The sequence below is a fragment of the Onychostoma macrolepis genome, chromosome 09 (assembly GCF_012432095.1).
Source record: "Onychostoma macrolepis isolate SWU-2019 chromosome 09, ASM1243209v1, whole genome shotgun sequence".
NCBI classification, from domain to species: Eukaryota; Metazoa; Chordata; class Actinopteri; order Cypriniformes; family Cyprinidae; genus Onychostoma; species Onychostoma macrolepis.
This window is the reverse complement of record NC_081163.1, coordinates 13,633,840-13,755,735: the sequence shown is the minus strand read 5'-3', so window position 1 is coordinate 13,755,735 and position 121,896 is coordinate 13,633,840. Positions and strand designations below refer to the sequence as shown.

The window sequence follows — 121,896 nt, the reverse complement described above, 5'->3', positions numbered from 1 at the left end:
AGATCTTTGAGTTCAGGTCATGAAAAATGGGGGCAAAAACAAAAGTGTTGCGTTTATAATTTTGTTCAGTGTAAATAACCGACCTGAAAATTCCCTTATCTGAGCACAGTTCAAGTAGGGTTGCAAAGCTGTGAAAATTGTTTGGTAAATTTCCATAATTTCTGTTATGTTTCTGAAATCCCCTAACCTTTTTTTTTTTTAAATTGCCAAGTGCAAATATTCCATGTCGTCTCTTAATTTATAAAAGGTTATAATAATTACATTATGGTATGTATACAAGAATTATATAATTCTGTTGATACATGTAGTATGCCAGGCTTTTCAGTCAACTACCCATCTATTCTAACACAGAGAAAAATATGTTGTTTGTCACAACTGTAATTATAAACAGGTGAGGACTAATAATTAACAGCTATATACTGTATATCATATATAGATATATCATGAGCCTTATGAGTAGTATCCAGTTTGGTTGTCTTGGCAATGCAACTTTAAATACTTTGTATAAGGTAGTAAGTTGTGATGTGATCTATGAATAAATATCTTTTATGTTAATTTGTCATCAACAGCAAAATCACAGTCATTTTTGGAAATAAAAGACTGAAAATGAAATGAAAGTAAGCATTTCTATATATTTATAAGTCTAGAAAGCCAGCAAATATATTCAGGAAAATTATTTTATTTTATTTTTTACCTTTTATTTTGACCCCTGTGTCACTCACACATGCTAACATAGTTAAAACGCACATATATTACTTAACTACTTATTATTCATCTGACTCATTTATCCAAAGTAACCCACAGTACTGTAATTACAGGGAGAGTCCCCCTGGAGCAATCTTGGGATAGGCGCTTCCCTCGAGGATGCAATGGTTAGAGGATTCATGGATGATCCGTAACAATTTGATCCTGTGACCTCTGGGCAGACAGCCTGTATCTTTAACCGCTACATTACCCCACCCCCCCACCATATGTTATTGATTTAGACATTTTGTGAAAAAACACTGTCAGCACTGCATTTGTTGTAATGAGGTTGCTGTTCACTGAAGGCACTTCTGTTTTGTTTTATGGCTTCTAATAAATTGCAGACATGTGAGGTATATTTAGAGCAACAGTCTGGATCCTGTCCATGATTTTTCGCTCTCTTAAGAGAATGTGTGCGCACAAAGAAAGCAAGCAAGAAACAGAAACACTATATGACATCATGCATCTGTATTTAAACTTTGACCCCAAACCCTAACTCCTCCCTTACTCATGCTGTCTCTCTCTCTTGCTCTCTCTCTTTCTTGCAGTCAGCTATTTCACTTCATGCCCTGACATGTTAAGGAGCAGGAGGGGAGGAGATAAAGGACCAGAAAAACCGGTAAGCAGCTGGGAGCCGAGGAGAATATGCGAAAGGAGGAGTACATTTCAGTCTGTCCAGCAAAACCGTAAGACCTGTGAGGAGGAAGAAAGGAGCAACAGAAAGACGTGAAGAGAGAGTAATACATTTGAGGCGAAACTGAACACTGCCATGGAGAAAACATTAGGGAAAAACATGAAACAGTGCAGTTCAAAGGTAAGATTTTGTGTTGTCTTACACTTTCACTGATCTCTCTTTAAGTTTATTTCTTTATTGCATAGGACAGTTTGAGTTGAGGGTTGGGTCAGCACCTTGACTCACTTGCATATCCGAGCTCTCGCTTTCATGGGAGTTTTACAGATACGTTCTACCCCTCTTTCTTTTTCTGTTTCCCTCTCAACCTTTCCTTCTCACATGTCATGGCTGAGTTAAATGCCAAGCTTTCTTTTAAAGGTGAAGTGTGTAATTTCTGTGCCGCTAGCATCACCAAACAGATTTGAGAAAATAATGACTGTTTTCAATCGGTAAAAGCTTCCATGCTTTTGGAGCATAATGGCTAAACTCAGCACCACCAGATTGCTTGAGATTTACAATACAGTAGCCTATGCCAAGATATCATTCATAAAGTAAGCCACTCACAAATTAATCTCTGTGAATGGTGTAACATTGTTGTTCTACAAAACATATTTTCAGTTTTTTTGAAGCATCCTGACCAGTCAGACACAGCAACATCGGCGCAACCAATAGTTTAGTGTGGCGCAATCTGTTTAATTGTATACTTTTATATTTCCTGTTGTAAATGTTTCACTTCTGTTTTATTTTAATTATTCTGTTTTTTTTATTTGTTGACCTGAAGCACTTTGAGCTGTGTTTTATATATGAAAGGAATTATTATTATTATTATTATGACTTGTGACTTGCATATTAAACTGGGTTAGGAGAAAGTATTTAAACATCAACCGAATTACACCCTTCTCATCAAGCTTTATGTTTGTTTTGTCTTACAGGGCTTCTGACTAGCAGCATGACTTGGACCTACAGGATTGCAAAATACAAACACACCTGCAGCCAACAGTCATCTGAGGACACTCTCTCTGATTCTCTATGCCGGAAACCGTTCGGTAGCAAACATTTGCATACGGCCCAACCGAACCCCACTGCTTCTTCTGTGTTAACGTCAGTGCAAGCTGTTTGAAGAGATTCTAAGAGCCACCTGCTTCGCTTGTTCTATTAGGGACTATGGAAGAAGGTAAATCCTCATGGTCCATCCCTGTTCATCTCCTGAGGGCCAGATGAGGAGCATGTTACCCAGCTTGTTACGGGGCCGGCGGTTCTACTGCCGTGAATGGGCCCTCGAGAAGCTACAAAGATGCCTAGAGGCGCGAGACTCCACCAAGAGCGTGGAGGGAATGGCCCGTGTCTCTCCAGGGGTCCTAGTGACTGGGGGCCCAGGCACGGGTAAGACAGCACTCCTCACAGAACTGGTTTGGCCCCAGTCGGAAGCATGCAGGGCGGCGGGGTTGGCGTCACGGTGTTTGGCCTGGCACTATTGCCAGCGAGAACATGTGGGAAGTATTGAAGTGTGGAGATTTGTCCTGGGGCTGGTTGAACAGCTGAAGGAAAGTCCACTTCTGGGACCGAACTATGTGAAAGCGATAAGCAGTGCTGCTATTGCTGCTGTCCTGGAGCCCCTCCACTGCCAAAGAGAACCTGATGACACTTTTAAAAGGTTGGTTTATTCATCGCAATGTCACTTATCATAATTGGATAGAAAGTTTCAGAGTTTGTTTTTTTTAGACGGCATATTCCTTCTGAACTGTAGAAATTTATGGGAATGAACACATCAGTTAATTATTTTTAAACATGATGAGTAAATACAATTATATTGTTATTAAACTATATATTTATAGAAAAAATATATAATTAAAACATGAAATATGTAACTCTGCCATAATACTACTTTTTATTTTTCAAGTACTTACTCAGATTCTTCTTGAAAATCATGTTTTGTGTAATGTACAAATTATAACATTTTAAATTCACTAAAAAACACTTTTCCCTTTCTCTGAATTTCTCACATTTTTCTCTTGCTTTTGCTCTGCAGCAAATCACTCACTGTTCAAGATCCCTTTGAACTCATTTCTGTCAGCCTTTAGTTCTCCAAGCATTTCGTGTTTGCTCTCCAAGCATTACTCCTGTGAGAAATCCCAGATGTTTCACAGCTAGGCCTTTGGTGTACCTTACACTCTCCCTCTGTATTTCACATTGTTTGTGCAAGGAAAATGACACTTCAGTGGGGCCTTTAAATGACTTAAGACATTTTGCTGTGTTTCTTGTCTAACAGAGTGTCAGGCTCCAGAACATTGTAGCATTTAACATGGAATTTTAAGATCAAATTATACCTTCAATTTGTGACGTTTTGTTTAACAAATAAAGTGTCATTGCAGAAGACGCTCGTTTTATATATAATCCACACAGCTTTCTCTTAGCCTTTTTTAAAAGACAAAAAATTAGTGCATTTTTGTCTTTGCTATTTGGTTGTCAAATCCAGAGGGGGAAAAAACTAATTTTTTTTACAAGCTGATGTTTTTAGTGTTTGTTGTGAATGTAAATGCGCTCAATGGCATCTTGCTTGAACAAGGTTTCTTTTATTGTTTCCTACTAAACCCTCTCACCCCTTATATTCTCCTCCTCCATCGTATTTTCGTCTGATACCCTTCAGAAAGACTTTGTCAAAAGCAGGAAAGGGGACTATTGTTCTGCTTTTCTGTCACATATATTTATTTATTTATTCCTCTCGTCGCAATAATGACGCCTATTCACAGTTATCACAATAGCCCAGCTTTCAGTGCAGATGGATGACGCTATTTACAACCTTCAGGGGAAAAAAGGGGGTAAAGACCGAGAGTCGTGCCACTAGTTTGTGGAGTTTGTGTCTCTCGGGGAGGTCGCCACACTGACAACTTTCTCTGTTCTATTTATCTTCTTTCAGTGTTTGCTCTTACACTGGTTCTTTCAGTTTTCCCTCACAGATCTGACGTACGGGCCCACATTTCACATTTGCCTTACACATGCTGACAAACTGTTGTGATGTTTTTCTCTGGTCCTGGCGAGAGAATGTAAGAAGGTTTAGTTTAGGGGTGAAATGCGAGCATTAGTCCCTGCTGTATTCAGCATGCTCTCTGATGTACATAAGCTATCATTAACACTGTTTATTTAAAAGGATGAGGACAGTTTATTTTATCAGGACATGAACTTCTGTCATCAGAAAATAATTATGATGTTCATCAGTTTGAAGCTCTATAGATAGAGATATAGTTGTAGTAAACAGAAAATTCCTTTAGCATTATTGTATTGTAAGTAGATTAAATCACTAAATGTTTTGCCAAGTGCAATGGAATTGTACTTATAGCAACTGTAACCTATTCTCAGTTCAAGTTTGGACTTCATCTGATTTTGGCAATGAGGACTTGCAGATGTTTCCAGCTGAAGCAGTAGTTGGTTGTAAATCATGTAGTTTAACCTTCAGCTGCCTTGCCATGATCAAAAGCCTTAAACCTCCCATTTTGTTCACTACTAAAGTATAAAAAGTTTCACGTAACTCTTCTCTTAGGTTTGATCTCTTAACCCTTCTCTGTTTGACAACTTTAACTAGCATGACCATTCCTGGGGTTAAGACAAGCCCATAGCTTGTCTTTGTAAACAGAATGAGTCAGGAAGAACATTTATTAGGTTGTTCGGCTCAAGCTGTGATCTGTGAGCATGTTAAAAGGGCATTAGCTCAACAAATTATGTGAGCCCACGTGTTGGAGATAAGGATCCGATAAACACGGCATGCTTATGACTATGTATTTTATGGTGCAGTATGAGACAGGAAGTTCAATACTGAACTGTTTAACTAAAACAGACAAAATAAGGTGTGCTGTTTAAAATGCTATACTATTAAAGAAAACAAGTGCTGATATTAATTATTACTCTCAGAAGTAATAACACGACTCTCGGAACTATGAGCTATGCTGACTCTAAACAGAATGCAGCATTTCCATTAGGCAAAGTATTATTTCAATTAATTTTCTCTATGCGATTAAATAAAACCAATAAAGAATTCAAAAAAGTCCATGGGCCAAATTAAGCAGATGTGAAAATTAGAAAAAAGAAAAAAAGGGGTACAAAGACATTTGATGATGCATTACGGACTATAAATATATAGTCCCAACTATCTTGAGACCTGTAGCAGGCATCAAATTTGAAATTAGCTCATTTTGTGCATAAATTAGTAAAATTTCTCAATTTAAACATTTGATATGTTATCTACGTTCTATTGTGAATACAATATTGGTTCATGTGATTTGAAAATCTTTTAGCTTTCATTTTATTCAAATTTTAAAAAACTTCCCAACATTTCCGAATTTGGGTGTTTTGTTTTTGTGTATATAATATCTATCTATCTATCTATCTATCTATCTATCTATCTATCTATCTATATATATATATATATATATATATATATATATATATATATATATATATATATATATAAAATTAGTTATTTAAAACAAGACTTCTACTCATTGATTATAAAAAGAGATATTTTACATTTATTGGAAAATATTTAGATGAAAGGTGTTGGAAGTTTAAATAGATTAATTTATTTGGCTGTTTCATGATGCTCATACTAACAGAGCACCTCAGTGTTTTTGGAAATCAACCTACGAGTTGTTTAGTTCCCTGCATATTAAGCTGGGATAGATGAAAGCATATTATCATAAATCATATCACATTTAAGTGTTTGATTAAAAGGGCAATCATACAAGAGTCAAGTGGGTCAGTGATAAGAGCAACACAGATATGTGAATGTGAGTTTGATAAGGAAGCAGCACCTTCACACTGTCTACTGGTATGCCCTGGAAGCAACAGGAAATCACTGAGCTTCCATAACACTGAGTCATGATGCCTCTGCAACCACACCTCAAGTCAGACGAAGTGGCCAAAAGAAAAAATGATGAAGAATAAGACAGCTTTGAAAATCTGGGAGTTCGTTGGATGGTTTTTAAAGGATGTTGTATATTATTCCAAATAAATCCCTCTTATAATTGCATTCTGTACACAACAATGCCACATTTGTGCACTTGTTTCCTTCTCAGATAAGCTCTGTTTTAGTTCTGAATTTACTTTTCATTCATATGTGATGACATGTCTTTCCTATTTCCGATCCTTAAAATGATTGAATTCCTCATTTGCTCACTGTTGTTGAGAGAAATATGTCCCTCCCCCTGCCCCCTATTTATGTATGTTTAATTATTTTAAACTCTTTCTCCTTTTCATTTTTCTTTAGGGCAGTATTAGAGCCCCTCTTGTCCTTGACACCACCCGCTCACAGTGTGTTTATTGTGGTTGATTCACTGGACTCGGGGTATTGTGGAGGTAATGGAGTTGGAGAAGGCTCAATATCAGGATCTGCGGCTACTCACAGTTCCTCTATTGCAGAGCTCTTGCTAAAATACATACAGCTCCTGCCCCCCTGGATCTTTCTAGTCTGCTCTGCACGCCGCCAGAACAAAGCCATTTGCAAGATGTTTTCAGGTACACTCTCAGATGATGCACAAATCACTTCATAAGCACAGCGAAATGTGAGATGGTTAGCTTTACTGATTTATTGAAGTGTTGAGCATTGTTCAACTTAGTTAAGACTGTGTACAGGGACTTTATGTTCTGTGTTTAGAAACCCATTTAGTCAAAAATTAATAATGTTCTCCACATTTGTATTCATACTTGTATTCTGACAAACATTCTGTATTCCCAAACATACAGCTTGTGACTCCTTTTTTCTTTGCTTTTTGCTCTTATAACAATGTATTATGGCTTTGTGGTACTTTGTTTTTTTACTAGATGAAATGACCTGGTCTTATGAGATGAGGGTCCCACACACTCATTAGCTCTTGTGGATGAGATCTGAAGTATAGCGTTAAGAGACTACAATCTATTGTGCACTAGTTGTGTGTATATTTCTGCTTTTATAAACACATTTGAATGCAAGGTCCTTAACTTTGGCTTGGAAAGCCTCTAAGGCCATCATGTTTTACCTCAGCCCACAAGATGAAAAGACTGGAAAAAAATAACTGCAGTTTGCTAAAAACATACGGAAATTATTCTGACAAATAGTTTTGCTTTTAATTTGTATAGTAACTTGAAGTACCCAAAAAATTTTTGGAATTACACAAATGTCAAAATAATTCTGTGAACTAAAATACTAATACTGCGTTTACACAAGCTCACACATAATGTATTTTGAACCACTCAGAGACACTATAATGATGATAAACACTATAATAAACACTAATGAGATTCGCACACAGTTCTGTACAGACAGAACATGCTGACTGTATATAAAATTAAATCACAGCTTTTTGTTGCATAAGGCAATTTCAGTGTTAATTGTGCAGCCATAAAAACTCATCGTGATGCTTTAACAATTGTTGTGTCTTATTTTATCTCTCATTTTGTTGTGTACACTGCTCTGATTTTATCTCCTGCCTCTCTACCCTTTAGGTTTTAGGAGGTTGTGTCTGGATGACTTAAGAAAGCCTGCAACTGTACGAGATGTACAGCAATATATCCTGCGGAGGCTTGACCAGGACGGGGCTTTGAGAAGACAACTTACACCAGAGACAGCTGAAATGCTTAATCTTTTGCACATAAAAAGCGGTGGCTGTTTCTTGTTTCTTGAGCGAGTACTAGATGGTGTTGCACATGGTCTAGTAGGTCTTCGAGAAATTAGGGACATTCCTGGCACACTGAATGGCCTCTACCTTTGGCTCTGTCAGCGCCTCTTTCCTCGAAGACTGTTTGTCCATATTAGGCCTTTGCTGAATATCCTTTTGACATCCCCACAACCACTAACAGCTGAGCAGCTCTACACTATTGCCAAAAGCCGTGACTTCTACCTTGGGATTGGTGACTTCCAAGCGCAGATGGGGGCTCTGGCATCTCTGTTTGTAGATGGCCCCGAGGGCAGTAAACTCCTCTTTCATAGCAGTTTTTCAGAATGGTTAACTGATGTTAAATACTGCACACAGAAGTTTCTGTGTTGTGTGAAGGATGGTCACCTTTCTTTGGCCATGTCCCTCTCTCTTCGAGCCAGTAGTTTGGGTACAGAGGAGACTTGCCAGCTGGCCCACCACCTCCTCAACAGTGGAGTCCATGAAGGGGAACCAGCCCTCCTGGCACTGTGGTTGCTATGGACTGGAGTTCCAGCACTTAATGCCAGAAAAGACTGTTCTTATAGTCATACACCTGTATTAGTTCAGCAAGATGTACTAAAACTCTTAATGAAAAGTGGAATTTACCCTGCAAGCTGTTCACCAGACAATAGCTCCAGTGTCGGGGTTCACTGTGTTGGAGGAGGACGCAGGATAGTTCGGCGAGCATTACAGAGGGAAGACTCTGTGAGAGCACTTCTTGACAGTGGAATCAGTGTGAACCGTACAGACCTATCAGATGGACGGACTTTACTAGCAGCTGCAGCACATGCTGGACTTGTAGATGTAGCAGCATTGCTGTTATGCCGTGGAGCAGACCCTTTACTGAATGACAACCAGGGGCAGACTGCACTGACGCTTGCTGCCAGACAAGGCCATGTTGGTGTGCTGCAGGTGTTGCTAGAGTGGGTGCTGGAGCAAGGGAGCAAGAGTCCTGCAGCACAAGCCCTGCTGGAGCATGTGGACAGTGAGGGATGGACTGCTCTTCGCTCCGCTGCATGGGGTGGCCACAAGGAAGCCGTGCGTCTACTTCTGGAAGCAGGGGCAGAGATTGATGGCTGTGATTCAGATGGCCGGACAGCCTTGCGAGCAGCAGCATGGGGTGGACATGAGGAAATTCTGTTGACCCTCCTTGATCATGGTGCTGAAGTAGACCACTCAGATCGTGAGGGACGTACTCCACTAATAGCTGCAGCCTACATGGGTCACAAAGAGGCAGTGGAGATCCTTTTGAATGCTGGGGCTGATTTGAATCTAGCGGATGGAGAAGGGCGTACCGCTCTGTCTGTTGCTGCATTGTGTGTGCCATCAGCAGCTGGAGGAAGAGGGCATGGAGAGGTTGTAAGCCTTCTGTTGGAGCGAGGTGCTGATCCAGAACATAAGGACAGAGATGGAATGACGCCTTTACTACTTGCCTCTTATGAAGGGCACGAGGAAGTGGTTGAACTCCTCCTGGAAGCTGGAGCTGATGTAGATGAAAGTTCTGGATCTCATCCCTCTGCTATCACTCCTCTTCTTGCAGCTGCAGCTCTGGGGCATGCTGGCACAGTCAACCGTTTGCTGTTTTGGGGGGCAGCAGTGGATGGCATCGACGGAGAAGGCCGCACTGCTCTCTGCTTGGCTGCAGCCAAGGGTAGTGTTGAAGTTGTAAGAGCACTGCTGGACAGGGGTTTGGATGAGAATCACAAAGATGACCTGGGCTGGACTCCATTGCATGCTGCAGCTTGTGAAGGTCACAAAAGTGTGTGTGCAATATTGACAGAGCAAGGTAGCATGGCGCGTGTAGGTGAGCTTGATGTAGAGGGTCGGAGCCCTCTAATTCTAGCAGCACAAGAAGGGCACTGCAGTACAGTCAGGCTACTTCTAGACCGAAAGTCACCCATTGATCATCGTGCATATGATGGACACTCTGCACTCAGTGCGGCCACTCTCCAGGGACATCGGGAGATTGTCGAGTTGTTGATGCGTAGAGGGGCAGACACTGATGTCCGTGATGCTGAAGGAAGACCTCTTCTTTATTTGCTGGTCCTGGAGGGCCGTTTAGACATGGCCATCCTACTCATTGAAAAAGGCGGTGTCCCTCTGGAATCAAAAGATGCAGAGGGGCGAACTGCACTCCATGTAGCAGCTTGGAGAGGAGACCTGGAAGGTATTGAACTGTTGCTGAAATATGGAGCTGACCCAAATTCTAGAGATCTTGATGGTCGGCCCCCTTTGCACTCTGTGGCCTGGAGAGGCCATGCAGCTGCTGGCAGGCTGCTGCTTAGGGCTAAAGGTCTTAACGTAGACCTGGCTTGCAAACAGCAGAGTGCCACAGCTCTTAGCATTGCTGCTCAGGAGGGGCATGCTGAAATTGTGGCCATGCTTTTAGAGAAAGGTGCAGAACCAGACCACGTGGACCGTTATGGTCGCAGCCCAGTCAAGGTAGCTGGAAAACAAGGTCATTTCACAATTGTGCGACTTCTGGAGAGCTATGGCGCAAAGCCCTTCTCAGGTCTCATACCGTTTACACCTAGTGGTGCTCCCAACAATTCTTATCTTTCAGCCATAATCAAGACCCAAGCATCCATTAGTTCAGGAGAAGTGGGTGTTGATGGAGTCCCAGCAACTTCTTCTCTATCTTCAACCTCAGTTTCTGCCTCCTGTTCCCCAGCTTCCACTGCAGAGCGTTTCCACTCCATGCCTGCCTCACAGACCTCCTCCTCCACTTGCCACTCCCTGGCCACAGTACAGACTGTGCCTGCTGACAGCCTAAATTTCATCCAGCAGATTCAACAACATTCGCTTCCTCGTTGCCGCAGTCGGCCATCCACCTTGCCTCTACCTGGTTCAAATCCAGCCAGTCTTCAGCGCAGAGCATCTAGGCATAATCAAAAGGCTGTTCCCAAGAGCAGTCCCACAAATGAACAGTGCACACTCACTGAACTCCTGGACTCAGACAAACCCTTAAAAGGGCTTGGATACTCGGGGGATGGCAACTACCTTTTAAAACCTAAAACTCCTTACATCATAGAGGATGTGATAGAGAAGAGCCTCAAACAAGCTGGAGGAGTAGATCTAAAGTGGAACTCTGTTATGGCTTCCTTAGGGTGATGCCAAACCAAGAGGGCCCAATTCGACAAACAAAAATTGGGGAAAGCCTCCCTTTGGGGTACCCGCATTTTCACTTCCAATCACATGCACAAAAAGATGATTGGGGGGGAATTCAAAAGACATCCATGTCTCCAACCATTGACCTTGCAGCGATTTCCCCACATAGTGCCTTACCTGATGAGTCTGTGTTTAACATGACAACTACTGACCCCCAGCTGAATCTCAAACAGGCAATTAAGCTGCAGTTTGAAGGGCCAACCAGTGCAGCACTTTACAAGCGGGAAACCCCTCTCTGAGGTGAGGCATTACATTTCTCAACATATAAAACATTACATTTGTCTTGTAATTTGTTGATTGTCTTGTAAATGTAAAAATTGATCAAAGACAGGTTTATTTATTTGAATGTCCATAATGTGTCTTATCGGGCAGTTGTCAGATATCCCAGATGGAAGTGAACCACATTCTTTTTTTAAGCTGCAGTCTTTGATTGCAACTTGGAATGTCTGGAATTCTAATGACAACTTTGTCTTTTGTAGGCAAACCTGGACATTTAGGAGTTCAAGGAGGTGAGGGTTGTGTGGGTAATCTCTGCACTGTTTGTGGGAGGTGTTGAGAGTAGAGGAAGATGGCAGATGAGAGAGTCATAACACACTGACCTCCACTTCTCTTTAACCCATTGACCCCAAAGCACAAAAGAAGAGGGAAAGACATAGGGAGCCTAGAGGAACCTGAGTTCAAAAGGCTCAAGCTGTGTACATTCCAGAGCTTTTCCTCCTCATGCCATCACAATGGAGAGCAGCTGGCACTCTCTCATACTCTGTCATACAATCACAGGAACATATTTTTACATTAAGAGGAACACTTATGGATCTACGTACCCTAGGGATTTTTGTGCACATAACTCGACATAAATGACACAACTTTTCATAGACAAAAGAGCTATTCATTCTTTCATCTTCATACACCTTGTGGCTCAGCAGTACCACCTTTATGTTGGTGAAATATAAGAGCTAATAAGAATGCTGTTGAAATTGGAGCACATCTACATTCAGAACAGTCTTTTTGGGTGACCTGCTGTACATTGCTCAGATTCTGTGATTTGCACCCAGACTTGGACTTCCTGGGACAAAAAGGGCTTTTTCAAAGCGCCACTGTCGCTTAGTGGCTTTATATTCCAGATGTTTTCATGACTAGTGGAAGTCATCAGCAATGTTTATGTCTTTTAAAGATGTGCTAAATTTAACATACTGTTTGTTTCAGGACATAGACGTGTCCATAATTGCTATTCCTTATTTACCTAGAGTTTTAAATTACGCATTCTGTCGTATTGTCAACAGTGAACTAGTTGACCTATCACCAAGGCAAATTAATATTTTAAAGCTTCATTCCAGTTGAATTACAGAAAGAGATGGGAAAAAGTTACGTAGTTAGGGAGGAAGATATGACCTCCCATACGTACTCACTAAATCACTGATTACTAAATTTAAGCGTAAGGTCTTGAAAACCTTAGAGGTGCGACGGGAGACAGTGATGTGAATTTTACATTTTGCCATAGGTAATTTATAATGTTTATACGGTTTTGTATGTTAAAATTTATTGAGATGCACTAATTAAAACTGTATATGATTTTGTGTCTGTGTGCACATTTGTGTGGGAACTAGAAAGAAGCAAACCTGGCATGCCTTTGTTTTACATGCAACAGATCATTTAGCACCTCACATTTATTTTCCAGCATTTGTTAAGCTATCATATGTTATATTACAAAGTCACAGAAATCAAGCTTAATAGTAGGTATAGTTCATCCCAAAATATTATTCAGTCATTGTCATGTATTTGGGAAGAAGTATGGTGTAAGACACTATGTAGTTGCAGACGTGTAAGAAAAAATTGAGTCACAATTCATTCTTTGTATTTCTCTCTACAGAAATGACTCTGTGCAAATATGGTTGTCGTGTGTCTCTTGAATGCACCAAGTTAGAACGCATGAAGAATGAATGAGCTTTGAAAGGAAACATTTTCAGTTTATAATGACTTAATCGCAGTCACTTTGACAGATACTTTGCAAGGAAAAGAAAAGCCTGAACATTCATGTTCAACAGGAAAAAAAAAATTGTTTTGAAAAACACGAGGGTGATGATGGACATTTTTGGGCCAAGCCATATTAGTTAAATCTATGGTCTCAAGAATTCAACAAGCTTTTCCTTATTTGTACATTCTCCGTAATGGCTAACATTTGTCGTACACCCCCCACCCTCCCTCCCTCTCCCTCTCTCCCTCTGAGGGGTAGTTTTTATGGCCCTCTAAAGTTTACTTGCTACTTCCATAAATCCCCTCAAAGCAAACAACTGTGGCTGTGTGTGCAACAAGCAGCAAAATGCCACTCATTTGGCATTTTGCCTGTTGCACATACAGGCACAGATACAGACACGGTTAATACTGTAATATACACACTGTAGCCATAGGATACAGCACCCACAAACACCCACACTAGCCACCCATATTCAAGAAACTGTTACACACAAACACACACTGCAAGGAAATGTTTATTTATTCTTAGATGGGAAAAAAAGGTACATTTCCTTAAATGTCCTTAAGACATGCACAAAACAAACAATAGAGACATACTGCTCCATATTAATAATTATTTCGTATCCATAAGCACATTATTATAGGTTGCACGTGGATCTCAAATATGCAGCTACATACTGAGACTTGTGGCAAAACTGTTACTGTTACAACAAGCTAGACCTCATAAACGCAAATATCAAAAAGTTTACTATGTCATTATCATCTATTTAAAATTCTGAGACATTTTAATTTCTCAGACTGCTGAGACATTTTAAAGCATATCATTTTCATTTTGAAAGTTGGTTATCTGTGTTCTTTCATTTTATTTTATTTTTTTCAAGACATAACTAGTGTTTACCCTATCTGGGATAATGTGGTTTGGGGTTTGTAGACAAACTGCAAACTCAGGCATTCCTCTATAATGAAGGACAACTTGCACCCAGCTCTTTTATAGGTGGGATTTTTCTCTCTCTCTTGTAGACACTGCCGGATATATTTTTTATTTGAGAATTTTAAGAGCCATCTAACATTCCTTTCTGAATATCATTATTTACTAGAAGGCTTATTCATTGCAACCATTATATGGGACCTCACAGACAAAAATCCAGACCGACTCAGGTTGCATTCAAAATATACATTTGATTAGTTCATTCCCTGCGAGTCAAATCCATGACCTTGGCATTGCTAAAGACATGATCTACTGTTTTTAGCTACAGGAATGTAAGAATTGTTACCTATTAAAATGCTCATGGTTAAATATTCAATGTAAAAGGCTGATACATTTAACTTCCTAAAGCAATTTTTAAGAATGGAACTGGTAGAACGGGTTTCTCTTTCTGGGAAGTTCATCTGCCTGTGTTTTCTCACAATTCCACATCCCACACAATTGTGACCTGACAAATAAACATTATCTGCTATAAAAGTGTTTCAAACTACTGTTAAAGGTCATTCATTGCACATGAGGTGAAAAAGGGATATGTGGACTTGTGATGAAAACCTTAGTTGAATTAATTCCGGTTTCAGTCACACAAAGTCAAAGACAAGGCTCCACTTCCTGACCGACCAAGAGACACCACATCCTCTGACGGTGTAAACAAGGGAGAGGAAAACCTTTCTATTGAATAACAAACCATTTTTAGGGCAGAGGAAGGATATCACAAAGCCTAAAACATATTTCTATCAAGTTTTTTTTTTCTGTTATTTAAATGTTTGCATGTTTGTGTAGACCCTTCAAGAAGTGAGATGATGTCGTTTTGATTAGATTATATCCATCCTGTTTTTTTGGGACCAAGCCAAGAGAATGTGTTTAGCCTATAAATTCGAACTGAAAAGGAGTAGCAGACTGGGTGTGTTTGTTAGTCAACATTCCCTGTTGAGCTTTGAAAGACTCTCACTCATGCAGCAAGTCATTACAGAACTCTGAGGATTCTAGAGCTAGCAGGAAAGAATTCCAGAATTATTCAAAAGATTCCAGCGGTTCTGGTTCACTTTTTAAGACTTCACCATCATACCAAGAATGTTTCACATTCAGTAGTTACATTCCTGTTGTTATTCAAGGGCCAAGAATACTAATGATGAACAGAAGTGCTCAAATAGAGAACAAAGTTAAGAACAAAGACATTTACACACACACATTTTGATACTTTAGAAAGCATCCTTTCTAATCAACCTTGAAGACTTTTTTTTTCTTCTTTTTTCAATGAACAGGAGCCATGTCCATTATATGTTGGTGTTAGGAATGTTTTTTTTTTTGTTTTGTTTTTTTCATTCTTGAGTTCACTTGTAAACAGTTCCTTTCCAAATGCATTAACATGTTGATGTATCATTACTGCCTCCTGCTGGCAAGGTTCTTCAGTATCAAAAGCATACAGTAGCAGGCAACCTCAAATCTGAGTTTAGCTCTAACCCTAATCAAACACACCTGAGCATGCTAATCAGAGTCTTCAAGATCATTAGAAAATCACAGGTAGGTGAGTTTGATCAGGGTTGGAGCTAAATTCTGCAGCAGATTGGCCCTCCAGGGAAAGATTTGAGGAACCCTGCAGTATAGTCTCATTACAAAGTCAAAGTCAAACAAGTGTGGTAGAAAGAAAAATCACCAGGGATTCGAAACAAATTTCAAAACACAACACACAAAATCCTAGGTTAGTCAGCCTATGCATTCAGTCTGACTTGTCTATAAAAGGAAAAGCCCCTTTTCCCCCCAAGCCCTTTTATGACTATGTGAAGTGTTTTGTTAAACTATACATATACAAACACACACTTATATATATCACCTCCAACCCAATAAAATATCCCACAAAATATTATTTGGATTACATCCCAGCTAGTCTGTACCTCACTATCAGTGGATTGAAAAAAGTGGATTGCAGTGGAAGTATATTTGATGGGAAACTGTTAGACTGTGTGACTGAGGATTATATTAAGCGGTTATTTGGCATGTATATTTGAGGGATTTCAATGTTTTATAAATAAACAGCTAAATACAGATATTACTCATCTCTACTACTATTCTAGCTTATTGGATATTGTCAACCATATACACCATGCAATATGATATTGTACTGGCAGCAAATAGTGAACTAAATATATATTGCTAAATACTCATCTCATTAAGTGACATGTACCTTTTAGGTCACACTTTATTTTAAGGTCCAATTCTGCTGCTTATTAATAGTAATGTAGTTGTTAAATTTAGGTACTGGGCAGGATTAGGTTTGTAGAATATGGTCATACAGAACATGCTTTACAAGTACTAATAAACAGCCAATATGTTGTCAATAGGCATGCTTATAAGCAACTAGTTAATAGTGAGAATTGGTCCCTATACTAAAGTGTTATCTGCTTTTGAATTTTAAGCTTTGTGGTAACTCTTCATTTATATTGATAAATTTTAACGCAGTGGTGCATGCTGTCTGACACAACTAGGAGATCATTAGGTAAAAGTGCCAGTCCACGAGGGCTGCTCAGTCCATCAGACACAATCACTCGTCCTGCCCCTTCAGAGGGATATAGAAACACCCGATGTTTTTCTCCCCAGTCTGCCACCAAAACAGACCCATCCTTATCAATGCAGAGGCCCCAGGGACAGGAGAGTACGGGTCCTAAGCTAGAACAAACACCCAGGATTCGTAGGGTGTCCCATCCTGGTCCTAAAATCTTCACACAAGGCTCCTGCCCCGTTTCACTGCCTCGCTCAGACATTGCAACCAGACCAGAGTGCAAGCATGCTGCAACCAGGTAAGGCCTGTGGAAACCGGTCACCACAGTGCGTTCCAATCTAGAACCGGTTTTAGGTTCAAGTTTTAGTGCTGTAAGAGTACCCTTTCGTATATCTGCAACTAAGAATTCATCTCTTTGGGTGACTGTCACTCCCCTTGGTGCTTCCAACTCATCTCGAGGTACTCCTGCAATGTAGGGTCCCCCTCCAAATGTTTGGAGGAGACGCCCATGCCGACTAAGGATCAGGAGAGCCCTTTCAGCTGCACAGCTCAGAGCAATCAAACCCTTGGCATTAACAGCCACATCGAAGTAATTGCGGCAACGTCGCGAGGAGCCTCCCAAGTCATTACTTGGTGAAGTCACTTGTTGTAGGACATTGCCATGGGCATCAGTTACCTGTACACGAGCATTCCCACAATCCACAAGGAATAGTTGACCTTGCGGTGTTGCATGGATACCACTGGGCAGCGTGAGATCAGCACGTCCTGAGCCTTGTTTACCAAACTGACGGACAAGACGCACCTCTTCTGGTCCCAATGAATTGGCATCCTCCTCTAACTCTAGAAGAGCTGGCTCACTCCTTTCTCCACGCAGTCTGTTCTCATTTAGAGTATTCTGCCGTCCTGATGTGAAGTGGTTCAGTCTTTTCTGAGATGAGTTATCGATAACAGACATAGAGAGTGAACGAGACACTCTACTGGAACAAGAAGCATGTTGTCGGGTGTTCTTTTGAGAGAAGTTACCATGACTGGGACAGGATTTAGTCCGTGATACCTCATTTCGTTTTTGGAAGGCGGGGCTTGAGAGTGAGGACATGTGACTCTTAGTTACACTCCATGTGCTTGACTGGTGTGTTCTGGTTTCACTGAGGGGTCTGTTGCAGTAGGAAAGGTCAGCAGCTGATCTGGAGAGGCGAGCAGTAGGACGCAGGGAGTTGGTAAAATCTCTGGGGGAGCTGACAATGAAAGTGTAACCAGAATCTACACTGTCTGCAGGGGATGTTGCACGGTTTTGTGGGTGGTCATCTGAGCATGCACTTAATTGAGAACAAGACCTGCCACGAAGGAAGTGGTTGTTGGTGCCTTGACTAGACGTGATCTCTCTGGGGCTCTGCGGTGATGAAGATCCGGTCCGTCTGACGTGACTTTTATGGTCAAACTGATGCAGGAACCAGCCACCTTGTTCCTGGTGACCTTGGTCTGGAGATCGAGAGTGTTCTCGTTGCCTTCTTGCTCTCTGTGAAGCAAACTGTGCGATTGGTCCATTTTGTATACGGGCAAAATCCTCACCCTCTGACTCGCCATGACTAAGTGATGGTACAGCCAAAAAGAGCTCATCTCCTTTGCATTCAGATGAAGGAGATTCACACTCATCCTCCTGTGATGAATCCCGTTCACATGGGACTTGTTTAGGGCATCTGTGACGCAGTTGTTGGGACTGACACTTCACCTCTTCCCCTGATTCTTCATCACTTCGGGCTGACAAACAGAGCTTCCGGACAACCCTCAAGTTCCCACTACTATTTGATGAGTGCCTTGGATTAGGCCCAGGAGATAGGACATGGTTTTGCCCAGGATTTGTTCCATCAGGTGTGCTCTGGCCCTCTCCACTGACATGAGCCCCACCACGTGCTTCATCGGCATGGAGGGAACACATTTGCCCCTGTGGCCCACAGCCTCCAACAGGAAAATGGACATTTTGGTCTTGTACTTTGATCTCACCAAAAGTTACAGCGTTTGGTTGGGCACTTGGTTTAAAAGACACACGTTTGAGTGTAAGCGAGACTTCCCAAGGTTGGACTAGTTCTGCAACGCCCTTAAGAAGCTGGTCCCGCTTCAGATCCCCATCTCGATCTTTATTACCATCACCACCACCACATATCTTTATTAGCTCTCTAAGTTTAATGACTTTATATAACCGCTGGTCAACCAATCTTTGTCCAACCCTTATGGCTGCTCCATTGTCCCTCTGCACCTGTTCCAGTCTGAGCTGTAGGTCCCTGTGATCCTGTTCTACCCTTTCCAGTAGACGACGCTCCTCCCTTTGTGCTCCAAGCAGTGCACGCTCCACACCTCGACCTACCATCTGTGCTTCAGTCACTTGTTGCTCCCTCAGTCGCCTGAGGTCTGTTTCACATCTTGCTAAATCACATAGGGCCTGGGTAGCCCAACAAGATAAGGAAAACGAAGAGGCTGCAGGAGTATGCTTTGGGTCCTCATGACCTTCTACGTCTGACTGTGCTGATGGACTTAGAGGGGGCTGTGGAGATGTGCTAGGGGAAGTCTTGTTGCTCACTGGAGATCCAGTAGACATCTTTGCAGAGAATTTGTAGAGGCTATTTGAGAAGGCTTGTATCAAGGCCTTTTTTGGACCTGTTAGGAGAGGTACAGAGAAAAAGGGATTAATACTGAGGCCATTAGAAAAATGAGCTTCATTGCACTAATTTGTATTTAATATTAAGGATTTACCATAAAAAAAGACTATGGTAATGACATTAATTTAATCAATATAATTGAAAATATCATATGACGACATTAAAGCACAAAACAAACAGGTTATGAAAACTCATCAGAAGATCCTCTCTCAAGTAAAAGTTTTAATCTTCATTTTGCGTTGCTCTCATTTTGTTAATGTTACTGTCAAGCAGGTTTTACATCAACTTTGCAAACACTCAAATTAGCCAATAATTCTAAAAAAATCAAGTAGAAAAAGTACATAAGAAATCCAGCTTTCAATCGATGCACTGGAACACATAATCAACATTTCATGAAGCATGTCTACGGCTCTCTTTTGAAACTGACCTTTACAGTACATGGCACCACTATTAGTAATTTATACGCTATTAAGTATTCTTGTCATATTGGAGTCTCAAAGTGAAAAATAAAATGCAAAGACCTACTTATGTCACTCATGTGAATAAAACACCTTAATGTGCTTTTCAGGTCAAGTCATGCATCATCAATACTCTCTTTACAGTTTAGGAAAAAAGGAGATGTAGTTGCTTTGCTGCAAAAACAGTCATGGCAACAGCAGCCATGACAATATAATGATACCACAGTAAAAAAAATAAATAAATAAATACACCAATTTAATAAGTGTAATACAGAGTAAATTCACATATTATAAATAGCTCAACATATAATTATATATAATATAACAATAATGTGCATTATATTTTAAAATAAGTATTGAGGGGACAGTTGTGCAGGAGTAATGTAAGTTTACTCTGATACAATTATTATCCAAATTATTGTAACAATGTTATGCAATTAAACTTATGATTGTTGACACCAGTTATTACATCAGAATATGTGCTGGATTGTAACTTCAGAAATATTAAAACATTTAAAAAAGTAATTCAAAGAAGCGAATAAATTTTTTTTTTTTTTTTCATCTTACCCTTTTTTATTGTCATAGCTAAGATGTTTCTTGGCGATAACAACACAACACTCCAGCCATTGTTTCAGGCTGTTGTACTGACTGAAAGTAGTAAACCTTAAGCAGCTTACTTCTGGAATTTGATACGGTTTGCTGTCTTGCGGAACAGTTGCTGAGCACATTTGAGAGGGCAAACAGTGAAACAAGACTAGAGAACAAACGATGCACATTTTGTTTGTCTTTTCTGACTGCCTTTATATTACTGGTATATCAGCTACATATGAAACATATTATTGTGCTACTGATTATTTATTTGCTTTTTAGTGTAAACATTATTATTAGTTCTCTTTTATTACTTTCCCTATTTAAGAGTTGCAAAGAAAGTATCCCCTTCCCACTGTACTGATGTGCATGTGATAAACAAAACTTTGACCTTGACTGACAGATAGAAAGCTGAGAAACTGACAGAACTGATGAATCGAGGGAACCAAGGAATGGCTAGAGGAAGACTACTGGAAAACACACAGAGAAAGTGTGGCAGACAGACAAATATGAGCAAAGGAGAGGGAGAGACAGATAGAAGAAAGCGAGTCAGAATATTTCTAGCACTGAGGAGATTATTAGCATTTCAAATTCAGGCAGACAGGCAGTGAACGAAGGAGGACAGCATATATGTGGGAGGCAAAAGACAGGCTAAAAAAATAAAAAATGTCATCGCAAAACTGAGAAGTGCACTTGCCCTCCCTTGCTCACTTGTATTCTCAATCTGCAGCCTTCTATCTCAGCTCTTCAGGCCCCTTCAGGCCCAGTGTGACATCAGGCTACACATCAGCACAACGCTCTAATACTTAATTCATGATGAAGTTTAAAGCAGTCGAGTCCAAAGTGTGCGTGTGTAGTGGGAGGAAGAGATATTGCAAGTAAAGAAAATTTGGTTATTATCAGAGGACATGAATATTCATGCTGTGCATATACCGTTTGATAGCAGTGCATACTTGAGATGCATGATAAACAAAATGCAGTTTTGAAAAACTGCACACTATACATGGGATAAATGGCAATATACAACGATCTAAGGAAAAGCTTATCAGCAAAATTGTGAGATTGTAGACAGCGCCTACTTTACAGCACTGATTGGTTCAGTTTTAGAGACAACGGTTTAAAAGAGAGGAGGGACAAGGTAGACATATAGATGTCAGCAAGACATGCCAAGCAGGAGAATATCTGAAATAATGACATAAGGGACTGTTCCCAGTCTCGATTTTGCCAAATCAGCAAAGTTCTCTCTGTGTGTAGTTTAAAAAAAATGTGTGCAATTGCAATAGCACGAAGAAGATTCAGTCTAAGATTTATAAATCTGAAAAAAGAATGCCAGTGTTGTCTAAGTTTTCCACAGTCTTGGTGAACTTACTTTTTTTTATATGCTAATTTAGAAAACTGGAGATTAAACCATTGCATTGCAGTAGAAATGTGAACAGACATTTGCATAATTGTAACACTGCATGCAAAGTCATCTGATATGGTGCATGTGTTTGTGTGTTCTCCTGTGTCTTTTCAGTAGGTATCCTCTCACGTTACTTCTTACATTATCTATGAGGCTGCTGCAGATGAACTCTGCATATTGACTTTGCACAAGAAGGACAGTGAACAAAAGCGATTAACTATTTTTAGAGTGCAATGAACAGTTACTAAACTAAATATGTATCTTCATGCAGAAGCAATTAACTATAAATATCACTCCACTAAACAAACAAACTGCAAACTGACAGTGCCAGATAACATTATGAATAGTTTCCAACTTATTTATAACCAAATAAATGTAACAAGTAATTCACAATGATGTTCATTAACTGCTCTTTAAAACTAATGTAAACCATATTGTAAAACATTTTTTTGAAACAAAAACAACTATGGCCATTAGAAGAAAACAAAAAACACCAGCGTATTTCAAACGCAGTGTTCAACACAAAACTAACCAGGGAAAAAAAAAAAAAAGTTATTTGACCGTATAAAACTAATGAAAAAATATTTAGTCTTTAATTCTAAAAAGTCTTACCTGTGGCTGTCACCTGCTCCGCTGTCACTACCCTTCTCTCCCACAAGCATGAGGTTTTTTTTCTCTTGCTAGTTGCCCCACTGTTGCTAGGAAACGGTACAGAACTAATTCAATTAACGACCAGTAACCTTGATTATGAGCTGACATGAAACAAATTTCCCTTAAGAATTAGTTAAGAGGAAAATTAAATCCAAATGTAAAGGTATTTGTCACAATGTAAAATTAAAAGAATTTCAGGACCTGCAAGTTCTACTCTTCCTGCACCAGGCTATGTTTATTTCAATAGAGCAAACAATATTGCACTTACAGTGTCAACCAAGCACTGTATTGAAATACTTTCTATTTTTCTACATTGTAATTTTCTGCAATCAATTCAGATATACAGACTCCATACACAATTTCTTAGGTATGCCTTTTATTCAATGATTTTTTACCATTCTTTAATTATGAATTTATTTGCATTTAAAATTTAACAAGCAAGTACTCGCAAACCTCGAACATGCAAATCTTGGTAATGCTTTCAGCTAGCTGACTATTACAGAACAGACTGATCTGACGTTATAAGAAAACAAAGTTCAGCTATTGGATAAGCAGCTCCATGAGTCACATGTCTAATCAACAAGATGGCAATCATGTGGGAGTTTGAGGGCCTTCATAACACAGACACTGGCTGTAGCTATAGCTATATCAAAGTGTGCTCTTCACACTGTACATCTTTGAAATGCATTTAACTAATCACGACAACTGATAAAGCCCAGAGGCTGTAAAGGTCTATAGTACAAATGGAAGAAACTTGTTGCTTCTACAGGGGATGTTGAAATGAAATATTCAACTCATGGAGGCCGAAGATTAAAGAAATCTCTTATTTAAAGTCAAGGTTAATGAGTTAAACTTTTCAATAACATAAGTAATCATGTATGTGATTGATACTTCAACACAAAATAATGGTGAACAAAGCCGCGGCCTAATAAAGTTAATGAAAGCTCAAATGTGAATAATGGCCACCGAAGGTATGAACATACTAGTGTGTAATTAACATTTCTGAATAAATTGGCTCAATTACTAACTATGTGAAGTGGCAAACCATTGACTTTGATCACATTTAATACAATGAATTTAATTAAAGAGGGTGATTGCTTCTCACTGGATTGTCTGTTAATGGTGAAATAATCTACCTCCATCCAATCATTTCAGTCAGTATGAAACAGCAAATGTGTGAGACAACAAAAGTTGTGAAGACATGATGGATCAAATGTTTTATTCAGATAAAGGCCAGTTCGCCACATCTTGGTTAGAAAACCCATTTGATTCACGAGCCTTCAGGGATCAATCTCATTTGCTGATTTGGTGCTCGATAAACATTATTTTCAATGTTGAAAAAACCTTTTGCTGCTTATAATTTTTTAAATCGATACATATTTCTTTGATTATTTGAATATAAAGTTCAAAAGAGCAGCTTTTTTTTTTTTGTCTTATTTATACTGACAAATTTTACTGATTGCATGAAAATACAAAAACTTACAATACCTGAAATATCGAAGGAGATCAAATCTTGGGACTAGAATTTTTGATTATCTTAACATTCAGGGATTTTGTGGCATGACCTGAAGCTTATGAAAGATGTGAAGTCTTTGTTCCTTACAGCAGCATAGCCTGTCTCAGATCCTTTCTCCAGTGAAGACTTCTATCAGAAGATGAGGAAGAGATGATAGAAATAGGGAGGAAAAGAATCTCAATGATGAGCATGACGGCTCAGCGTAAACCGGGTCATTTTTCTGACAAGCCAATATTTAAGGTGTCATCTAATCTGCAGTTTAAAACCAGTCTACACACCAATAAAAACATAGTCAGTGTCACTTATTTTTAAAATCCTGACTCATCTAAGTCCAAGCAACAGATCAGAGAAAGTCTAAATTGCGTATTCAGGAGATGTAATCATTTTGTTTACATTTCATTTGCATTTTTTAATCATCATTTCTAATGTATTTGCAATCAACCACATCAATTAAACAAATGACAGAAGATCTCACCTTTCTCAGAAATAAAGACAAAGAAGCCAAAGGTATTGCCAGGTAAAACATTTATAAATTAATAAAAACATTCCCTTTTAGTGTTTGTCTTTGAAGGTTTTATCGTTGATTTAAATCTCCATTCAGTTCCACTTTCCTCCTCCGCTTTATATATAGAAAAATATTTTGATAACATTCATCATTTTGCATGAGGTTCCACACAGTCCAGTAGTTTATTGTATCGATAAGGGATAAGTCAATTATTGAAGAGTGGGGTTCCGGATTGTAAATTTAGTTTGTGTTTGTCCCCAAAGGTTTAACCATCTTCACTTACTCTGAAAAACGGAAACCAGTTTGCATAGATAACAAGCCGCAGAAGTCCTTGTCAACATCAACATTTCATTCAAACAAATGGACAGTGAAAGAAAAATAAAGAGAAAACCAAATACAGAAAAATCAACTTAAAAATTGTGCAACGTATACTGATCAAACAAACACTTTTCAATAACAAGCATACACAATGATTTTTCAAAATTTCCCAAATCATACCAAACACTTAAGTATGTATAAAAAGAAAAAAAACATGCTATCTGCACCACATCAGGCATATAATTGCATCATAAAAACGATGGGCATTTCTTGTGCATTGGTATCTTACGACACATCAACTGTATAGGCCTATTTGATTTCTAACTTAGAAACTGAAACAAAGTATAATAACCACTGTCTCCATAGAGATAACTGAACCCTAACATATATGTACCGTTTTTTCATTCAACCTCTTGCTCTTTATCTTTTCTATTTCATCTCTCACCCACACAGACATCAGAACATGTTTCAAGGAAAGCACAAACTATTTTTTGACACTAACATGGTCTACCATTATCCTTAAATATGGAATTTACATGCTAAACATTTCATATTTCAACTAACAAAAGCAGAGACGCATCAAACTAATGTTCCACACATACTCTCTGTGGATGGGTGGATAGATAAGGAGGGGAAAATGGATGGATTGACAATTTAGCAACCAGAAAATAATATATAACTGCCTTTCAAATTGTCTGCTCTTACATCTAGAAACTGATCAAAAAGCATATTTGATCGAACAGAATTACTGAACTAACATAAGTGAAGCCACAAGAACACTGCATGGAAAGAAAATTAAGTAAATTGAGGTAATGTGCATCTGGCTTGTGCATCATATAAGCTCTTGGATGGATGATTTCAGATCAGCATAAATGTTTAAGACACAAGGGGCAAAAAAGATACTAAAAAAAAAACAAAAAAACATGCAGACTCACTGTTAAAAACACTCACAAATCTTATGCACATGCATGTCCTAACTTCCATTCTGAAAATTAAAGTGTCTAAAGTATTTTGGCAATGAACAAATTAAAAAGTGGCGTGGCGTGGCGTTCTCCATAACACTAGCAAACTCAAGTAATGAACAGAAAAAAAAACACTTTGATTCAACACTAAGATGGCTTATGATTCACATAACTTGGCTCACTCCTTAAAGGGACAGGTAATTATTAAACAAGCTTCTGTTTGCTCATACCAATCAAATATTTAAGACATTAGCACCTAGTCAGACGCCAAAAGGGACGCTAACATCCAGTTCAGGAAATCTTTGTGGGCAGAAAAATCAGTGCCTTTCCCAAAAAAACAGGATATGTAATGTCATCCTAGGTGAATGTACCATTTGCATTTCCCTAAAACGGACAGAAACTCACCCTAAAACTCATCCTAGAAAATGTGCTGCTGCAACAACACGAGAATGAAAACAAAAACTTTCCATCTATGCTCAATTTGTCAGGCTTTTATTGGGACGGAGGTTAGGAAAATGAACCCTCTCCCCTCTTTACGGACTCTTAACATCACTCTAGCTGTTGGACAAGACAATTTGTGCTAGAGTTTGGCAGAACTTGAGCATTTTGTCACTTGTTGATTTTTCAGAGATGTGTCAATAAAGGGGCAAATCCTGTTGCGATACCGAGGATCATTATTGCCCAGCTTGTGATTGGTAAACAGTATCTGACATCTCATCCTTTAAAAAAGGCCAGATGATTATTTCTGATTTATCCTGATGTGATCTCACAGACCTATATTTCTATAAAAGAGAAAATAACCATTCGACTAAAAATGTAAATGGCACTTCCGCACCCATAAAAGTTTAAAAGAACCGTGTGTAGTGAGTCTACTTTAGCTAGTCTCTGAAGTGACTTAGAAACGTAGGGAGTGCAAGTTTACAGCCAAATTCCTCCAGCTTAAAGGATCCAAGTCTCTCTGAGTGTACAAAAATCATTATACACATAGATATTTTATATAGGCTATATACAAGATTTATATGCACAATTTCCTAAAGCTTAATGGATAAATGGTCCTGTACAATTTTAAAAAAAAAATTACATTATGAACATGAGATTATTAACAAGAGATGTCCCCTCTCTTTTCCTTTATGATCAACTGATTTTTCCTGTCTCTTTGAGTGTATTATGTCCCTTGAAAAAAAAGACTGTTTGTTTGAAAAATCTCAGGGATATAATAGTCTACAGCTCAGTGCCAGGAACAGTGGATAAAGCAAGAATAGAGGAAAATTTTGGCCTGGTGTTATTCCTCAGTGCCTTGACTAGGTGGGAAGGGCAGGGCTACAGCATGCTCCTGTGCGAGAGCTGCTAGCTCTTTCAGAAACTCTGAGAAAATTACAGCACAGTAGACTGCGTTTTTCACCCTTAGTGCCTCTGCCTGCTTCTCCAGGCCAGAGGCCCCACTGGCTGCACCACCCCGAAACAAAGCACTGTGCAGAGACTGCCCTCCGTCTCTCACATGGGCCAAGGCCAACTGAGCTGCATGTCGAGCTCTCGTAGGACTGTTGGTGTGCCTCAGGATAAGATCGCCCAGAGATGGTTTTCGGCTTTTAACTGTGGGAGAGAAAAAGAGACAGAGAGAAGAAAAGAAAAGAAAATAAGTTAAGTTAAGGTACCTTGTGTATTACCATTTCTTCTTAGGGCATTTCACAAATGAGTTGAAAGGTAAGTGAAATGTCTCCTTTAAATTGACTGAATATAAATGACAAATTCTCAGGGCATATGAAGAGTTTTTAAAAATAAAATTGTCAGACTTTAAGACCTCTTCTGAGACCTGCACAAATAAAATTAATATTGTGTGTTTATACAGAACAAATACTGAAGACATATTTTACTCAATATACAGTATACAGATGTACTGACATTTATGTTCTAATATATTAATACTAGTGCTGTCAAAATTAGCATGTTAACACAGGCGATTAAATATAAGGTGATTATATTAAAATATTTAATGCAATTAACACAGGGGCGGAGCTAGTTGGCCACCCCACTCACAACTGCTGCTTTTGTCACTTTTTTCTTGACAAGAATTGCATTTATTTAGATGCGGAACGTACGTCAGATCTGCATCATGTTTAGCAGTGGTAGCTCTTAAAGTAATAGCCTTAAAAAAATAACCTAATAACCCAGCTGCTGTGATATCTGTTAATCAAAGAACAAAAGTAAAAAAGGGAACATCAATAACTGTTGTAGCTTTAAGGATTCATCTATATTTCATGTTTCATAACTTTATTCAATTTCTGTATATTGATAGCTCTCAATTAAACTGTAATGTTTAACGGCTATAGTCAATGGTTAAATATTACTGGGAAAAAATATTTCCTAGAGACATCGGTAGTATTGGTATCAGTGATACTAGCCTAAAAAAAGATGCCATTAAGCAAATATTAAATACTATCTTTATGTTGTGATCGAATGTGAAATTATTGCAACATAATTATTGCAATATAATTATTGCAGGACTTTTAATTATAAACAAGCCTGAAATACAAAGGACTTTTAATTGAAATAGTCTATGCTTTACTACTTCCAGCTTCTCACGCTGCATAAGGGGGATATGCACTCTTACAACCATCTACAACATTACAATATAAATCCCATAAAGTAAAGACTGTTTTTAATTCACCAAAAGTAGATCATAAGCAACTTCTTGGCATAAATGCGAAGTATTCATTGACTGTGAACTGCTCTGAAAACACGAGACTGTAGAATGCTCAATAATGCCATATTTTGACTTTGAACGTGTAGCAATCAGAATAAATTCAATCATGAATTTTAATCATTTCCGTGTTCCGTTCCCAAATTTGAATTATCCTTTACAAAGGCAAATGTCATAAAAACATGTCACATCAAAACATCAATAAACCATGATCTCTTGTTTTTGTTCCTGAGAAAGTTCATTCCCTTTCATCCACCTACTTAATGAGTCTGATCGACGGAGGTTGGGCACTCCCATGGGTGAGTCAGACCAGTCTAACTTTCCTCTTGCAACCAGAAAGCGGCGAGCCTTTCTTAACATGGTAGGGAAATCCTCGTGTGCTGCTGCAAATGCTTCAATGCGATTTTTTACTGATCCTAGCACCTGAAGAGTAGAAAGAGAAAGTAAGAGTCAAAGTAAAAATCTACATTTTTGAAAAAAAAAAAACAAGAAAACCTTTTGATGCAATGCATGTTCATAAACTTAAGTTCCAGTCAAAATCAAAATTTAAATTAATTGCTTACTCAAACTTTATACCTAGAACATTAAACAGCTTAAATTTCTTTAACCATAAAAGCTCAAAAAAAGCGCCAGACACAAAAAGCTGTTTTTGAGTAGTCAAAAATCAATTTTTGATTTCATAATTTTGATCAGAAAATGTACAAACCAATAAAAAGAGCAACTGAGAGCGATTCAGTCTTTGCATATTTTATATTCAGCAGTCATGCAGATGGATTTGTCATATTTCTTCGTTATGCACTGCTGCATTACCTGAATGAGTGATTTAACACTGGGCTGAAACACCATGTTGGCGTTGAGGAGGAAAGAGCGGAGGAGAGGCTGAGGGTAACAGGCCAGCTGGAACACAACACCCGTCAGCAAAATGTTCACATATAGGGAGTTCTGCATCATACTCTCCAGTTTACTGAACAGGACTGTTATAAATGGACCTACACAGAGGGAGAAGCGGAACCAGTGACTTATGGTTAGCACTTGCTGAACTTGCACAAGTAACATAAGCACTCAAATCTTTAATTTGGTCATCTCTACATCGAGAACCTGTGTACGGTTGAGCAAGAGGTTGTCCGAGGGGTCGTGCGGGGCTAAACACCCCAGGGGCAGAGCTGTCAGGCTTCGTTTCACTGGAGCGCTGCTCAGTCTCCACTGGAAGACAATCCTCATCTGTCAGGCTGGGAACAGGAGCAGTGCGAGATTCCCGAGAGGACTCTTCCGAGCTGCGTGAAAGAACCCTCCTCTCCCTTACACGTTCCTCCAGCTCCCTCAGCTCCTGATGAAAAGCCTCAATGCTGATTCCCTGGCATTTTGAGTCTCCAGACAATGGCTCCGACGGTGCCCGCTCCAGCAACTCCTCAATCAGACGCTCAACAGACTCCGGACCCATGCTTTCATGGGGAACTGTGGAAGTCTCGGTCAAGGCAGGAACAGGAGACAATCTCTTGCTCTCGCTTTGTAGACACTCTTGGGTAGAAGAGGGCACGGAGGTTTGACGTTGCAGATGTGGCTTCACCTGCACCTGAGATGATTTCATTGCCGATCCTACATGGAAATCATTGTAGTCAACCGGGCCTATACCCATCGACCCATTCATCCCTGACTCCACCATGCTGTTATTTACATCAGAGTCCCTTTTCACTTTCTTAACTTCCATTCTATCATCCACACTGTCTGTGAGCTCCACCTGCCCCATCCCGTTATAGAGCACTGGATGAGGTGCCGAATGAGAGTGTTGGGATACGGTTTCCACAGCACCTGTTATTTCTGTAGAGATTGATGCAGAAGAAGACTGGAGAGGTATAGAACTGGGAAGAAGGCTGCGTTTCTTACTGCGGGGTGTGAGACTGATACAGTTCTTGCTGATGGTAACATCCCACTCTCCACTATCTCGATCTGAACTGCTCCACTCGGCACGTGCTGCAGCCACCACTGCTGCCCTCTGCTGAGCGGGGTCCATTATGGAGAAATGCTCTTGTACCATACTGAGGGAGGGGTTGGACGTAGGAGGGGGAGGTGGAGGAGGAGCAGAGTTTGGAGAGGGATTTTCTCCATCGTAAGGGGCTGACCAGTCTCGGCAGGCCCAGGAGCAGAGCTCAATGCCCTTCCGAGCATCGTGCAGGTACTCCAGGTAGCCAGTCTCTCCTTCTGAAGCGTCTTGGAGTTGGTGCATGGGGCTGTCAGGAGACAGAGGGGAGGAAACACTACCACGAGGAGAAGAGGGAGCGTTTTCCGAGCCAGACGAGGGGGGGTTGGCTTGGCCTCCTGAGCTTTGCTGTCGAATAAAGAGAGCGAGGCGGGAAGGAGTGCTGGGTTTGGGGTGAACTGGTGACTCTGAAGTGGGACTACCTAACACTGTAGAAAAAACAAAAAGAATATATATTTTGTAGGCATGAACAGCAGCAAAGTTTTTTCAGCGCAGTCTAAAAGCACATCTGTAAATGTGCCTGACACAGTCTTACCCTTTCCCCAAAAGGCAGGTTCATCATCCCGCTCACTAGAGGCTGCTGCAGTGATTCGGCAACATTCCGGTATGAGGGAAAGGAACTTGTCAGCTGATTTGCCGTAGAGGTCTGTTTCTCTGACTGCCCTTCGCTGACTCAGCATTACATGTGTGCATGGCAACAGATACCTAGAGACAAACATTAAATTAACCGTTTTATTTTAAAGTATGAGCAATATCAAATGCCTAATAAAACCCACAAATAAGAATCCTGTTATATCTGACACACAAATATATGATCTACACTACCGTTATAACAAAAAGTTTTTTGTAAGGAGTATCTTAAGCACACCAAGGCTGCATTTATTTGATCAAAAATACAGTAAAAACGGTAATATTGTCCAAAAATGATTACAATTTAATATGTTATTTATTCCTGTGATGACAAGGTTGAATTTTCAGAAGCCATTAATCCAGTCATCAGTGTCACATGGCCCATAAATTACAGTAATATGTTGTTTTGGCACTTAAGTAACATTTCTTCTTATCATCATCAATGTTGAAATGATAATATCTTTTTTATGGCAACTATGACAACAATTTATTTAAAATAGTAATCACTTGTAACATTGTCTTTACTGTCACTTTTTATCAATTGAATACTTCATTGTGAAATAAAAGTATTTAATTTCTTTTAAAAAATCTTACTGATCCCAAACCTTTAATGGTGGTCTATGTAATACATTGCAATTTGCAAAACGCATCATCCGAATCCATCTATAAACAGCCAAAGCTTATTTTGTAGGCTTTCTTGATTGCAAATTGAGTCACACACCCAAGCACACAAAATACCTGAGAACAAGCTGGAGCATGAGGTCTTCACAGTTGAGACTGAGCAATGTCTTGAACAGACTCAGAGAGACCATGCACAGCTTCAAAGAGAGAGAAAGAAAAAACAATGCAACTTTAGTCACTCCACATTCCCAGGAATATACTGCCTCTTCAATGCTAAGCCTACAGCACTGACAAAACAGTGTCTTTTCTAGCGATACATGCACCCTAGCTGTAGCGTGTGCCAAACTAACCCGTGAATTGCTGCTGATGCGTGTGAGTAGTGTATCAAGGATGGTGTCGTTGTCATGGCGATGCAACAGAATGAAGCGCAGGAAGGTCTTAAGGAGGGAAGTTTCTGTGATACTGCGTAAAAACAAGTCCAGATATGCCGTGCTTGCTATCATCTCATCCACTGACGACTGACAGAGGAACCATGAAAGAGAAAGAGAGAGTGCAAAGAAATCAAAATGAGAGAAAACGAATACTATTCAAAACATTGTTTTATAATGAATGAACATGGAAACTGCCATCTATGCCAAACATGGCTCACATCTTCAGCCCAGTTCAGTGTGGTTCACCTTGTGCAGAGCAGGGCCCATGACTGGAACCAGGAAGCCGTTGTGGAGGTAGTCAAGGAGTTGGCAGCGCACAAGAGGGTGTGCCACCTGTACTACAGCGTTACAGAATTCAAGACTGTTCATGAACAGCACTAGAGAGGAGACGCCCATCCAGTCCTCCCTCCGCAGGGCGTGCCAGTCGTCGCCCCGTACCTCAATCTTCCGTGGCAAGGATGAATACAGTCCACTCAGCCCTGTTGCAAGCACCTGGGAAACAGAACAATAGGTGCCAATATTATTTCATAAAGTTCACCAAGCAATCTCTGCATTTTAAACATAAACTGAATGAAAAAACATTTGCAATATGTGCATCTGAAAACACAAAGCAAATGAAGCCTATACATTTGACAAGTTGCAACAAATCTATTTGACTAATGAACTGTATAAGTTGTAAATAAATGTATTAAGTTCACCGCTGCTTCACCCTGTGTAATAACACATTATGGTAAAATCAGTGTAACACACAGGATCTTCCTTTTCTTTTGCTAAACTTCAACAAAAAGTACAGCTCTTATTTCAAGCACAGTTATTGTTATTCCAACATCTTAGCAAGGAATAATGATACAGTCACTTTAAAGAAAATTCTGCAAAATTTAGTCATCAAAATGGAGACTAACTTGCAATTTCCTGACCATAAGGATTTCTATTGAAATTACTGGATTGTCAAATTTGAACATTCACTGAATAATTGTAAACACCTTAATGATCAAGTATGGTGAAGAACATCATTCACATCAGAGCTAGTTTTATATCTGGAACTTCACCATGTCTTCTAGAGCCACAAAACAGGCCACCAAAGAAACTACCAGCTAGACCTATGCATCTCTAGCATAAAAATAGATATATGTGACAAAGAAAAAAATAAAAAATAAAATAAAGTGAGAGAGGAAAATGCTGTGAGGTACTGCAGCAGCATGGAGTCCTAGATGAGACCTCCAGTCGCATGTGTTAAGTGGGTTAGATGAACGCTTATATATTATTCTCAAGAGAAAAGAGGACAGAGGAGAGGAAAGCAGCACATCCACTGAACCCAACTGAGTCCAAAACTGTAGCACAAAAGCAGATGACAAATTACCTTTTCATTCCACAGTAGCCAATGCAACCCAGAGAAAATACTACAGGACTTTATATCTCCACTGAAACAGCTCCAAGAGGCACTCAAATGAACATTCGACGTTTAAATTACATGGCACAAACAAAAAAGGCACATCATAACATGAACAGAAAGGATATATTAATAAAGACATGCTAACAGAAAGAACAGGAGGATGTGAATTAAGGATGGGCATTCCAAGCAAAAATAATATTCGAAAATCTCTGGGTATTTATTCGATTATTCTTCGAAAATCGACACCCCTCCCCCACATGCACGCACAAACACCCATAAACAGAGAGAGAGGGAGAGAGACGGGATTCACACTTTCAATCTGTATGATAAACTGTTTAATTAGAAGATAGGCTACCTTAACTCAAGCCATATAATGACTGTAACGTGCTGAAACATATTAAAGGGATACTCCACCCCAAAATTAAAATTGTGCCAATCACTTACCCCCATGTAGTTCCAAACCCGCAAAAGCTTCATTCATCTTTGGAATGCAATTTAAGATATTTTGGATGAAAAGCTACGGTGACGCAGAGAGACACAGAGGAGACGAATTGTTGAATAAATGTCATTATTTTTTATTTTCTTTGCGCACAAAAAGTATTCTCGTTGCTTCATAAAATTCAGATTGAACCACTGATGGCAGATGGACTATTTTGGCGATGTTTTTTTTATACTTTTCTGTGCCTTGACAGTGTAATTTACTTGGCAGTCAATGGGACCTTCACAAACCTCCCGGTTTTCATCCGAAATATCTTAAATTGTGTTCCAAGGACGAACAAAGCTTTTACGGGTTTGGAACGACATGGGGGTAAGTGATTAATGACAAAATTTAAATTTTGGGGTGGAGTATCCCTTTAATATAATAAACATAACCGAATGACGTATTAACATAACAGTCCGTCGATTAGCATAAGTAAACTGCTCATAAGGCTAGGACATTTCCATTTCAAAAAATGGAACCCCTAAAGGGAATAGATACGAGATGGGATCTATCTTCGGTTAATTATACTGTATATAAACTGCAGGCATCAGGGAGCCGTTATTAATATGCGGGGCATTGAAATCGCTTTTGAACGCGTGCTTGTTTTTTACTTTCGAGATTCGTGATCACGCGTACGGAGCAGCACTCGTCAGTACTTGCCACACATTTTACAAGATTAGATGTTTGTCAGTGGTGCTCAGCATCTGCAAATCATTCGCCATAATCGTATCAGTCATCTCTTCTTACTAAGGGGTAAGTGAAATGTTATGTACTGTAATGTAACAGGCTACCGCTAGCAAGCGGCTAACCATGTCCCTTTAGAGGCCCCGTAGAATGCGTTATTTGTTTTCCACGCCTTTCTGAATACGGATTCAGTCACACCTCTAACCCAGTCGGGGGGTATGGTCCGCACAGAACTCTTATTTGACATCATCCCAAGTTACTGTAACCGTTATATGCTACGCAAGTCTTTTTTTATGCCACGCAAGTCTACAGTGTGCGCGTGAGACAATGTATTCGTCTGTTGTCTTTGACAGCTTTTAGGTGCGTTATTGGCAGCGCCACCCTCTGCTTACTTGAACGCGTGACCACCGCATCAGCACGGAAAACATGGGAAATTTTTTAAGACATTAATCGCACAACCTATTCGATATTCTATAATTAAATCAATAATCGAATATTCAAAAACCGTGACGCATCCCTAATACGAATATAAACACACTCATGCTTACTGGGCAGAAGTAGGAGTTCTCTGCGATGTGACGTGCAACAGCATGGTTGCTGGCAGAGGTTGCCATGACGAGCAGCAGCGCGTCACGTGCCTGCTGCCCCAGAGAGCCATCTCGATGAATAAATGGCACCAACAGGGAGAAGATCAGCAGGTTAGTGGGACCCTGCTGCACCGGTCCACACCTAAATATCAACTCCAAAACTGCAGTTTCCTTCGCCATGCATACACATACCTGACACAAACAAACATTATTTACTTACAAATTAAGAAAGCACATTAATATTCAATTATGCGCAAAATCATTGTACATTACAGCTGTATACACCCTTCATGCTTGGGCTCATATGAAATTTCTGGCCTGCTTTTTCAAATAACTAATAAGAGCATTTCCATTTGGGGAAAAAAAAAAAAAAACAGAGACCAATTGCAACTAATTTAAATAATTAGTTTTACTCCTCATTTGAGTGGAGAATTGAAAAATAGCAAGGATGGTTTATGTCAAGATCTGTCAAATATTTGGAGTCCTGAGAAGACCATCACGGAGTTTTGTTTCTGTACTGATTGTAATCACATATTCTAATTTTGCAGAATGTTTTGTTGGTCCTGGAAAGATATTCCTGTCAGAAAAATAGGTTCAAACCCAATCCAGACCCCTAACCCAAAACTTAATAACCAAACCATTAAATTACAGGGAAAAGGTGAACAAGCCCCTAACCAAGTTCTAAGCTCAATTTGATTGGATGTCATGAATGTTGTTCCAAAAATTTTGACTCTGGAACTAATGGAACTCAAGGACAAAGACCAGTTCAATAATTGTAATCTGCAAAATTCTGTGGAATCAATTTAAATAAGGGAAAATGCACAAATGACGAGTCCGCAGTGCAGGCTTGGTCATAACTAAAAATAAATGGTTCAAACAGGTGTCAGCATCTGCCTGTCAAACACCTGATTTAGCAGCAGTACGAGGCTGGACTCTAGGGCAGCAGGGCAGCCCAGTTGGGAATCCACACATGCTCCCAGCAGGCTTAGGAGCGGCTGTAGCACTGCACTGTGCAGGAGCAGGGGCTGATGTGACTGTCCAATCAGCATCTCAAACAATTTCAACAGCTCCAGCTGGCTGTCTGGATCCAGACCACGACGCAAATGCCATTGTACCAACTCATCCAGGATATTCTCCGCCATCACCATCTCCAGAATAGGACCCATTGCTGCAAACATTTTACAATCCATTGTCACATAAAACAGCCTCTCATGTATTAAGCTAAACTGTGAAACAGTATAAATGTATGCTCCATCGAGCTCACAGGAGAGTGTTTTAACCTGGTGATTCAATGTCTCCCCCTGCTGGTCTCTCTTCAGCTAGCAGGCACAGCATCTGATCTGTGTGATTGCGAACTGCAGTGAGATCATCAGCATAACCGCCCACTGAAGACTCTCTCTGTTTCAACACCCCTGACACCTGACAAAAAGACAAGGAACAGTTCAATTCTATTTGTGGCAAGGTCAAAAAGGAATAGGTGTCTATATTGATGTAGTGGAAAACAATTCAAATAAGAGAGCACTGACGTACACTAAGGAGGAAAACCTGTTGATGTGTGGGTGTACCTACTGTAGGTATTATATTTACATTTACATTTAGCAGACGCTTTTATCCAAAGCGATTTACAAATGAGGACAATGGAAGCAATCAAAATCAACAAAAGAGCAATGATATGCAAGTGCTATAACAAGTCTCAGTTCGCTTAACGCAGTACACGTAGCAAGTTTTTTTTTTTGTTTAATTACATAAAAGGAAAACAGATAGAATAGAAAAATAATAAAGCAAACTAGTGTTAGAGGCTTTTGTTAATTGTATAATAAATAAAAAGAAAACAGATAGAATACAAAAATATTAGAAAAGCTAGTGTTAGTTTTTTTTTTTTTTTTTTTTTTTATGAATGGAATTGGAATAGAGAGAGCTAGAGTTAGAGGGTCAAATAAAGATGGAAGAGATGTGTTTTTAGCCCATTCTTGAAGATGGCTAAGGACTCAGCTGCTCGGATTGAGTTGGGCAGGTCATTATATATATATATATATATATATATATATATATATATATATATATATATATATATATATATATATATATATATATATATATATATATATATATATATATATATATTTCAGCATAAAATGTTACTGACATGCCCTAAAAACATAAAACTATAAAAGGCATTTGTTTTTCATAAAACACACATTTCCAAATTACAAACCAAGCAAATAAACCAAGTGTTTTTACTTATTAATATGGAAAGACAACTATGAGCCTTTTAGTCAGAGCAGCATGCAAAGCATTCATTAAACCACATTATCATGTTTGAATTGATACATGAATTCATAAGCTCTGTTTTATCAACATAATCAAAACTTTGCTGAAAAACCTGTTGTACACAATCTACTACATGCCTTCTGCCCTCTGACTGATAGTTCATACTACTTTAACAAGTAAAAACACAAAATTCAATTTACATGATTGCAGTTGTAGTAAGGAGTTTATTTACACAATTATGACAAAGGAAAATAAGACTATGCTGTGTCTCACCTGTCTCCAGTGGTTTTCAAACACCATAAGACAAGTCTCAGGGTCGGCAGTGCATGGGCTGGATGGGGCTGCATGTCGACCGGTCCGAGTGCCTGGACCTCTTGGATTTAAACGACTCAGCCAACTCATCTTAGCGCACAGGCTGATCCAAATTTGATCAATAGGTCAACAGGGAAAGAATAAAGGGGAGAGAGGGAAGAGAAGTGTGGAGAGGGAGAGAAAAGGAAAAAGGGGAAGGGGGGGGGGGGTAAGGCGGCTCACAAAAGGCGTCCAAATATCAAGAAATGAAGAGTACAGCTTGAAGAAATAAGAGGTAAAATCATAAAAAGGATGAAATCCTGCTGAAGTCTGCAGCAACAGTCACTGTACACCAGTGATCAGTGTGTGAGCATGCGAGGCTTGTCTGCACTCCCTGTCATCCAGTTTGCTGTCGGCACTATACTCCATACCGATACACAGACTCCTCCACACACACCTGCAGGGACAGAAAGAGAGCGAGAGGTCATTGATGACACATTCACACCTGCAGGTAAAAACAAAAACAGTACAGCCAGTCAGTATAAAGGTTAGATTCTGTGGGAGATCGAAAGGGCAAGGCACACAACATAAATTCCATTAGGGCAGCAACTATTTTGACAATTGATTAACATTCATATTAATAGGATTAATATACTAATGTCAGTAATGGATGCTGAAATGTCAGCTTTGTCATCACAGGAATAAAAAAAACATTTACAAAAAAATTCCATGAGGGCTGCAACTATTTTGAGAATCGATTAACATACATGCTAATATGACTAATATATACTCTACTGTTCAAAGTTTTTTTTTTTTTCTGGCAAGGACACATTTAAAATATAATTTCACAATATTACTGTTTTTATTGTATTCGTGATCAAATAAATGTATCCTTGGGGAGAATAAAGACTTCAAAAACATTTTTAAAAAATTTACTTACCCCAAACTTTTGTACTGTAGTGTAAATTCTTACTTTAAAAGACAATTTATTTCTGGAATTTTATTAAAAATTAATTTTATTACACATCTTGCCCAATCCTCACGTTTGCAAAAGAGAAAACAAACATCAAGGCTTCTGGGATCGGTTCATTTCATTTTGCCGTTTCTGACAAAAACACATCATGCATGTATGTCTGAAGCAAAGTTATGGTACAGGGTGTGAATATTAATCGAGTCATGCAGATGTTGCTTGGTAAACTTCTTGGAGCAGCCAGTCAAGTAATTCAATGAATATTCATCGTTCAATCATTCCCCATAATAGGATTCTTCTTCTGATTAATGCACATTTAACATCTGCATTCATTTAATAAGTTTGGGCTACTGGGCAAATGTACTTATTCATGAGCATCCTGATTAGGACATCCATAAAAAAAGTATCACCAATAAAGAACTAGTGAGCTTCAAAGTGCTCATAACCAGCTCAGAATTTGTTAGCAGAGCACCCTGAGATAAAGAATTAATGCTTGAAAGCAGAAAGGAATGAAAGGTTTAATCATAAATAAAGCACACTAGTAGAATGCAGCACACCAGTAGATCTCCATATCAGGTTCACCATCTAATCAATATGGTGTAAACAACTGCACCCATAATACAACAGGCAAAAGCACTCGCAACTCTAAATACTGCAAGTGGCAGCCTACTGTATATTAATCTATGCATTCAACTGGCATTTCTGAAAACCTATCTGCAAAAACCATCTGTAGCAGTAGGGCTGGGCGGTATATCGAGTTTGTACTATATATCGATATATTCTTTATAGGGCTGCAACAACGAATCGATAAAAATCGATTACTAAAAGCGTTGGCAACGAATTTCATAATCGATTCGTTGTGTCGCGCGACGCAGAGACGTTTGATTATTAAAAAAAAAAAAAAAAAAAACTTTAGTTGAGCGCGGAGCGGAGTGAACACACTCGGTCTCTCTCGCGCACGGATGCTAGCAGAGTTTGGCGCCTCATAAATAAAAAACAAAAAGTAAAAAAAAAAAACGAGCGGAGGTAGAGGAAAGATACATGGCGGAGGCAGAGAAATCCGTGCGACCCAAGTCATCCAAGGTGTGGGAGCAGGGGCGGCGTTATGCGTATGGCAGAGTATGGCAGTTGCCATACCTAGCCCAGTCAGGTGCTGTGAAAAATTATCCAAACTTGAGTCGCTTATAATTCGTTTTATTATTTTAAATCAGAGAGTTTTAAAAATAGTAAACCAATGATAAGCATTAAAATAACTTGTCAGTAAAACTTCGTAACGCCATTGGATCATCGAGCTCTCAGCGAGACCTCGTAACTTCACCCGCCTCCGTTCAGATTGACGCGCGCACAGCCTGGAGAAGATGAGATCTCTGCTTTTTCGCAATGCAAGGGTGAATAAATAATTGGTGTTTGAATAGTACAGCGTTTTCTTTACTCAAACACTATGTCAGTAAAGGATAATGTTTTTGTGTGTTTGAAGAGTGGAGAAGAATTAGTTATTTGCTGTCTATATCGTTTTAAATATCCTGTGCATTATGTGCATAAGCGCTTAATTTGAGATTTTGGCCAAGTGTATTAAACAACAAGAAAAACTAAGCGCCCATATAGCTACAATCAAAGTTATATAACCTGTAAAAGTTGATGAAAGCATAATGCACTTATGCACTGCATAACAGCCGTTCTAACGACAGACAAAACACTCCATCTCCGTCATTCTCTGGTCAAAAACATTATTAACTCCATTTGAGCTTGATTTTCATATAATGTTAAGTGCAGGTGTCTGATACAATACCAACGCTAACGACGCAGTGTTGTTAAATTATTTAATTTTTGCACTCCCAAAAAGTCTATATATTTGGCAGATGTAAAGCATACATGTGTATGTTTTTGTGTTAGTCCATTTTATTTTATTTTATTATTATTATTATAACAGCTCAGGGATGTTCAAGGAGCAACATGTTTGTGCACTTTCTAAAGATTTTAGTTCTGTTTTTGAATAAAGGGTTGGAAATGAATGCTTTTTTTTTTTTTTTTTAAATCCGATTCATCGATTAATCGAAAAAATAATCGACAGATTAATCGATTATTAAAATAATCGTTAGTTGCAGCCCTAATTCTTTATAAGCAATACAGTATGAAGCAATACCATTAATATCGATATATAGTAGTTTGATATGAGCGCATCTGAAAAAAATATCTAGGGAGGACACAGACTGAACTGCTGCGGAGAAAGTGCATAATACAATTTGTTCTACATGCATCAAGCTTTATATGAAGGGATTTAAAAAAACTCGTAAGATATAGTAGCCTATAGTTTATAGTTTCAGTTTCAGTTATAGTTCGGCTCTGACAGAAAGGCTGTCTGTGCCACTGACAGAGACACGTTGTTTAATGTGTTTGAGATGCAATGTGTTTTCCTAAATGCATAACTTACATTTCACAGGGACAAACAGATGGAGCGCAATGAAATAGGAGCGCAATAACTCTGACTAAAATATACATTTTGCTGAAATATTTGTAGTTGGACAATAAATGTGACATATGTAGAATTTTAAACCTACAAGTAAGTGTATTTGTATGATAGCACTAACTGTAAAGTGTAATGGGGTAATCAAAATAGCCTTTTTACTCAATTAGTCTGTGCTTTTTTATTATTTTCATTTTTAGTTTAGTAAATTTAACTTCTGCTTTAAAAGCATTAATTTTGTTTTTAGATTGCAATGTTACAATGTTAGAATGTAATGTGATTTTAACCCTTTTTGCACATAATATATGCCTACATGCTTACATTCACTTTATTTGTTTAATCCAAATACAAAATACCGAGATATATAGTAGCTGTTCTGTGATGTTACACACACGTCTTCCTGTGGTCTTAACTAATGCAACAACACTTCCTGTGTTATCAAAACCACTGACACTTCATATTGTTTTAGTATTTTTTTTTTTTGAGTATTTTTTGAGAAGGGAGGACAAAAAAGCAGACTTGAGAAATGGGTAAAAAAATTCAAACAAATTCAAAAGCCATTTTCAAGGAAGCACCAAACACATACAGGCACTCCACCCTGCCATTCACTAAAAACTTCCTTGACTGTGACAAGTAGTAAGGCTTCCTTCCCTCCGAGAACTCCCTCATCCCAAGAAAGACAGTTCACAATTCCCAATGACATAATGCTATAGAGGCTGTCTCTTGAGGAAGGGCCCCTGTACAAGGGAGGAGCCGTGTGTCACAAACTCAAGGGGATACAAAGGCTTCTTGGTACTGTAAATTGGATAGTATGAGTCACAGGCAAATTCAACTACAGTAGGGTCTAATGTTCCAGACCAAGTCAATCAACATCTAAGTGCACAGTTTCTAGCCAGCAAAGAGGCGGTACGATAGCTTGGCTAGTTTCTCCTTTAATTAGTTTAGTGTCTTTCAGAGTGCGCACAGCCCAGCTTACCACTACTCCTCTGATACTCTGTCTCATAGTTATTGCTTAAGTCAGTCACTCACTAGTTACGTCACTGCCAAATCATACTGTGTGGTAGAGCCCTGCGCGGGACTGCTTTCTGAAACTCGCACCCGCCCGCTCCCGCAGCCTGCGTGTTCCACTCCCGCCCGCGCCCGCAATGTTTGTCCACTCCTGCCCGCTCCCGCGGACTTTCTCTCAGAGCTTGTAAAAAAATGTTGGCTACACAAATACTCAAATATTCGTTCAACTTATCATCCAGAATAGCAGGATTTAAACATGATTGCATTTAAATAAGATAAAGTAATGCTAAACCAAAGCACCACACCTGACAAAAACATTGGGTATTTTTTTTATTAGCCTTATTAAACATTAACCGTTAAAACAAAAGCACAAATAGCAGTACCTCAATTTTTAAATGTAGCCTACTGCTTGATACACGATTTACTAAACAAACAGTTTAAAGGTCATTTCACACCCAGTCCGAAATTTTTGCACGTTAAAAAATAAATACAACCTCATGTTGTCACACACTGCCTCCGAAACTTTCTTCCTTCATTAAAAAAAAAAAAAAAAAAAAAAATCTGATCAGGTTCGAGTTTCTGCGTTTTCGCAGCCGTAGCATTTTGATAGGAAAGGATGAGGAATACGAAAAATCGGAAAGACGCACGCAAAAATTTCGGATTCAGTGTGCAATGACCTTAACTGTTAACAAACAGTTTAAGTATGCTAAATAAGCCAAAGCAAAATATGAAATAACTTTAACTTAAGTAAATAACACATAGAACTTAGAAAATAGGTATGTCGCCTCAGGGCAGAGGTGCCTTATGTCCTTGTGCACATTTATCGCAATTTACGAAGTTTAACTCCTTCCCATTTTTTTCAGTGACAATTGAGAATTGTTTCCAGATGTCTGACTTGCTTGCTTTGCTTTTGTCATGTAAACAGCCGCTTTAATTTTCTTCTCACCTTAATGTGTTGACTCCATTTCAATTACACACCAAATCCCACCGTTCCCTGCGGGTCTCCCACGAAAATTTCTGACCACCCACTCCCGCCTGCAGCAAAGGTAAAACCACCCGCTCCCGCGAGATTTGCGTTGGGTCCCGCGGGAGCCCAAACCCAATGCAGCCCTCTACTGTGTGGCAGCTCAGGGCTTGCAAAATCGCTAGCCCGACGTCCCGGGGCTATTGTGCTTTCCAGTCGGGCTACCAAAATGTATCACCGCCCTGCCCGAAGTGCTACCTTAAATACAGGGCTCCCACGGGTCCTTAAAAACTCTCAATTTAGTTGTATCAAACTTAAGGCCATAAAAAGTTTTAAATACGTTAAATGGTATAAGAAATGTCTTAACTATAATTTCAAAAGGTCTTACAGTTGGGGACGGAAAGACAAGAATATATATATCTTTGTCTTTGATGTTTTTACGTGAATGTATCTGAAGGGAACCGACTGTCCTCAGAAATGTGTCATTGGCATTTTTATTTCATCTTACCTATAATGCCTTGATAAAGCAGTGTTTATAAGCACGGACGGTGCTGCTTTGTGTACAGCCGCTAACAGGGAATTTCCCTGAGGGAAACCGCTATATTAAGCCACTCCTAAAGCGCCACCTCCTGGCAGAGAATGAATTTGCATTTCCAATAAGCCTTTCTTGCTGTTTATGGTGAGATCAATGCAAATATCAACCCATGTTTTTACGCAGCAAACACAGAGTTGTACATGAGAAAGAAGTTAATGTGCCTTCTAAAAATCTAAACAATTAAGACAGTAATATTTATTCGTTTTAAATATAATAATTTATATGCTTGATTTGTCCCTTTTCATAAAAATGGTCTAAAGGCTGAAATGCTGTACTATAAGATTTTTGTTTTTGTGAAAACCTGTATCTGAACTGTAAATCATGTCATTTTATGGCTTAATACTATATGTTACCATAGACATTGTCCAACCCCGCTCATACTGTGTTCATTTTACTCCTGCAGCTCTTAAAATGGCTCATAAATTGCCTTAAATTAATTTTAAAAATTCTGCAGATACCCTGTAAATAGTGAAATAAAATTCCTTCCTTCGTATTTGTTGATATTTGTGTATTGAAAATATTTTTGATTGACATTTAGACTCCTATCTGATTTTCTATATTTAAAAAAAAGCTGCAATGACTATGTTATTATCAACACACACACATTATATTCAGCACAATTCACCTGAATTGCTGCAGGCAAATACTGAATCTGTACGCATATGCAAAAATCACAGTCATATAATGGCATTTAGAGGCATTTAGAGTCTATAATAAACAATGTTACAAGTAGTAGTAAGTTGTAGTGGTAGTAGTAGTAGCAGTAATATAAAAAAAAAATGCTCAGCCTTTACACTCAGGAATATTATGAAGCAGTTTCACAATCAGAAATTTGAGGTTTCAGATACAGGGTTTCTGGAAGTGTTATGAAGGTAAAAGTAAGAAAATTTAAGGCCCTGCACTGGTACATTTTCGTTTACCGAAAATGCATGTCACATGACCATTCATGCAGGTAAAACCATAGTTATATAGGTAGATGCCTTATTATTTAGATGGTGGACGCATCTATGAGCTTGGAGCGGTCGAATGGGGCATCTACCCATACAAATCTATGGGTACAACAATGAGCATGATGTTATTGTTTGCATGGTTGTCAAGGATTCGCAGAACGAATGTGGGCAGTCACGCCATCGTTTTTAAAAGTCTCCGTTTTGGTCCGTTTACACTGAAATGCAACCCCGGAGTTTTCAAACTAAAACGGGGTCTGCAGCATCTTCAAAAGTCTCCATTTTTGAGGGTCGAAAACACCGGAGTAGTGTAAACAACAGACGTAAACGTACTAGTGTAAATGTGTCATAAGGAATAATTAAATTAAAGCAATACATTAACGTGGTCTTTAAATGTAAATAACTTGTATTAGCAATGATTCAAAGTTTCAGAATCCAACTTCCAACATGTCCATTACTTTTCAATTCATTTTACAAAAAAAGAAAAAAAAAGTGCTAATGGCTTGAATAGTCTGCTCTCAACCATGATGATATAGAAATAACTTGCACTGTACTTTCTGATCACACTGCAAAAGTGATGTTCTTCAACAGGTTTTTGTCATATTTTCCAGTACAAATATTTTTTAATTCTTTAATCATGATACATTTACTTAAGTAAAATAATTAGTGGTGTCAAATTAGCGCTTTAACGCAGGCGATTAATTTTTTCAGTTTAACGCATTAAAAATATTTAACACTATTAACACAGGGGTGGAGCTAGGGTTGGCCATCCCACTCATAACTGCTAGGGATGCTCCGATCGATCAGACGGAGATCGGTATTGGCCGATTATCACATTTTATGACTCGATCGGTACTCATACATTTGATATCATGTACCGATCGCAATTTGATGACGTCAATGCGTGAGGACGTAGGCTACATCAGTGTGTCGGGTGTGCCATGGAAAATTATCTAAAATTCCATATCTCTATTATATTTGTTATTATTATTTTAAATCAGTGCTATTGGTCATCGTTATGTCTGTATGTCTGTTTATGTCGGTTTACAAATATTTAACCAATGAAAAGCATTCAAAAGAGCTTGTGACTAAACCTCGTAACGCCATTGGATCCTCAAATTATCAGTCAAACCTCATAACTCCACCCCGCCTCCATTCAGAATGAAGCGCCGCGACGCGCAGTTTGAAGACAGACGTCTACTTCTTCAGAATGCAGGGTTAGCTAAATAAAGAACTGATGTTTGAATAAGAGCAGCGTTTCCTTTACTCAAGAAACGCTGTCTATAAAGGCTAATGTTTTTGTATGTTTAAAGAGCAGTCTGTCTTAGCATTTGGTGTCTAGTTGTAGCCAATACACTTTTGTACATTTTAAATATCCTGTGCATAGCGGTTCGTCTTTTATATCCTGAGATTTTGGTCAAATGTATTAAACAACAAGAGAAACTGAGTGCCCATATAGCTACAATAAACTTTAAACCTGCAAACTAATGAAAATGTGATACTATTTATTTACTACCTCAGATGCGGCCGTTCTAATGATGGACAAAACACAGATCCCTGTCATTCGGTAGTCAAAGACCTTGTTAACTCCATTTGAGTATGATTTTAAGAAATTAAGTGCAAGTGTCTGATCCTATATAAAGCCAAAATACCAACTCTCAAGACTCAGTGTTTAATTATTTGGGAAGACTTGTCAGATTGTGTCAAAGCACTTAACAGTATCAAATTGGAGGATAGAGTGTCAGTAACGTATAATTAAATGTGAATGTGCATTAATTCATCCCACTCGCAAAAAAAAAAAATAATAATAATAATAATTTAGTATTCATCAAAATGAATTAAAACAGTGAAATGCAAACTCAGAATATGACGTAAACCTGCAGTAATTAAATGTTAAATAACACAAATGTATCTAATCTCATTTTATTAACCAATGTCTTTGCTGCTGACCTTTGATGATCCAGTTCAATCATACTAATAAGCAAAAATGACTTTAGATAAACAAACAATTTGCTATAAATAGAACTTCTTAATATTAAAAACAATCAAGCCCTGTTCATATTTTAAAAGTAACGCAAAAGTAACGCAAGGCATTGCTTTCCATCAAAAGTAACTAAGTAACGTAATTAGTTACTTTTTTAGGGAGTAACGCAATATTGTAATGCATTACTTTTAAAAGTAACTTTCCCCAACACTGGTGGTGTGCCATGTGATTTTTTACATATCAAAACTGTGCCGCGGCAGAAAAAAGGTTGGGAAACACTGGGCTACATGATGCGTGGGGACATAAATGATTTGGCACCACAGTCATGTCATTGCCGGTGTGAAAATGTTTTGAGAAACAATTAAAAATTCGTTTAAACAGTAGTTTAAATGTTTCTAGTTCTTAAGTTTAAATTTCAACCTAGCTATCTAACAACAATTATATATTTATACATTTAAATGACCTTAGCCTACAGATTAATAACGCTAAATGTAGATCAGAAACGTCGTCACATCTGGTTTGAATACTCAGAGTCATAGGTTATAGATATATAGATAGAAAGAACGTCTTTATCAAACAGGAGACATTTCAGACGCGCTCCACTTCACTTCAGCGGCAGGCGCCAGTCGGACGAGCACGGAAACGGTACTGTGGCGTGTGCTGTAGCCTGTATCATTTCATATCAAAGCACAAAATAAACAACATGCATGCAATGTCATGGTCAGTTTAGTCATGATGTTACCAAAAAGGCGATTAAAGCTGCCTTAAAACTGTGCATGCATGTAATATATTTTATATGAGTAACATTTAAGAACGTCTATGAAATGTTTTTCAAAACTGTCCTGGAGCAGCCCAGCACTGTCTCACTCACCTAACACACCCAATTCAACTCCTCAGCTCATTAATAGAGACTTTATGACCTGAAGTGTGTCAGAAATGGTAAAAAGAGTTGAGAGAAAATATGATGCGTGTCAGAGCCACGTCACGTTAAGCAGTGTCAGCTCATGAAAAAAATAACAGCCAAAATAACCTAATAACCAGCTGCTGTGATGTCTATTAATCAAATGACAAAGAAAAAAAAAAGTTTTATAGCTTTAAGGATTCATCTATATTTAATTTAGTATTTAGTGTTTGATAATTTCAATTTCTGTACATTTCTGCTGAAGGGCACAGGTAAATATGACATTTATTATAATGGGTTTATGTGAAGATTGTTTTAAGTTCACTTAAATTAGAAGTTATTTTTTAAAAGTCTAATAAATGTTAAAATTGATAGCTCTCAATTATACTGTAATGTTGAATGGCTATAGTCAATAGGTAAATTGGAGGGGAAGAGCAATTTTAGAGAGAAATCAGTATTGGCATCAGTGCTGGCCTTCAGTCATTAAAAAAAAAGATGCCATTAAACAAATATAAAAAAAATATATACTGTCTTTATGTTGTTTGTACATTAACTTGAAGGTTGAATGTGAAATTATTGCAATATAAAAGTATATTTAAAAACTTTAATGTTAGGTGGAATTTCAGAAAAATGTGCGATTAATTAGTTGTTTTTTTTAATCGATTGACAGCACTAAAAATAACAAAATAAGTCTTGTTTTATAAGAAATTGATCATAATTAAGTGAATTTGATTAAAGCAAGAAGTGAGCTCAGAAAAATATTTCATACTCTCTCATCATATTTTTTTTCTTGTTTTAAGCATAAACTCACTTACATGATGCTCAATTTCTTTATAATACATTCAATTTTCATCTCAAGTAAATGTGTCTTGATTAAAAGAGGTTTAGATATTTGTACTGGAAAACAAAACAAAAAAAATATTGGAGGAAGATATTCATTTATTTTTGAGTTTAAGACTTTCTGCTAAGATTAAGGCCTTAATTTGTAGAAATGCGAATAAAGCATGCTTACCGTCTATAAATAATATTAGCTGCCACACCAATGCAAAGAATAATTTATGTGCATCGTCCTGGTCTAACCTTATTGACACTGTCACTCACCTGTTTCTCAAATCCCAAGATAAATTTTTGGTAACTCACGGAGACAAAGAGTTTTTACAAACGCTTTGCTGGCTACAACATTCCAGCATAACACAACTAGTGGTGCTGTAATGGGACTAAACGGCGGAGATTATCTGAGCAGTCCAGAGTCAGTCAGCTCTGCCTGCTTACTGACTGCTTAATGCCCCAGGGAGAACAGTCAGCTCCTTGTGTTTCACTGTGATTTCTTTATCGACCCTGCAACCACAAACACCACAGATGCACACTACTGGCATATCAAGATTCACATCTATATGTCTTTTAAATCATTAAGAAACAAACAGTTGTGACTCACCACAGGCACATGCAAAGTTTTCATTAATTGTAACTGTTAGTAACTGAAAGTAACTAAGAATCACTATATCATCGGTGAGGACAATCATGCTGAAGCGAAAGATCATCTCCCAGGAAGTAAGAACACATAGAGGAGACACCTGCATCATGTGCATAAACATGCACTCATAAGTCATTAATGCAAATGCATACTGCTTACTACGGCTCATAAACACCAAGGCTCAACAGTACGAAGAGAGGTTCAGGCCTTCTCTTGGTTGATTAAGTCATCAATTCATACATGTTTTTGCATTCAAAAACAGCTAGATGCACAGAACAGCATGAAATAGAATATAACATGAAGCTTGTCTGTAAAGTTGCCTTAAAATGCAATGTTTAGCAGCTGAGGCTCTTAAAAAATAGCTTGAACATTTTAAATCAACTTAAATATTCTAACTTATATAAATCAATAAAATCCTTCAGCATGAGATATCAGTAAATTAAGCATTTACCAAAATTTGAGTTTTGCATACTTAATTTTTGTGAAACAGTATTATAGTGATTACTGAATTTTCCGGACAATAAGTTGCACCTGACTATAAGTTGCACTGGGTCAAAACTGCATTTTTGCCAGAAAAAAACAAACTAACAATAAGTTGCATTGGTGTATATAAAGCCATATTCGGACTGGATTAGTTTCACAAGGGTAGATGGAGTAATGTTAATTTACCACACAACGTCTGTAATATTAATGGCCAATTTGCACAGGATAAGAAATCTCAGTAAAACTACCAGAAGTGGGAGGAGTAACTCGATTTACGCACCGCCGTCACCTCCCTGTCGTCATGTGTGTGCTACATCCATCGATTTATTAAATTATGATTGGATTCTGTTTGCAAAAGGGCATTGACCTAAAGCTAACAGAAGTTTCGTGCCTCTAACAAGTGCTTTCGACCTTCTTTTTGATCTGAATGGTATGCGTTGCCATGCAGAAAACATTCGAGGTTTGCCACAGACTTGTCCCACCGCCTACAACGCAACTGAATGCTTCTTCAAGCGTGGAAAAAACACGGAAAACTACTTTTACATAGGAAATTACGGAATATTTACGTACATATTTACTGCTGGTCTATTCGCACAGGATTAGTATTACCTGAGGTAATTCTTCCGGACCTTTTTACAGAAGGTAAAAGTCGCCGTAATCTTTACTGACATTGTCCGTAACGATTACTGAGATGGCACATTCGGACGGGACTAAAATCACTGAGAAGCTCTGGTAAAAATTACTTTACCCCACCTCTCCATGTAAAACTAATCCCGTCCGAATAGGGCTTAAGTCACATTCAGAAATCATCAAAAGCCCTATTTGGACGGTAATTGTTTGTCAGGGGGACGCAAGTGATTTTCACCATTTATAGGGGGTAGTCGGTGATTTAATGGCCGTCCGAATCCAAAATGTCATTTTTTTTCTCTCACCACCCTTGTAAAAATCCCTGGCCGAATTACCTACTGTTTTTTGACAAACACCAAGGTCGTGTGGTAATTTAATTGCCTTCCAAATCCACATCTCTGAGTTTACGAGAAGAAATCGATTCAAAATTCAGTGTTTAAACCCTTTTTGAGCACTCCCGAACACCGTAAGGTAACTGTTGCAGGCTACTATGGTGTAATTTGCATACATATTTACTTCTGAAATGCTGGAAAGTATTTAAAAGAACAATACTTCATAACTGCTCACAGCGACTTCTTCAGAAGAGAAGAAAAGCACGTAAACATTCAAAATGGGTCTTTATTATGGCAGCAGCAGGTATGCAATACAATTTTAAAGTGTGTACTATAAACTGATATATAGATTACATAATATCGCGTATATACAACTATAGCGCGTCTATTTTCCTATTTGTAAACAGGAGGTTTAAATAATGAAATAATAAATATGAATATTATAAAATATGCTTGGGATAATAAGAATAAGTATTTTTAAATACATTTTACACAATAATAAGAATAATTAATAAATAAAATTCATTTTAATTACAGCAGACAATCATGTGGCTGGTCACGTGAGTGTTCCCGGGTTCGTAGGATCACAGAACTCGCTCCTCCACTGTGAATAAATCACCATCAGAGGTGATATGTATTTTTACAGACGTCCTTATGAGAAACAATTACCGTCCGAATCGGGCTTAAAATACCAATAAATAAAAAGTATTTACAAACATTATAGAAACTATAAATGTATATTACTCTCCCTCACTCCACAACAAATCCTTTAAATTTAATGGTATTAGGACAGAAAATAAATAAAAAAATATAAGTATAAAACAAAAAGAAATTAAATTGGTATTATTAACAATACTTATCATTAATGCCAAGCTTAAACAAATTTATTTAAAGTGAAACTAAACCCATCGTATGTGCAAGATGTGCCATAAAAAAAAAAAAAATAAATAAAAAAAATTGGGGCCTGCATAACACTCATTCACCACAAATCCAAATGTGCTTTGCGCATGTTTTCTATGCTATACATTAATTATTATAAACATCATATAAGTTCCAGCATGTTTTAGGTTTAAAAAAAAAGTGTTTGCATTGGTTCATATAACAAAGTATATATATCTAGAGAAATACAAATTTTATAGTATTTAAAAAAATAAAAAATAAAACACACTGCAAATCAATTACAAAACAATTGTTATAGCAATGGCTTTACATGTCGACCTATATTATAGTGCAAGCAAGGCTGTTTGAGAATGTGACAGAAGGGGAAAAGGGGTGGAGAGAAAAAGAGAGATAGAGAAGCAAATGGAGACGGCTCTCTCTCTCTTATAGCCCTGAGGACAATGAATCATTAGCCAGGTGTCTGTCTTGGCAGCTCACAGGTAAAGTCTTAATGGTAGGTTAGCAGATCAGGAGTGTAATTACTAGATTCACATCAGTGCATTCTTTAAACTGATGAGGTGGACCTAACCTAATGGTTACGGATTTGTGCTGCTACCACTAAGTAAAAAGAAAAGAGGTTAATAAGATAACAGTTCTGCTCTTCAATAATCACTGTACCCTCAATCAAGACATTGCACAAAACACACTACCCCTAAATATACAGTAGTCTGCTTAAACAAGGCTGTTTTCTACAAGATTCACATTACTCTGCAAATCTGAGCCAAGGTTATTTAAAAGAAAGGACATCTGAAACGTGTCTTTGCCACCAAATGCTTATACTTCCTTATGATTGAAGTTTTAGGCCACGCATTTACTTCTCTTTTGGCATGCTTCATATTTATTCCAATTGAGGCAAAAATGGAAAAGGTGAATCATACAAAACTATAAATGACTAAATTCATTGGAATCCAACTAGAGAGTGTTGACCACTGACGGTTGGAAATAATAAAGGGAACAACAGAAGAAAGCGAGAGAGAGAGAAAGAACGAGTGCAAGTTTGTTTGCACTACAGGTCACATTCATTCCTTGGGTTATAATCATCAAGGGTTCAAAGTTCAGTCATTCTGACACTGAAATGAGTTTAGGACTGCTGCAGCATTTTCTGAAGGGAAATAAACCTGAACACAATGGGTCAAAATGACTCCAGCAATTGTGTATGTGTGTATGTGTCTGTGCAGAGGGGGTGAAGACAGTAAGACAGACGAAGAGAGTCTAAAGTAGATCTTCACTAGAGCACAAAAGCTTATATGGTTTTATGGCACAGAAATGTCGCTCTAGTAGCTGATATTATATAGATTTTATGGAGCAAACTTATGACTGAATCAGAGTTACTGCAGACAACTAAAACAATAAAAAAAGGAATGTGAAATAAAATATTTAAAAAACTTAAAACATATTATACTCAGCAAGCTGCCAAGGCAGCAATTTTCATTTAGTTTGAGATAAACTGAGATAAAAATGTTTTAAAAAACAAAATTACTAAATATTTAACTAAAAATTACATGAAACAGAAAACATGAAAATCTAAATATTAATGAAAAACGATATTATCTCAATTATACTAAAATAACACTGGTCTTAATCATTATAATCAGCTTTTCCAAGTAAAAATGTTTGCAAAAATTACTTTACACATAATTTGTTACAATAAGACAAAGGATGAGAATCATCAATAATGTCTTAAGAAATACTAAGCTAAAACCTGTTAAACATTGAATAATTCACTATCAGCACTGCAGACCCCTCAAAAACTCAATTTCCACTCATAACCCTGCCGTTATATCCTATTATAATCAATCCAGGAACCAGGAATACTGTCTACTCTCACATTTAATGATAAACACAGTGACTTCATGTATAGTCTTCATAAAAAGCTCAACAGGCTTTTATATGAATGACACACTCCAACTCAAAGGAGCAGCTTCCATTGCTGCCACCCAGTGTTGTAGCCATAATCATATTCATGAGAGATTGTTTTCAACCACACATCACATCTGTGTGAATAAACTATCATAATCAGACTTGTGGTTTGACTCATTTAAAAACAGGTTAGTTACAAAAGATAGACCACATGATTATATATGATTTGGACTGAAATAATGCACCATAATTCTCACCTGCCCCACAGCCAAGTGTTGAGTACTCAGGTTACACAATAACACAACAGTCGTTTTGATGCCTGGGGTTCATCAACATTTTACAGGTTAAAACCGGAACCACCATACCATTTACCATTATCATGCAGCTCAAAAGCCACTTATAACAGCACAATAAAAAACACGACAACAAAATCGCTTTAATGGTTCATACCAAGAAGCTGACCTACAAATACCTAACCAGCTGTCAATCACATATTCAAGTTTATGCCAATGCAGCTCCGTCTTCCTCACTTTCAGTACGAGTATGTGTCACGCTACACATTCCCACGCAGTGATGTGTCGTTTTAAAACAAGAACCAGAAACCGAGCGGTTAAGAACCGTTATTCAATATGGTTATGTCAAGTGGATAACACAAATAAAACCTACTTCTTGACGCTTTCAACATTAGCATGGTTTACAGGGTATAACTTACGCATATTGTCTCCCACTGCCAGAGATATTTCTCGTCTCATCTGTGTGGAGTTTCAGCCGCACACAGTGAGCTCGCAACGGGTCAGATTTGATTTGACGCTGTCCGTTGAGCTCGCGAGCCGAGGGAAACGAACGGTGACCAGACCACACAGCGCGATTCGACCGTTAAAACCTGAGCAAAAAACACTTACGCAAGCGAGTGCTGTTTTCCGCTTCGTCCTCCGCCGTAACCTGTCTATCCTGAAACAGCGAATCTCAGATTGTTAAACCTCTCCCTTCGTCCCGCAGCCATCTTTCTCCTCAGATTCCACGGACACACCCACGCGCACGGGACGCTGTGACGTCACACCGGAGGGTGGCGGCCATGCCGAAAGTCTGTTGTTTTGCTCGGAGCGCCACCGCCGGGGAAATTGGAGAATTGATAAAGCGGCTTATGAATATTTATTAGATCGAGATGACGTTCCGTTGGTTTGTAGCCTTTAAAGGGCGACCAGACACGGTGCGTAATTAATATTCATGAGTTGGCCACAAGGTAGGTAAAATGCGTCCACCGCTGTACCGAACAAAAACCTTTGGTATAAATGCTGCCACCAAGTGGTAATATGATGTATTTTTTTCCTGCCTGACACAGTTAAAATCATAAAACAAAGATGTCATTTTCAAAATACTGATAATAAAGTACATACTATGCTTACTATTATAGCTACTACATATATTATATAGTATTCAAACATAATAGAGCTGTTTTTTGAGTTTGTAAGCTGAAAGATTCAGGTTTTAGATACGTGATGGATCATTTATAGGCTATTTTCCATTTCAGTTTCCTTTGCTCAGGTACCCCACAGAGTTCACAGAAATCTAAATGGTTCACACAGATTGCTGAGCCAGGAGGAAACTGCTTACCTCTGGAGAAACGGTGGCATGGCAATAAGCATCACATAGTACCTGTGTTATATGGGTGGGGCTGCTTGTTGTTATGACAACACAGCTATGTGGTCAAACAATGGTTGTGTTTTCTTCATCTTTCTTGTAATGTTGTTATAAACTTACTTAGCTTCATATTTTCTTTGTAAATACTAAATATGAACACAAGTCGCTGGGCAAGGCTTTTCACATGGCAACACATGAACAAGAATGGCGAAGAGGAAGAGAATAAGGAACAAGAACCAAAAGAGAAGAAGAAAGAAGAGACAACAAAATTAAAGTGAGTTTTAGTTGTATCATTATAATAATGTAAAAATTCTATGAAGTTTAAGCTTGACAACAACCCATTGCTCCAAATACACACACAAATACAGTTCTTTACCATTTTAAAGGGTTTGGATAAAAAAAAAAGTACACTATACAAAAACACTAACACAAAATGTTGTAATCTTTCAGCTGGAAGGAATGGATAATTGATTCATCTGAAGAGTATTATTATACTTGGTTGCAAATTATGATACTCCCTATCTGCTACAACTGGGTCATCATAATATTCAGGTAGGAAAACATTGAGGTTTTAAACTGATTGGTGTTAAACTACATCCGTATATTTTTAATAAATCACTTTTGTTTATTTATTTATTTTTTACATAATTTTAGAAAAATGTTGTAACTGAAATGACAACATTAACAAAGACACTAACATTTTAGTTCTAAAAATTATATAATATTTACAGATATAGGCCTATTTTGGATTTCAAGTCCTAGTTCATTTGTTAAGTCAATACAGTGAGACCTTGTTCAAATATATGTGTATTGTTCAAAGGACATGCTTCTATGCAATTGAGGAGAAGTTTGTGGCAACATGGCTCACCTTGGATTATATCTGTGACTTGTTCTATGTGCTTGACACAGTTATTGGGTTTCGCACAGGTAAGTGTGCAGCTTGTTGCTTTATTTGTTTGTTTAGCCTTCCTATTAGTCTGAATGTACTTTTTAAATGTTCAACTTTGCTTCAAATGACTTCACTTTTTTGTCATTGTACAAATGAAAAGGAACTTGAGGCACCATTTGTGGTTCCTCAGATCACAACTGGGAAACCTCAAGACATAATTTCATAAAAGGCTTTCCTCTTTTACAGGTTTTCTGGAGCAGGGTATCCTGGTGCGAGACCTGTCCCTTTTAAAAAAGCGTTACATGCGCTCCTCTCGCTTCAAGTGGGACATTGCCTCCCTGTTGCCCACTGATCTACTCTACCTGAAACTGGGGATCCACACACCTCTAGTTCGGGTCAACCGCTTCCTGCGAACGGGCCGTATGAACGAGGCCCTGGACCGCATGGAAACGCGCACATCCTATCCAAACACCTTCCGCGTCGCCAAACTCATGCTATATATTTTCGTGCTCATCCACTGGAACGCCTGCGTCTACTTCTCTCTGTCTAATTATATAGGCTTCGGTGCGGATCCCTGGGTCTATCCCAACATCTCCGACCCGGAATTTGCTGCCACGAGACGCCAGTACTTCTACTGCTTCTGGTTTTCCACTCTCATCCTCACCACAGTGGGTGACACTCCGCCGCCCGAACGCGAAGAAGAGTATCTGTTTTTGGTCGCAGACATGTTGATCGCCGTGCTGGTGTTTGCTTCTGTCGTAGGGAGCATGGGAGACGTGATATCAAGCTTGCGTGATCGTGACAACGTGTTTTTTCCCAATCACGAACTGGTGAAGGGTTACCTGCGCAGCCGGCGCATCAGCAAAGAACTGCAGAAACGCGTCAACGACTGGTACCAGCATCTCCACATCAACAAGTGGGTCTTTCCGTTATAATCTAATAATATATTAATAATATTAAGAAATGTGCATTGTACATAAATAGTGCTCCAAATAAAGATTAATTGTCATTTTTATATCAGTAAGCCTCAAGCGATGCCAGTAAATAGGCCTATGTTAATAGATTTGAACTATTCTTAGTACGAAATAATAAGATATATAGTATATTTTTAAGAAATTAATACTTTTATTCAGCAAGATGCATTAAATTGACCAAAAGTCACAGTAAATACTTTTGTTACAAAAAATCAAATAAATGCTCTTTAAAAATTCAATTATGAAAGAGACTTAAATTTAAAATATTATTTTAATTAATAATAATTCACAATGTTAAGTTTTTACTGTATTTTTGATCAAATAAATGCAGCCTTGGTGATGTCTTATCACCCCAAAACTTTTGAAAAGTAGTGTAAATGTAAAAGATTGCTAAATTGCAAAAGAAAACAAAATATTACATCAAATGGCAACTGAAAAATAAAAAAACAATGCTAGCTTTTCTCAGAAGTTTTAGCCGTTTTCTGTCGTAACGTGAGATTAAATCCTTTAAAGCTGTTCCTCTCTCATTATTATCATCTAAATGTTTGTTGCATCCAAATCTTCTCATGTGTCTGGAACAGAAAGATCACACGGGAGAATGAGATTCTTCAGCATCTTCCAATCACACTTCAGACAGCAATTGCCGTGAGCGTGCATCTGCCCACTCTGTCCAAAGTCACCATCTTTCAGAACTGTGAGAACAGTCTGTTGGAGCAGCTGGTTCTTAAACTCACCCCACAGGTTAGAAAACAGGTGGCACACCTGGACAGGATTAAGTCTAACACTAGAGCCAGCTGAACTGAGACTTGCATATACTTTACCTCAGCAATACTATGTTTATACTGTTGTCATTATTGGACGGTATCATTTGTTAGTAAATCATCCAAAACATACTCTAATGATCACTATCCTCTTTAGGTGTATAGCCCAGGAGAGTATGTATGCAAGAAGGGGGATGTAGGTCATGAGATGTACATCATTAAAGAGGGGAAGCTGGCAGTGGTTGCAGATGATGGAGTCACTCAGTTTGCTGTTCTGGGGGAAGGAAACTTCTTTGGAGAAATCAGTATCTTGAATATCAAAGGTAGGAAATGATAAAGATGAGTAAATTATTCAATACATTTAGTATCACATTCCTTATATTCGATAACAACATACAGTATATTAATCATCATGGTGATGGCTAAAGTTTTTATAATTTCCTTCCACAACAACAACTAAAATGCTTTTTATTGTTTTGTAAATATGAAAATTGTTCTCAAGACTTTCCTATAAGGGCTTAGAAATAATAAATTCCCTTCTTCCCTGTGCATGCGAAGAGATTACACTTTTTCCACAATGTTTAAATCAAATAATTACCTTTTTAAAAATTTTATTTTATTTTTTTTTTGCAGTTGCTACCTTATTACTTTATCATTTTCTTTCTTCCATGAAAATATCATGGAAGGAATGTGGACAGTAATTTATACAGAAAAAATAATCCATAAAATAAAACTGCTATTTGTTTTTCACTAAAAATCTTCCATCATTTGTGGTTGTGTTATGCAATATTATTTTGCTACGGAGAGCTTTGAGTGGATGGGCTACATTAATGGTGTTTTTTTTTTTTTTTAAAGTTCAGCAATAAAAACACCATCTGCTTTTGTTGTATAAAAACATATTTAGCTTTATTTAGCTGTAAACACATAATTAATCACCATATATACAACCCGAATTCCAAAAATGCTGAGACTTTTTAAATCTGAATAAAACGAAAACTAAAAGAATTTCAAATCACATGAGCCAATATTTTATTCAAAATAGAACATAGAGAACATAACAAATGTTTAAACTTGGAAATCTTTACAATTTTATGCATAAAATGAGCTCATTTCAAATATGATGCCTGCTACAGGTCTCAAAATAATTGGGATGGGGGCATGTTTACCATGGCGCAGCATCTCCTCTTCTGTTCAAAACAGTTTGAAGATGTCTGGGCATCGAGGTTATGAGTTTATGGAGTTTTGGTGCTGGAATTTGGTCCCATTCTTGCCTGATATTTCCAGCTGCTGAAGATTTCGTGGTCGTCTTTGACGTATTATTCATTTAATGATGCGCCAAATGTAAGATCTGGACTGCAGGCAGGCCAGTTCAGCACCCGGACTCTTCTACTATGAAGCCATGCTGTTGTAATACACACGTGGTCAGAATTGTTGGTACCCTTGGTAAATATGATCAAAGAAGGCTGTGGAAATAAATCTGCATTGTTAATCCTTTTGATCTATTATTTAAAAAAAATTCACAAAAATCTAACCTTTCATTGGAGAATAAGAATTTAAAATAGGGGGAAGTATCATTATGAAATAAATGTTTTTCTCTAATACATTGGACACAATTAACGTTACCCTTTTATTCAATACTTTTTGAAACCTCCATTTGCCAAAATAGTATAGGAGTTTTCTCCTATAATGCCTGATGAGGTTAGAGAACACCTGACAAGAGATCAGAGACCATTCCTTCATCCAGAATCACTCCAGACCCTTTAGATTCCCAGCTCCATGTTGGTGCTTCTTCTCTTCAGTTCACCACTCATTTTCTACAGGGTTCAGGTCAGAGGACTGGAATGGCCAGCAGAAGCTTGGTTTTATGCTCAGTGACCCATTTTTGTGTTGTTTTTAAGGTTTGTTTTTGGATTATTGTCCGGTTGGAAGATCCAAACATGGCCCATTATAAGATTTCTAACAGAGCCAGACACTTTTAGATTTTTTATCTGTTGGTATTTGATAGAATCCATGATGTCATGTGTCTAAACAAGATGTCCAGGACCTCCAGCAGAAATATAGGCCCACAACATCAAAAATACAGCAGTATATTTCATTGTACACATGGGGTACTTTTTATCCCTGTGTTCACCAAACCCATCTTGAGTGTTTTCTGCTAAAAAGCAGAATTTTTAGTTACATCTGACCATAGAAGCCAGTCCCATTTGAAGTTCCAGACGTGTGTGACAACTGAATATGCTGAAGATTGTTTTTTGGTGAAAGCATTTTCTTTTCTTGATTTTTTTCTTGAAGCCCTTCCAAACAACATGTGGTGATGTAGGTGCTGTTTGATAATTTTTAAATGTTTTTTGACCCCGAAACTCAACCTTTTTCTGCAATTCTCCAGCTGTGGTCCTTAGAGAGTCTTTAGCCACTCAGACTCTCCTTCTCACCATGCATTAGGACGATATAGACACACGTCCTCTTCCAGGCAGATTCATAACATTTTATGTTGATTGAAATTCTTAATTATTGCCCTGATGGTGGAAATGGGAATTTTCACTTTTAAAGCCACTTTCTAATTTGTGAAGCTCAATTATCTTTTGCTGCACATCAGAAAAATATTCTTTGGTTTTCCTCATTGTGATGGGTGATTAATTTGGAATTTGGCCTTTGTTTTCCCTCCTATTTATATTTCTGTGAAACAGGAAGCCACGGCTGGATAATTTCATATTTACTAAGGGTACCAACAATTCTGACCACGTGTGTAGCTGCAGTATGTGGTTTTGCATTGTCCTGCTGAAATACACGTCATGAAGGGGAGCATATGTTGCTCTAAAACCTTTATATACCTTTCAGCATTCATAGTGCCTTCCAAAACATGCAAGCTGCCCATACCGTATGCACTTATGCACCCCATACCATCAGAGATGCTGACTTTTGAACTGAACGCTGATAACATGCTGGAAGGTCTCCCTCCTCTTTAGCCCGGAGGACACGGCGTCCGTGATTTCCAACAAGAATGTCAAATTTGGACTCGTCTGACCATTGAACTCTTTTCCACTTGGAAACAGCCCATTTTAAATGAGCCTGGGCCTACAGGGCACGACAGTGCTTCTGGACCATGTTCACATCTGGCTTCCTTTTTGCATGATAGAGCTTTAGTTGGCATCTGCAGATGGCACGGCGGATTGTGTTTACCAACAGTGGTTTCTGGAAGTATTCCTGGGCCCATTTAGTAATGTCAATGACAGAATCATGCCGATGAGTGATGCAGTGTCAAAGGTTTTCAGCCTTGTCCCTTACGCACAGAGATTTCTTCAGTTTCTCTGAATCTTTTGATGATGTTATGCACTGTAGATGATGAGATTTGCAAAGCCTTTGCAATTTGACGTTGAGGAACGTTGTTTTTAAATTTAAAGTATTCCACAATCTTTTTACGCACTCTTTCACAGATTGGAGAGCCTACTTCTGAGAGACTCTGCCTCTCTAAGACATCCCTTTTATAGCTAATCATGTTACAGACTTGATGTCAATTAACTTAATTAGTTGCTAGATGTTCTCCCAGCTGAATCTTGTCAAAATTTCTTGCTTTTTCAGCCCTTTGTTGCCCCCGTGCCAACTTTTTTGAGACCTGTATAGCAGGCATTCAATTTTAAATGAGCTCATTTAGTGGATAAAAGTGTAAAATTTCTCCATTTAAACATTTGTTATGTTCTCTATGTTCTATTGTGAATAAAATATTGGCTCATGTGATTTGAAAGTCTTTTAGTTTTCATTTTATTCAAATTTAAAAAAACGTCCCCACATTTCCTGAATTCGGTTTGTGACACAAATTCATCACAAATTTCATTAATGCACAGGCAACAAATCAGGAAATAGACGAACAGCCAACATTCGCAGCATTGGTTACTCAGATCTCTTCAGCCTATCGAAAGAGGACCTGACTGAAACACTTCTTGAGTACCCTGCAGCCAAACGCCTGTTGGAGGAGAAGGGTCGTCAGATCCTGACAAAGATGGGGATGCTGGAAGAGACAGACGAAGGGGAGGGAGAGGTGGAGAAAACGGAGGACAAGGTGAAGCGCTTAGAGGCCAGCCTAGAGGCCCTGCAGACCAAACTGGCTCGGCTGATAGCTGAACTGGAGTCTACTGCCCGAAAAATGATGCAAAGAGTGGAACAACTGGAACTGCAGACCGAAGGATGGGAAGGCATTGTGGCCGAGGGTGCACAGGGAGAAATAGAAGAGCGGGAAAAAGTAAAAGAGAGGGAGATTGGGGATGGGGAAGGAGAAGGGGAAAGGAAGAAGGAAGATGAAGAGGAGCCAGAAGTGGAAGGAGAGAGAGGAGAGGGTGATGGAGGAGAGGAAAGCCTTGGAGAAAAGGAGAAAAATGTAGGAGGGAATGAGAAAAGTGAAAAAGAGAAAGAAGAGACAGGGGAAGAGCTAATAAAGACAGAAACACAGGATCAGAAAAGAGATGAAATATAAGTAGAGGATATATGTAAATTATACCGTTTAAATGTTTGGGGTACATTTATAAATCATGGATGCATTAAAATAATCAAAAGTGACAGTAAAGCATTTAGAATGTTGCAAAAGATTTCTATTTCAAGTAAATAATTTGCCATCACAGGAATAAATTACATTTTAAAATATATTAAAACAGTTATATTGTAATAATATTGCATAATATTACGTTATATTTGATCAAACAAATGCAGCTTTGATGAGCAGAAGAGACTTCTTTCAGAAACATTTAAAATAATGTTTAAATGTTTGAACAGTATAGTGTATATCAGTGTACCATACTATGAATATAATAAAATTGTGGCATATATACAAAATACATGTTATGTCTGTTATGTTATGAGGGCAGTTTTATGAGATACATTAAAGGAAAGTTAATTACACTTTGAGAGCATTCTTTTTTATTTAACAAAAATAAAATATTAATAGTTTTATATATTATTATGTAATGTAATGTAATCAGTCTCTCAGTTATATATAACGCCACTGTTAGCGTTGCTTAGTTGCAGATGTGAAACTCTATCGAGGCGCTAGGTGGCAGCACATACTCCATTTTCTCAGTTACCAGAGGACGTCAGTTTGGAGGTAAATGTCTCATTCAGCTGTGCTATTACGATAGGTTGTCTTCATTAAAAAACAACTCCAACAGAGGAACAATAGAGAGAACTTCAACAACTGTATAGTCCACCCAAAAGAGTCCTGTGGCCCAACTTAATGTTAGAGCTGTTGCCAGGCCTGGTTTTCATGTTGTGAAATTTCCTACCATGCAGTTTGTTAGTCTCCTTACCACATTCTTGTGTTTTGTTAAAGAAAATTATAAGAATGTAGGAAGTCTGGATTCTGTGGATTCAGTGCTTTTTATCTTTGCTCAGTGTGCATCTGTGACTGCAAACTCCATTGGAACAGGAAGCTGCTATCAGCAATCAATATACTGCAGTGCAGTTTATAATCATCTCGCCGTTCTTAATTGAGTAAGTCTAGTAATGTTCTTCTTCAATTAAGCAACAGATTAAGAATACTAATTCACGTTGGCTCAAGCAAATTATTATACATGCCTAAATATATTGTCCTTTTAAACTGTTAGTATTGACATGACTTTCAACTTGGTTCATTGGTGCCGTGAATTGCCAAAGCGAAAGCCCACTCTCCCACTCCTGCTTTGGGCTGACATTCTGATGAAATCCTCAGAGAGTAAGTGTGTTTGTTTTGAACACATTACAGAGCATGTGCATGTCTTATCTTGCTTAATAACAATTCAAGTGATATCAAATACAGAAACAGCTTCTTCTTCTCTCTGTTTGTCTCTCTGTGTCGTGGTGGGGTATCAGGGCCTGTCTCAACTACACTCCTGCGCCGGGTCCTGCTGTGGTAGCAAATTACTGGGCCTACCACTGGGTGTATAGTGTTACCCACTAGTGGTGATCACCGTTGTCCTCAGGTTTGTCTCGACTGCAAAAAAGCAAAATAAGAAGCTTTATTCTCATATAACTAAAAACAGCAAAATAAATAGCCTAATGGAAATAAAGTGATTAGAAGAAAACGTATAACAACTATCTGCTTTATTTTTAAAGTAACAAAGGACACAACCATTCGTAACTTGTAATGTAAAAGGCTTCCGGTTTCATTTGCTTACAGTTATTTTACCTGTTAAGATTCTTTATATTGCAAACTGATATGTTATCATGTGAATTGTATTCATTATCACAACCATAAACACATTGGTTTTCAAATAGCTTTATAGTTTACTGCACTTTATTCTTCTAGTTCCGCCTATAGTGGCTAATAAATCAAAAGTTTTGCACATTCAAAAAAAAAAAAAAAGCTTACTTCCACATTCCAAAATAAGGTGGAATATGTTAGAATGCATTCTTAGTATTCCTTATATAATTAATGACTTTTGAACAACAACAACATTTATACGGTAATATAACACTAAAAATCAATTTGTACTTCTTCCCGCACCAAAGAGGAAAAACATTACATATTCAAATGAGATGAATTCAATATACTCATACATCTCAGTGAGATTTCGCAGGTGTTTGAGATACAAGCGTAAATGTTGCCGTTATTGCTGTAGATGCCCAGATGTTCACTGCCAAAGGAGGCTTGATATCCAATAAAACTACAATTACAACAGGAGACGCAAAACCATGGAAAAGAATGTCAAGCAAGAAAAATTTCCCATCCTGTCCATAGAATAGAAATAATAGATAGCGTCATATCATGTCATGTCTTCAGTTTTGGCTGATGGTATGCGCTCCAGGTGTTCGTTTTACTCTCTGAAAGTAGGCTAACTGACCACTTGCTTTAGCCATATGATTAATTTTGCGGCCGTCAATCACAATCTGTCATGGATTATGTCAATTTAAAGCGCGTAATTCTACATCAACAACCCGAAAAACAAAGCGGCCCTGCGCAACACAGACTAGAGCAGATGGCACGTAATTGCCTTGAGGTGGAAACTGGCCGTCCATTTTACAGGTCTCGCGGGACTCAGTCGCAGTTCTCCTGTGAAAATACAGGTGCGTTTGTTTTTGTTTATCTTTCTCTCTAATCAAAGTATTGCCATAATCATTGGAAACCTGTCAGTTTAGGGTGTCATAATTCACACCGAGGGACATCAATTCAAGCGCCACTTATAATGGGGACTTGTGAGCAAACCTGGGACGGTTAACCCTCTTCATAAACACCTCTCTGTGATAGATGCATCATCTGCTCCTCAGATTGGAGCAGGAGATCTCTATAAATAGCCAATTGCAAGTTGTGATCATAACAGCAGCCAGAGCCACAATGGAGCAGGTGTGCAAATGCTTCAAAATGAATTTTACCCAGCATACACACAGCTTTGGAGGTGTAATATGTTCTGTAATTTCATTTATATATGTGCAGTTCTGAACTGATTGGCAAGTTTGAGGATGTGCATCTGCTGCAAAACAGATAGGAGGAAATAACTTTTCTGGACTTGGTCTTACTAATGGTTACTTTTACCATGGTGCATGAACATTCTCATGTCAGATGTTTGTCTGCATGCTTGTTTACCCTTTGTGGTGGATTGTGCGTTTTGATATGTATAACCGGTTCCACGGCATTTCCCAGTAATTAATTATCTAAGCAGGGACACGCAACTGACACTCAGGGGAGGATGACAGAAGCTTTTAAACAAATCCCTGCGCTTCTCTACTTGGCTGTCTGTCACCTTCAACACTCACGGACTGCATCTGTGCACCTTTCCAAATGCCAGAGTATGTGTCTTTCTGGCATTTCACAACCATACTGCTTCCAGATCCCTGGCAGTCTTTCAAGGAGCATCCACACATACAGCCATTTGCAGTGACCAAACGACCAGAAGTCATTCATTTTCAATGAAAGTTGGCGATTTATGGTGACATGATCGACAGCGACTGTTGGTGATATAATTTGAAATTCAAAGTCCCCATCTATTAAGGCGAGTCAGTTCACTCGGCAGCCATTTTGGCAACACCCTCTGGCAGTTTTTTTTCTTTCTGGGCAAGTGCGGCTCCTCTCTATGGAAGCATATTTCTACCACATACGAAAACAAAAATGCTTTGGTAAATCATTGACACTAAGTAAGTCATAAGATTAAAAGTAATAACTATGACATAAAAAGTCAATTATGATATCATAAGACATTGAAATAATGAGATAAAAAGTCATAATCAGTGTTGGGTGTAACGCGCGTTACGTAATCAGATTACTTTTTTCAAGTAACTAGTGAAGTTACTTTTTAATTTGCAAGAAAATATCTGAGTTACTTTTTCAAAAAAGTAATGCCAGTTACTTTGTTTTGCCATTTATTGACTGACAAGTCTCCTGTCCCCATGTTGGGAGAAATCGGAAGTGTTTGCTGTGTGAACATGATCTTACTGTAGTTCCAGACTAAATGTGAATGTGCATTAATTCATCTCACTTGCAAAAAAACAGATTTAGTATTCATCAAAATGAATTAAAACAGTGAAATGCAAACTCAGAATATGACGCAAAGCTGCAATAATTAAATATGTTAAATAACATAAATGTGCTGCTGACCTTTGATGATCCAGTTCAACCATACTAATAAGCAAAAATGACTTTAGATAAACTATCAATTGTGCTTCGTTTTTTAAATTGCTGAAGAGTGTTGAACCTTCTTCTCCTGCGTTCTACTGTACAGAGGTGAATTTACTTTTCCTTCAGCCTGAGGTTTATTCATTACACTTTTTGGTGTAAAAGGGATTTTACATTTGCTATAAATATAACTTCTTATATTAAAAATAAACAATCAAGCCCTGCTCAAATTTAAAAAGTAACGCAAAAGTAACTCAAAAGTAATGTAACGCATTACTTTCCATAAAAAGTAACGTAATTAGTTACTTTTTTAGGGAGTAACGCAATATTGTAATGCATTACTTTTAAAAGTAACTCTCCTCAACACTGGTCATAATTATGACAAAATTAAGGTAAAAAATAGACCTACATAATGTCAGATAAAAGGCATAATTAAGACAAACTGAAACAAATAAAAAGCTATAATTATGACAAAATTGAGATTTTGTCAAACTATTAATCACAATTAATTGCATCCAAAATAAAAGTTTTTGTTTACATAATGTATGTATGTACTGTGTATATGTATTATGTATGTATAAATATACACATACGCAGTATATATTTTGAAAATATTTAAATTCATATAATTTATAATATATATAATAAAATATATAATATATTTATTTTAAATATATACATGCATGTGTGTGTATTTATGTTTACATAATAAATATACACAGTACACACATATATTACATAAACAAAAACCTTTATTTTAGATACGATTAATCATGATTAATTGTTTGACAGCACTAATAAAAACTAATCAGGGAAATTACGTGATTAAAAGTGAATTATTATTTAAAAAAAAGTCATAACTGAAATCATAACTATCACATAAGTAAAAACTGAGATGAAGTCAAATACTGCAAGTTGAAATGATGAGATAAAAAGTTATAAATATGACCAAAAAAGTCACAATATGTCATAATGACATGAAAATTACATTAAAGTCAGTTATGACAAAGTTGAAATTATGTGATTAAAAAGCTAATTATTCTATAAAAAGACAAAATTATATGGCAATCATATTTATGGCATAAATAATTTTTGCTTTTTCATGTCATAATTTCAACCTTTTATGTCATAATCATGATTTACCAAAGCATGATTTTTCTTCTTCTTCTTTTTTTTTATTGTATTGTAGTGTATTTTACTTTATTTTATTTTATTTATTTATATTTTTGTGGTAGAAATGATGTCGATCTCAGACATAATATAATTGATTAAATAAATAAATAAAATAATTGCTTCAAAAATCCCTTTAAAAATCCTTATTCCATTAAGCTACAGCACATGTTGAATCTACAGGGCTGGCTGTCCAAGCCTAGTGTGCTTTCCTCCAACTGAATATGCAGAAACCTGGCTCAGGTGGTCAATTTAAAGATGAATGGCTCAGAGATGCCGCAAGGAATGCACCGGAAATGGGATAGGGCATGAATTCCAAACAAGCTCTGTGGAGATTGGCGGTGCTGTATAATACCTTTCTCTTTTTTTATCAAACTAATAAATTACAGCCCATCTCTCTGATAACTAGGAAGAGAAAGTGCTCGATTTAGACCCCAGATGTGACCCAGGGTTACCTGGCAACTGGACAAACTCAGGAAGAGGAAGAAGAAAAAAATAAAACATTGAGATATCATTGGCTGGTTAAAGAAAAAAAGAAACAGAGTGGGAGAGAGAAAAGTAAGTACACAGAAATGACCTTTCCATTTCACGACAACCTTCTCTTGCTGACATTTCTGTACATCAAATGGGACAGATTTAAATATGTGTGTTGTTACATGTGCCGTTTTTTACATAACAATATGGTTGTTATGTTGTCTAACACTTTATTTCCAATGTCCACTGCAAATCATCCTATTCCTATCTTATTTAAACCTTTTCAGTACTTTAACATGTGCAAGTGAAAATGTATAATTTTTATATTCCTTTCCTCTTCCCCTGTTTCTCCCCTTTCAAAAAGGCATTACAGTATTTAGTGCTGTTCATATCCACTGGTGCATGTTTAGTTATGCCAGAAATTGCAGCTTCTTTGTTAGGTACACATGTTGCCTGCAGCTTCCGAGAATAAAAAAGCTCTCCAAACATACAAGCTGAAGTCCACTGCTATTTTTTAACATTATTATTTAATAATTTAATATTATTTTAATAATATAAAAATATTATTTATAACTATTATTTAATTTTATGTTTTAATAATAATAATACCATGGAAAGCCTAATATTCACTAAAAAATAATTTAGTTTAATTATATATATATATATATATATAAATATACGCTATATATATATATACGGTATATATAAATGTCTTACAAAGGAATAATAAAGAAAAAAAATAATAACCTGATAGTGCTGGGCGGTATGACCAAAAATGTATATCACGGTATTTTTCAAAATTATACCGGTTTCACGGTGTATGACGGTATTTATTTTTTTCATGCATGATCGGGTGTTAACCACATTTTCTACTGATTGAGAGAGGAAAAACTGCAGTAGATTGACTTAGAATGCCCTATTTTACTGTCATGATGAGCGAATATTGTAGAAAAATTCCACACTAAATAGTGACTAAACACGACCCATTAATACATGTTAACCAGGAGTCATTCTCATTTATAATCGCGACATCGTCTGATAAAATCAACATGCATCTAACGTTATACTAAAGAGCGGCTATATGCGGTGGTTTTGGCTATATTACTTTTTTGTCTCATGCAGCGCACTGCCTGCGTCTGAGTAAACTAAAAAAAAAAAGTGCATAATATTAACAGACGAACTATGCTCATATTTATAATTCCAAACAGTCGCGGTACGGCCAAATGAATGCGGTGCTTCTCTGCCGCTCGCTGCACAGAACAGACGCAGAGAGACGCGACGCTGCGCTGGGAGTCAGATCTCGCGCTCGCGGGGCAGCACTGGCGACATCTTCCAACTGAACCATAGCTAAGATTTTAACATTCGCTAGGTTTGTCAGTTTGTATATTCTATGGAATAAAAGCCGCTAAAAGGGTCTGAAAGTTGCTAAATATAGTGCTAAAATCACGCTCGTGTGTGTGAGACGCGGGAGCTGGTGGCGGCGCGCGGTGGATATTGTGGATGAGTTCTTCTGTGTCATCACGTTCTACTAGTTCTACAGCTTCAGAACACGCTTAGTAACACATACAGCTGTGTTCTTGCCACAATGCAATAGTGAAAAGAGACTCCTCTCAAACAGTATGTCGCGTTCCGAACGTTATTTAAATAACACCGGTATTGCGGTATTTTAAAAATTCATATCATAAGAAAAATAAACACCGGTATTCGGTATGAACCGGTATACCGCCCAGCACTATAACCTGACATATAAAATTGCATCTAATTGAATGGAATTGGCTAATTTATTTGATATCTGTCTGGTCATATTTTATTTTTATTTATTTATGTATTTAATTGTTTATGTTAATTTAAGCATTTATATACGGTTAACACTTGTTGTTTTTTTTTTTTTGAGGGAATAAATAGGTATAAATGCAAGTGAGGGTGTTTTTCCAATTAACCAGCACTCATAATCTCAAGAGAGAGCCAATTAAGATTATGGATTTTGAGCAGTCATGTCCAGACATGTTGTATAGTCTGACTGTATCATAGGCACACATAAACACTCACACAAAAAAACACAGGCCCTGTTTTCTCTTTCATCTGGGAAATTCAGCATCTTAGACCCTGAGCGCCTGCAGGACATGACCCCTCTCTTTTTTCACTCTGTCTGTCTCTCTTACTCAGACTCCCGTGGTACACTGTAGATTTCACTTTACATTCTGTGATGATCACCCAATTTACATCTTACCCCTGTCCCTTAGGCATCATTACCACGGCAACCTGTCCCCTCAGAGACAAAAAGAAAACAAGACTCATATATTTCCATCATAAATACACACAACACACACTCACACAGTGTTTCAGTTATGGCACATCCCTCGAGGGTGTCTAAACTACAGGGAAATAGCCATGTAAAAGTAGAAAAGATACTCCAGGCCAGTGCAAAAACCAATCACGTGACAGCTGATCTATATTATATCGCAAAATAGAAGCAGCAGCACCCAATCAAAACACCCAGTCACCTGTATAAAAAAAGTGGACAGACAGTAAAAATTGGGGTTGGGGGAGAGAAAGAGGAGAGAAAGGGGGGAAGGGCCTTCATCATAGGGATTGCCACTCTTCATTAGAGGCATGATTATGGTCGTAGAGGAAAGGCCCAAGGGAAATAGTGTGATTTTTTTTTGAGGTGAAAGAGGCAAATGAATTGAATGAGAAAGAAAGAAAGAAAGAAAGAAAGAAAGAAAGAAAGAAAGAAAGAAGGATCGATCAACGGACAGATGGACATATAGCCAGATACTGTAGATAGATAGGTAGATAGGTAGGTAGGTAGATAGATAGATAGGTAGGTAGATAGATAGATAGATAGATAGATAGATAGATAGATAGATAGATAGATAGATAGATAGATAGATAGATAGATAGACTGTAAAAAATCATTGTAATTTTAACTGTAAAATTTTGTAAAAACGCTAGGGCAAAAAACTGTTAATAGGTTAACAGTAAGTTTCCGTACTATATACAGGGAAAAACTGTAAAAGATCTAACCAGACATTTCATGTAATTTAAATTTTTTAGAAGTAAAAAAACCAAAACAAATTAATGTATGATTTACAGTCAAAAACTGTAAACTGAAATTTCCAGAATTCCCTGCATGGCACTCCACATTTGAAAGTATTTTATTTAAATAATCATGTTTTTTAATAGTTTTTGTTATCAGTTATGTACATTTGGGCTTTATGTTACATCTTCTGTTATTTAATGAAAGTTTATTGCATTATTTCATAAGTATCATGTGTGTTACCATGATGGTGTTTTGCACTTTGTGCACTCTGTGCACCTTCTATATATTAGTATATACTTCTGCTTGTGGTGAAGCTACTTGTGATGAGCTTTGATTCTGCATGTGGCTTTCTCTTTTACCACCTGCATTATTATGGTGGTTGTTAGTATTTTAAAGGTACAAAACTTACTGGTTTACATTCAAATTTCCTTGTTCGCAAATTACAGTTTTATACTGTACATTTTACAGTTTGTTCTGTAAATGAGTTTATAGTTTTTCTGTATTTTTTATAAAATTATTCTGGCAACTACAGCTGCCAAACTTATAGAAAACTCGATAGATAGATGGATGGATGGATGGATGGATGGATGGATGGATAGATAGATAGATAGACAGAGAGGAAGAAAGAAAAAAAGACAGAAAGAAAGAAAGAAAGAAAGAAAGTAAGTAAGTCACACTGGCAGCTGCTATTACAGCTCTCCTCAGGCAAGGCACCAGTTCCTCATATCCATGTGTCCACTCCACTCCCATCATCCACAAACACACACGGCCGCACAGACATGACAGAGACGAGACATGATGTGAATGCAGAGAGAAAACTAACAGAGTCTCATGGACAAAGAAGATGAGGTCGAGTCCACATCAAACACTCAACAATAACACAGGTATTGAGGCACAGACACATCAGTACAAGTTTATGTATGTGCCTGTTAGAATCTGTCATTTTGCTTTGAAATAACACAGATCTGTCCTTGCATCGCCTTTCACTCTGTCTGCTAATTTCTCACTATGACCACTGCAGTTGTTTTTCCTTCAGTTCACTTTTTACAAGCCTGTATTTTCTCTCTCTTTTAGACTAGTCACCACATGCGATAATATAGGATGCGGTCATATTTCAAACTCAAAGAAGAATATTACAGTTGACAGAGACCAGCCCGCCTGGCCAGAGTTTGGGCTTTTCTGTAGATTGAATATGAATATAGCATGAAATCTACATGCAGTATGTACATAATGTACAAATATATACATTACTGGTCAAACGTTTGGTGGTCTGTAAGATTTTTTGTAATATAGTAGGTGGAATGAGAGAGTTCTCCTGCTGGTGGTAGGTGGAGTGTTGAGCTTTCAATGGAGAGATCAATCTTGATCATACAGCAACAGCTAAGACAAAACACTGCCTTTATGTAGGGGTGAAAAAGTGATCCTCAGTAATTCATCTCATAGATTAGGTCCTGATAGGACATTAAAAATATCCCCTCCAGAACTGTCTCTCTCTAAACGTGCTTATGGCAAAGCTACAAATAAAATGCTAGTTTAACATCTTTCATTCTCATTCTACACTGTATTGAATATAATATCAAACAACTGTGTATAGCAGAAGCATACTCTGACTTTAGAATATTATAGTATGACACATTTTATCAGACACATTTTTTAAATGCTTTTGTCAATTTCCCATCATACCCTCTAGCAGCTTTGAAGCTAATAAATTATTCAATTGAATAATTAGCATTTAATAGAAAATAATTTGCATTTGCAAAACCACCATAAGGGTTAGAAATTGACTGAGTTGCAGAAGTGCTTCATGGCTTTACTCTTTTATTTTAAATACCTAAAGTATCGAACCTACCTAAAGTTCAGTGAAATCTGATACTTCCTGTTGTGCTCTTATGAAGTTCAGCATATGCATTCACAGACCTCTGTAAAAATAAATAAATAAATGAAACTAATCCTTTCATTATGGCAATGCCTGCGCATATGGTTCTCCAGCACTGTCCATGGTGCTGATTCTTTCACATTTCTCATAATCTTAGAGGCCTGTAATAGCAATGAAACACTTTAATTTAATCACACACACTTTAAACAAATAAAACACACAAAACAGGGCTAAAATAACAAAGAGAAAAAGAGAAAGCTTGTTAGAGAAAAACAGATGGTCTTTAAATTCAACAAAGGACCCAAGGGAACAAACTCTGGGTGCAGACATGACCCACACACCTTTAATGTACATGTGCTGATGTGGGTATGTATACAGGACCATATATTTACAGAAGCAAAGCTGTATTTTTTTTAAACCATAGATAATAGCTTTCTTCTCATGTGCACACAAACAAACAAACACACACACTCACTCACAAAGCAGAATTAAATGAAAGTATTTGGGGGTTCCATTCTGTCACATTATAGCAGATGGTGTCCAGTTCAAGCCAGGCTGGTACAGTCCCTGGAGACAAAGTGGGAGGGAAAAAGAGAGAGACAGAGAAAAGCAAAAAGGGAGAAAGATGTTGGGTACTCTCTTAACTCCCTCTTTGTCTCAGTTATTTACACCTCAAAGATTGTTCTTGGGAGGGAAAGGACTGACCAATTCATTCTTTCCGCCCAGGAGTGCAGCCACACATTCAGCACACTTCTTGGATGTATCATGAAAGCCAAAGTTAGGTTGTTGTTTTTTTTATTTCTGGGCTTGTCAAACTCTTCAATCGTCTCTGTGCAGGTGCAACGATGGACCTTTCCAATCATATCCATGCATCTACACCCAGATTTGCCTCCAGGATCTCTCACAGGTGCAACATTGGCCCCCGGCCGGCCTGGCACCCTACCTTCCTCTGCTCATCAGCACCACTACCAAAACACACACACACATAAACCCTCTGCCCCCCTTCTCGAAGGTCCAGCTGATCCCCACCTGATCCCAATTCATGGGGGAGGAGGAGGTGTTCTGATCTGAGCTCACCCTGGAGAGGTGAGAAAGAAGAAAATATATGCCATCGCTCATCTTTCTCGTCTCTCTGTCTCGTACAAGGATAGTAACTCTTTGTGCTCCTGTCAGATTAACGCCAACAATAACCCCTAAAACCACGTTAGATGGTGTCCTTGAGAAGCCTATGCATGCATGTGCGTTTACGAAACACTGTGTGTCTGTGTGCACCAGTGTTATTGTGTGTAAAGGGCAGTATGTCCAAGCAGGGCTGAGCTCAGGTGTCCTGTGCTGATGAGCTGCAGCTGGCTCTCATTGGGGCTGTAATGGGTGCTATCCAGTGCCTGGGTCAGTCACGCAGCTGAGTTTAGACTACCCTCGGTATAGCAATCCATGTTCAAACTCATTCAGCCTCCTAAAAGTAAAGAAGTTATGTACTTATCTTAATGAGATAGGTCATTAAACGATTTTCTGAATTAAACCATCCATTTAAATTAATTTGTCCTCCATGACAAGTTTTTGAGATCACCACAATTCTATGAACAGGCATGCAAACATTTGCTTAATTAGGTGTATTCCCACTGAATGCCAAAAAATAAGAAAAAAATCCCACATTATACAACAGTTAGTTCCAGTTCTCAAATGTGATTGTGATTTTCGAAGCAATGCCATAGAAGAACCATTTTTGGTTCCCCAAAGAACCTTTCAGTGAACAGTTCTCAAAAGAACCGCTTCTTTCTTAGTATAAAAAACATTTTAGAATTCTGAATAACATTCTTCCACTATAAAGAACCTTTTTGCAGAATGGAAAGGTTCCATGGAAGTGGAAGGTTCTTCATGGAACCACGGATGCCAATTAAGAACTCTTGTTTTTAAGAGTGTCGTGAACAGTGTATTAAGAGAAAAATTATTTTTTAAGTTTGCTAATATGCTATTTTGTATTCAGTTATACAGTACAATATAAATTAGGACTTTTTATCCTGGCTGTCAATCTGTGCATTAGTGGTGTATTGACTCTTTCTTGAAGATTACATTGATACACCAATGGTGGTGACAAGTCTCTGTCTTAATGAGTGAATCAAAGCAATCATTGACTCAACAGATTCTCTCAAAAACATTGATTCATAAAGGAACGAAGCACCTGACCTGTGTGTGTTGTTCAGAGTCACATTATGGTTAATTGTGCACTGTATGTTTAGTACTGTTTTGGCGGAACAAAAAATAACTGCCGATTTTGAGTCTAAAATGTACGTTAGTTAATCTATCTAGCTGAATAACAGTTTATATCAGCTATACTTGGTACTATTGATTTTTTTTGTTAAGTATTTTGTATGCATAAGGGAGGAATGTGGAGACGATGCAGATAGGGAATATTTTGCACTTCACATCACAATAAAGCATTGGAAATTTGTTTTATGTGATTTAAATGAACATGCCTCACAGCTTGGCCCGGCAGAAGGTATCCTTATTGACTGTGTACTTGGACTGAATTAAGCCGTGAAATGAGCTGCAATCCATTGTTCTTTCACCATGAACAACAGAGATCAATACTTATGATCTCCACCAGCCCTCCTGAAACTAAGCACACAGGACAACATATGTTCCCTTCAGTGACGGCATAATCTGACTAAACAAAATTATACAAAACCAAAGCCTTTACACACAGATTCATGCCATAATATTGCCCAAAACACATATGATCTTCACTTGACTCTTTCCAGTCAAAATATTCTATCCCATTGTTTTTCCCTCTTTATGCCCAGTACTGTTCTGCCTCCATGTCCTCCCCTCTATTGTTTTTTTTTTCTTCTCTTTCTCTGGGTCTTACTATTTTCATACCCCTCCACTGGCCCTGGGTCAGACATCCTGCCTCCATCCATCTCTCCATCCACCCATCCATCTTTCCATCCTTCCAGCAACATCAGCCAGCTGCCTCAACACACACACATAGAGTAGACCTTAATTCAGTCAGTGAGGTCTTTGCCCCCTTCCCAAAGCAATGCCCAGATCTGAACACATGCACCAGGCAAAAAAGGGCAGCAGAGGGGGGATGGGTGACTCTGGAAGCCATATGCCTCTTTCTCACATTTGACTCTGTGTATTTATATGTGTATGTGTGAGGAGGGGAGGGGTGTGTTGCAGGAAATAGCGGCCCAGCTGACTTTGTTCACAAACAGAGGACAGAAATAAGAGGTTTTAATGGAATCTAATGCATCTCATCAGCCAGGATCAATAATAGTCTAAAACATAATCGGTCTGAGGATGATTTGTGGATCCTAAAGAATTCCAATGATTTCATTTTATATTAAAGATTTTTTTTCTCATTAAACTTGGTATTGAACTATACATTAATTTTACTGATTATATTACAAATGTCGAATCACATGCACAGACTATGTGGATCTATTTGATGTGCCTATTAGAGTGAAATACTCTTTACAAGTCTTTTACGAGAAGTTTGGCAATACATTAAACACCCCTGTCCCCTATCGTTTATGAGAAATATCTTTCTATGAGAAATGAGAACTATCTTTATGAGAAATATCTTTGCCAAATCAGCCTCTTCAAGGCTGTATCATGTAATCACACAATCTTGCATTTCACAACAAATCATTACTAACTGGATTTTTTATTTATTTATTTATTTTTATCTTTTTTTTACTGGAAAATAGAAGGATTGATCTTTGAAAGATCATAGGTTGATACTCAAAGAATACTTTCTTATGTACTACATCCTTTAAAAAAAACTTCCAAAAGGTTTTTTGTTTGTTTGTTTGTTTTTTGCAGCAATGCCATAGAAGAATCATTATTGGTTCCCCAAAAAGAATCTTTCAGGAAACAGTTAAAAGAGCCTTTTTTTTTTGCTTTTTGTCTGAAGAATCTTTTTGAAATCTGAAGAAACTTCTTCACTAGAACCTTTTGGGTCCATGAATGTTAAAGGTTCCTTGTGAAACCTAGATGCCAATAATAATAATAATAATAATAAAAACATTTATGTGTGTGGCCCATCAATGCTTAAATCATTATTGTGACTTCTGGAGAGCTTAGACTTTGTTAAAATGATAGACTTACTATCATGTAAGGCAAACAAAGTTAACAGCTGGCGGCAAAGTAAAAAAAAAAAAATGTTTATTTGTAAACAGGTAGTTGCCAAAACAACATGGATATGTTTTTATTTATTTTTTATTTTTTTCAACCGTCGTTTTTAGATTAAAACTTATTTTCATGTATAAAGGAGACTGCATTTTTACTATCACGTGACAAATTCCTTTAAAATTACACCGTTTTAATTATCTTTACAGCGTTTCTTTGTTGGCAGTTCATTTTAATATCCCTGTTGTATTAAGGATCATTTTGGTTAGTATTTTCACAAATATGTCTCTCAATTTAGGTCATAAAAAATGTATAAGAATTAAATAAAGCTAATTAAAAAAAAAAAAAAAGATGCTCCTGTCATCCAAAAACGTCACCCTATTAAAAAGAGATTTTCTTAAAATATCATTACTAAACCCTTATTTCAGCTAAAATGTCCAGATTAGTAGCTGAAACTTTTACAAACAATTGCACCACTTTAACACAGGCGTACAACCCATGCGTTGCTGCCAAACGCTTGCGTCCAGCTCTAGCCTCAGGCGCGCCTTTCAATCTGCTCGAGAAAGAACTCGCTGAGTGGAAGGAGAGAGAACGGAGGGGGTGGGACGGAGGTGTGACTGTCGTGGATAAGTGCATAAAGTGAATGATTTGCAAGAGGGAGCGAGAGAGCGAGAGAGGGAGACTTTAAAGGGAGCCAGCGGAATGTTATCTCTCAAATCATCAGAGGCACGAGGACCAGCACGCGTGGCTGTAAGGATGGCTGGAGCAATGTTGTCCTGATCCACGGGAAACAGAAAGGACAGCCTGAGACGACACTTTCGTATCTAATCGATTTTATCTGAGGACGCGTGTCCATTGTTATCCACACACGGGTCAGAGGGCAACACATCTCAGAGCGTGCGTTACCGGTCCTGATATTTATATCCATTCTGTAATTCTGCTTACGGAAATTTCATGATATAACAACACACATCTTCGTTGCCGGCTGCGTGGAATTAGTGGCGAGGAAAGTATTACTGAGAAATGCTGTTGCTGCTGATGCTGAAATAAATATTCAGAAAACACAATGGACAGATGAACATGAATCACTGACTGAAAACAGACTTGATACAAGGGATTTGAGGGAATAAATTAATTCTTATCCAATTCATCATCAACAGAGGTGAGTTTCAAATCAATTTCATAAAATGTTGATTATACTTTTCACTCATCTTCATGTTGTAAATGCTATAGCAACAGTCTAAAAAGCAGCTCTTGCAAAACAATTATGCAGGATGATACTAAAATCTGTCACCTTTTTATGATAAGATATTAGTTTTCATCCGTCACAATAATCTGTCACAATATTTTCCACTTTGTTTTTAGGATTTCAATTCGGTCTTTTATAATTCAAGTGGTTAAACAAGTGCAAAGAACTAATCGCTGCAGGTTGTCACCTTGGCACCGCTTTGATTTTTTTCTTTAAAATTGAAAACAGCAATTAAACGTACATTTCCAGTTGTAATGGGTAGAAATTTTACAATGTTCAGTTGCATCACTCAAATAAAAGTAACCTGAACAGTATAATATACACAAATAAAAACAAAATACACATTAAACACATCAACCATCTTTTCTTTTTTCTTTTTTCTTTTAAATGTTCCTTGTGATTGAATGCACTTCAGACTCACGCACCCTTGTGTCATCTGGAGCTATAGACTTTGCATTTGCATTTGCGACAGATGGTCAGCTATGACTTTGGTTTTGTGACAATAATTGATTTCCATTAACTTTTGCATGGAACCGGTGAATATTTATAATCATCTACTGATGGTAATGTGTGCTGAGTGAGCTAAATTGCAAAATGCACACTGACATTTAGTAGCTACTGAACCGTTTTTAAAGTAACAGAAACCAATAGCCTAGAATGTTACATTCAAAACGGAGGTAAAATATAATTTAGTCTAGACGTTCTATCATTTCATGAGATACAATAGTTGGATTTGTTAGTTAATTATTGTTTGTTGTTTATTTCAGATACTGCACTGAATGTAGCCTATTATAATATGTACAGATTAATATTTATATTTATAAAAACAAATCCTTTGTGTCTAATTCACCAGGACAGTTAACAATCAGTGCACCACTGAAGCCTTGATCAAACGGATCTGAAAATGATGCTGAGTCCCGATCAGACGGATCCTGACCTCACCTGGACACAGGCGGACACGGAATGTCTGAACGTCATGAAAGTGGAGTGTGTGGCTCACGAGCCCTTAGAGGCCGAGGATGGCAAGACTCGCGCACTCGTGCCAGCCGCGCTCACCAGAGAGGAGAAGAGACGGAGGAGGCGCGCGACTGCCAAATACCGTTCTGCGCATGCCACGCGCGAGCGCATCAGAGTGGAAGCGTTCAACGTAGCGTTCGCTGAGCTGAGAAAGCTGCTACCAACACTTCCACCCGACAAGAAGCTGTCCAAGATAGAAATACTTCGCCTAGCTATCTGTTACATTTCTTATCTTAACCACGTTTTGGACGTTTAAACGAACATTTACCAGTACCTTAAAACAAAACCCTTCAAGTGTGCATAAAGAATACTTTTATAGACATTGAGAAGTGGCATATTCCAGCTTTCACACAAATAGCCTATTAAAAAAAGAGGGGGAAAAAAGGGTAACATTTCAGAAATAGGCTATGTTTTGTTGTCTGTCCCCACTAATTACAAAACAAGGAAATCGGAACAAAGGGATGGGAGGAAGTCTTTTAGTTACTATAAAACCTTAGCTACCGAAAATGTTACGTATCGCAATAAGTGAAGCTTGCTGTTTTTGATTGCTACTGTAGTTTAGGATAGCTTTTCAAAGATTAGCTATCCTGTTCAACATCCCACATCATGAGCACATCTGTGGCAATACATTTGTTGTGGAGAGATTTGACTTGGGTTGGATGTTAAGAGGCTACATCACATAAACGAAACAAATGTTTATCTTTCGCAACATTGTTATAAATCAAGCTGATTTTATAGGCTACCAACCGTGTGGAGAAATGTATAGGCTACTTCTATGTGCTGGAACAAATCGTAACCTTGTTAGCTGTTAATTTATATTTTCTTGTATATTTATTTATGAAGTAAATTAAGTTATGTGAGTGTCCTTAAAATAGCATATCTAAAGTGTTTACGTATATATGTAAATATTTAATGTTTTATTATTATTCCTATTTTAGACTGATGTCGCAGAGTTTGGGTTTACTGTTGCTTTTCACTTGCACTTTTCATTGGCAGTTTTCTTAGGAGTAGGAGGGCCTTCGCTGTGTGTGCACTACAGTTATTAATATAATGGTGTTGCTGTTGATGTCCTGTCCTATGATAACGAGAAGCACTTCCCATCGGATAGGATCTATTGCTGTATTGTTTATTTTGTTTACAAAGTGCTCATAGATAGCGCTTTGGGTACCTGATGACTTGGGGTGGTTTAAAAGTACAATTACACTAATTTACATGCATCATAATCAATGTCAGATAAATCATTTGGCCATAGACATAACAAGCGTGTTGCCTGCCTTCCAAGTCTACAAGCTACCCTTAGACGCTCTCTCTGCTGCGACCAAAAATGATCTCAAAGTAGTTTATTTTTCATTTAGAAACTATTTATAGAGATTATTTGTTTACGTGATTCTTGTGAACCTTTTGGAAATTTTACAGTGAACAAATAGTCTAACATCTGCCTCATATCCAAAGATCACCCTGTTAATTCAGGGTTTTGTCCGTCATTTTGTAGTGGAATAGCCAGTACACTGGTTTGTATCGCAGTTTTTCATAACTATTTTAGAATAAATAGTAAAAATATTAATTCAGCGCTGATTCGTCTGTTGTAGTTTTTGTATAAAACAAAATGAAATTAAAGATATTGTGCCAATACGGTGTTCTCTGTTCATATACTTTCACGTACGTCATTTCAGACAACTGCAATGAACTATAGGCTCACATTATGAAATCCACTGTCGTAAAACATTATTTACCTATTAAAAAGCCATGAAAAAAAAGACCTTTTCATGCTGTCACACAACACATGCACAGTTCGCTCTGCTCACGGCCCAAAGGCGACTTTCTCCCCAGAGAGGAGACAGGTGCTTGTCCAGACGGGCCAAGGCAACCAAATTACGACCCGTCTGCTGCGTCCCGTGGGAAAGAGCAAGGGAGCATGTGCGCATGTGTGTAGGCTATAGGCTGCGTGTCTAAGTCTTGGTCATATTTTTCAACTTTGTTTCACTCAATCACAAAAGAAACAGTCAGTTTGTGAAAATTTGTTTAGAAGGTAACAATTAGGCTATTTTAAGTTTCAAGATGATACATTTAACGTGTAGGTCTAACATAACACATCCCAGAAGTTACATATGTTCTGCACCCAGGCAAACAGGCTGATCAGTTTGTGTGTCCATGCTGGACGTGAACAGGCCTCGTTAGTGGATTATGTAATGAATCACCCTCAGCCCCGCTGTAATGCCATATGTCTGGGTGTATGTCACGGAGAAGGGTCGAATACATTAGCCTTAAACTCAGGTAGCCAGATTAGACGTTGACCCTTCATGCAAAGAGCCAAACTGTCGTCTCTACAAGTGTCTTAGATATTCACTGAACAAAAAGAGCGAAGATGGCCTATTTTATCAAACACGTTAGCCTATACAATATTTCTCTATCTGTACTCAGAGTCGTGAACATCTATCTATCTATCTATCTATCTATCTATCTATCTATCTATCTATCTATCTATCTATCTATCTATCTATCTATCTATCTATCTATCTATCATCTATCTATCTATCTATGTCCCGGGTCAATCTGTCAGTTTGGTTAAATTATTTGTGGCCAGATGGAGACGGACGGATGAGACACAGACGACATTAAGGGTGTTTATAAAGAAAAGACTAGAAAAAAACTGCTTAGAGGGGAAAACGAGAGTCAGTCTGTTCTCATTAACTCGCGCATAGAAAGTGTCACACTCAGAACAATGCGACCCGGCTGCGCGCGCACTCCCGGACCATCTGTGCACGCGTCAGACATACAATGATCAGATTTTCATCACACAATGACACACTGACATAGTCAGCGCATGCATTTGTTGATGCATGCATTGAAGATTACAGATTTGTAACCTTCCTTCGGATATTTGACAGGACCAAACACACAGACTACGCTGCCCAGGTTTTGTAAGAGCTTTAGAAGAAAAAATAAATAGATTTTCAAACACAATAAAGTTGCAGTTGCGCTGTAGGCCAATTGTGATTATAAAAGGTATTTGGTAAATGTATGAACGATACTGCATTTGAGAACACAATATCAAGTCTTAAAAATATATATATATATATATATATATATATATATATATATATATATTAGTATTCACGGAGTGGATTCACACAGTTGTATTTTTTCACGACTGACAATATATTTTTTATAAAATTCATTAAATAACATTATCATTGACATCCATCAAAAATAATTTGGGAGTCACTTAGAACATAATTATTTATTGAAGTTGAACAAGGACAACAATAAAAGATTTTAAAAATCACACTTTTAGTGTTGGGTGCACATTAAACAAATCACTCACAAATGTCAAATATCTCCTGACTCTCTTTTTCTATTCATACATACGTGTCCAAATAACTTTAGGCCAGGACAAGCACTCATAGACAAATATCATTCCATACGTGGTCCTGGGCACTTAAAGCACTGCATTTTGTTTGTCTAACACACCTGATTCAGATCATCAGCTCATTAGCAGAGAGCTCCAGTTCCAGGAACTGAACTGAATGGGTCAGACTCTACTAGGCTACTAGAGATATACAAAATGTGCAGTAATGTAGTCAGTGGTTCAAACGACAGGATTAAAAAATAAAATAAAATAAAAAACACTGACAAATGCCACCCATTCGAAGCATCAACTTTGTGTGAGGTGCTCACTAGTGCCACTTAGTGGACAAACCCAGTGTCACTTCATTTATCTGATAGGTCTGTAAAATAATAACGATAGCAAATGAAGATACATCACATATTATTATTAGTAGTAGTATTATTAATCTCGTTATCAGATTATGATTTATAAAAAATCATTAAATATAATAGTAATTAAACATATATCAGTGTAGACGTGGTTGAAACTCACAGAGAAATATGAACTTTTATGTCATTAAACAACTACAGTGCTTTTGTTTCAAATTGCTTTATAGAAGTACAAGTCTAGCTTCCAACAGTGAAATAATGTATAAAAAAACTTTGCTGCCCCCTATTGGTCAATAATGAGAAGTAATAGGCTAGGTTTTTATCTTCTTGTAAAGAGTTCACTTTCTCTTCAATGTAGGGTAAAAGTTAAGAAAAGCAAAAATTATAAAGAAGTAATTAAGATAGGCTATACACTACTTCTGGGTCATTAATAAGCAAAAGTGCTCCTTTTGAAAAGGTACAGTGACAACTTTTGGACCTTTTTTTCTGAGAGTGTAAAAAAGAATGTCAATGCATTTTCTAAGACGTTTTACATGAACAACACAAAATATTGCAAGGACTGATTTAAAAGGCTGTATCTTTCTGACCAGGAAATAGAAAGTGACTAAGGTGTATCAATCAAAAAGCAAATACAATTGTGAAAACTGCTAAAAAGAGAGAAATTAATTGTTTATATATTACTCTAAAACAGGGATCCTCAAATCTGGCCCACGATATCCACTTTTCTGCAGAGTTTAGCTCTAACCCTAATCAAACACACGTGAGCATGCTAATCAGTCTCTTCAGGATCATTAGAAAGTCACAGGTAGGTGAGTTTGATCAGGGTTGGAGCTAAACAGTGCAAGATTTGAGGTGTGCAAGATCCAGAGCAAGATTTGAGGAACCGTGTTCTAAAAGGTTCTCAGTATTAAAAGTCAACCTGTCAGTCCTCATATTAGTAGTCATTTAGCAAACACAGTTATCAAATCTAACACTATTACACAGACAGGCCTATAGGCAATGCACAATACTAAAGTAGGTTAATATGTGTATTTGTTTAATGCAGTTATATTCTTATATTAATGTATAGCTTATATTTTATAATTTTGTGATTATTCTTTTAGATTCATCATGGACCATCAGTCCAAACATTATTTTGGTGACCACTGTGAGTGAACACTGAAGAAAAGCTTTAAGTGGCATGAGCAGTCGAGAGAATATGTGGGGGATGGAGCTATATTTAATGGCAGCAAGCTCTCTCTGCATCTCTCTCGCTTCATCAGTTTTATGGAGTATGATAGCTGGATGCAATCATGAAGTCGGTAAAAACTGTAGACAGGGAGATGTAAAGAAAACAGAGAGAAATAGAGAAAGACAAAAGATGTGGACATAAGATTTGACCTGATTAATATACATAACCTATGGTGTACTATTACTGTGTGTTGATTTGAATATAGGCCGCAAACCAACAATTGTGACTTTGCCATTGCTTTTAGTTTTAACAAACAAACAAATAATATAGATACTCTAACTTAAATCTTTGACACAACTGCCCGTTACTTTGTTCATTTTGTCATGCAGACAAAAGTAGATCCAAACGAAGACAAGCAGAATAATCAAATTCGACCGCATGTCTCAGAGAAACACACAAGTATAGTTCCTAAATGAATCACTGTTTTTGAACGAATCGGTTCAGTTCATGAGCCACTGACTCACTCAAAATGAAGGTCACTTGATGTGTTTCTAAATCAGGACGTGTGTTTGAACGAATGACTTGAATGAATGATTCAGTTCCTCACTCTTAAAGGGATAGTTCACCCAAAAATGAAAATTTGATGTTTATCTGCTTACCCCCAGGGCATCCAAGATGTGACTTTGTTTCTTCAGTAGAACACAAACGAAAGTTTTTAACTCAAATTGTTGTAGTCTGTTAGTCTTGCCAGTCAATGGGCACAGAATCTTTGAGAGAAAAAAAAAAACATGCACAGACAAATTCAAATGAAACCTTGCAGCTCGTGACGATACATTGATGTCCTAAGACACTAAACGATCGGTGTGTCCGAGAAACTGAACAGCATTTATATAATTTTTTACCTCTGATACAGCCAATGTCCAACTCTCCTGAGCTCATCCGCAACATCCGGCAAGTGACGAGTCAACGGCTCTGGAACATAGATATACTGTATATATGTACATAGATATATACGTAGATCCTTACTTATCGCAGCCCATAGAAACAGTCGCTAATGAGGCATCTATGTATATATATCTATGTGCCAGAGCAGGTTGACGCGTCAAGTGCCGGATGTTGTGACAGTCGGATATTGAGGTTTATCAGAGGTAAAAAAATATATAAATACTGTTCAGTTTCTCGCACAAACAGATCGTTTCGTGTCTTAGGACATCAGTGTATCGTCATGAGCTGCAAGGTTTAATTTGAATTTGTCTGTGCATGTATTTTTTTCTCTCAAAGATTCTGTGCCCATTGACTGGCATTATATGACTGACAGACTACAACGGTTTGAGTTAAAAACCTTCGTTTGTGTTCTACTGAAGAAACAAAATCACCTACATCTTGGATGTCCTGGGGGTAAGCAGATAAACATCAAATTTTCATTTTTGGGTAAACTATCCCTTTAATTAGTCACCCTCATGTGGTTCCAAACCTGTAAGACCTTCGTTCATCTTCAGAACACAAATTAAGATATTTTTGATGAATTCCGAGAGCTTTCTGACCCTCAAATAGATCACAAGGATCCTAACATGATCAAGGCACAGAAATGTAGTAAGGAGATTGTTAAAATAATCCATATGTGACATCAGTGGTTCAACCATAATTTTCTGAAGCTACGGGAAGCTACGTCTTTGAACCTTTCTCACTGTACAACACAGGACCACCGATTAGGAGTCACGATCACAGAAATCGCCACCATTGTTTCACGATGCCAATCTTTCGTCTGGGGCAGCGGAAAATCGTGCAGTGTGTTTAGGGTTTATGGGTTTGGAACGACATGAGGATGAGTAATTAAAGCTGCAGTCCATTACTTTTTTGTGTTCAAAATTTTCAGAATTTACATAATAAATCTGAATTTATTATGAAATAAATTCATAATAAATACTGAAAAGTACACCATGAATCCATTTTCCAAACCATGTTTTTTGGCTTGTCCTGAATCACTACCTATAATAAGTGTTTATATTCTGACTATTTAGACTGGTTCGGATAGGTACCGCTGCGGAGTAGCCCGGTACCTGCATGATTCCTCATAGACGTAAACAGAGAGAAGTAGCTCCGGCTACAATGTTCTTCTGCAAGACACATGCAGTTCCATTTATTAACGGCTAGAGCGCCAAAAGTTACGAACTGCAGCTTTAATGACAGAATTTTCATTTTTGGGTGAACTATCCCTTTAAAGACAGTAACTTGTCTCCACCTACTGGCGGAACTAGCTTAGTAGGCCTATTGGTTTGAAAATACTGAAATCAGGAAAAATCCCCTCTAATGCATGAATTAGTTAGCAACTAGTGATTCAGATTCAAATAGCTTTATTTGCATGGTGAAATTACATTGTCAAAGTATTAATAGCACTATATGTACAAATTTACAACATTTACACACACACACACACACGTCTAATTAGAGGCGATAACTCCCCCTAGCGCAGCACATTGTAATGAGTCTCAGTCGGTCCATCCACCTCCTCTGCCAAAGTGCATCTCCTGTGTGCTCCGCCTGTAAAGGATACTACCATTACTGCCGTCAGATTGGTCGCAATGCCTGATAGTGGGTAAATTTGGTTACAGTATTGATCATCAGATCCTTTTATCGGGGATGTTGGCGTAGCCGCTTGGTAAGTTTCCTCTGTACCTATTGTCTATTCTTTTGTGCTCACTGCATTGATCTAAATACAAGTGAACACCTTTTGGCATTGGAAAACACTGCATGGGATGTTAAAGTTCTCACGCCCAGCTGCTGTCTGTAATATGACAGATTAAAGTCATTGCAGCTCATAGAGTATTGATTATAGTCCTTATGACAGGGTTAAAACGAAAATCATTATTGATGCTTCCTGACGAGACGTCAAAGATTAAGCCGTTATATAGGCTATAATACAATAATATTGTAATAAAAATAACACAACGTTTAGATACATTTTCTGTAATATTTCCTTTAATACTAATAAAAAAACAAAAGATTTTCTTAATGTGCAATGGGATGACGCCTTATGATCATTAATCTCGCGTCTTGTGACATCGAGTCGCCTTCAGAAATGCTGCTGGGTGGATCACGCGCGCACCACGTAGAGTGCGTGTTTATTTATTTGCTGATGTGTTTATCGGATGTATTAGAGGCAGCGATGCCCCTCTTTAAAGCACATGGTTGGCATTCCATTGACTTGGGTGGTGTATCCATGCCTAGATGTCCGATTCGCAATAGAATCATTCTTTTGAGCCGGTTCGTTTTAATGATTCAGTTCTCGAAGCAGTAGAGCAAAGGAATTCACTGACAGATCATTTCATAAAGAAGGAACTAAATACAGCTTTTCAACTGGGTAAAGTAATAATATATTTTATTAATGAAGTGACCATTGGAAAACATATATTAGTCCATATTCATATAATTTTAGTGCATTTTAGCATGTTTTAATTGTTTTACATTTTTAAAGAAAAAAGGGCTATAATAGAATATATTATTATAAAATAGGCTATAATATCAACAGATAAATTACACCTTTCTCCTCTATTTTATTTTATTTTATTCTTATTTTATTTTTTATACGATTAGGCTACACTTTTTTTACAGTTTCTTATTATTTTATTATTTTAATGTTTATAATATTTTATTTTCTAATATGTTATTTATTTAGAATATTTATTTTCACAGTTTGGCTACAATAAAATTGCTGGCTAACAAAAACAGCCTTATGTATATAATTTGTTGGGAAACAGTAATATAAACAACATTTAACAAATAACTTCCGAAGCACTATGAGCTATGAAACGAATTGGTGAATCGCCTTTCAAAATGACCATTAAGATGAAGGATCCGAACGAACCGATTCTTTAGAATGAACCGGTCTTCCCAACGATATCATTTACGCCCATGAGCTACACGCGATTTATGACCTCTTGCGGTTCCCGTTTCTTTCCTCACAGACTGCTCTTTGGCTGAGGGGGTTGCTCTCGCATTATTGCAAAAAGAAACGGATATGTTCAATGTCAAAGCGAATCTTTTTTGTTTTGAATACGTGGTCCGCATGGAAACAACGAAAGGCTTGCAGGAATGACAGATCGTTGTGCGTTTTCACATTGCGTTGGATTTGATGCAGTAAGAGGGTAAATGGATGCTTATGTTTAATTTGAATTCTTATTGGCTAATTGTCTTTATTTGTTTATATGTAATCATGACAAAAAAAAACAAAAAAAAAGGGGTGGGGTGACCATAATCTTGATTATCTTTAAAAAGGCTATTTGGGGGTCAGCAGTCAGTATTAATCTTTCTCCACTTTTCCATACACATATGTATGCGCTTATTCTAATGATGATTTCTGGCTGACTTCACCTTCTTGACTTCAACACTTTCTTCTCTGACTCTTCTGTAATAGTAAATGCAAGTGTGCTTTAAGGTCAGTGTGTAGTCCTATAGAGCATCTCTTCAAAATTAAGGTGAGGTGAATTAATTTTATTGGACATACAGTACACTTACAGTTTCTTAACATAGCCTACCTGTGCCTTAACTTGCTGTGAATTGTTAAGGACCACATTTTACAATAATATGTTCCTTCTGTTTGTATAACATGAGTGATATTGTGTCCATCACACTTTCTTGTGCTTCTTGATCTATTTAGGAAACTACTGCCAGCTAATGTAGGCCAAATAATGCTGTTGGACTCTGTAAGATGCCATGCTTTTCAGGGGACACTGAATTGTGACAACTAAAAAATACTTCAAATTGAGTTAGAATTGTGTTAGTAACACATTAGCAAACAGGTATTTTACCAGAGCATGTGCACCTCCGCTATGTGTTGTATGCTGTGTGGTTTTGACTGATAAACAGTGGAAGCGCGTGTTTCTCCTCACTAGAAATAAGTAATGAGACACTCTTTCTTGTAAAGCAGATATTTTATGTCTTTTGCACATCAGAAAACAACCGACTTGCAAACGCTGGCATTTAATCTGTCAGTACAACTCTTGCATTTTATATCTGACAGCACATGAATTATGCATTGGCCTATCTAAAAGTTTTACGCTCTCATGCACAAAAATAACACTAAACTTTATCTCAAGAACACTGCGAAGGAACAAGGCTCCCACATTGTTATTTGGGCACCTGTAATGTATTTATAAACGGTCTTTCTATTGCTACACACACATTCAACACACTCTATGCATGTCTTGAAAATGGGATCATTTCTTATGTTTAATGTTTAATACTTCATTTTTCAGTTGTATTTATGCTTAAATCTTTACAACCCCATTTCACTGTTTAAAAAACATTCCAAGGAAGGACACGAAAAGTCACAGAGCATGAAAACACTGGAAGTGGTGAGACTTTCAGAAACTAGAACACTTTTTGTTTTAACTTCATAGTATCTCATACTGTCTATCACAACATATGTTGACCTTTCAACACTTAGTATCTTAGTATGGTAACACTAGTATCCCTTGCCTTCTAGCAAAGTCTTCCTCAAGCAGCACCCAGGGAAGGGAGTGTTAACAACCCTTATTACAGTTAAACTGCTGGGAGGCCTTGCTGTAAAATGTGTCAGTAGAGCTCATGTGTTGGCCCTAGCTGCAATCACTATGCTAACCACATAAGCTTGTGGTGTTTTTATTGTGAGATGAAGAGATGTAGAGCTATGGGAAAAATGATGGGCGTCAGTGGCCTTTCAGGCAGTTATATGAACAATTTTATGGTATATGCTGTTTATCACTGTGAATGGCCGTTACAAGCTTCAGACTGGTTTGTTGGCAGCAATCTAGGCAATGCACAAAATATGTGTATTTGCATGTGCTTTTCAAGATCTAGAAGTTATAAGCGCAGTGTTTCTAAATACGAATTAATACTGGATTGCAGGTCAAGACTAACAGTATAATCATCCAAATACTTGAAATACTTCAGGAGTGCCGTGTAGCTGAGTTGCAAGCATGAGATCTGCATGTTTGACAAGCACGTGAATGAAACGCTTTACAAATGAAAGCCCGTCTAGTAAATAAGGACTACACTGTGATTTTTAAATTTTTTAACAACAGAGTTTGTGATGTTTTTGACTACTATTCCTGTTTGTGGGTGTGTGTATGGTGGTTTTCCACATCTGCTCCTTAGAGATGGACTGCACTCCACTGTACAGCTGGAGAAAGAGAGAGAGTTCAGGATAGTGTTCTGTTTGGGGATTGATTGTCCTGGCTAAATATAGAGCCACCAATGTTTCTGACACAATTATTTAATTTCCATCAGGCCTCAACACCCAGATTAAAGAGAGCGAGGCTCTGTAATGCAATTTTTCTGTTGCGCTACTGTAACTTGCTATCATTCTCTCTTTCTCTGTCCATTTTGCAATAATACACACACACACACACATGTTGGTATTTGTGGTTTACGGGGACTCTCCATAGGCGTAATGGTTTTTATACTGTACAAACTGCATGTGCTATTACCCTACACCAACCCTACACCTAACCCTACCCCTTACAGGAAACTTTGTGCATTTTTAGATTTTCATTTACCATTTAGTATGTTTTTTAAGCCTTTTGAATTACGGGAACATAGGCAGTGTCCTCATAAACCACCTTCAAATTGTAATACCTCTGTCATACCCATGTCATTAAACAAATTTGTGTCCCCGTAAACCACAAATGCCAACCCCCCCCCCACACACACACACAAACATGCTGTTTACATATTCATGATTCGAAAAAGTTCTTTGGAAATGCTGTAGTAGTCTTGGAGAAGAGCCAGGGTGTATTGAAGACACGGCAAGTGGGGAAGTTGATAATTGTGTAATATTTATTGATTTATCTTGGAGTTTTTGCATTTTTACTTGACATTAGTAAAAAGAATATGAGGAAATTATTAAGAAAAGCAAGAAATAGCATTAGGATATATTGCAGGCTAGAATCGAACCTGTGTCACCCATATGAGCACTACATCCTCAGTTATTTTTTGAACAGTACAATACTAAATTTAAAATTGTCTTAGCAATAATATTCGTACATATTCATATCAAATAATAAATGTATATATAAAAAGCAGAACAGAATATCTGTAACATTTTACATGACATAAAAATGACATGAAAACATAATTAACATAACATTTTTACATTAATACCTATTTTACAATTTTATTATAGAGAGAGATTATAAAATAATGAAAATGTAAAAAAGTGTGTATAGGCCTCTGTTTTTTTAACCACTTTACTATTACATGTAATGTATATTAGTTAAATATAATGTATAAAAATCTGTGTTTACACACACACACACACACACACACACATCTTACTGTTTTTAAGATATGACCGTTATAGTTGCTCATTCTGAAAACTCCAGTTTTTTTCTTTCCCTTCATTACTTCTGTTCCTTTCACTCTCACTGTCCCTCCCCCCTCTGCTCTCGTTCTTTCTGCTCTCTGATTCTGTCTTTCTGGCTGTCTTGTATTCTTGTTTAGTAGGTGAAGAAATGTTATTGTTCTGCCTTTGATCATCCATGACTGCCTCAAGGGCAAGGCAAATGTGAAAGTCTTGCATGTGCATGTGTGTTTCTACATGAGTGTATATGATATGCATTACTCAGCGCTTTGAACATATGTTAAAGGCTTCGTTGGCTGAGTGGGCCTCTCTGTCAAATGATGTGTGTGTTCATGTGTCTTAGCTTTGTGGGTGTAATGGCTGTGAAAATCTGAGTTTTGATGGCTAAATGTAAAAGCCTCCAGGGACTTTCCTGCTCCAGTTAGCACTACATTCTGACTATATGCTCTAATAGCAACTGTCCATCAGCTCACTTTAAAATAAGCCACTGTTTCCTGTTACTGACTTCCTTTCTTCAGTGGAACGCAAAAGGGTCTTTTAAAAAAAAAAAAAAAAAAAAAGGCACTGGTTGCTCATTTCCAAGAAAATTATAGTTAATGCGGAGCTTTCAAAAGACACAAAAGTCTTGACTCATACTCAGATGTGACTCATACTCTTTCAAGTCTTCTGAAGCCAATGTGTGATAAAAAGGCCGAAATGTAAGGTCAGCGATTATTAAAGGAAACTTCTACATTTATTGCAGCATTCATGTCAAACACTAAACTGATTTGAAAAGTGACTAAGTAGCTGTTCAGGCCATGAAATTCTTTTGTATGAAATGGCGAAGATACTGTGTCCATCTGTAATTATCCCCATAGTTTAGAAATAGAATGCAGTCTGTCTGAGACTGTAAGCCGAGACCCAGATCTACAACAAATGTATAATTTGAGATTGGGTCCAGATAGAAGATATTTTGAAGAATGTTTCATCTGTTTTTGTACAGTGAAAGTCATTGGAGTCCGAAACAATATCAAACCCTGTTGGCTTTCATTGTATGAAGAGAAAAAAAACACTTTTCAAAATATGTATGTGTTCCAACCGTAAGAGAGGTTTGGAACAATAGGACTGTGAGTAAATGATGCCAGAATTTTGGTGAGCTATCCCTTCATTAACAGTCAATGTACAGTTTTTCTGTGTGCATATTTCTAATAAATAGGGTAAACGTACCTATTAAACTCACCAAAATCTATGTTGAGACATTTTTAGTGCACAAGATATTGGTTTCAGTGCAAAAAGTTATGTTAAAATAAAATATTAATCTCTCGCACAAAAATATTTTATTTTATTTTAAATGATAAAAGCATTTCAATTAAGATATACATAGTTAAATTCAAAAAGTCTGGTTGTGCTTAATGGGTACATTTTTGTACCCTTTAAGCACACCCCTGTTCCCATTAAGCTCACATCATGTTTTATTAGAAATTCTTGTTTGTTTTAAACAATCTTTTTAAAGAATAATTTAAAAATATATTTTTTGAAGGAACAAAGTCAATCACAAAAAAACAGAACACTAAAATCAAGCAACAAGGCATTCAATTTGATCAGTTATATATTCATAGCAAAGTGTCATTTAAGCACAATGCAACATCTAGACTAGTCCACATTCAGCTTAGTAACACATTCAAAAATCAAAGAAAACAAACCAATAAAACATTTAATTCATGGGGATGAACACAGAAACTAGCCTCATTATGAAACCTCTTATTAAATGGATATCAACTTATGAATATTATCTTAAGGCTGGAATACACTGCACGATTTTTGCCCCGATTTTCCACCGATTTACGGTCTGGAGAAGTTGATGCTAGTTGCCAAAGGTCAGAGCCAGTCTGCAGATTTGAGTCGACAGAATTCATAGAAAATCACATAGTGTATGATGGTCACAGATTCCAATTTTTTAGCTTCAGACTTTGATTCACCCAGTCGGAGGAGATCAAACATGTTTGATATTTTCAGGAGATTTTAGAATACATATTGTTTTCATTTCATTTCACATGTCTCCTAGCAACAGTGCCCACATTTCTGGATGAGTTTGTTGTGATCGGAACAACTTGAAGGCCTGGTAGTGTATGAACCTCATTCGTTTGGTGCATGATGCCCAGTTTTGAAACTGGCCATCATACACTAAACGACTGAGGATCACATCATACACTGGTGTTTTAAAAATCTGTTCAAATTTTAAAAGTCGTGTAGTGTATTCCAGCCTTTAGTTGCTTTTTTCCTGGACAGATACGACAGGTTTCTGATGGCACCTTCATTGAATGGATGACATGCCTCTTTCATCTTTGGACATAAACTATGATTACGTCTAGATTTTGTCATCTTAAAGCTGTGAAAATAAGTTAACCATTTTATAAAGGTTAACTTAAAGTGACAACCATCAGTTAATATTTAAAGTCTGTTTATGAAGTATTTACATAGACGTTCAATGTGGAAGAACTTAAAGAGAGCACACTGAGCTTAATTGGAGCAGCAACAATTTTTAATAAATTTCATGTAATATTTATTAAAATGACAAGATTTTGCAAATTAAATAATTTAGATTATGTATTAAGTTCATACATATTTTATTATGAACAACTATTATTAACAATATGCCTGAAATTCTACTTTTTCTTATTGATGTCACACTGAAGCTGTGTGATTTTCATAGTAGTGCACCCTTTAAGCTCACCTTAAAATAATATGAAATCTTAAAAAATTACAGCACTGTAAAACGATAGACCAGCAATAAACTGTCAATTTATAATATTATGGATGTAAAAGTACAAGCCAGTGATGCCTGTGAAGTAATATGTTAGCGTAGCACACAATCTTATACAGCTAGTCAGCTAACTGTGTTCTGTAGCATCTGCGCTGTGTTGCTAAAACTCAAATATGGAAGTGTGCTTAATAGGTACCTGAGTTTAGGTACGTTTACCCTACTATTCTAAGATGTATGGTGAACACGGATATATAATACACACACTATCTAAAATAAAAGTGGTAAATATTTATATAATTTTGAATATTCATAAAAAAATAGATTTTTTTACGATTTTTACATGTTTTTTAGAACTCAGCAGAGCAAGCCTGGTAAGATTAGAAAACTATTCACTCTGAATTGGGAATCTGTGTATCGCAATAACAGAATGAATTTCGTAAACAGATTTCAGTTTTCAACCGCCTCTAGACAATTCATCTAGACAGATCACATATCAAAGTCTTTAAAAACTCGCATTCCTGCTTCAACAAAAGATATTTATTTGGCCTGTGCTGCCCTGAGAAATATGCAACAACCACTAAATTGTCTCCAGAAAAGTAATGGATCGACACACAGTGCCAAAACTGAGATAAGAAGAGTGAAATCTGTCTGATGTTATTAAACATTTGGCTGTAATTGCTATCATCTCTTTTATGATAGGGAATAATAACATAAAAATACTAAGCCTCCGGCCTCCCTAACATGATACACTTTCTGTGAGCGCATATGAGTGTACATGGAGTAACTTTAGAGGAATTCTTTGTGTGTGTGTGTGTGTGTGTGTGTGTGTGTGTGTTTTCAGGGCACTATGAGGTAACCCCAGAGGAATGCTATGTGTGCTTGTCCAGGTCAGATTTCTCCCATTGATAAGAGAAATGAAGACTTGAAAGTGGTCAGTGCTATCTTGGCAAACTCACATACCACACACTGATCAAGAACATACAGGTATTTACCAGTATTCTTAGATAAACCAGCAATTAAGACAATTCTCCCGTTCTAAATAACCACAAGTTCAAAACGTGTTTTTTTTTTGTTTGTTTTTGTTTTTTCCATTACAGAATGTTTAATATCATTCTTGTGATTTCTAAAGAATGGTTTGAATACCTACACAAGATATACTGGTGTTGATGAGTCATTATTTTTGATAAGTTTCTATGAGAAGTCTTAAAGAATACAGATATTTGCAGCTAGAGTGAATATTTGCTGTCAGAGGGAATAAATGCAATGACTTTTAGTTTGAGCAAATTCTGTTTTACGTATATGTGTTATATGTAATTTACGTGTGAATCACAAAAATAAAGACTTTTCAAATGAGTTTTAAAAACTCTGTCTGCCATTGTTTGAACAAACAGAAATTAAATTAAATTTATTTTTTAATATAATTTAATCTGCAGAATAGTTTGCCGCTAATTAATTAATTAATTAACTGAGGCACCCAAACCTTCTATGAATGTGGCAGGGAATGAGAAACAGAAAGTATATTGCAGAATATAATTCCATCATGGTTTAATACGAGTGACTTGTGATGGAATAAATTTGCCCATGCTGTGATCTAATTTTTAGACCTGTAAATCCTCTTATAGGTGTGTATTTGTGAGTGTGCTTTGTGAGTGTTGATGTGTTGGTTGCTTGCTTTGACATGGCAGGTGGCACTAGAGCGTGAGTGCACTCCAAATTAGTAATTTATGAGCGGATAAATCAATGCACAAGGTCTGTGCTGGAAGTCTCAGTATAAAGCCTTGATACTCACTGCTTGCTAGCCTCATATGACTCTTTGTGACAGTTCAAAGACTTTTTTTGTCCAAACTCTTTACCTTATTGTCCAGGACTTATGAGTCACATCACTTTGATATGCCCTATTCTGGGTGCTAAATAACCAACCAATCGGAATACCCCTTTGGTCCTGCAATCTGTCATTGAAGTTTTAGCAGCTAAGAAAACAATAACTATCTAGCAAGCTTAGTCTAAATGTGTCTGAATGCTGTGTGAAAGTGCATATGTGATTTCAAAGATCAAATCTAAAGTGACACCATGAAACTGAGCAGTCAGATTTCTCTGAAGGTGGAGACCTGGTGGCCAAAAAAGCTAAGAAAAATGGGTTCCACAACAGCTCAAGTGAGAGGGCTCTGTGGGCATAGTAATGAAAAGGAATAGCTGAGTACTAATGAAATACAGTTGATATCCTAAGGATCATGTCTTCCGTTCTTTAATAAATTATCACCAGCAGATATATTCCAACTAGGAAGGAGGAAGCGGAAGGCAAGTGAAATACAGTTATTACTTTGGCTTCTGGACTGCTAGAGTTGAGTAGTCCTGAAACAGATGCGCATTGATCTTGCCAGCAGTGGTGCTTTACAGTGCTTTAGGCATTGCTGCAGTGAACTCTTGATGCTGTTCCTGCATTTGTTGTCACCGTCAGCGTATTGGAGAAAAGCTGTGTACATTTACATTTATGCATTTGGTAGATGCTTTATCCAAAGCGACTTACATTGCATTCAAGGTACACATTTTATCAGTTCTTGCTTTCCCTGGGAATTGAACACATGACCTCTTTTCTGGACTGCTGCACTGTATTCATTGACATGAGATAGCCTTAACCTTTTTAAAAGGTTTTTGTCTTTGTGCTCTGAATTAAATTATTGTATTTGAAGTATTTATGGTATAAGGAGTTTGTCAAAAAATCTTTCTTTCTCTCTCTTTAGGTTAATGTTTGATAACAGAAAGCCCCTAGAAACGATCCTGTCATCTTGCGCAGCTTCATGTATGTCCTGAACATCGTCAGCACTTTAACTATCTCCGCATTCCTCCCTCCGCTGTGTTAAACCAGTCACAGCACGGACAGTATTACAATGGACACAGATTCCATCCACTCTGGTTATTCTCACCACTCCAACAGGTCACGGGGGTCAAACAAACAGAGGTAAAGGGCTGAACTGCCTGTGCATGTGAATGTGCAAGTGCATGCATGTACAGTACACCATACTCTCCTTCTCCCTCTAATGTATCTCTCTCCTGAGGATTTTCCCAGATTTCCTCATACTTGTTCATGCAGAAAATTAATATTGTCATCGTGAAAAGATTTTGCATTTATTTAGACTTTCAAGTGTATTAACAAAATTGAATGAATTTTTCTGTGAAATGATTCTGTTGCTCATTAGTGACGGAATGTGTTTAATTACTTGCAGATTTAATTTAATTATTGAGAATTTGCCTCTGATGATTCTAAATTATTACTTTAAAACGGTAATCAGTGTCATAACTCATTAAAGAAATGTTCTTGTTTAAAGGTTCACTCAGTATTTTTTTCTTCATTAAAAATAATGTACTCGGATGAGATGAAGACTCTATTTGTGCAATTCTAGACTAAACAAAATCAGGCCTGTTGAACTTTTAATGTCATTTTTAGGTATTTTTTTTATTTTTCTGTATTGTTTTGAAGTTTGCTTTTTTATGACTACATGACCAATATTGCATTTGTTGTCAACATGCTTTTTCATCCCTATTTCATCTTTTATTCCTTTCCATTGTTGCTGTTTAAGTAGTTTGTTATTGTATCATTTTTCTTTTCTTTTTTTATAATGTTTCTTATTGCTTGTGCTTGTATGACACTTTTCACTCATGATTTGGGCTGGATTTTCAGCTGATCTGAGCCAGAGATTTTCAACACATTCTCCCAGCTCTCCTTGTCAGTACTTACTGATATACGCTTTAATGCTATTAGACTGTGTTGACCCCACCCACTGTAATTAGGAAGTTATTTATTGAGCTCCACTATTGTTTGGTTTCCTATAAAATCTCCAGTGAAAGGCCCAAACAGGCCTGAGGAATTCCAGCATGAAAGCAGAGAATGTTTGTGTCTTCACTGAGAAAGCCACAAATGAATGTCCTCTTTCTGTTCGTCTGTTAAACTTCCTGCCACTTTTTACTTCTTTAAAAAGTTTCTTTCCATTTATATTCTTTTCCAGTAACTATTTTTTGGATGAATCGTTGCATGCATCCTATCATCTCCATATCTTACCATAATTGTGTCTGTTCAGTACTTATGATGTGCTAATGAAAGTTAAAACAATGATAATTAAAATATTTACTTACTAACATTTAACTTTCTGTCTGTATCTACAATTGTAGCATACACTCATCTAGCCAGTTTAACTTGGATCAGTGGGCAGGCTCAGCTATTTCTTTCTTCCAATTTTCAAACGAAGCTGAAGTCCGCAGTTTACATCAACACACATTTATAATGTCTGGGTGGGGACAGACACCTCAGTGTTTCACCAGGGGCTATCATACTGCCTCTCCCATTCAGCATCAACACCCAGTTTATATAACTTCTAATTATAATCCCATGCTTCCTGCAGGGTATTTAGAATACTGAAATGCACACAGAGTTGAGTAGATCTGCACTGCTGGGAAAAGTGGCTTTGTTGTTTTATTCATTGATTGCATTTTAAAAAAATCTCTTCGGGAATTCAGAGCCAAGACCTTTAGCACTGTTAAAAGCAAAGAAAATATGTATTCTGAAGGCCATTTGGATATTTTTAGAAAGTGATCAAAGAAAGAAGAATTAGAGAATGTGGTTTGGTGCAGCAGTTGAAGATGTGGTTGAGGTTTGAACCCACTTCAGCAGGACAAAAAAAGCTATAATAAGTGAGTAAAAAAATTGTTTTCATTATTTATTTATTTTTTTTAGTTAAAAATATGTTGTTAAAATTAAATACATTTCAATTAATATTATTATATTGATTCTTGCTATATTAATTGTCTATCTACAAATTTTAACCTTGCACTTTGTTGTTGGAGCAGCTGTTAGGTTTAGTCCCTGTGGCTCAGCTGTAGGCATTTTCTATAATATAACACAATCCCAGAGTAGCCAGCGTTCCCACTCTGCCCAGGCTGTCCAGGATTAGAGTAAAGCAACAGAGGCTTAACATGTGATAACTTGCTGTAGAAGAAGAAAAGGGAGTATTTTAAAAACACAAGGGTAGTATTCAAATTGGGATTTATCAAAACATGTACCCTCATAAACTGTCAACTTTAAATGTAACAGTTAGAGGTCAGTGTGAGACAAAAGCAATCTTCATAATGCATTCTCTCTCATCATGCTCACTGATCTACATGATCACAGAGCTACTTTAGAAAGTATAGTTGAGTGGTTTTCAGTTGGTGGGTCATGAACTCAAACGGGGTCACACATCTGTTCTGACAGGGTCATGGACTGCATAGAAAAAACAATGCTTGTTAGGACTTACTAAATGCACATGATATATATATATATATATATATATATATATATCACAATGACATATGCAACATTTCTCATATTCATTAAATTAACTAAAACTTAAAATTAAAAATTACAGCACAACAAAATTACAAATTAAAATGAAAGCAGAAAACATTTAAAAAAATATGTCTAAATCAAAATATTAACAAAAACTATAATAGTACCATATATCAATAAATGTAAAACAACACTGATTGTGATTTATTTTTTTATGATAATTTAAAATAAATGCAGTTTGTTTTTTGCAGTGAATAATCAGCTAAACCAAGTGAAAACCACTGGTATAGTTAAAAGGATCACTCAAAACTGGAAATTCTGTCATCAATAACTCAGCCTTGGTTTTGAAACAGAGCTAGTGTGTCATCAATCACTGTAACAATGTCATTTTCATGCTTCCTTGTGAAAGCTGTATATTATTAAACACACACAGACAGTGTGAGAACAAAGGCTGTCTTTGCCGATATTTGCAGAGGTATTTGCTGATGTCAATAATTACTCAGTGCGAGATGTCTGATGCTGTTTGATAGTAGGTGTGTTTGAGCGTGTGTGTGCAGTAGTGCTGTGTTTGTTTGTTTATCTGTTTTGTTTTGTTCTGAGGCTTGCCAGGCATTAACTATGATGACTTAAAAAACTGAGTGAGTGAGCGAGAGAGAGAGAACACTGTGTTTGGATTAGGGTCGTCACAGCTCACTGAATTTAACCCAGTTTGCAGCAGATGCTCCAGCTAGGGCATGTGCGAGACAGTGCTAGAGGAAGCCAGTGCGTGTCAGCGAGAGGATGAGGAGGGAGAATGATGATGGTGGTTATCCTGTCATTAGTCTGAGTGTGTTTCCCGGCTCCCATCACCATGGCGACAGCGTTTCCCTCACCTCCATCGCTGTGTGTGTCTCTCTCGTGCAGTGAACGCAGCAGCAGGGATCGGCACAAATCACACAGCCGAGACAGCAGCAGCCGCTCGGACAAAAATGTCACCATCAGTGCATCGTCAGCTCAGCCACAGCAGCCGGATCAGAGCTCCGCCCCCACAGACGCCCAGGTGAGTCAGATACTGAACAGATTTGAGGGCCATTGATGTAGTCACTAAGTCACCAGGGGAACTGAATCTGTGAGTTGCTTGAATAAAACACCTTCTCGGAAAACACTCTTCACAGACTGATGAGGATTAGAGTGAAGCAAGAGAGGGCTGGGAGCTGGGGACTGTGACGATTGGCTGTTAAAGGAAAAATGAAATGGTCATATTGGAATGAATGTTTTAATATTAAAAATATTTTAGCAAATCAAAGCATGCTGTTTTTATTTATTTATTTTTTACATGTAAACCAGTCTCCAGATGTAAAGTTATTAATATAATCAATATTATATATCCATATTGATATTCTATATAATATTCATATTTTATCAAATATCTATTATACTTTTATATAATAAACATTACATTAATATTACACTACCGTTCAAAAATTTGGTGTCAGTAAGTTTATTTAGATTATTACTTTTTTCAACAAGGATATGTTGAGTTGATTGTTTAGTTGATCAGATTCTATTTAAAATAAATGACGTTCTTTTAAACTTTCTATGCTTTCTATGCATCATAGCAAAAAAAAAAAAGTATCTTGGTTTGCATAAAAAATATTAGGCTGTACAGATGTTTTAATAAATAAATGACAATAAAAAAATATTTATTTTAGCATATTATACTGATTTCTGAAAGATCATTGAGATTCAGCTTTGCCATCACAGAATAACATGTTTTTTTTTAATATATTAAAATAGAAAATAATGATTTAAATTGTAATAATATTTCACAATATTACTGTTTTACTGTGTTTTGATCAAATAAACGCAACCTTGGTGAATGTAAGTGACTTCTATTATAAACATTAAAAAGTCTTGCTGACCCCAAACTTTTGAACTGTAAGTTGATTTTTTTTATTATATATGTATGTGTATACATTAAGTATTTTTTTAATCTTTATTTCACTCATTGCACACATTGCAAACCAAGAAAAATAGTCTCACATGCACATAATTGTATACAGTACATATAGTGTAGATGCACAAATACAAACATGCTTGTTGTTTTTAATGCTGCACTGCGTATGCTATTGTGCAGAATGTATGTGATGGTGTGAGGGCGTCATCCTGACCGCAGCTCAGCAAACACACAGGCATAGTTAACAGAGTAAAGAGGATAACAGGGATTTCAGACAGCGACATGCTCCAGAAAATAGAAAAATGCATTATATTTACTGAATGTTATGTGCTGCCAGAGTAATTCAATTGTGAAGCGCTCAGTGTTTTGACAGATTAAAGCAAAGAACCTCAAAGAAAAGAAGCCCCATCTCAAAAGGACAATTTAGAGTCATTTACAGCTCAACTAACGAATATTATTCATGTATAAAGCCCTTTATCAAAATTATAAGCTTCACATTTGTGTTTTTTAGCCTCCAGTCTGATTGCCTGCTAGCACTCCATTGTAAAAAGCAAGTCCCAGATGTGGTTCATGCTGTTTCACACCACATGCATAAACAGCACACAAGCGGTGCTGCAGCTAAACTGCCATAGCAGGCTCGCGTTGTGCTTTCACACTGAATGTGTTTCTGCATAAAAGACCTGCAGCTTTATACAGAGACTAAAGGGATTTTTGGTTAACCACAATGAGTATTAGGTGTGTGTAGTTGATAATTATTATAACAAATGTGATTGTGAACAAGGTGGATCACATTTACAATCAAATAGTAATTCATTTACAATGGAACCCAAACTCTATAAACTTTTTAAATGGTCTGGATTGACTCTGATTTACTGTTAATAAAATGGTTTATAGTGTTTTCAATGTATTTTCTGCTGCATTCAGCACACTTGGAATTGGCAAAATATGCTCAGTGGTGAAACTTTACAAGCAAAATAAATATTTGCTGCTATGAGCATGTATTGTGAAACGGGCATAAAGTTTATATATCAGTTTTCCTGTGATGTTTGTTAGCGTTGGTTATATGTTGGCATATAGCTACATTTGAGTTATATAAAAACACGTACAGGAAACGGTCAGGTCACAGGGAAGGTGAGGTGACTGTGCTGGAATATTATCAGAGAAGACAATGAAAAAGGGAATGACAGAATACGAGGGTAAAGTGTGTGTGTGTGTGTGTGTGTGTGTGTTAAAGGAGGGGGGGTTTTGTGGTATAGACAGATATGGAAAATAGGAGTGACATACATCTCAGTATTCTTTGTATTTCCTACTGGGTCTCAGTTATTCTGACCTACTTGGCTCTCCCTCAGGGGCAAAAGGCACACAAAGTTGTTATAGGTCCTCATGTCTGTCTACATTAATTTGTGCAAGTGTGTGTGTGTGTGTGATTAAATAATGTACATTTCTGCTTGAAAAGACTTAAAACATGGCGGAATTCTGATTGATTATGTATTTTAGTGCATTCGATTTTATAAATCAATACTAAATTAAATTATATTCATACACTACAGTTAAAAAGTTTTACTGTTTTTTATTCAGCAACTTCATATCTATCAAATAATCTTGAAAATAAATGTGTCATTGTTTCCACAAAAAGCAGCATAAACGTTTTTTAAGCATTAACAATAATAAGAACCATTATTAACTGAGTATCAATAATAATTAATAATAACTGAGCAGCAAATTGGCATATTACAATGCTTTCTGAAGGATCAGAGGAAAACTTGAGTAAAGACTGCTGAAATATCATCTTTACCATTACAGGAATCAATTACATTTTAAGATATATTAAAATAGAACACAATTATTTTAAATTGTATTTTTGATCAAATAAATGCAGCATTGATGAGCATAAGAGACTTCTTTCAAAATATGAAATTAAAAATTACCGGCCCCAAACTTTTGAACGGTATGTATATGGAAGCAAACATATGCCAATACCAACATTTCATGTTCGTTAAACAGGTTTCATCTTCGCATATAATTTGAATTACAACAGCAGATCTCTCGTATATAAAGCAGCAAATACACACTGGTATATTTGGTAAAAAATATCATAGTAAATCTTTATTTTTATTTTTTTTTATTTTTTTTATTTTTATTTTGGATGTTGTGTATAAAAAATAAATAAAAATGTTGATAACAAAAAAAAAAAAAAATATCATAGTAAATCGAGGAAAGCCCCTGGCACTGCTAAAAGGTTAATGCCATGCCCTTGAACGGCTGTCAGGTCTATTCTTCCTTGAGTAATTTCATCATGTTGGCTCTGATCTTCTTTCGTCTTCCTGTCATTCAGCCTGGGCCTCTGGAATGTTTTCTCCAGTGAGGAAACTTTAGACGTTAGTGAACAGAATGAATTGGAATAGCAAGCATGTAAGTCATAGCTTACTTGCGATAGGGTCTATGTTTATGTTTGCTTGTTGTGCCCTTGTTTGAGTGTGTCTTACTTGCTAGAGTCATTTTGATTTATAAAACAGATTGGCTGAATTTCAAAGGCTACATAGATATATCCATTGTTTCAAACATTAGCTTACTCTTTAAGCCTTTTCAGTATTTTTCAGGCACATGATGATGTTGTCTGATAATCTAATATTTCCACAGAGTACTGCAGTGATGACGTATCTTTGTAGGTCAGTCCTGAAGTTAGCAAAAAAAAAAGAAAAGAAAAGTGGATTATTCCATTGGATTTTGGATTATTGCAAAAATAAGTTCTGTGAGAATGTTTATGATTCTTACACATTTTGTTCATCATGATAATGTTCACATATGAACACAACATTTATTAATTTTTAAACAATCACCAGAAAAAATGTAAAAAAAAGCTAAATGTAAGCTATATACGAACTACACCACGGCCGCATGATCTTCTGACAATTCTTAAAATAAAAAAAAAAAGAGGTTGAGTTAGAATAGTTTGCAAAAGTGTGATTGTAAACAATGAGGCTGTCAAATCAGAGTAGTGGATAAGTTGTTCGTCCGTGACAACCTCTGTAGTCCCATTTAACCACTTGTTAACAAGTGGCCTTTTTCAAGACAAGTAAGCGCTTTAAAAAAGAGGTATTTTATACAATAAAACATGAAAATATATTCAGCTTGTGTTAATCACAGACCTTATTTCACTCCTTGTTTTTATTATTGTGATAATTATTTTTTTATGACTATTTCACTTCCTTTTATGTAAAGCACTTTGAATTTCCACTAATGTGCTATATAAATAAACTTGCCTTGCCTTGCATTTAACAATAAACCTGCTCACAAAAAAACCCCCATAGACTTCAGCACTCTATTAGCCTCTATCAGAGTGTCATCACCAATGACAGATATCTATTTCAGTCCCTCCTCTTCCCCCTTCATGACTGTTTTGACTTTGATTTCTCTCGCTTCTCATAGAATCCTAATAGCCCAGAGTCATAATGAGATACGTAATCCTTATCTAATGCAGCTTCTAACTTTTCAAAGCCAACCTCTGTTAAAAGGAATGTCATGAGTTTGATACATGTTAATTCAGAAGCAAGTTCAGCTCTGTCGAAAGCTGTCATGTACTACGCAATATAATTTTAAATCACTGTCTGTAATTCTATAATAATGTCCATATACATTATGTTAATTTTCATTTGGAGTTGTGAACCTGAGAAACACAGCTATGCAGGTTTGTTTTGGAAAAAAATGAGAGGAAAAGGATGGAGGGTGGAGAAGAGAGAGGTGTAGGAGTTTCTCACACTTGTTTACCACTCCCTCGCTTCCTGCTTTTCTTTCTGTGGTACAGCTCAGACTGTGGCTCTGTGAGAGGGAAATGAGCTGTACTCGAGTCAAGCAGAACACTAACACACATGCAAACACACACTATTAGCTGCGCTGTGTGCTTCTTTTGTCTCTCTCAGTGGGGGAAGCACATTCAGCAATGTGGACTGTGGGCAAAATGGAACAGATCAGACTGCACTGCTGTACAATAGTCTACCCTCTGGTCACAAAGAATCAGCTCATAAGAGTTATTCAATTAACAAAGGCCTCATTTAAAAAAGAATATCTTTGTGGAATTATGCGCCAGTAAAATATAAAATTGTTGTACTTGGGTTAAGGACTAAGTTGAACCAAAAATGAAAATCTGAAAAATTCACCCTCATTTCATTGTCAAAACTCTAAAGCAAACTTGAAAATCAAAAATCCTTATCTTTTGAAACAGTGGTCATTTACACGAGGTAACACATTTTATAAGTGTTGTGTCAAGTTTCAGGTTTGTAACTATTTTTAGGCAAATATTATGTGTAATCAGTTAATAAGGATGTTTATTGTCATTCAAATTCATCTCATAAAACAAAGTTGTTTTGATCTTTAATGTAATTTGAATTTATAGTAAAAAATGCTTAAACTTGTTCAGTCTGATCTAACAGTTTATAAAGCACGGTTCGTCCCGGCTTGTTATGTGAACCTTTGCAAAGAGAGTGTTATTAAAGTATGCAACCTTGTAGACATTGTTATTATTTTTAGTTGAATATTTTATTTCACATGTGGAGAACCAATCGTTTCAAAGGTTATTTTTGAAGTTTCATTTTAGAGGTCAAAAACGAGAAAAATGGAAAAAATGGTCAAGTTAAACTAAACATTTTGGTGATATGACCTCTTTAACTGTAGTCTGAGGGGAGTCTTTTAGTAATTTCCTTAATCTAAATGTATGTGTAAGTAGCTGTGTTAGACTTTAGTGCTGAAAAATTGATTGTAAATGTGTTTATTATATTATGATTACAGCAGTATTTTTCACTAGTAGTTACCTCTGGTTCTAGCAAAACTCTTTTGGAAGCTGATCCTGTGACCTCATCTGATGTGCTCCTTTTTTTTATTATTTTTTTTAAATAAATTTCACGTGTATCCGTGTTTGTGTTTCCACCAACTTTTACAACACACTTTGCTTCTTTAACCTTTTCCATCTGCCATTTCCTCACTTCTGATGATGACCCCTAAAGTTATTTTTGCACAAGGGTTGGCACAAACCCTAAACTGTGCAACAGAAAGGGAATTTTTTTCTTTTCCTTTTTTTATTCCCACTTACTAATAACCCCTCCCTTTTTTCGTCACATACAGCATGTGCATATCCCATATTTGTTTGGACCATAAGCTGTGCATCATGGTTCTTTGAATCTAACAATACCATGTTATGCAAGGTCAGCCATATTTCAGAGTTGCAGCAGTGTTGTTCCTAAACTCATTGAATTGAGCTTAGTAAATGGTTGGCTCATTAATTACTGCATGCAGCTGTATTTTATGCCTATTATTATGATAATATTATTGCTGTCATTTACATGAACTGAAAACTTCTCAATTCATATTAAATTCACTAAACTACATTACCATACAAAATACAGCTTCTATTCATACAAATAGATGCATAAATAAGCAAACAAATCCATAAATAAATATATAAATAGTTGCAGATGAATTACCATCCTTAGTGCAGAATAATCTATAATGGAATTCTATTCTGTGCTGCATTTCACATTCTACTGGCATTCACTCAGACGTCCTGCTGTTAGAAAGTTCTCATTTGTTGTTAGTCTGTCTCTCAATTCTTCATTTATATGCAGATGTATGTGAGTTTTGGGTATTTGTCATTAATATATGCTGATGAGGGAGACCTGGGTATTTCCGTACTGTCTGTCTGAATTAGCCGAGAAGCAGATTTGTCGTCTCACCAACAGGAATGGAAAAGGGGGCAAATCAAAAGCTGTAAATGTGTCTTTTTCTGTATTATCGATCCTGAGTGCTGGGTTTGGGCCTCTGAGATAATGGGGCTTTTAGGACTACAGTATGTTGAATATTTTATGTGCATGATATATCGCTGATCCCTTCCCACCTCTTGACAGGATGACAACTGGGGTGAAACCACCACAGCGGTCACTGGAACATCAGACCACAGCTTGTCTCAAGAGGATTTGGCTGGCTTCGGGAAGGAGACAGAAGGTCCAGTAGAGAAACTGAACTGTGTACGCTTCCTTCCTTTGGCCCTCACCCTCATCCTGGGCCTGCTGGTTCTGATCACCCCCCTGTCCTTCCTGGTGCTGCCCCAGCTGATGTGGCCGGAGCGCTTGCAGGCTTGTGGTACTGCCTGTGAGGGACTGTTTCTCTCGCTGGCGTTCAAGCTCCTCATTCTGCTGCTGGCTGGCTGGGCGCTGTTTGCGCGTCCGGGGCGAGCCTCCCTGCCCCGGATAGCAGTGTTCCGCGCCCTGCTTGGGTTGCTCACGCTCCTCCTGCTGCTCTCCTATTGGCTGTTCTTTGGAGTGCGCATCTTGGACTCGCAGGTATGGGCAAATGTGTGTAGTGACCATGAAGAGTCAAGAGAAGCATGTTGAGATTTGTGGAATTGTTTTCTTTTTTAATATATTTTAGAATGTAATTTATTTTGTGATGGCAAAGCTGGGTTTTCAGCAGCCATTACTCCAGTCTTCAGAGTCACACAATCCTTCAGAAATCATTCTGATGTGTTGATTTGGTTCTCAGGAAACATTTATTATTATCAGTGTTGAAAATCATGATACATTTTTCCAGGATTCTCTGATGAACAGACAGCTTTTATTTCAAATAGAAATCTTTTGCAACATAAATATCTTTAATGCCACTTTTGATCAGTTTAAAGCGTCCTTGTTGAAAAGTGTTCATTTAGTAATAACACTGAAAATAAAGATAAAACAGGATGCCCTTTTTTGAAGAACATCACTGAATTTAGTACATGTAATTTTGATTCACTTGGTTTATTGCTTTACTATCTGTGCTTGACAGGATGAGAACTACCAAGGCATAGTGCAGTTTGCAGTATCATTGGTGGATGCTCTGCTGTTCATCCATTACCTGGCAGTGGTTCTGCTGGAGATCCGACATCTGCAGCCCTGCTTTTCTCTCAGTGTCGTGCGCTCCACCGATGGAGAGACTCGCCACTACAACCTGGGACAGCTCAGGTGCCAGCTGATTACAATGACCAAACTTTGATCAAAACAACTACAATATGCTGTTTAACAGTCTGTTGCATGCTCTTTAGTTAAACGTAAAAACAAAGAGGTTAGAGGTAAGTTGCTAGTGACACTTCAAAATAAATGTTCCAACTAGTACTAAAAAGTTATGCAGAACCAACAAGTTTTACATTGGAAAATCATTTTTATGGTCTAGTTCTATAGAAAACCATTTATTTATTGATGCGTTTAAGAATCTAGAAACCAGGAAGCTGATCTGTGGAGCCTTTTAGCAAATAAAGAAGCATATGCAGTGAAAATGTTTTTTCATTAGAAGTGGGTTCTCCATTGAAACCTAAGAATCATTGAAGATCCTTTATTTTAATTTTGTTTTATACATCAAATCTGCAAACCAACTATATATATATATATATATATTAACATGGAAATATTTTTTTCAGAACATTAAAGGTTTTGTCTCTGTAATTGCGCTGATTATATGGCTGAGCTGCTTTCTTGCTTATTATATTATATGTGCTTGTCTGTATACACAAAACTGTGTGTGTGTGTGCAGTTTAATGCATTAATAATGAGTTGAGGTTGGGCCAAGGGAAAAAGGTCCATTAATCACTCCATTACTGACACTCCCTACTTTGCCCTGCATTTCTTCCCCTCTCCCTTCCTCTCGCCTGCCCATTGCTTTCCTTTGTTCTTGCTCTCATTGTTTCATTGGCTGAACATTTTTGATCCAGTGCTGCTACAGAGTCAAGTGACCGTGCACATACACACACAAAGCAGAATGAAATCTATTATTAACTGACATCCAATGACTCTGTTTAATGAAATACATGATGGGATTGTCTGTTCCTGTGTTTTAATAGATACCCAAACCCATATTACCAGTGAATATTACAAGGTTTTTTTGCAATGTTGATCAGTCTCTCTCTCTCTCTCTCTCTCTCTCTCTGTAGCATTCAGCGGGCAGCCCTGGTAATTCTTGAACACTATTACAAGGATTTCTCAGTTCACAACCCTGCCCTACTGACGGCTGCAAAGTCCAGGGCAGCTAAACATCTGGCTGGGCTGAAAGTCTATAATGTAGATGGCGAGTATAATCTGTGTAAAATCCCTGTCTGTTTTTTGACCTGTCTCTTATTGTTCTCTTGACCAAGACCAGTCATTTTAGAATGGCTATAGGAAAGGCTTCAAAATTGAGACGTCCTTAAAATGTCTAATATTTCTCCTAAACAGCAATGAGAGCCTACATCTCCTGATTCACAGATTATTGTACTGAGTAACGCAACATGTCTCCTCTTGAGTTTCAGAAAAGATCAGTGTCACGAACTGCCAGTCAAATGTCTGAGATTTCAACACGAACCTTTCTCAGCATGTTCTTCCAATATCAGATTATCTGAGAAATGCAATCCATGTTAAATGTAAATCCTTATAATCTGTTAACCTCAGTACAATTTGACATGAGGTTTTAATGCGTTTCAAAGCATGCATTGAATCACAATACATTAATTGTTGGGTTTACTCACTGCTGTTAAAGGAATACCAAAACATAAATGAAAATTTACTCACAATCGGGGCATCTAAGATATAGATTAATTAGTTTCTTCATCTGAACAGATTTGGAGAAATTTAGCATTACATGCTTACCAAGGAATCCTCTGCAGTGAATGGGTGCCGTCAGAATGTCCAACCAGCTGATAAAAACATCACAATATTAACATGACAAGTAATCCACGTGACTTTAGTCCATCAGTTAACGTCTTGTGAAATGAAAAGCTTTGTGTTTGTTAAAAAACAAAACAAGGTCACTTTTTCACTAGAGAAATCAGTATTATGGATAGAGGAATTGTATTTTTGCCAGTTGGAATAGTTTGAAGTTACAAACATGCAGCTTTTTGCTTGACTGAAGTCGTGTGGATTATTTTTGGATTACTGTTTTCATCAGCTATTTGGACTTTAATTCTGATGGCACCCATTCACTGGAAATGATCTATTGGTGAGCAAGTGATGCAATGTGAAGTAATATTGTCCTGAATTTATTATGTGTGTAGACATACCAAAACAAACAATCATGCACACTTTTAATGCAGCAACCGTGTCAATCAGTCGCCACCGACATCTAATAAAGTTTCTGTAATGTTTCTTTCTGCAGAGCTTAAAGCCAAACTGAAAAGCTATCTTTTCGATTGTAAGTTCAGACTGTGTAATGCATTCAGAAATCCTTTCACTGAGACACTGAATTGTTGAGTGCTCCACGTCTTGGTTAGTTGCTTGTGCATGCAGTCATTGTACACTGTGCACAAGGTCACAGACTCATCTAAAAAACGATTTGCATCAAGAAATCCTTCTACATGTCTTGACTGCCATGAAGAGGGCACTCATCTCTGCACTCACTAAGCTCTAAAAATCTGTCAAAAAAGTCAATAATTCTTACACACCCCACATCTCAAAAACACCCAGTATCTCTCCCTCTCTTTTTGTTTGACATTGATGATATGCTGTCAGCACAAGAAATGTACATATACCATGATACAGGGATGCATACTTGGGATCAAGATAACCCCTTAAGCACTCAAAACTTCTTTCATGCCTGTGGCTATCGAACCAGGCGAGGAATGTGTGTTTGTGTGTGTGTGTGTGTGTGTGTGTGTGTGTGTGTGTGTGTGTGTGAGTGTGAGTGTAAGTGTAAGTGTGCACGTGTATGAAAACCAGCAGTGTGTAGCTCTTTGTGCTTTGCTCGGATTGTCAGAGTATTAATAATGCATCACTAGGAAGAAAATCCTCCCCCCAAAGAAATTCCACATCTTTTTTTCCAGGTTTCAAAGCGCTCTGAAATAGTCTACACTCAACTACATGTTATTGCCTGTGTGTAAAATTATTTTCCCTATTTTTATGTGTATGTGCATTTTTTGTCTTTGTAATGTTACTCACAAATAACAAGTGAGGAAAAGATGATTTCAAGAATTGCTGGTCCATTGTCAGTATATGATTTTTGGAGGTGATTCAGTGAGCTATAGAGGAGACCACAGACCTGCCCTGCTACCAAGGAGAGTCATGCTGCCCTTGTTATGCATTATTAATTATATCTGTGACCTGAATATGGATAAATATGCATAAATGATTCTGTTCACCACATTACTATGCACACAGAGCTAATATGCATTACGTGTGATCATCATAGCCCGATTCCACATGAAGATGTGCTTGGCTGCCAGTGATCTTTTTTGCAGTAGATATACCATGCTGTTCTAAAGTTTGGGGTTTGGTAAGCTTTTTAAAATGTTTTAAAAGTCTCTAATGCTCACCAAGGCTGCATTTATTTGATCAAAAATATAGTAATATTGTGAAATATTATTACAATTTAAAATAACTGTAATTTATTCCTGTGATGGCAAAGCTGAATTTTCAGCAGCCATTACCACAGTCATCAGTGTCACGTGATCCTTCAGAAATCATTCTAATATTTTGATTTGGTGCTCAAGAAGCATTTCCTTACTATTACAAATGCTGAAAACAGCTGTTTAATACTTTTGTGGAAACCATGATAATTGTTGAGGGGATTCTTTAATGCATACAGAGTTCAAAAGAACAGCATTTATTTGCAATATTAATCTTTTGTAACATGAATGTCTTTACTGTCACCTTTGATCTATTAAATACATCCTTGCTGAATAAAAGTATTAATTTCTTTTAAAGAAAAAATATCTTACAGAACCCAAACTCATGAACGGTAGTGACTATGACCTGCCTGAGAGGAAATAAACTGACAATGAAAGTAAACATTTTTTTTTTTTAAAACAGTGAATTATATTAATTATTAATTGTCATAAATCATTATGACTGCTGTTGAATTACACATTTACATAATCTGCAAGGGTATCGGTCTTGTAATATAGAACAATGTCAAGGTGACTTTTTCTAGAGTTTTTTTTTTGTTTTGTTTTTTTGTTTAATTGTTGAATTGCATTTGTTCCGTCCCATAATGCTAATCTTTCTCTTTTCAGGTGCTGGTAGCGATGCTGCAACAGCTCAGTCTCGGGCTAAAATAGCAGCTGCCGCCCGACAAAGAGACACCAGCCACAATGAGCTGTACTACGAGGAAGCAGAGCATGATAGAAGAGTCCGAAAGCGCAGAGCACGGTAAGAGAAGCTACAGAGGGACAGGGTTATGTGTACAGAGCATGCAGTTAAATTAAAGAATAGAGTTGTGGTTTTAATGAAAACTACTGCAGCTTAATATGCAAGATTTTGTCCTTCTAGGCTGGTGGTGGCAGTAGAGGAGGCGTTCACACACGTTAGACGGCTGCAGGAGGAGGAGAAAAAGAAGCCGCCAGGAGATGAGATGGATCCACGTGAGGCTGCTCAGGCCATCTTCCCCTCCATGGCTCGAGCACTGCAGAAATACCTGCGCACCACCCGTCAGCAGCACTGCCACAGCATGGACAGCATTCAGGCCCACCTGGCATTCTGCATTACAAACAACATGACTCCAAAGGTGAGACAAACACTGCACAACATAGTGTGTGGCATCAATCTCAACTTCTCCTAACTGACACTATCAAAAATGTCCTCAAATATATATAGCCTACAATTTACATCCATTTGGATTACACAGTTTTAACAAACTAATCAACTAAATGTGATGCATATTTATCAATCATACATAAATGAAATGAGTAAAAACAGATTTATAAACTGAATTTGTTTTAAATGCATAATAACCAGGTTTATATATTTAGCATCAATAAATCCTATTGGTTTCAGTCCCGTACTCATAAGCAATCAAATATTGCTAGACATATTTTTAAGATAATTTTTAACTGAATATATTTAATTGTTTTCATAATAGATTGACACTGATCCTTAGCAGTCTGAATAAATGCATTTTGAAAATATGATTTAAATCAAATCAAATAGATGGAAATAGTTAATAAATATGCAATGATTTCTGAGTGCAGAATTTTTACCTATTTCTTACCCATTTAATTTATTTTTGACTGACAAATATGCAAATATGCAGCCCCTGTTCTAGACCATTGGTCTCAAAATCAATCCCTGGAGGGCCGCAGCTCTGCACAACTTAGCTCCAACTCAAATCAAACACACCTGATACAGCTAGAAACACAATAGGCTTGTTTGAGATGCGCCTCGCCTCGCCTGAAATGTAGGCGAGAGTAGGCGGCTGCAGTGAGGGGAGGAGTGAAATAAGTGCAGTCAAGACGGACGGTTCTGCCCTCTCGAGATCAAAGGCAGATATTGCGTTATTCTCACTCATGCTGTGCTGCTGATAAACATGATATAATTTCAGTTATGTTGCTTTTATATGAATATAAAAATGATGAACAAGACGTTCAAAGTGCTTGCTATTTAATTTCATACGAAAGGCATATTTATCATCCATTTTTATTTTAATTCAAACATGTATTTTAGATTTTTATAGAAAACATGACAACAATCACATAATCCACACAGAGATCGCAATGTCATAGTGTTTGGAAATATTCATGCATAATTTAAATACATAATAGCATGAAATCAGATTAAAAAAAAGAAAACATTTTAGAAGAGAATGCAGCATCACGGTTGTCTGAACCAATGAGCATTAATCTGTGTCGTCAGTCAGTCGTTTCCCATCATGCTTTTGATCAGCGCAGTCAGTGGAGAGCAACTGCGCGCGACTGCTCAACCCGACTCAGCCGCGGAGCCATCGCCAGTGTTGCCAACTTAGCAATTTTGTTGCTAGATTTAGCAACTTTTCAGACTACCCTAGCAACGTCTTTTTCAAAAAGCACCCAGCAACAAATTTAGCAATTTTTTAAAATTTATTTGGCTACTTTTAGCAACTTTTGAAAAGGGACTCAAATCTAAAGAGCAGTAGCCTAGTGACTGCAGAATTAACTCAAGATGAGCGATTCATTCATAAATTCTTAAGATCGCTGTAGAAACACAAACCGCAAGACTAAAGACAATGAGTGCAGGGGCGTGGCTATATAAGGTCTAAATAGCCAGGCACAGAAGCTGCAGCAGCAGCAGCAGCAAAAAATTGTTGGCTGGGTGCAGCAGCAGAAGCACGCATGTCACAATTTTTGATAAAATAATTAAAACAACAACCACAGTTAAAACTCAGTGAATGTAGCTGTTCATGAATTTTTGATCTGTAAGAGACTTAACTTCATCTATCAACATGTCTCAATCAAAACTGTACAGCCAGAAATACAGAAAAGAGTGGGAGTCTGTACCTGTATTTAAAGGGTGGCTGAAGCCAGTAGTTGGGGATAACTGCAAATCAGATATGCTTGCAAAAATGTATGACATCAAAAAACATTGTACTACAGCAAAGCATATAAATAAATCAAAACCATACAACCCAGCAAAGCAGTATACATTACCACAGCTAGTTAAGAAAATGGATAACTGCAAAAGTGCAGAAGCTACTATGGCAATGGTACGGTGGCCGAGAGAGCTCAACGCGCTGCAAATAGAAAAAACACCTGCAAATTAAGAAAACAATTTCATCAATTTGACAATATGCGCGCTGCAAATGCTCACAACACAACCAAATAAAGAAACGCACCGCAAATAGAAAAAAACGCCTTCAAATTAAGAAAACAACTTCATCAATTTGACAACACGCGCGCTTGCAAATTCTCACAACACAACCAAATAAAGAAACGCACTGCAAATACTGTAATGTGTAATGTTGCTGTTGGCGCATGAACAGTATCTGCAAAGTTGAGGCGCTGAAAGTTCAACGTAAGTGGAGATATCGTCTTTTAAAAATCAGGAAGTTTAATGCCTACAAAAACGACTCCTATGGGACTACAACGAGATACTTCCTGGGTTGCATACGTAAAAAACCCATCAAACCCCTCCCTCCGGAACATGCAAAAAAGGGGGCAAGGCCATGTTCTGCGGCTTTGTTGAAGAGGAAGAGTTATAGTGGAGAGTTGTAGCCATGCCGTCGAAATGGTGTTATTTTCACCCAGCTGTCAGGTCTTCTGTGTTCGGGCTTCCTACGGATGCTGTAGTTCGTCAACAATGGTTAAAATTTATGTTTGATTATGTTCCTGACAATTACAATCGTAATTCAGCTCTCTGTGCTGCGCATTTTACGGAAGACAGCTTCCAGAATCTACACGAGTTCAATGCCGGATTCACACAGAAACTGTTACTAAAACATGGAGCAGTTCCAACTTTAAAACCAGAGGCAGCAGTTGTTGGGCCACAACCTGTAAGTAAGATTTCATAATTTTAAATGTATTTGCATGTATAATTTCAGACGTAATGTTTTAGTTTTATCAAGGACGTAAACAAATGCCAACGCTGGCTTTAGTAGCCAGTTAGTTAAATGCTATTTCGTGTGTCTTTGACAAATGCGTACAAACATTTTGGACCCGAATTTGTAATTATGTACTAATTTTGTAAATGTATTTTCCATGTATACTTTATGACGTAATTTTTCGATTTGATCAAGAACGTAAACACAAGCCAACGCTGTTTGGTTATAGTAGCCAGTTAGTTCGATGCTATTTTGTGTGTATAAGACAAACGTATACAAACTTCAAAAATTTATATGTAATCACAACAGCAAACTTCCATTCAGAAACGTTTGTAAGAGCCGTGCTTGCGGAAGTTCTGCTTGACTCTCTTCATTACTGCTTTCTGGGTCTGATTCTGGCTCAAACTGATACTGCAATATTGACACCATTATTTACATTTGACCGGAGCACATGCGACTGTCGCCCCGTGAAGGTAATGGGCGTGAAGTTTCCGGACAATGTGCAGTACGCAGTTTAGCCAATCACAACACACCGGCCCAACTAACCAATCTGAGCCCATCGCCTGTTTCTGAGGGAGTGGTTTCATAGAATCAGGAAGTCAACCAGTCGTTCAAATGACAGAGGAGAAAGCGGCTTACAATAAAGGTGAAATATATGAAAAATAAGGCGTTTTTTAACAAACGAAACACGAAGACATGTTATATTGCACCCCATAAACACAATCAAGCAAAGAAAAAAAACAGTAAACCACCCCTTTAAGAAATAGACTGTCACTGCACACTCTTAACTCCATAGTCCTTGTGCGGTATGGACTGAAGCTGGATGGTGATACTTGTTACCAGCATAAACTACCCAATGACATTCTACAACAGTTTGGCACCACCGCAGCATACAGTTTCAAAGCCATTCCATCCTCTTCTGCTGATACCAGCTCATTGACAGAGCAGCTGGACAGTGAAGATGAGGATGATTTGCTTGCTAACCTATGAATAATCAAAGAATGGAGTTTCTGGAACTAGTGGAATCAATGGCAGTGTACACTGAATTGTGAATGAAAAAAGTGCAAGAGGAAACACTGAACAGCTAACCAGACAAGAAGAACCACCATCCTAAGAGATGCCTAGCAACAGACACATCATATCACATTCAAGTTAAAATGCTAGCTACAATTGTTTGATATAATTGTTCATTTACTGATACCTTGTTATTAACATTTATAATTGTTGTTCATTTAGGTAGCATATTAACTACCAATACAGTGCTTTAATTGTTGTTAATTGTTAATTTCACAAGTTAAAAAGAAAATAGACTACATAAACTGTGATTGTTCAAAAGAGTGTAACTGTTCAATATCAGTGTTATATTTAAAAATAAAAATATCTGATCAAAAAGGTCTTGTGTTTGTATTACTTTTGCAAATAGCCTACTACACGTATATAGTTTTTTTCAAACAAATCTAAATTAACATTTTAAATAATGTTTTTGCTGAGGTGGCCAGTCAATTTGAGAAAACTCATTGTGTTTTCTGTATATTACATGAAGATGCAGTTTTGTGTTGCGATTACGTAATGACGCCATGATGTCACAGCGTCATTTAGCAACTTTTAGCAAAAAATCGTTCCGCCTTTAGCAACTTCCTCTGAAAATTAGCTGGCAACAGTGGCCGTCGCGAGAGTGTTTTGGCACACGTCAGCATGACATCAGAGCAAGGCGGACGTAACTCGGACACTTTTCTAACCGGTGATCGGTTCTGCGCAGATTTTGCTCATCTCAAACAAGCCTAAGGTCTCCAGGGGCCTGTACCATGATGGTAGATGAACAAATTTAGAGTTACAGGATTAGTTTCAAGTTGACAAAACCAAACCTCTCCGATCCGGCTTTGTTGGTACCATGATGCTGATCATCAACTTTCTTTGTTAACTCAGGCTTTGATCCTGAGTTTGTGGAACATGTGCACATGAATGTGTGACATCAGTGGCTAACAGCCAATCACAAGCCTTGGTTAAAAGTTAAAGATTTTGCTAAAGGTTAAAAGATTGAAAAATATGATTCATTTAAATGCATTTACAATGAAAAAGTACTTGTTCGTGAAAGAGGACAAATAAAATAAATTATCTTGCTTTATCAGTGCAGTCACAAGTGAAACTTAAGTTAGTTTATATTGTTGGAAATATACAGCGATAGAGACTCGAACATGTAAGGTCACAGTCATTTTTAAAGCATTATCTATTGATTCTACAACTTATTTATATTATATACAATCTGTATCTATTAACATTCATTTAAAATAAATTATTTATAATAACTGTTAAACTAAAATAGCTTGTGTGTAATGGATTAATAATAATATAAATCATATAATTAAATAAATAATATAAAATAATGTAATTATCATTAAGGCCAGACCAACTTTTTTTTTTTGTACTAGTGACCTTTCATTTGGAGCAAGATAAACTGGGAGAGTGACTTTTTTTGTGTCAGACATGTGTCAGTTAGCTCACATCTGATTGGTCCAATTTCAGTTTGAGATCTCTAACTCAGAACATAACCTGCCCCGGAGCAGGTTAGCTGTGGAGTATAAGTTACTATGGCAATGAAGGCAGCTAAAAGCCAAGCTACTTTCATGGTACCTAAAACCCAGAGTTGGCGCAAGCTAAACTGAAACTTACCTGGCTAGCCAGCTAATCCAGCTTCATGGTACAGGCCCCAGGATTACTAGAAACTTCCAAGCAGGGGCCTGTACCATGAAGCCGGATTAGCTGGCTAGCCTGGTAAATTTCTGTTTAGTTTGCACCAATCCTGGATTTTAAGTGCCATGAAAGTGGCTTGGCTTTTAGCTGCGTTCATTGCCATAGTTACTTACACTCCACAGCTAACCTGCTCCGGGGCAGGTTATGTTCTGAGTTAGAGATCTCAAACTGAAATTGGACCAGTCAGATGTGAGCAAAGTGACACATGTCTGACACAAAAAAGTCAATCCCCCAGTTTATTTCTGTATATTTCCAACTATATAACCTAACTTAACAAGTTTCACTTGTGACTGCACTGATAAAGCAAGATATTCTCTTTTATTTGTCTTCTTTCATGAACAAGTACTTTTTTCATTGAAAATGCATTTAAATTGATCATATTCTTCAATCTCTTAACCTTTAGCAAAACCTTTAACCTTTAACCATGGCTCGTGATTGGCTGTTCGCCCGTGATGTCACGCATTCATGTGCACGTGCTGGTTGGAGTTAAACTCTGCAGAGCTGGGGCCCTCCAGGAATTGAGTTTGAGACCTCTGTTCTAGACAGTATTTATTATGCATCTTCTAATTTCTATAGCGTTGTGTACAATTGAGTGTCAAAACAGCTTTAATAAACAGGAAAATAACAGAATCAATCATAGAGATTCTACTGTAAAAATTGCTCAAATAGCTCAAGTCAATTCAGTGTTGATTCAGTTCAGATCAATAACAGTGTAAAGTTCAATTTGGAAATGTGTCAAATTAAGCTATGAGCAGAAATGCCATTTGTTATTCAGCTTGAGTCAATGTTGATTTAATTCAGTTCAGTTAGTGTCAATGTTGCCAGATGAAACTCTAAAGAAGACAATAGTGCTATCATCCTGCTTAATTCCGACCCCAACTTAGCAAGCCAAAAGGCAGCAGTGGCAAGGAACCCGATCTCTATCGGGTGACAGAAATAGAGGAAATTAGTCGGGGGACTGGAACGAACATGCTGTGATATTATGATGTGATTTTGAATACGGCTTCCTCACTTATTACTGGTATATTTCATTTTACATTGTATTAAAACGTTCCAAGTCCCAAATATTACACACAACTTCTAATCCAATAAACTCACCGTAGGATACTATAAGACATCAGTGAACAGATATGGATACTGTTGTTCCCTGCTAGGCATTTCTGGAGAGTTATCTGATGGCTGGGCCCACACTGCAGTATACGAGGGAGTGCTGGCAAACCCGGCAGTGGACGCTGGTCAGCGAAGCGTCGGTCACCAGTCCCCTCCGTCACGGCTCTGAATTCCAGCTCAAATCATCTGACTTCAGCTTAGTGGTCACCAGCAAAGCTATCCCTCACCTCAAACTCAGTGAGGAGTACGTCCACCCCAAGTCCCACAAGTTTGTACTACAACTACAGTCTGAGACCTCCGTCTGATGGATTCGGTTGCTTTTGTCTGTTTGGTTTTTCTACACATGTAAATTTTGGACTAGTGCTATTTTGTTTGAAATTCTTTTTCACTTTTTCACAGTTTATAAATGGCATTTTACATAATGGATGTATTTTGATACAATATTTGTTATTACCAAGAACAGAAGAGGGAAAAAAAATACAAACAAAAAATATATACATGTACTGTATGTATCTGATTACCTTGTGCTGACTGGTGTGATTGTGCGTTTGTGCTGCTTGTCTGTATGTTTCTTTCTGCATAGAGCAAATGCTAATTATTGGCTGTGATAAGCATCAGACTGAGGCATCATGAGTAAAGGTTTTACAAGTAGATCTTGTTTAGGATATCTATGTTTGTGAGACCCCTCTGATGCCCCCCATCGGCATCAGAGATGGAATTCTGTAAGATTTAGTAAGGTCAGAAACATTGGTTAGAGAGTCAGATTTATCAGTGCCATAACAGTGGTATAATAGCCAAACATAAATGATCATTTTTAGCCTGTTGGATTTTTTTGAGTTCTACCATTTTTATATGTTTGGAAAAAATGGGTAATATATTGTGAGAAAAAACAGCTGTTCCTTTGTGATTAATAAATTGTGATTTGTAGTTTGCCTCTTTTTTTTGCGTGTGGTAATTAAATTGTGAATAAGGTATTTTTACATTTAATTATTTTTAAGTGTGTGTGCATCATCATTAAAACAACGACTTGTGTTTGTAAAACACAAGCCCATTAGTGCTGCTTAACACATTTATAAACCTTGCTATTCACTGCGTTTTTTGCTTATGAAGCAAAAATAGGGGAAAAAACTGTAATGCCTTTTTCTTTTTTTTTACTGCTCTAGTGAATTTTTCCACTAAGGATAATATATGATTTTTTTGTATTTAATGATGAAGAACAATTATGTTTTATATTATTTCTACATTTTCTAGCTATGTTACGGCATATATTTACCCATTGCGTATTGTAAGTTCTGTCCTATCATACAAGCCCATTCCATTCAGTTTGTCAGGAATTATCAACAATTTATGCCATAACCCGTTGCAAGCCACAAACCTGCTTCAAAACTTATTTATTGGTGTTACGTTTATAAAGGTGAAATATTGCAGATTTATTTTACAGAACAAGCTGTTTGTATCAATAGAGAGCACCCTGTAGATCCTCTGAGCATAGCTTCAAATGAACAATAGTCACAAGAAGTTTTTCATCTATTAAACTGAAAGTTCAATGAAGAGTCAATGCTTTGCTTCATTGTGTCAATGTAATGCAAAGCCTTTGGAGGACATAGCTAGAGAAAAAAATCTAATTTCTTTGGGCAAAAACATTTGAAATGAACCAGATTTCACATTTCAGATGTAACTTTCTGTGTTTTGCTTTTTAGTGTAATAAATAGTGGAACTGTTTTCTGGTAAGACTGGTCAAAGATCCAAAGGGCGTTTTGTGCCATTTTTTGATTGTATGACATTTCATGTTGGACAAAAGTATTGGGCATTTCTTGCATCATATGTTCAGCAAGAACATGTTATGATTTGTGGTGAATTCTTAGGCACTTTCAAACTGGAATTTCTTATGTTCTTCAGTTACCCATATGTCTGTATGCATACATATATATATATATATATATATATATATATATATATGGAATATTTCATGTGCGGTATGTGTAAAAAAAAAAAAGTGCAGTATGTATATATTTATTTAGGCTATTAGTGTATTTAGTTTACATTCATTTTGTGTATACCTCTGCATGTGCATTTATGTTTTATTACTGTAATCACCATAATTTCCACTGTGGATATAAAAATATAAAGTTTTGGACAGTTGAATCAGATTGAAATGGATTGTTTAGATTTGGCTGAAAAGATGCACAGGGCATGGTGATTTCTGACTAATAATTGAGCAGCTCAATCATTCTCACCAAACGACATGCTGATTGTCATTTTTATGTTCAATGATTGTTTGATGGTTTACTTTCTGTACCAAATATACAGGTGTAATGTAATTTAAACTGGACACATAAGTAGCTCACTAAAATGATTTACTTAA

General features: G+C 37.4%; 6 protein-coding genes and 1 long non-coding RNA gene across 17 annotated transcripts; 5 read left to right on the top strand and 2 right to left on the bottom strand.

Annotated features, from left to right (window-relative positions):
- Positions 1-565: 565 nt before the first annotated feature.
- On the top strand, positions 566-12,819 carry ankrd50l (ankyrin repeat domain 50-like). Its single transcript, XM_058787962.1, is given in 8 exon segments — positions 566-617; positions 819-872; positions 1,293-1,558; positions 2,350-3,071; positions 6,678-6,925; positions 7,892-11,188; positions 11,191-11,490; positions 11,730-12,819. Coding segments are annotated over 4 exon segments (4,314 nt in total). The 5' UTR covers positions 566-617; positions 819-872; positions 1,293-1,558; positions 2,350-2,601; the 3' UTR covers position 11,490; positions 11,730-12,819.
- A 904-nt stretch (positions 12,820-13,723) lies between these two features.
- LOC131546760 (uncharacterized) lies at positions 13,724-23,952 on the bottom strand. Its single transcript, XM_058786630.1, has 3 exons — positions 23,945-23,952; positions 22,418-22,521; positions 13,724-19,355 (listed from the first exon to the last, which is right to left on the bottom strand). Exon 3 carries the CDS (start codon positions 19,294-19,296, stop codon positions 16,636-16,638), a length of 2,661 nt encoding a protein of 886 aa, XP_058642613.1. The 5' UTR covers positions 19,297-19,355; positions 22,418-22,521; positions 23,945-23,952; the 3' UTR covers positions 13,724-16,635.
- A 249-nt stretch (positions 23,953-24,201) lies between these two features.
- fhip1b (FHF complex subunit HOOK interacting protein 1B) lies at positions 24,202-54,426 on the bottom strand. Of its 2 annotated transcripts, none has more exons than XM_058786628.1 (13): positions 54,276-54,426; positions 37,808-38,282; positions 36,544-36,682; positions 36,169-36,431; positions 35,225-35,455; positions 32,365-32,610; positions 32,038-32,205; positions 31,805-31,884; positions 30,972-31,141; positions 29,557-30,864; positions 29,269-29,447; positions 28,719-28,881; positions 24,202-27,350 (listed from the first exon to the last, which is right to left on the bottom strand). In XM_058786628.1, exons 2-13 carry the CDS (start codon positions 37,934-37,936, stop codon positions 27,040-27,042), a joined length of 3,387 nt encoding a protein of 1,128 aa, XP_058642611.1. In that variant the 5' UTR covers positions 37,937-38,282; positions 54,276-54,426; the 3' UTR covers positions 24,202-27,039. The 2 variants fall into 2 exon arrangements, with proteins under 2 accessions (XP_058642611.1, XP_058642612.1); XM_058786629.1 differs by lacking the exon at positions 54,276-54,426 and adding an exon at positions 54,086-54,250.
- A 110-nt stretch (positions 54,427-54,536) lies between these two features.
- On the top strand, positions 54,537-62,482 carry cnga4 (cyclic nucleotide gated channel subunit alpha 4). Of its 3 annotated transcripts, XM_058786632.1 has the most exons (9): positions 54,568-54,616; positions 54,905-55,042; positions 55,178-55,288; positions 55,465-55,566; positions 55,835-55,941; positions 56,150-56,819; positions 57,459-57,618; positions 57,796-57,961; positions 61,481-62,482. In XM_058786632.1, the coding sequence occupies exons 3-9, from the start codon at positions 55,209-55,211 to the stop codon at positions 62,104-62,106; spliced, it is 1,911 nt and encodes a 636-aa protein (XP_058642615.1). In that variant the 5' UTR covers positions 54,568-54,616; positions 54,905-55,042; positions 55,178-55,208; the 3' UTR covers positions 62,107-62,482. The 3 variants fall into 3 exon arrangements, with proteins under 3 accessions (XP_058642616.1, XP_058642615.1, XP_058642614.1); XM_058786633.1 differs by lacking the exon at positions 54,905-55,042 and having other exon boundaries at positions 54,537-54,616; XM_058786631.1 differs by lacking the exons at positions 54,568-54,616; positions 54,905-55,042 and having other exon boundaries at positions 55,069-55,288.
- Positions 62,483-63,015: 533 nt separating this feature from the next.
- LOC131546546 (uncharacterized) lies at positions 63,016-63,721 on the top strand. The gene is made up of 3 exons (XR_009272739.1): positions 63,016-63,116; positions 63,230-63,336; positions 63,474-63,721. It is a non-coding gene; the product is annotated as an uncharacterized LOC131546546 (long non-coding RNA).
- Positions 63,722-77,519: 13,798 nt separating this feature from the next.
- Positions 77,520-80,794, top strand: nhlh2 (nescient helix loop helix 2). Its single transcript, XM_058787606.1, has 2 exons — positions 77,520-78,069; positions 79,010-80,794. Exon 2 carries the CDS (start codon positions 79,061-79,063, stop codon positions 79,427-79,429), a length of 369 nt encoding a protein of 122 aa, XP_058643589.1. The 5' UTR covers positions 77,520-78,069; positions 79,010-79,060; the 3' UTR covers positions 79,430-80,794.
- Positions 80,795-86,567: 5,773 nt separating this feature from the next.
- On the top strand, positions 86,568-121,416 carry vangl1 (VANGL planar cell polarity protein 1). Of its 8 annotated transcripts, none has more exons than XM_058787829.1 (10): positions 86,568-86,720; positions 94,985-95,074; positions 96,885-97,102; positions 100,367-100,502; positions 107,297-107,731; positions 108,210-108,385; positions 109,348-109,481; positions 112,396-112,531; positions 112,652-112,886; positions 119,576-121,415. In XM_058787829.1, the coding sequence occupies exons 3-10, from the start codon at positions 97,032-97,034 to the stop codon at positions 119,834-119,836; spliced, it is 1,584 nt and encodes a 527-aa protein (XP_058643812.1). In that variant the 5' UTR covers positions 86,568-86,720; positions 94,985-95,074; positions 96,885-97,031; the 3' UTR covers positions 119,837-121,415. The 8 variants fall into 8 exon arrangements, with proteins under 8 accessions (XP_058643812.1, XP_058643807.1, XP_058643810.1 ...); XM_058787824.1 differs by having other exon boundaries at positions 94,985-95,127; XM_058787830.1 differs by lacking the exon at positions 86,568-86,720 and adding an exon at positions 87,850-88,206 and having other exon boundaries at positions 94,985-95,030.
- The last annotated feature ends 480 nt before the right edge of the window (positions 121,417-121,896 follow it).

What these genes read in the sequence shown, in the direction of transcription:
- LOC131546760 (XM_058786630.1), bottom strand. Translation starts at nt 19,296, where the DNA reads ATGTCTACTGGATCTCCAGTGAGCAACAAGACTTCCCCTAGCACATCT.
- fhip1b (XM_058786628.1), bottom strand. Translation starts at nt 37,936, where the DNA reads ATGAGTTGGCTGAGTCGTTTAAATCCAAGAGGTCCAGGCACTCGGACC. An exon ending in GGGAGACATTGAATCACCAG is followed by an intron (nt 36,432 to 36,543) that starts GTTAAAACACTC and finishes AAATGTTTGCAG; the next exon opens with CAATGGGTCCTATTCTGGAG. An exon ending in GTGTTAAATCACTCATTCAG is followed by an intron (nt 28,882 to 29,268) that starts GTAATGCAGCAG and finishes TCTACTCTTCAG; the next exon opens with GTGCTAGGATCAGTAAAAAA.
- cnga4 (XM_058786631.1), top strand. Translation starts at nt 55,167, where the DNA reads ATGAACACAAGTCGCTGGGCAAGGCTTTTCACATGGCAACACATGAAC. An exon ending in TGGGTCATCATAATATTCAG is followed by an intron (nt 55,567 to 55,834) that starts GTAGGAAAACAT and finishes TATTGTTCAAAG; the next exon opens with GACATGCTTCTATGCAATTG. An exon ending in CAGTATCTTGAATATCAAAG is followed by an intron (nt 57,962 to 61,480) that starts GTAGGAAATGAT and finishes ATTAATGCACAG; the next exon opens with GCAACAAATCAGGAAATAGA.
- nhlh2 (XM_058787606.1), top strand. Translation starts at nt 79,061, where the DNA reads ATGATGCTGAGTCCCGATCAGACGGATCCTGACCTCACCTGGACACAG.
- vangl1 (XM_058787827.1), top strand. Translation starts at nt 97,032, where the DNA reads ATGGACACAGATTCCATCCACTCTGGTTATTCTCACCACTCCAACAGG. An exon ending in TGCGCATCTTGGACTCGCAG is followed by an intron (nt 107,732 to 108,209) that starts GTATGGGCAAAT and finishes TGTGCTTGACAG; the next exon opens with GATGAGAACTACCAAGGCAT. An exon ending in GTCCGAAAGCGCAGAGCACG is followed by an intron (nt 112,532 to 112,651) that starts GTAAGAGAAGCT and finishes TTGTCCTTCTAG; the next exon opens with GCTGGTGGTGGCAGTAGAGG.